Consider the following 135321-nt stretch of genomic DNA (forward strand, 5'->3'; position numbering starts at 1 on the left):
TTTTTGCTTATTCAACGATTCAACTGGCATGCAAACAAACATTACTTGACCTTTTTGCTGAGCTTGTTTCACTCATCTTTGTCTTTGCTTTTAACAAATGAGTTCTGTGATCAATTAAACTGGAGAAAGGTGTAACATTAATGATGGACCTGCTGATCATCATTTGTCCAAATACTTTTCTTCTGGTATTTATTGGTGCATGTTGATTGTTCCTCAAGGGAAACTCATTTATTTATTTATTTTCACCTAAAATGTTTATTATAACTGTGCTAAAATATACAAATCAGATACAGCTCAATTTACCATTTCTGATATAACCTTATAAACCTAAAGATTTTGCATTTAATATTTTTTTTATTTTTCTATCTTACATGCAGTCCATTCATGAAAGTGAAATCTAGAGCTGCGCAACAATGTGGACTTCATGCCAGTGAATATACATTTTTGTCCATTCTTAATGTATATATTGCACGGTGTGGGTAATAATATAGGACTGTGGAAGGTATAAGGTCAGAGTTCACAATTGATCCTCTCACCCCTGGCAGGTGCAGCTCACAGGAGTGAGAGGAGCCGGCCCCTCATCTCTCCCACCTCTTCACGCTGCTCAGCAAGAGAAAAGGAGGAGTGTAAATGAGTGCACTCCAGAAAGCCATCACCTGCTCCCTCCACCCTCAAATCCCCACTAACTCTGCCAGACAGATATCCTACAACCCCAGCTCAAATTTTTCTGAATCTAGTTAATGACAGAGCCAGGGAGAAAGAGATGGACAGAGAGATGGCAAGAAAGTGACTGGGGAAGAGCTGAGCAGTTAAAGTTTCAGCTGTAACTATGCCCTCATTTTTTTTGTTTTATCTGTTTTGTTGTTTTAGTATGGAAACTTTTATCAGCAGCAAAATGTACATTTGTCATGCCCATAGAGAGAAATGAATTGGACTGGAAGGGCCATTGAGTTTGTGCGCACAGAGAGCCCAAGGGTGAGGTTGTGTATTGATGGGTGCCCCTCCCAGCTTCTCCCAGAATCCCCCTCTATTGTGACTTTGAGTGAATGTATCCTCTTGCTAAGGGCACTGGAATGTGTCTTCTCAACTCATGTGATGGATGGGGCCTTGTTTTGCACTCCTCCGCCCCTCCCTCTGAATCCCTCTTTCTCTCCCTCAGCCTTTGACTCTTTCATCACATCCTTTTATTCAGCACCAATAAAAGTCAGTGATTCTTCATCAGCTGTTGTGCAGATCTGAGGGCCGCTGTTATTTTTCATCTGGAGTGTGTCACACATCACCATTCAGCCGCTCCGTCACACAAATTCAGACATTGGCACGGAGGCAGAAGCAGGTGGAGATACACCATCAATAAATTATTCAAATGAGACACAGGGCATATCCTTTAAATTAAATTTAAATACTGGGATAATATTGTTTAGTGGGTCTCTATTGTTGTGACATACCATTTTATCCTTAGCGAGTTAGAATAAAATAGCATTATTAAAAATCAATAGGGACGCTACAAAATCTTTTATAGCATATTTTTGAAGGCATCAAGAAAAACGGGACCTTTCACACTAGTACATAATTAAGATAATTTGAAAACATTAATACAAATTTCACTATCAAAATAAAAAGTAGAAAAAATAATTACAATTTTTTTTTATCAATGGAAACTACATGGATGTGGCATGTCGAGGCTACATATACTTACTGGCCACTAGGTGCATTTGTTTATTAAAGCATATACCTAATAAACCAACCACTTGGCAGCAATTCAATGCATTCACATCATCTTGACCATATAGACAACCTGCTGAAGTTCAAACTGAGCATCAGAATAGGGAACAAATATGATTTAAGTGACTTTGAGTGTGGCATGGTTGTTGATGCCAAACGAGCTGATCTGAGTATTTCATGAACTGCTGATCTACTGGAATGTCCTCACATATTTCTCACACAGGTGTTAAGAAAGAATGGTCTGAAAATACCAAAATATCCAGCGAGTGGAAGTTCTCTGAGTGAAAAAGCCATCTTGATGCCAGAGGTCAGAAGAGAATGCTGCTCTAAACTCTGGAGTACGTTCTTATTGACCTTTCCAATAGAAATGTCACAAGGCTTACGCTTTGCAATGCAATGGTTTTGAAGCATTTATTTATTTATTTGCCCATGAGTAAGTTTGGTGGAAGCTAATAGAAGCAGTCAACAGAAATAAATAATAGCGCTGTTTTAACAGCACCCTGGTTCAGCTGCAAGCAAATGCACCCTACTCAGAGTGCACCCAGATGCAGCAGCAAATCATTTACTCAAACTCATAACAGAAAGAAAGAACGGCAGTAGCCTATGTTCAGAAAAAAAACAAAAACATGTTATTTAAATAAAAAAACACTGGTGGGGAGGGAAATGAAGAGAAACTGGCCGTTCTCATGTTTATTCATCTTACACACTCGACCAAACAACAAATACAAAATTAAACAAAAAAGTTAAAAATCAAAATGTCTCTTCCAGCGAACAAAAAGAAAATCTCCGACGTGAAGTTAAGTCTTTTGCACGATTTGGAGCATCTCAAATAAATTAATTAATTAATTAATAATCCAAAAAGTAACTATGTTAATACCAAAACAAACAAGAAAAGAAGGTAAAATATTCCCTCCAAACCAAACTTATAAATTCTTTGACAGGAAAACAAGCATGTTTACTGTATCATGTTTTAGCAGTGTGCGCAGGTGGTTAACAATATTACCAGCACTGCTGAAGACGGATTCTGAACGTGTGCTTGTGGCTGGTATAAACAGATATGTTTTACATATCGGCCAACCTTAGTTAACACCTCCATGAAAACTATTTCGCAGGTGATCTGAAAAGAACACATGACCAAGACTGCACAGTGTAAATAAAACACATACATAATTATCTGGGACATGAAACAATTTTCAGAGAGCTCATGAAGTCCCCTCCACCCCCATCTTTTTTTCTGTATAATATATGTACTGAAAAACATCGAACAGTTCCACACTTCCAACTGGAAGCAAAGTTGTATTTCATTACAGTTATGTCCATATATATTTGGACACTGTCACAAGTTTTGTTTTTTTACCTGTTTACTGAAATCTATTCCAATTATAGTTCTATCATAAACATGGACATAATGTGTAGACTCTCAGCTTTCACTTGAGGCTATCCACATTGAAACTGGATGAATTGGATGGGTTTAGGAGTTTCAGCTTCTTAACATGTGCCACCCTCTTTTTAAAGGGAGGGTGTCCAAAAGTAATTGGGCATTTGACTCAAAGGCTATTTTATGGGGAGGTGTGGACAATTCTTTCGTATGTCATCAATTAAGCAGATAAAAGGGCTGGAGTTTATTTGAGGTGTGGTGCTTGCATTTGCAAGATTTTGCTGTGAACAAACAACATGTGGTCAAAGGAGCTCTCCATGCAGGTGAAAAAATCCATCCTTAAGCTGCAAAAACAGAAAAAACCCATTTAAGAAATTACTACAATATTAGGATCAGCAAAATCTACAGTTTGGTAGTCCTGAGAAAGAAAGACAGCACTGATGCAATGCAAAAAGACCTGGATGTCCACAAAAGATCACAGTGGTGGTTGACTGCAGAATCATTTCCATGGTGATGCGAAACTCATCCACAACAGCCAACCAAGTGAACAGCACTCTCCAGGACATAGGCGTATCGATATCCAAGTCTACCATAAAGAGAAGACTGCATAAAAGTAAATAAGGGTTCACTGCAAGGTGCAAGCCACTCATAAGCCTCAAGAATAGAAAGGCTAGATTGGACTTTGCTAAAAACATCTAAATGGTAAATGCACTTATTCTTATATAGCGCTTTTCTACTCTCACGGAGAACTCAAAGCGCTCTATACAACATGCCTCATTCACCCAATCACACCCATTCTCACAAGCATTTTAGCTACACTTAGTGCTTTCTAACGACATTCATACTCCGATGGATGCATCGGAGAGCAAGTTGGGGTTAGCATCTTGCCCAAGGATACTTGGCATGCAGACTGGAGGAGGGATCGAACCACTGACCTTCCGATCAGTAGGTGCTCTACGTGCTCTACCACCTGAGCTACAGCCACCCTAAAAAAACCCCAGCACAGTTCTGGAAAAATATTCACTGGACAAATGAAACCAAGATCAACCTCCACCAGCAAGAAAAAAGTATACAGAAGGTGTGGAACGGCTCATGATCCAAAGCGTACCACATCATCTGTAAAACACGGCAGAGGCAGTGTGATGGTTTGGGCGTGCATGGCTTCTGAATTCTAAGCTATTCAGAGACATACTGTCTGCTCAAATCCAGCTAAATGCAGTCAAATTGATTGGACGGCATTTCATAATACAGATGGACAATGGCCCAAAACATTGTCCATCTGTAGGCAAAGCAACCTGGCAGTTTACTAAAGCAAAGAAGTGGAATATTCTTGAATGGCCAGTTGAGCATGCATTTTACTTGTTGAAGACTAAACTTTGGACAGAAAGGTCCACAAACAAACAGCAACTGAAAGCTGCTGCAGTAAAGGCCTGACAGAGCATTAAAAAGGAGGAAACCCAGCATCTGTTGATATTCATGAGTTCAAGACTTCAGCAAAGGGTTTTCAACTATGTACTAGAAATGAACATTTTATTTTCAGTTATTATATTTTAACTAATTTCTTTTGAGCTCCTGAAATGAAGGGTTTGTGTTAAAAGAAAATGCTTGAATTCCTCACATTTTTATGCAGTCTTTTTGTTCAACCCACTGAATTAAAGCTGAAAGTCTGCTCTTTAACTGCATCTGAGTTGTTTCATTTAAAATTCATTGTGGTAACGTACAGAAGCAAAATTAGTTGTCCCCGTCCAAATATATATGGACCTAACTGTATGTATTTTGCATCCCATTTTGTTTTTTGCTCTTTATGCTGTTTTTTTTTTTTCACTGTAAAATCTCACATTCAGACATAACATCCTATCAGTGGTTGTGGAAAGTAAGAGTGTCTCTATTTAAAAAGTATTATTCAACCGAGTGTTACATAAGAATCTCCAAACAGGCCTCGCAAATGAATCACGAGTTCAGTCATCATGTCAAACAGTGATCCACTGGCACTTAAACCACTTTGTGACGTTTCAAGCTATATAAAAAGACTCACAGACAACTAAATACAGACAGAAGTATCACTTGGGCTTACATTAATGCTTCTGTAATAATACGATGGTTTCAAAATGACTCACCGGCAAGTTTTAAAAAGAGATTTACGGATTACTCTTGCATAAGTCTTATTTACAGATAAAACCAAATTTCAATATATGCTGATCTTATTTTCAAACAACAGACTTGCATTCATTGTACTAGCAAAGCTACATTTTGATTGTTTTTCCCCTCTGAAAACAAGGTTCGGCAAAATGGGTTTTGCAGTTCCATTGAATTATTGTGCAATTCAACATAGGAGTGAAAAAAATCCTGCCTTTGATAAAGACACATTTTTCAGTGTTTGTTTAAATGTTTCTACAGTTTTGAATGAACTTATTTACCACTGGTTTTAAAACAAGCTTGTAAAGTTGTATGCACAATCATTTATACACATGACAATGACAGAACACTGCGGGCGCAAATTAAAATTATAAAATGATGAAGACATGAAGTTCAGCTGAGATTGTGAAAAGAGTGTCATTAAATCTGAGTCACACACAACTAAAAATATTTGAATAATTGGTAAATGTGAATGGAAGCACCCTCTGACTAAACACTGCAAACTGTCTCAAGTCAGAAGACTGACTAAAATGTGCGTGTTATAAAATCATATTTGTTGCCAGATGAAATGGGTTAAATTATGATCTTCATTTTATTTCAGTACAATCTACAAAAACAGTCCCGATTTCCTGTATTGTTGTCATCAAAAGACACCCATAATATAAACGGGAGATAAAAAATGACAGAGGATTAACCATAATTGATGTTACTGTTATTAGATTTAGACAGCAATGAAAACAGCGATGTGACATTTTTATACTGCACAAAAATGCAGAGCAAAGAGCAAATGAATCCTAGACACACAGCATACATTTCTTTTATCATATTAACAATCTTATGTGAAGCATTTTTCCTGCACACCTGTGGTCGTTGTTGAATTCTTCAATTTATTAAAAGTACTCTTAAATGCTTTTAGTCATCTTATTTATCTACTTACTATAAAAGCTTGATGATAATTGACAAGATTTTGAGTTTAACAACATAAAAATTTGATTTATATTTCATTTTTATTACTGAGCACTATAAAAGTCCTATACTGAATTATGTCTTGAGTTTATTAAAATAAAAAAGGAGGTGTGGGGAATATTACAACGTGTACAAAATGGAAACTGCAAAGTTCCTAGACTACAACATCAAGTGTAAATGAATAATAAAGTCACATATGTTTGATGCAACCCATTTTAAAACAATATTTGTTACTGTATGCAACTGCCATAGACACCTCATTTTATTTACTAGCGCCCTCTGCAGGCTGTTATATTCACTGAGGCAACAGTCAATGAGGAGAGCCCTTTCAACTAAAACACAGTAGAACACAATGAGCAACAGCTGTATAAATTTCATTTCTATTGAAAATGCAATATGCTATAAGTTTAAAATATTATAAAACATTTTTCTATAATCTAGTATTGTAAAAGTGTGTAAGATCATTTGGGAGACAATAAATTAAGGGTTAGATCAAACATTTCTAGAACAGTCCCTTTTCAGTAATTTAATTATCAAATAACTGCTTGTTAGAGTGTCTGCTTTAAAAACAAAAAACCCCAGCAGATTAGATTTTGTATTTAATATTGCTGCCCTTTTCTTCTTCCTTGTACTTCACTCATTATTGACAGCACAGTGAAGGAATGAAACGAGAAATTGCTCAACTTGACATCCCGATTTTGGCCATAAAGACTAATTGTGAGTAGAACTGAGATGTTTTGTCAACATGCGGACAATGAGCCATCAACTGAGGTAAATTTAGAATCAACTCCAAGCCGCTGCCTCGTTTATATCCGACTGTAACAGAGCCCCATTGCTCAAAATGTAAACACTTTTTTTTTTTACCTTTAATTTTATTATTTCTGGCAATTTTTAGTGATCTTTAGCAAGATTTTATTAATTCTGTGAAATAGCTGGAAAATAAATTAGTACATTATGCTTTTATATATATTTGTATGTTGCTTCTGGTTTTAGAAATAAAACTGGATACATACATTCAAATAAAAAAAAATGTTAAGTTCTTACATTTGTTTTATAGTACTCTCTGATGACGTTCCAGTAATGACTTTAAGCACACTTTTTAAACAAATAGACTTTACTGTAAAATGACTTTTTAAATTCTAATTTTAAAAAATCATATAGATAAAAATGAAAAAATAATTGACTGGTTTGGATGAAAATTATTACTAGAAAGACTAGTATTTTATTTCAAAGTACAGTCATTATTTTGTGGATAATTAATTCATGCACTGCTCTTTTGTATTTAAGGAAAATGTAATCTTTTAGTTTGCATATACTAAAAAAATATCACTTTTGGAAATTCATTTTTTATTTATTAAAATTTCAATTTATAATAATTAATTTTACATTTTTTGTATTATTTCTACACATACATGAAATCTTTTTTAAAAAATGTATGTGAAAAATTATACTTTAGTCTTTCAAAGCTAAATTTAAAAAGTATTTTCACATGATGTCTGTGAAATACGGATGATACAGGTATGTAGAAAAATACAGTACAATATTAAACAAAATTAAAATGTGCAAATTACAATAAATAGCGCTATAAAATTCATCTTCTAGTAGCAGTCGTAGCAATGTTAAATGAAAACAAGTGGCCAATTTAGATTATTTACCATTTTATAATTTATAGCTGATACTGTTATTGTTTTTGTTTGTGGTCTAACATCACTCTAGCAAACAGAAATGATATTTCAGGCTTAAGAGACACTTTACTTGTTTAGAAGGAGTGCTGATGTGGCATATCTTGCAGATTTCAAATGACGTGTTTATGTCTGTATGCACGTGTGTGTATGAGGCGAAAGTATAAATGTGCATGTTTTTAATCAGTCCTGGTATAACCTCTTGAAGCACAGAAAAATGGCAGAGGCATTAAAAACATAAAAGGGAAAAAGGGCAGTAATGAATTTAGAGGAAAATGGACATTAATGGTATTAGCATTACTCATGTTCCATATAACAAATTATTGGAAATTTGACAAGCACACCAAATTATCTCCTCATGCCTGACAGGAGTGTGGTGAAGTCCTCTCTACCTGCTGAGGAAAGACAATTTCTGCTCATTTTACTATTTTTAACAATAGAACCAACCCATTAAGACAAATTAATGTCATTATCAAGTCTCTATGAAAATGACAAATACCACAGTTTCGAGCAGCTTTAGAGGCTATTGACAATAATGAAATTCGCTGTACAGGTACTGAAAAGAAACACTCCAAGTAATTATTTTCTAGTAGCTTGTTTGTCTGCCATCCGTTCATTTGCTTTCAGCTCAATTATCTGACTCTGTGAGCATGTGGAGGCGCATAGTGCTCTGCAGCCCACAGAGCGAGGGCCCTAATTGGGCAATTACCGTTCTGTTTCGGGGCTTTTAGCTCCTGTGGAGAGTGGAGGGAGACCGCGGTGTGTAAAACCATGAGGACCTTACATGCACAAAACCACACATATATACTGTTTAAACAAAAACAAAACCCTGCGTCCTCTTTCTATACACACAGCACAGACCTATACGGTGAGGCTTTAGTGCAACAAACACTAAAAACATCAAAAGTGACATGAGCTACAGGCCAAAATACAGTCCTCTCTGTAACACGTAATGCAGGTGCAACACTGAATTACATGTACAAAAACTTTTCAAACATATGATTATGTCACCGCATGCTAAGCTATGTCATGTAGATATGCATTCTTCCCGATTTCCCTTTAAAGAACATTTCCTCTAAGTAACCACCAACTATAAATAGCTGAGAGCACTCATTGTATAACATTGCTGAGTTGGGGGGGAGGGGGTTGAGGTAGCAGGGCTGTTGTATAGTAACTCCAGGGTCAACAGTAGGTACCACTTAGAAGTGTTGTGCATCATCAAAAAGCTGGAAACTAGGAGATTCATTTCGATGCTGCACAATCAGGTTGCAGCAATACTTTTGCTATTTGCAGTCATTTCAGGTAAAAAGTCAAGAAAGTTTGCAATGGATTCCTCGGTCACTGTATTTGTTCAACATGGCAGGAAAATAAAGTACAGAGGAGCGACAGCCTTGAAGAAAAACTTTATTAAATGAGTGAGTATAAGCGGGTCACTTAATGGTTTGCTGAATTATATTTGAACACCTATGGAATATTTAAGCAATCTGTAACATGTGTAACGCTATCAACACAGCCATCCATCCAAATTCTTCAGCTTATAAAATATAGGGTCGTCTGGGGACCGGAGCCTATCCCAAATGCCATAGGGCGAAAAGTGGGTTAGACAAAAAAGCAGGGTAGACAACTTTTTTGCCCTGTCGCAGGGCAAAAAAGTTGTCTACCCTGTTGTCTGTCGCAGGGCTAACACAGCGAGATGGACAACCATTCATATCTTCAGTCTGTAATAAATATTATTAATTATTACGATCATTTCAAGTTCCACAATTCTTAGCTTTCTTCTGACTGGCTTCTGACTGGTTGCCCCTTGTAAACAGAAGGTCTGTATAAGTTGGTGGGTGGGTAGCGAGTCATCTCTGCTCATAGCCAGAGCTGTGGGCCTAAGATTAGCATGTTAGAGACACCTGCTCTCGTCTACATCATAGAGAGCCAAGAGTACAGAACAATGTCTGAAACAGAGTGTTTAGAGCTCTCTAAAGTCTCATCTTTTTGCACATATGCTGACGTCAATTTTGCCATTTTAAAATAAAGTATACAGACTAAAGTATTGGGCCACCTACGCATTAGACCTAAAGGAGCTAGTTGGCCATACCATGAAGCTCATACCATGAAGCTCTCGGCACACAGTTTTTGTGCTGATGTTGCTGCAGTAAATTTGCTGTGGTTCTTAAATGGTTCAAACTTGTAATAATACTACTTATCGTTCATTGTTCAAGATCTAGGAGGGATAGAAATTTCACTATGTTACAATCGTGGTTGCTTACACTATACCGCATATAGTGTAAACATTTACCATAGTGAGCAAATACAATGGTAAATAGACTGTATCTTATATAGCGCTTTTCTACTCTATCTTGAGCACTCAAGGCGCTTTACACAACTTGTGCATTCACCCATTCACACCAGCAAGTGCTTTCTAACTAACATCCACACACATTCATATTCCGATGGATGCACCGGAGAGCAACATGGGGTTAATATCTTGCCCAAGGATACTTGGCATGCAGACTGGACCAGACTAGGATTGAACCACCAACCTTCCAGTTAGTACGTGACCTTCTCTACCACCTGAGCTACAGCCAACATCAAAGAATGTGCATACTCTTTGATGTTCATTTCCCTGATAGCAAATATTACTAGTTCCAACATGAACAAAAGGTCTGACTAAATATCATCATTATCAAGTTATGAAAAATCTTTAGCCAGCGATGGTAGCTTGATCTGATTTCCTTATGATGTCAAATATTCTACGTAGCATGAATATGCAGCATGAGTCGATCAAACCGAGCTATATTTCGAGGTGTTTGCCCAAAGGCTCTGCACTCATGTCTTTTATATTAGTGTATACATGTGTTATTTTGTGACTCACTCTCATTCCTGTAGTAATGTGAGAAACCAGGAGCACATTTCAGCCTTTAAACCTGTGAAATAAAAGTTGGCATACCGACCACTCCTCCCCACCTCACTCTCCCCCTCACTAATTTTCATACTATCCCTGTACTGCGTGCTCTCCCCCTCACTTTAACATTCTGTCATGCGCTCCCTGGATCATGTAGCTTGTGTTAATTAAACCCTCTTTCAGATCATTTTCTTGCTCAAGTGGCCTCAGTGCAGCACCCATTAGGCAGAAAGCTCTGTTATCTGAATTTCCAAATGTAGCTCAACATTTATTAAAGTGAAATTCATCCAGTAATTGCCCGCCTCGGTATGCCCCATGTCTCCCTCTTACCTCCAGGGCCACCTGCTCAGAGACACCTCCAACTATTTACCAGCATGACGCAGGGTAATTAGACCTCTCTGACCCAGTCCACTAAGAGCCCGGTAATTGCGTTAATAAAAAAATTAACAGCAGCAGCATGAGGATCATTATGTAAAAATACCCAGTAATGAAGCATTAGCCTTGATTTTATTTGGATTAAAAACAGCTATAGGTATTTAAAGGTTACAGTGTCTGCTAAAACAATATCAGAGGAGAAAGTTGTCTTTTTTTAAATCAAATCTCTCTTTAACAAAGAAATAGACAACCTGAGGTTTTAGCACAAATATTAAAAGTCCCCAAACTCAACTCTAACATGCTGGTGCGATTCAATGCAAAAATCTTGTTTATGTCCGCTGACACGTGGAGGACATGCCATTTAACTGCACCCTGCATAAAAACATGAAATTAGTCCTATCTCTGTTAGATATGACCTCCTAACTCCTTCTTGGGAGGATAAACAGCAGCAGCAGCAGTCAGGGGTAGTACATGAGGAACACGTGCAGATGTAGGCTTTTTTTCCCCCTTAATCTTTAGCTCAAAAGTTATCTTTTGCACACAATGTATTTATCTTGCACCCCAAATGAAAAGAGCACAGCAAAGACAGTTTTAGTTATACCTCTCATTGTTATGATACATGCATGATACAAACAAGTTTAGATTGTTACCAGCAGGAATCTTGCGCTGGGCAGACTGACAGTTTCCTGCTTTGATCCCTGTTTCCTGTTTTGAATTCTTAGTTCACATATTCAAGTTTGACTTTCTGTTTAGGCTTTCCGTTCTTCTGTGTGAAGTTTTGGGAATTCAGTTAGGGATTTTTTTGTTATTCTATTGTGACTTTGTTTTCTTGTTATTTAATCATCTCTCTGGTTTCTGTTTATTTTATGTTTATGCTTGGGATGAGTTCAGCCTTTTGGGTGTTTTCTGGTGTCTGAATTTGTGTTTAGTACTTGTAGCTGTTGTCACCGTACTCCCTCTGTCTCATTCTGTGTATACCTCATCCCTCTGTGTTTCCTTCTGCTATTAGTCTCCTTTGGTTTTTTCTTATTTTAATTTAAAGTTTTCATGTCTTGCATTGGTTTTGCTTCCTGTTGTTCCCTGATTTCTTGAATAATATTTTGATTAACTTTATGAATTTTGTTTTGTTGGATCTGTATTACTTTTTCGCTCCTTAACATTTCTACAATCCACACTGCCACCATACTGCAACATAGTTCATGTGCAATACAGTCCTCATTACTACAGTGAATGTATTATGTTCCATGCAGGAACATAATAAACAATCTGTTTTATTCACATAAGATAAAAACAATAAAAATCATCCTCTGGGACTCCATGGTTTTGTGCATTCCATTAACAGAGAGTTTTTTACTTAGACCTGACATGCAGCACAACACCTCATATGTTGTTACTGTTGAGATAGTACCTTTTACAGACCATCACTGCCAAATTGCTGACCTAGTTTGACATTCACTTACATCAGCGAAAACTATAACAAGGCTCAGTATACTGGAGATTAAATCTCAGAAACTCCAGATATTTTATTGAATTATTTAGCAATAATAAGTGCAACAAGTGATATCGGCCCCTTTTATTTCGTTCTTTATTTTGACAGCGATGCACATAGGCTGTGAGACTGCTGCTGTTGGAGTAACTTCTTTGTGTGTTCAGTTTAATATCTGCACCACAGCTAAATGGCCTGTTACATTACGCAGAACCATGGTGCTTTTCTTATTAATTATTTTACTTTAGTGCTACTCTATTTACATTTACTCTGAGTTGAGTCAAATGATTAATAGCATCCTGGAAATTCTGTAGCATTGCATCAGTGTACCGTCCTTTCTTTACAATTATTTTCATCCCAAATATTTCCCAATAATGTAAATGAATAACTTCACAGTAGTGAGAAACAAGCAAGTTTCATTAGCACTACAATAAGTTGCCAGGCACAAGTACTCTATGCCAACAGATGATTTAAGATAATCATATATATAGTGACATCCTATGGGGAAACAGTGCAACTGCAGTTAGTCAGTGAGAAATCTGACAAAAAGGTGCAGCCAGCATGTTTTAGTATTAACCTACTAACTCCTCACTGACTGATTGTCAGGGGAGAAAACGTCACAACAAGTTCTGACCAATCTACTATACAGATAAATATAGTACTATATAGACAGATAAATCTGCTGGTCGGCCATGAGTTTTACAGAAAAGGATGCGGGACAAGTCTTCTAATAGAGTACTAGGTTCTACAATTGTCTTGAAAAGACCAAGCTGCATGTCCTCGGGTTGTCTGCATTGACATGTATGCTCTCTGCCAGGTTCAGCTGGGACATGGGGATTAATTTAAGATAAATTTTCTTTAAAAACCCAGTAATGAACCATGCCCGTGGCCAAATATATAAAGCAAGTTTATTTAATCCAGATAAAAATCAAGTCTCCTTCATTATCATATGAAGGTAGTTGTATATAATGATCCTCATGCTTCATTTAACATCAGCTTGGCAGATCTCCACAGGCTGCCATAGGAGCTCCAAGTCTAGGCAAACTGCACAGTCATATCCCACAATAGCTATCTATGAAATACTGTAGACAAGAAAATGACATAAAAATAAACTCAAGACAAAGGTCCATAAATCCCCAGGTTAGTGCTTTACTATTGAAATAAAGCACAACTGTGTTATTCTCCTTTCCCTTAGCTTTTAATCTCCATTTGCCATCATAGTAAGGTTAATTCTGCTAAGAAGAAAATTAGAGAGGTTTTTATTTAGTCAAAATATAAAAAAAAAAATAAAAAATAAAAAAAACCAAACTCAAAAATCACATTTTCTTTTCTTTTTTGTTAACTTTTTGAGCATAGACCAGCACATTTTTCACATCACAAAATCTCTTGATGAGGATCAGTGTATCATTGCTAGCTATGGGCCTTTTAAACATTTATTTCTATGAGGGAATTTACTTTTGCCGGTCTATATTAAAGCATTACATTCAACAAAATGCCAGCAGCTGAAGTTACAGACAAGATTAATGTGAGATCAATGGCAATTAGTTTCTCTTTTTTGTCTGTTTTAAATGTATCTCTTTTTATGTGTTTTTTTGTTCAAGAAAACAAAGGTACACATCCCTGTTCAGTTTCTTTTGGTTAAAGGGTTGAATAGAGAGCTCACCCGTGGCCTCGCTCATTACCAGCAGGCCCTGTTAGTATTTACAGCATCACGGTGGGTTGACCTCACACCTCACAACCATTCAGAGTTAGAAAATAAACACGGCTGCACCGGGCCCCGCAAGGGAGCCATTTCCTCTGAAAAGACACACAGGGTTTTGTGGCTTAACTCAACTTTTTTGTTGGTTTGTTGCAATGACGTGGGATAAGGAAGGAGAATCCAAACACTAATTAGGAAATGAGGAACATCGTCCTTCCCTTCTTGAATGCTCTTTCTGGGATCTTTTTATTTCTGATCGGTCAACCATGCACAATCATCCACCTGCTACTTCTAAATGATGGGTCCTTTTTTTATTATTTTTGTTTGGATTCACCCTAAAAGAATTTAAATGAGTTTTCAAATATTTGCACTGTGTTCCCAACAACATGGAAAACACCACTAAGCCGCTAGGGAGGAGAATTGTGTTTGGCAATGTGTTCTTTCATAAATAAAAGTCATTTCACTAACTGAAAAGAAAGAAAATGTACGTTTTGCTTTAAGACTTACACTAAGAAACTCATCTTTTCTTCCACTGTTACTGAATAAAGAGCATTTTTAAAATGAAAATAAACTGAATGAAAGGAAGCTACATATGGCATCTTAACGTTTACAGCTTTACTGTGCAAAAAGACAACATCAGAAGTCAGTTTCAACATCAAACCAAACACTTCCCCCAAAACTAAATGTGCAGACCTGTGTGAACAGGTGATCACTGCTTTAAAAAACCAAATGTTTAGTCGCTGCATAGCCTGATGCTAAGCTCAAAGCCAAAGAAGAAACATCAACTTCTTTTTGGGTTGAGCTTCTTTAAACATATTGCTCTTTTGCCCTTCATTTGACTGCGAAACCTTCGGAATCACTGGTTCCAAATTGTTTAACATGCCTTACGGAAAGTTTAGCAACATTTAGACTTCTACTCATAAGATAAAAGTACAACTCAGTGATTTGGAGATATTTTTAAATGAGTAAAAAACATATAGTTTTAAAATGTTAAGTATTAAAAACATTGGAGTTAAGCTAGCAACAATAGCCTCTTCATTCAATCCACTAAAGGAGCCGTTTCTTTGAAGGGCAAGCCAAGAGAAACAATTCTGTCAGAAGGTCTATAAAAGGCCGTTTCTGAAAGGACGAGGAGTTCTGGGAAATAATAGAAAAGCAAATGTTGAGAAATGAGAGCTTAGAAGACTTGAATTTTTTATAGAATGTCTAAGGATAGTATTAAATGCAATTCCCTGGGGAGAATGTGAAAACAAAGGCAGGCAGAGGGGGTATCGGCTGAGGTCAAATTGTGTCAACCTGAGTTACGTTCAGATGACTGCACTGAAGCTGACCTGTGTGCCAAGTATTAGACTCCACCGGCCGGTTGAAAAAGCCCGCTTGCATTTCAGCTCCTTGATGTCAGTATATCTCCAGTGGGCCATGTGCCTTCACTTGACAGCCTCCTGGTTTGACGACATTATTTTTCACAGCCGCCCATCGGTGAAAGCATTTGCAGCAATGTGCAATGGCAAATTTGTGATCTGGCAACAAATTAGGGCATTCATAAATCCTGAACAATGACAAGAATTCCAGTATTCACACTGGTCTGTGATGGTGAAGAACAGTGCTATAGGTAGAACACTGAAGGAGATAGCTTTTAGAATAATGTTTCTGTAAAAGTTGTTCATGTTATGTAAAAATTAGCCTTTCATATATATTTTTAAAGTGTTATATGTTTTTTCACCACTGAAATGAGTATTGCAAGTAAAGCTCTAGCTCAGAGTTATTTCCTGGCAGTGCAAACCATCCCAATCAGCAGGGAATGAAAAACAGCAGATAATATGATTAAATGAAATGCTGGAATGCTGGTTACTTTTAACATAAAAAAAATAACCACTGTTGGTTTCATATGCAATAAATCATCATCATTTAAATCCTCATTTATTTTCAGTTATGGTTACATTGTTAACTGCAAACCTCCGGTCTGTTCGCTCAGTTAACAGATTACTGAAGCAGTGAATCTTGCAGCTCATCACAATGTTATTCAACAAGGCGTTGGTGTGTTGCTACAATAGGATGTCTGTCAGAAAGTATATTCAGTTGTAATATAAATAAGGAAACATATGCAGAATGTCGAAACAATTTTCACTCAGGGATTGTAACAATTTAACTGCCCATACCTGATTAATGTAATGTAAGGGTCCACTTTCAGCTGCTTCACTGCCATCTTGGCCTAGGTGAGGGCTGTTTGCTTAAATGCCTGGCAGGAGTTTCAGGGACAATAAAGCACAGCTCTAACTGAGCACAAATTTAGTAGGAGTGCAGCTCCCAATTTGCCAGCTGCATTGCTAAGCTAGCCTGAAAATTAGCCTGGGCAAAGACTAAAAACCGGGGTGGGGGGCTGCAAGGAATGTACATGTATAAGTGACTTCTGTAATTATTTGCATTTATGTGTAAATGTGAGGTGTTTTTTATCTTGACTACATAATTCAAACCAATATGCTGTAGGTTACAGCAAGTACTGTATGCTAACCACTGTCTTAAGGTTACTACTGTTGTGATGTGGCGCTATATAAATGGCACTGAAATGAACTGAGTCTACTTCAACTTCATGACTTCAACAATAGCTAATCAAGTCAGGAGCTAACAAACCTGGGCCTTATAAATTAAACAGTACTGGTGCTGTGTTATTGTAGCTTTCTAAAACAGCAGATAATACTGGACATAAAAAAGGGATTTAGAAATGCCACAGCAATAATGCATGATACATAATCATGGTGAATGACAAAATTTAGCATATATTTTAAGTATGAAAAGGCACACAGTGTGAAACGAAAAGCCCCCACAGGGGACTTCAGCATCTTTCCTTTGTGTGTAGTTTAAACTCACGGCTCATATTCGGGTTTTTGCGTTATGGGTTCAGTAACCCAGTAAATGCAACATTAGAAAATAAATCATGTGTAAAGGGCCTATGTGGGTACTTTCAATGCCCATAATCTTTCTATAAGTTGTGCCAATATGAAAACCAAACAGCTTTTGGACCTATGTACTGAAACCAAAAGCGATACACTGTAGCTGTTTAGTGCACATACATTGTACACCTATATTACCAGTATCAGAAGTTTACATAAAAAAGGTGTGGACAAAGAATTAAGAGACTTACTGTAATGGATTATGTAAAATCATTTTGATGTGATGAAATAAGAAAAAGACTCTTACTTCAAATTATGCATGTTTCCAAAAAACAACAGAACACCAGAGTTTAAAAAGAAACCTAAAAATTGGCTGAAGCATAAGGATACCACTCCACCTAATGAAGCTCAATTCATTTAGTTAGGTATCCACCTTGTGGTAAATAGGTGGTATTGCACCATTTTACAGGTCGCGCGTATTTTGCTCAACTTTATAGCCACAAAAAGCCATAGAGTTGGAACTGTTACCTAACCATTGTGTGATATGATGCAAGACTGTGACCTTGCAACATATTTTGGTCTTTAAATCTAAACATGCATTCAAAAATAAATCAAATTAAATCATCTAAACATGCCAGCATCATACCTCAATATTTTTTTCACTCAGTCTGAAAGAGAAGTGGGCGTTTTACGTGTCTATTTGACACTTCACTTCACTTCAAGCTTCACTGCAAACGCACCCAACTGTAACTAAAGTTTACCTGTCTAAACTTATCATCAATTAAAACTTCTTCGTCACTTTCTCCTCTTTATATCTTTATTACAACCTAAATGCACAGAACTCTGAGGCCTCGCGTGCCTCGTGAGTTCTGCATTGATGGTGGACCTGTTTTTTTCTCCATGCTGCACTTCATGGCCTCCTCTACTTAGCAGATATATTGTTCTTCCTACCACCCCCCCACACACGATGAGATTCCTTGGCGCACACAGTCACACAGGCTTTTAGACACTCATTAGCTCTTACTAATACAATAAGCGTCACCTTCCATTACATGGTGCTCGGCTGGATATCAGGATTGGAAACCCACCAAATCTCCACACAAGCGGTGCTACCCCCTCAAGCATGGCATTGTCTTTCAACCACAATGTCAGATTGTTGTCTCTTTTCTCTTTAACCAGTGTCTTAAGTGTAAACATATACACTTAATGTAGATAAGTGCACATACTGACACCTTTCTCCGACACACACACCATCTCATGGATGCTCTTTGAAGGAGTGGCTAAACTGACACACATTCTTGCATTGTGTGGATCCTCACATCAACTTTGGGGTTTGTTTCAGTGCAGGCAGCTGTTTAAAAATCCACCGTGCCCCCACCCTATTCAAGCCTGTTGTCTCGCTTTCGAACAGCACATGTAGAGGTGTAAGAAAATCTTAATTAAGACTCCTAATTCTCCGTGCTGTCGCCCGACCACGGCTGTGGACTCACGTGAACCCTTCTGCACGCAGCGTGAGGATAGACGTCGTTGGACCAGGTTGGCAGTTTTGTTCTATCATCTGTACTCTTCAAACTTCAACCAGGATTAACAGATACTTATTAAAATCTATTTAATAAAGTTCTCATAATAATATAATTGTGTAGCTTGTTGCAAACTTTCAATATAAAAACACTACTATGTAGCAAAAAAATTTCAAAAGACCTAATAGCAAGTAGTTTTTCATTTTTGAGGTAAGGTGTAATTGAATAAACATGATTATAATAAAAGAAAAGTTTTCATGTTTTTTAATAGTGTCATTTTTCCTGTAAACAACAAACTTGTCTAGAGTCTGGCCTTTTCATCAGGAATCTAATTTGTTAACATAACAGTTAACACGCACATGTTAATGAATTTTCCTCATTATACTGAGAGGCTACAGTATGCCGTATGTCACCGCACAGATATATAATGTGTAGTGACAAGTGCTTGCCACTGTAAAGGTGATTTCAGCTCTGGGTTTTGTATGTCGCTCTTGGGTCTGAGGCTTCTCCCTCTGAGCAGTGGTAAAGGGCATGTGATCCTCGGCGTGCAGCAGATGCCCTGAAGAAGACTTGCAGCAGATGAGTTGAAAATGAGCGTGACATGTGTTAAACAGGCGAAGCCCCGCAACGCTGACGTTTGACAAGATGATGGGCGTAGGCAATTATTATTGTCTCCGCTTAAAAAGCAGTCAATATTCAGGGCTGCAGTCTTTGAAAGCAAAAGTCATAATACAAATCAGCTTGAACAGATTTTCATTACTAATTGAGGTGCCTGAATGGAATATGATCAGGCTTAAACAGGCAAGAACCAGATTTTGAAAGCCTTAAAAGCCCGAGGGTCCATAATGGTGATTTTAAGGAAATTGATATAAAACGACCGCTAAAATGATTTCAGTGACATCCTTACATGTAGGTGTCAGCGACTATGAGTTCTTTCTTTACACACTTGTAGTCATCTGCACGCCCTAACAGACCTCCGACCTCAGTCCTTCCTGCCCGACAAAAGTACCAATGATGGTGCGTTAGCCATGGGGTGGAACATGCCAAGGGGGCGCTCCACTCCACCCCCTTCCCTCTACCCACCCTCCAGAACCATTTGGACCACAGGGAATGGGTTAATCACATTAGAGGCCCAGAAGAGAGATGGGAAGTAGACAGTACCGTGACAGCCGGGGTAGCACTGGCACGACTAATCCCGTTAGGCCGAGGAAAAAGGGGGACGCCATCGCGCCTACGAGGCTGAGAAAGAGAAAAACATTTTCCCAGGAATGAGTTCACCTGTATGGTAACACGGCGAAGTTGGCCTGTTGATGCCTATTAGAAGAAACAATCGCACTTGGCACATACAAATGTTTTTTTTCATGCTGGGCACCACTTTATTGTCAGTGCCTGAAAAAAAATCAGCAGCAGACAGTGGCATCGCATGAGATCCTCTTTCATGCCACAGTGAAGCCCCCCCTTTCAACCCACTGCTATCTGTCTGCCAAACAGTGAGAAGATGGGGAGGGGTGCTGTAAGAAGGATAGAGCCTATTTCATCTGCCATTGTAAGTGCACCCGAGTTCAACCTTAATGTAAACCTTTGCAGGCAGGATATGAATAGGATGCTCTCTATAAAAATATATCCTGCTGGGTAATCCGGCAGATGGCCACAGCAGCGGACACTACAAGGGAGGGTGTAGCCACTGCAGGGGTAAACGGGGAACGTCCGTTCAGCAGCCACTCTTCAGACTGGGAGATGTGGAATCAAGATTCTTAACTCCCCTTGGCAACGCTGGGAAACAGAGCCGTCAGTTTAGATCCATCAAGTTTCTACTTAATCTCACCCACCATTTTTTTTCTCTCCAGTTTCTCCTTTTTTTTTTTGTATCTTCTCCCTTTGTTGTGGGGATTAAGCCAAGTGGTAAAACAGTGATTTAATGATCTTTCCATGGCTATGTGCACCACTTAAACCATGAGACAAACAAGCTGAGGCATTCTAAGAGTCACCCCCTCTGAAGGCGGCTGTTCAGGAACTGTGAGGCTTTTGATACAGCTTTAAGCTCTGGCTGATTATTTTTCCCACTGCGGTGTGATGTGCTGTGCTCTGCTATGGGAAAATTGAAGTTTTTGTGTTTTGTGAAGGCCCATTGTAAACAGGATAAGAAGAAAACAGTTGGATAATTTAATGATAGCTTTATAATGATAAGGTATGGTAAATTGTAATGATTTCTTTAAGCACAAAAGAAGCAGTGCTGTTAAACTTCAGCATCGCCATTGCAAAGCATAAGAAAAATACATAAATATTGCAAATATTTTTTTTACAGTTGGACAAGGCAAAAGGGGGTCCAACCCAGTACTAGCCAGGTGTACCTAATACAGTAGTTGATGAGTGCAGCTCAAAACTGTTTACAAGTATCTTAATCTTTATCTGTCATATTTATTAAGACATTGAGCCCACCACTATGTAAAGACTAAAAACTACATTTTCCAACTCAAGAAATGATGCATTTAAATGTTCCAATATTATGCCACACCAGGAAATTATTTCTTCACCTGTGAGTGCCTTGTCTATTACTTTTCATGTATTACCTCTTCAAATTCATTCTCCAAACTCACATGGTGCAGAGCACTGAATATATCTGTTTGAGAGGTACAAACTACATGGGAAAAAGTACATACTGACCAATGTCTTTTTATCTTATTCAGAATATGAAAGAAACTTCGCTTTCCTTTAAGAAAACTCACACATTAAGGATTACTACAAAAAAAATCATTTAATTGTGGTAAATTATATATCAATACTTCTGATACAGTTTGTGTTTGTGTCTGTGTGTGCTTGTATATGTGTCTGTGTGTGTGTCTGTTACTCATTTACTGAGAAATAACTGCCAAGGCATTGGCAGTGACCAGCAGAGAGTAGGACTAGAAAGCCATAATAGGGCGACAAATATCAGAGGAGAGGCAGTCTGTGTGTAATGGATGATGGAGGTGTGAGTGTTTAGGGCAGTGTGGTTGGCTACATTGGGGGACACCAGTAGGGTCAATGATGATGATAATGGGGAGGGTAAGCACTCTATTGAGGTTAATACTTCTGAGCTGGCTAAGAGATTATGCCATTGTGAAAAATATTTAAGACCTCACCGATTTTACACCGCTAAGAAAGTCAGAAAGAGAGAAGACAGTTTTCAAACTACACATTAATATGAAAAACTGTAGCCATGACCAAGCTGCAAGTGAGCTGACATTCAGACACAAATGGCTGATCATTAAGTAATAATGATTTTAGATGGCAACATTCAGGTTATTGAGGAGTCAGTATGACCCCTGCTGTAATTAGAACATCAGCTGTAACTGCTGCTTTATTACAACCCTAATTCCAAAAATGTTGGGAAGGCTGTGTAAATAAAAATAGAATGCAGGGATTTTGAAATGTCATACACCCATATTTTATTTACAGTAGAATATAGAAAACATCAAACTGTTAAAATGTACAATTTTAAAAAAGAAATGGCTATTTTTTTTAATTTTATGGCAGTGACATATCTCAAAAAAGTTGGGAAGGGGCACGTTTACCACTGAGAAGAATCCCCTCTTCTTCTAAGAACAATCGTCTGCAAACTGAGGAGACCAGTTGTTGGACTTTTAGGGCGGGAGTGTTGCCCCGTTGTCTGATTTAGGATTCCAGCTGCTTTTTATTACCACTTACGTGTCATTATCATCCCAACTTTTCCGAGACGTTTTGCTGCCATCAAATAGAAAATTTCATTAAATACTAAAATACTAAATACTAAAAGTTTTCTATGTTTTACCATAAATAAAATGTTGGTCTGTGAGACTTGCAAATCATTCCATTCTGTTTTTATTTACATTTTACACATCCTCCCCAGTTTTTTAGACCTGAAGTTGTGATTATCACACAATCCCTGTGAAAACATGGACTCAGACAGGTGTAACAAGTAGAGCATTTGTACTTATTTTTAATCTGAGTCCTCGGCGAAGAGGTGGGAACGGAAGTCCTCCATCAAGGTGATGACCTCATCAACAACTTCAATCTTCTTCTTGACCGGGAAACATCTGGGCATGAGCTTTCGTCCATACTATAAGATTTTAAAGGTGGAGCCTTAACCATCAGTAGGATATAACTTGCTATGAGATTTTTTTTCTAAGCTAACTAAAATTGATTTGTTGGTAGAGCATTGAGAGGCTAAGTGTCTTTATTTCTCAAAGCTAGAGGTAACATTTCTCAATTGTAAGAAGAGCATTCTGTGTGTTTGTGTTGAGCTGCATTTTTACAGATGTTCCCCCTAACATCACACAACAACCACTTATATATGTGGCACACTGACTTAATGCAAGTACAGAATGTATTTAATGTTGTATGAATCTATGTTAAATGACTCACTGTTTTCTTGGCTTCATCCAGCGATCTCTGAATGCACTCCTTCATCCTTTCTCTGTGTTGCTCCATCTCCAGTTTAAGTTTTTCCTCTCGCTGTCTGGAGTGTGTAACAACATGTAATAAGAGAGGTAGTTATACAGTATACTGGATTTTTGTCAATGCACCAAAGACAGGAATTAAAATATAAACAGAAACAAAACCCATTTTTATCTTTCTGGATTGTTAAATAAAAACTGGAGATTAAGGAGGTGGATAAAATTTACTATTCACAAGTTAGCCCTGTTTACTAAACATCTGCGTTCAGTGAGACAAACCTGCTCCTCTTCTCGCTGTCCTTGATGTTCCTCAGTGTTTTCAGCATGTCCTCTGGGATGCTCTCAACTTGCTGGAACAGCAGAGATATATGGTGCTCAAAACCAGTCAGCATCTCCAAAGTGGTGAGTTGGGTCGGCCGTTCATCGACGCATGAGGAATACACCTTTGCCACCTTAATCGCCAAATCATTCAACATAATATCCTGTATGTAAGACAGTTGTAGAAGATGAGAGAAAAAAAGGTTCCCCAAGGCTGCTTTGATTTCAAATAGGATGATATATTAAAAAAGTCGAGCATAAAGTACACTCTGCATCATTACCTGGTACTCTGTCTTTATTGATTCATGGAGATGAACACTCTTTTTAAGCATGGCCACTCTCTTCTTTTTGATGTCAACTCTCTCCTTCATATCTTCTACATGCATGTTTAGCTGCTCTTCTTCCTCTTTCCTTGACACAAAGAAGAGTTTATCTATCTATCTATCTATCTATCTATCTATCTATCTATCTATCTATCTATCTATCTATCTATCTATCTATCTATCTATCTATCTATCTATCTATCCTTGGTGCTTTCCTTTTGCTTGGTTAGCAGACATAGCAGCAGTCACATAAATTGTAAGTTCAAAAAGCAACCAACCGCTGTCACGAGAGATCTGCAAGATACTGTGAGGACTTCTTCACAAAAGCCAAAATTCATGCTGTGTACACCTGGCTTTGAAAGAACTGTTAGAAAAACCGCGATTCTCACATTTTCTTTATGGTGACCTCGAAAGTGTGCTCCATTTTCTTATCCATCCTGGTGATGTTGTGAATCAGAGACAGGTTCTGGTCAGTCAGCTCTGACAGCAGGACGATTACCTCCAGGGGATCGAAGTTATATAGTTCCAGCTTGTCCTGCAGGGAAAGGTAAGTGAGCACTGTAAATAAAGCCTCCTGATGAAAATGGCTGTTGCTTTAATGATCTTTGGTTTTAGACTCACTAACTCTGACCTCATAGATTGTGTTGTTTCCATTCAGCTGGGAATTCTTCACCCTGAAATGAAATAGATTTTAAGATCATAGTTTTAAAAAGTTTTATTCTGCTGGAACTCCTACCACCTTCTTTGCTGTTGTTGCATTGCTCCCTGTTGCTCTGATAACATCACAGATTAAATTATCCAACAAAACTAAAACTAATCAAACTAACTAATCAAATTAAATGACCTGAGAATTGATAGAAAAGAACCAACTGGTGATAGTGTGTGTGTGCTTTCTTACACGGCATCACTGTGGTTTGAGAACAGTGTAGACTCACTGGTGGGAGGCAGCACTCTATCTGGAGTGGAATCCAGATCTTTCTCCAAGCCTGTGTTAAAGTTCATACTTACAGATCAGATGTATGTGAGCTTCTATGCCAGCAGTTATAATGCATTCAATAGTAACTCAGACACGGTTTATTTTTTAATAAAAGGCTGGTCTCCTATTTAAGAAACCCACACCAGTCTGACCCGTATCCATTTAATGTTGTTTTCCTACCATCTGGTCTGTCTGGCAAGCCTTTGGTTGTTAAAGTCGCTGCTTTCTGGGCTTCCTGCCACTCGGGAGGAGAAAGCTTGAACAGAACTCTCCTGTACCTCTTATATTCATTCAGAACCTTCTCAATCTTGGCAACTTCACTATAAAGAAGAAAGCTTTAGCATGCTACTTATTCCAAATTTGTCACTTTCTTTTACAGATCTATGCATTAAACCGATGCGTACCGCATTTAAGTGACATGCATGATATTCCTATTGTTAGCCATACCTTTTTAATATTGCTGTTTCATCGGTGACCTTCTCAATCTTATCATTCATTTCCTGTATGGAGCTACTTGAGTTTTTCAACCTGCTAAAAAAGCAGTTTTACAGTTATTACAACAGAAAATTATATTTAAATCAACCCATCCCCTATTCAAAACAATATTTATATCAAAATATCCCATTTTGATATGGGGAATTTTCTGATGCTTACAGATTTTGGGCATCCATAACTTTCTTCTCGACAGAGGTGAGGAATTCTTTCAAAAAGCAATCTTCAAATGCCTTGAAATCTTCAAGTCTTTGTACTACATACTTCTGTGCAGTCATGGCCTTTGCGGTCGTCTTAATCTTTGAACTGATCACCTTATCATCAAACTGGATTATTTAACAACATAAGATTAACATACTGTAAATTTGTCATAATTAAAAGACAGAAAAGCTTTGATGACTGTTTTCTAACAGAAAACGCATTTATTAAAGAAATAATGAAATATGCTAGACTTTATGTGCATACAATTGAAAAAATAGTTCCAGATTTTAGGAAATATAAATCAAGGAAGAGATAACGCTTAAGAGCCAATACGTCCTTCTTTTTTAACAAACAAAATTTGATTTTATTTCCCCCGCTTCCAGTCTCTCCAGGCTGTAGCGAAATCCTAAGTAAGGCTAATCCCAAACATCTTTTCATTCAAATTAAAAGTTTGTCAGATTAAAATCTCTATAGCTTCATTTAAGAGCAGGATATTTGTACTTTTGCTCACATGAATTTTGAAATAATCTCGACCTCAGGATTAGTCCTTACAATTGAGGGATTCTTCTTGGGTCTAGAAAAACAAGCTAAACATTTTAATAGAAGTAGAACAATGTGCAAAAGTTTTGAGCCACCCCTCAAACAGAAATTAGTTTCAATGATTTTTGAAATATGCAACCATAGTTGTACAATTATAAGAACTAATGTAAGAGAAAATAATAGTGTCTGTATCTCTATCTAATTTTGATGGGCTTATGATGGACCTCTAAAGTTTTCTTTTCTTTTGTTTAATGCAACTGCTGATTTTGCAAAAACTATGCCTTAGACCCTTTAATTACATTACCTTTAGCTGCGCATTCTTCTCTGACATGAGGATCCAGTTCTCACTGCTGTCTCTCTTAGAAATGTCTAAGCAAAGAGAATAAGTCATGTCAACACTAGAGAGCAATCCTTCAAACCAAATGTAACCTTTAAAACACTGCATTCTGCTCTTTCTTCACCCACCTTGATTAACCTCAGACGTTGTCATGCCTGTGAGGTCTTGAGTAGGGAGAGATGTGTTTTTCCTCTTCTCCCTTTCCTCCTGCTCTTTCAACAGCAGACCTATCACCTCATTTGTGGACATGCTTTGTCTGTCCTGCACTGAAGACAGTCAAAACAAACCCTAAAAATAGTTTTCAATACAGTGCTTTGAAACAGTTTTTGTGTATGTGTGTGTGTATTTTTCACACTTGCATGTTTCACATCGTTAAAGAAATGCTGCTGATCAAAAGGGACTCAAAGGCTCGTCTCAAATTTACCAAAAAGCATTCCCCAAGAATTTTGTGAAAATATTCTGTTGACTGATGAGACAAATTAAAAGGTTTTGGAAGGTCTAATTCTTGTTACACCTGGGATAAAAACAAAAACATCATACCAACAGCCAAACATGGTGCTGGTTAAGTGTGATGGTCTGGGGAAGAAGCATGGACCATGGATTCATACACAGTGATTTCAAAGACTCGTTGACAGTTATTCCTAACATGTGACTGCAGTTCTTGCTGCCAAAGCTGGTACAATCAGTTATTAGGTTTGGGCGGCAATTATTTTTTAACACAGATTTAGATAGTATTTTTTTCAAAATAAATTAATTCATCATGTAAAAACTGAATTTTATATTTATGTGGATTATCTTTGCCCAGTATTCAAATTTATTTGATGTTCTGAAACATTAAAGTGTGACACATATGACACAGGAAAAGAAATTAAAGAGTGGGCAAATATTTTTTCACAACATTGGAGTTAAGTGCTATATTTACATTTTACAATTTCACAATACTTTTTTTAACCAATAAGGTCCAGATTTCTAAATAAGTACATATTTCATCCGATGAAATGACACTACAAATATCACCAAAACTTTGTGAAAAACTAGCAATTAATTTTTACATATGATTTGGGTGCTTACCTGGCTGTAGTGGTGAAGACATCTCTTAGCTTGATGCTAGATTCGCTGTTGTTCTTACAAACAGACGTTTAAAGTCAGGTTTAGCCGCAGTTTCTTCAGACTACAAACAGCAACCATATAACAACACACTAATTCATAACAAAAGAAAAACACTGACTGCCCTACTGAAACGTGATGTTGTCATTCTTATCATTTTGTAATTCCACCAAAATCTTAAACTGGAACTAGCGTTAGCTTAGCTTACTTAACCCTCTGTGTAAGTAGAACTGCTAGCTTATTGACACCGTAGTAGAAGTTAGCCTTTATGCTAACTTGTTGATAACACTTTTTATGCATGCTTTAATTTAAAACATGGTGAATTCAGAAATAAAATAAATTACCAAATACATAAAAACTCAATGACTGCACCCTCTGAACATACTCTTTCTCTTTATCCCATGGATAGGAACACTGGAGCTTCAAACTTTGATGTTTAAGATTAAAAGTAACAGACGACTGTCCTGGTTACTGTTGCCTTGTTTTTCTTCTTCTTTGCGACTATTGTTTAAGACTGAGGAAGTGGACAGTGTTTAGAGGAACTGTGTAAAAAAACTGCAAGAAATGTTTTACATTTTCTGATGTTTAGATGCAAATGTTAGTTCCATGTGCAAAAGATGATTAAAAAATAAATAAACGCTCATAACAGTTTCTCATATTTTATGTATTCTTCAGATTATTTACAGTAACGTGCAAAAGTCTTGAGCCACAGCAACTGAAACATGGGGTAACATAAATGGTTTTCAAACTGAGTTTGTATGAGTCTAACAAGCTTGGACGACAATATTTGGTATGACCACTTGTGTTTTTGAATATTGCCTGAAAGATAGAAAGATAAAAATGTTAAGTTGTCTGGTTCATCCCTTGAGCTGGGTGTCATGTTATGCTTGAATGATTCATAGATCACTGGTAAGTGGCATAACAAATAAAGAGAGAAAGAAATAAACAAACCAAAATCCCCTTTAATTAGTCAGATACAAAGACTGTAAAAAAAAATGCAACTGGTGTCAAAAAAAAGAGAAGAAGAAAACTTTGAAAGACCTTCAGAAAACCTGGGGAACTATTGCTAAAGAGCTTCTTTTTTTAATTAAAAAAAGTCTGACTCCTTGGAATCAAAACCAAAAAAGAAAGAGATGGGTGGCTCAAAATCATATATTACTGTGCATTTGAGTGGCTATGACTAATAAATACAGCAAAAAAAAAAAGTATACCATTATATTAATGTAATCAGAATGTTTACAGCATGAGACAATGAGGCAATACATGAGAATCGTTATTTTGTAGTGCAGACCCAGAAAGAATTAGACCAACACCAAGGAGAGCTGCAACCCCCAAACTTCTATTAGCCCCAAAACTCAAATAAAAAAAGCATTCAGGGCAAGTGTTGGGATATGTCACAGTGAACGAGCCTGGATACTCATATTGAGGAACCAGCTGTCAGCACCTTTTATTTTAAAAGGAAATATTTATCATGTAAAGAGTGGCAATGCTACCCTCAGACTACTCTTCCGTAAAAGACTCTACAGGAGGCTGGAAAAAAGTAATGCTTCAGTGCCCTCTAGAGACAAAAAGAACATGAAACTCTATGTGTCTTGGTGACGTTTTCTGCAAATCATGAAACACTTTAACAAAAAATATACATGAAAAATTACAGATTCAATAACGAGCTACCCCGTGCACATGTATTAGACAGCAAGCGCTTCAGGTCAGATGACAGAGCTCTGGTCTGATAGTTACCAGGGAATGATGAGTGACAAAGGGTTTGCTTTTAGGTCATGATTCCAGAGGACTGCAGCAAGCAAGCAATTCATTGCCCCAGAGAGGCAGTTATTCCACAGCAACTGGAAAAGACATCGCTAGATGACAAAGAACCACCTTTAAAGTGTATTTATGCGCATCTCAATTCTTCCTCTATATTTTAAAAAATTTGCTCAATCTGGACAAAAAAAGAAAGCAAAAATAAGGAGTTAACTTTAAACTATCACTTGTACAAACTGCATTGAGACAGCTGGATTAGACAATGTCTCAGAATAGGGTATGCTCCTGTAATAACTGAATCATAATTTCACAGTGTGCTACTTAAAAAGGTTTAAGCCCTGATATGTGGGTTACAGTACTCCCTCCCACAGGCCAGATTATGCCATCTGTGAGAAAAAAAACAGTATATCTGTGTGTGTGTGTGTGTGTGTGTGTGTGTGTGTGTGTGTGTGTGTGTGTGTGTGTGTGTGTGTGTGTGTGTGTAGCTTTCAAATAAAATTCTGAGTGTCTCATTTCACTCTTAATCCAGGTCATTCCTACTGTGATGTTAATAGCCTAAAGGGGACCGACACACTCCTGTTTACGCCAAGTAGTTGATCTGAAGTGAAGTGATAACACACACACAACAGACACCCATACACACAAAAACATAAGGAGCAAAAGTTAAAGAATGCACAAAATTAACCCTTAGAATTGAGAATACTATGCAGATTTTAACCACTGTATATATTAATTTTTTCTGCTAATTAATCACTTTGTTAAAACGGTCAATAAAATTTTTACTGCTTATCAAAAAGTGATAAGCAGCGTCTGTGTCACACTAAAGTTAAACTTTTCATTCGGTCTTGATTTGATGTCAAAAACTTGAGGTTGGCACACGAATATCCGATTCATAGAAGGTTGACTTGTGGCCCTTAAAAATAGGACTAATACATCCTGAAATAAAATACTGGATGCCATGGCGACTGTGATTGGATGACAGGAGTAATCTGCTGACTAAATCCCCTCATGGCTCAAGCTGTGATTTGGACTGGAGATTTGTTTTCAGAGTGAACTCCGCCCTGCAGAGATGACTGTCAACGTAAAGTACACTACAGACTGCAGCAGCCCAGCAAATAGTCTGTTTAATTTGGAGGAAACAGCTTGGACTCGACTTTGACAGCTTCTTCCCTGCGTGCTGACGTGAACAAAACGAGCCAACCGGCAAGCCAACGCTAAAGCTATTCTATGGTAGGACAATCATGACCAAGTTTTCAGCTGCTGCGAATGTAGGTCTGTTGTTACAGGTTGTGTTTTCTGTATTAGTATAAGAAAAACCTTTTTTTTTTCCTGTACAAGTAATTAATAAAATAATTTTAAAAACTGAAACGTCATACTCCCACCCCCCCAGATTCTGTGATTGAAAACATTTTTTAAAATACAATGTTATCATAGAATTGAACAGTTTTGTATTTTAAGTAATTAGTTTGTTGTTTCAGTGAACTTTTATTAAATGTTAACTGTCTAAATAGGAAGCCTGGTCCAGCTAAAGCTAAAGCAGTCTAAGGAGGACAAATAAAAGTTGTATTTTCCAAGGTCACAAAGTTTTAACATGAACATGCTACAAAACAGTCCTTTTGTCCTTTGTCCATTCAGCTATTGGTTATTAATTGATCATAAATAAATACATGAGGCTGAGCTCAAATTAATTGATAATATGCATGATAATAAGAAACTAACAGACAGCCCATTTGCTCTAACCAACAATATAAGCATGTAGTTTTTTGGGAATTGAAGAATGGACCTCTGATGCTACACCAAAATCATTCCCTCAGTGTCAGTCAAGCATTAAATGAGCATCCACTCCATAATTTAACATTTTCTTTGAGCTTCAGGGCTGCAAAAACAGCTGTTAAAATTACATATGGTAGTTTATGTTCTTGTTGTTACCTATATTAACAATGTGCTGGCATGGCCATCCCTTGTTTTCATCTGATATAGATATGTAAACAGGAATGCAAATTCGCTTAAAAAACAGTCGCACAGTGCCTGTGTTAGCTCCCCTTTTGTCACAATAAGGTTCCTGAATAAAACAGATGTTGCAGCGAGTACGTTAACCTCTTTGCAAAAATGGACAATTACATACAATAGGCGTACCACTTTGACAGGTAGTGATAAACTGGGACATTCAACAGCAAGTGGCCCAATGTACAAAGCAGCAAATATTGGAAAAAAAAACCCCTCAAAGGTGTCATTTTTAATTTGTCTCTCTATTACACGTTCCCCACACACTTTTTAAATTGTAAAAGCATGGAAAGCTAACAAGCATACTAATGCATTGTGCATTATGCATTACAGGGTTGCTTTTTAAATATAAAGACACATTTAAAGTGAAATTATTAACTTAATTTGAGAACACTAGTGACTGCGTCGACTTTATGCATTAATATGTTGATTGTTCTAGTCCACAGGTTGCAGTAAGCAGTGAGCTGTCAGCTCTGTCCTCTGACTCCAAGCAGCTGGGGAGATGTGAGAAGGGGTCATGCCTCTGGTGAAGAGGAACATTGAGCCTCGGCACCTGTGCCACAGTGCCGTGCCCGATGGAATTGGCAACGAGCTGGAATGTGTAACCAACAACACGCTGTCCGCTATAATTCGACAGCTCAGCAGTCTGAGTAAGCTTACAGTTGATCAGATTCAGAATAAAGTATCAATGCGTCTTTAACCTGTGCTCATTACATGCAATCAAGGTGTTGCCACTATTAAGCAAATCGAAATTTAAATCATAAGGAAAATTATACAGTAAAAAACCTAAACTATCTAAATATTCAGGGCATAATTACTTCAAGTTGTGAAAGATCGTTAGAAGTGATGGGGTGGGAAACTAATTTGCACACAGTGATTTTTAGCTTGATTTATTATGCATTTAACAGATCGATTTGTCACAACTAATACATAATATGGACCAAAGTACTTGGCCTCCTACACCTTACTTCTAGAGGAACTGCTCAGCCATTGAAACTCAGGCCATGAAGCTCCCAGTGCAGTTTTTGTGCTGATGTTAATGCTAGAGGAGCTTTGGAGCTCTGCACTTTCTCCCTGCTCTGTAACTTTACATGCCACTTACAAATGATCGTGGAACATTTAGGAAGGAAGGCATTTCAAAAAAACTGACTTTTTGTAACAGTAACATCCTGTTGCAGCACCACACTCAAATTCTTTAGGAGGATTGACACTTTTGAAGATGTTTGTAAAGGGAGACTGCTTAGTGTTTGAATTTATACATCGGTGGCAGTGGGACTGAAAATACCTAAATTCAAAGATTAAGAGGTGTGACCTAATCCGTTGGCTACATAGTGTATATCAGTCCTGTAACACAACACAATACGCATTGAGTTTTCTGGGGATAATAATTTGACATATTGACATATACCCTCTATGTCATGGGAGTGCTTTTGTTTTCTTAATCCTTTAAAAGGGATTATCAGATAAGAGTGTCACTTAATTGCTGGCTTTGAATGAGGGGAGAAACAAACAAAGAACATATTTTAAGGGTATCAAATTTGTCAGTGTGTGATTTGTTGCAGTCGTTGCTAAAATGCATTTCACTCTGTACACAGGTTTGTGCAGAAGTACAGTGGTTAATGTTAAACATGTTGTTGCAATGTCTGTATAAAGATTAGAAAGCCTGTGTGCTTTTGTGGTTACAAATAAGTGAGAGGAGACAAGAAGAAATCCTACAACATATCCTTTGATAGTTTGTACATCCGTGTGTGTGTGTGTGTGTGTGTGCGATTAGTAAACTTACCGAAGCTTAGAGCTTAGCGTACAGATTTGTACAACAGCACGATAAGATGGAAAGTAACTGGGCGGAGACACAAACACAGGCAGTCTAATTATAGCTTTTACATTAAGCAGACTAGAGCTGTTTGAAATGTGCCCCTGACTGAGTAATGGAAACAAACATTTTGAGCAGTTTAATTTAGATAGTTGATATCAACACTCTGCCTTTAAGGTGCCATTATCTTTTAAATGTTATTGAGATTTGACACACCTTTCCATTTATTGCTTTTCCTCTATTCTCTCCCGCTTTCTTGCTCTGGTTGCAGGTAAGCATGCAGAAAATGTTTTCGGGGAGCTTTTTAATGAAGCCAACACCTTTTACGTGCGCGCAAACTCTCTTCAGGATCGAATTGACCGCTTGGCCATCAAAGTCACCCAACTAGACTCCAGTGTGGAGGAGGGTTAGTTCATTGGGTATCAGTGAATCTTCTTCTGTTTGTTGCTATGGTTATTCCTACACGCTTTATATCAAACTTTCCTCCTTAATTTTGCTTTTTTAAAGTTTCCCTTCAAGACATAAACATGAGGAAGGGCTTCAGAAGCTCGAGTGTCCAGGACCAGCAGGTTTTATCCAAGGGCAGCCTTCCTAGTGCTGTAGCCGACATGTACAACAGCAGTGACAGACCTCCTCCTCTCAGCAACCTCACTGCTTACAGGTGCTGCACTGTTTTTCTTTCTTTTTTTACTGTTCTAAAGTTAGATATCTGTCTTCAGTTAATGTTGGAAATTGGTTTTTAAATACAGAGAGGATTCTACTGATGCAATGAAATACTACTCTGACCCATCATACTTTTTTGACCTGTGGAAAGAGAAAATGCTTCAGGACACAGAGGAGAAGAGGAAAGAAAGGCGGAGGCATAGGGTCAGAGTGCATTTTACCCATCATGTTTACGCATGTACGTATTTACTTACTGACTGCTTACTCAAACTCTGTATTCCTGTTGTTTCTGCAGGAACAGAAGCGATGTGTGGACAGCAGCACCATTCAGCGTGAGGTGAAGAAGGTCAGAAAGGCACGAAACCGCAGGCAGGAGTGGAACATGATGGCGTTTGATAAAGAGCTCCGTCCAGATCACAGACATCCACAGAGTCTCAGGCGAGGAGCATCATCTGAGGGCTCCCTTTCGCCAGATGGGAGGTTAGAGAAGCTACCAAGATTGTGTTTTGGATAGGTTTTCAATGTATTTTTCTGTATAATACAACGCTACAGAGGGAATTAAAGAATTTCCCATCTTTGGGACTAATGATGTAGATCTTATTTATCCTAGTTGTATTTTTATGGAGAAATTTGTAAAATTATTGTAGATTTATGTTACTTTTAAAATAAAACTTAGCAGATGGGGGGGACTTGTGTGTGTGTGTGTGTGTGTGTGTGTGTGTGTGTGTGTGTGTGTGTGTGTGTGTGTGTGTGTGTGTGTGTGTGTGTGTGTGTGTGTGTGTGCCCAAAAGGAGGGGTAGATCCGTTTTCACAAATAGGACCTTGTGACCCAAATTGTAATATCTTTGTTGTGTAAAGCGTCGGCTTTGATATTGTAACAACAAATCTACCATCTGGATCTGCATCTGCATGACAAACTCTCTTTTACTGTTTATCCAGGCCTGACCTCTTAGATTACCCCATCCCTCCAGTGCCTGCCCATGCTGCTTGTAACTCTGCCAAGTCTCACGATTACGTTCCTGGGAACACGCATCCCTCACCACCTGTGGAGCATGAATACCAAAGCATTGATGTCAACTACAAGAGAGTAACCTATGCCGCAGCAGATCCTCGTGCTGCAGACCGAATGAACGGTTCAATTCGTCTCCCTGCAGATTACAAGTATGTGAGAGAAATTGAAATATAATATACTCTTTTTGGGCATCTGCAACTTAATCCTCTTTCTTTTACTGTCACACAGGTCTATCCCACCACCTCCTGCCCCCGGCCCTCCAATCCCATCAGCCCAGACAGCCTTTGGTTTTCCACTGGGTGCACATCCTCCAGCGCCACATAATGGCGTTGGGCACGCGGGCCCGGGCTGCCCACTCCCACCAATACCTCCTCCAGGGAATCACACGGTCCCTCAACCCCCGGGTCCCCCACCTCCTCCTCTCCCTCCGCCATCTGCACCCTCACACCTAGCGGGACACAGTGAAGGCTGCAGACGTGAGACCAAACCTGTGAGAGACGCAAGAAGTGACCTGCTGTCTGCCATCCGCATGGGTGAGTCAGCGTGCTTAGACGCAGTTGGCATGGCTTCCAGCTGGTCAGATGAGCACACATGTGAGCAGCTAACACTCTGTGCAATACAGACATATAATATTCTGTCCTCTCTCTACATGTGTGTGCCCTCATTAGGCATCCAGTTGAAGAAAGTCCAAGAGCAGCAGGAGCAGCAGAGCAAGCGGGAGCCGGTGGGGAACGACGTAGCCACCATCCTTTCCCGACGCATTGCAGTTGAGTACAGCGACTCTGAGGAGGACTCTGAGCTTGATGAGAATGAGTGGTCGGACTGACAAAACACTGAATTGGTCTTTTCTCCACTGGATCTTCAGCACAGATGAAAGAAAACTGTGAAACACTCCATCTAGCTCCATCTAGTGGAGTCTTTGTACCAAGCCACTACTGCCAAAATACCTCTACCTTGTAGTTTTTATTTCTACTTTCATAATAAATATTTCATGAGCAACTGAACCACTAATCTAGCACATCTACACAGTTTGCACCAGTTTGTTTTGTAACAGGTTAATATCCTCATTTCAAAACTGAGTCAGTGTGTGATAAATCACACAGTTCTATCACATGGAAATGTGACCCATTAGTTTCTTAAGATTGTCTTTGTATACTGCTTGTTCTAGCAAAATGTCCTTACGTGATGACCTCCTATCTTTGTCCAGCAGCATCCCAGCGGAGAGCATTTCAGTGTAAGAAAAGCATAGGTATAAATAATACATGTTACCATTGGCTGACTTCCACATAGCTTCTTTAGTTTCAAGGTCTTTGTATTAGGTACGCTGGCTCATTGGCACACTACCTAACTAGCCGGCTCAAACACTCAAACACACAAGTAGAGCAAGCCTGTGCTTTCCCTACTATGACAAGTTAAAATATGTGCTGTGATATAAACAAGCACTGAATCATACCATAATATTGAAAGATTCAAGGGTTTTTGTTTTAATTTAATCTTCCTAATCTCACACTTAATTCCATTAGTTTTGTAATAGCTACCTCAAGTTGTAACAATTTCTCAGTTCTGATTGTGTGTATGAAGGTATCATGTCTGACATTAATTCTATTAGTTGTGATGCGTCTTTACAAATACTGATATATCAATAAACTTTCCAAATTAGCAATAAAATCATGCTATCATTAAGTCCTTGTCTTTTTTCTTTTTTACTTCTTTCTTTTTAACTTAAACTCCACTAGATACTAGAGGTCAAAACCCACTTGAAAATTATTTATAGATTTTTGCACAACCTTAATGGGGATGGGCCAGTGGGTCAAAAATATGTTGCAGAGACATATGATGAATACACATAATGACTTTGAATGACCGTAAAGGCAAAAATGACCTAAACAACCCTGCAGACATACAAAGTAGCCAAAAAAGAGGCATAGAGTGGCTACAAAGAGATTAAAAACAGGCAAAATCAGACAGAATATCATAGAATTTGAGCAGAGACACAAAAATATGGTCACACAATGACTACAAAATGATGGAAAATTACCTCTGTCAGACAAAAAGGAGTAATATAATACACAACAAAATCAAAATTAAGTAAATGATCACAAAGAGACACGAGATGGCTAAATTCACTGATCAACTGAGAACTAAAGTGATATGTAAATTTAATTACATAAAAAATGATAATCAAAACAGTCAATGTGCAAATGTGCAAATCATTAAAGGACTTCATATATGAACGCACCAAAACTGGTAACACTGCCTCACACTCAAAAAAATTTTTTTTCATTTAACCAGTTTTTGAACAATAATTTGGGGATATTTAAATAAGGAATGAAAAAAATTTTACTGTGAAAAATTTTCAAGTTACAGTACCTGGAAGGACAATGAGGTGATTTAAAAGTTTGTGCTCTCAAAACTACAACCAAATCAACTTTACAGCCACTTAAGTTACAGAAACCAAAACCGTTTTTAATTCTGCAACCAATTTTCAGCTTTAATTTTATAGGCTATATCATAGTGTCAATAAAAATATAATATAATATTAAAAATGCTAAATTAATTATGGAATATAAGTATTTAATAAAATAAAGAAAACAATGAAACAACGAGGCCTGTAAATTCATTCACACCCAGCAGAGGTCACCCGATGCCAAAGTGTAGCTCAACGGAACTTGAGAAACTGTTAACTATTAGACGCCATGTTGGCTCTGTAATAACTGCCAGCGTTGCAAGACAGGAAGCGAGTTGAGCCGCAATGGAGATGTTTTCGTCCCGTGACAGTGTACTGGTTGGCAGGTGATTAGCACAGCGAAGCTCCTCCTCAGTCTTCTACAGTAGACACAAATCTGGACAGCTGACCATTGTAATAAGGTATAGTATTTATACAGGCTTTGTAGGGTTTTACATTCCCACCAGCTTGCCTTTCAGTTATGGGGCAAATTTCGAGTGTAAAATTCTTTGTTTAGCTTAAACTGTGAACGATGATGATGAAGATAGCTAGTGTGTGCTAACTAGTCACCTGACTTCTACGTGCACACGCTCAAATCAGCTTTACTCTCAGCCTTCCGTATGGAGGAACAAACAAGCTACCATCTGGCCAGGAATGGCAGCGCTGACTCATTTTACCTCATCTTTAGTATCTGATGGAAGGAAAATGAAGCTTTAGCAGAGTTAGCTCACGACCTAACACTGTTAGATGTGGTCATTCATTCATGAGAGAAACCACCAAGTCACGGTGCTCGCATAATTCTCCCTGTCACACTAGCATCTAAAGTAAGTCTGGAAAAATAATAGTAATACAATAACTCTACCCTGGCTAATGATTAAGTATTGCACGATGTCTTAACTTGTGTGTGAGTGTTATAAAATGACTTGAAAGCATATTTTGTCCTCTGTGTGCCCCTCAAGGAATTTAGTAAGATATAAACTATCAAGATGGATACCTCAAAACTTCCCAAGATCCAGGATGAGGACCGAGAAAGCCAGTTTGGATATGTACACGGTGTTTCTGGACCAGGTCTGGTCTTCTTGCCTTTTAAATGGCTAGAATCTATCAGGTTGAATGTAGTTAAAAGTAGTATGGTTGCAATGTTTAGCTAAGTAGCTGACAAATTAAGGAAGTTGATCACATGATGACAAAATCATGACATTTCCTGTTATTACCCGTCTAATCTCACTAAAGAATGCCTCTCTAGCATAGCTGTAGATTATATAGTTATCCTGAACTGCATGACTTCTGCTTAAGGATATCTTTGGTCTGTTACATATGTTCAAGCTATAACATTTGTCATTTTTGTCTTAATAATCTCTTTGAAATTGTCCCAGTTGAAAATATAAACAAGTAAAACTTTTCATTGTTTCTTAATCGTTTCAGTATCTGTAATTTTCTTTCTTGCTATTGCCATCAGTGGTGACAGCTACCGCCATGGCAGGAGCAGCCATGTATGAGCTGGTTCGAGTCGGTCACAGTGAGCTGGTGGGAGAAATCATCCGTTTAGAAGGGGACATGGCAACTATCCAGGTCTACGAGGAGACATGTATCCTTTCTGCTGCCGTGTTTCGTTCATCTTTTGTCAAACATCAAAAGTAAAAAAACAAAAAAACAAATCAGACTGAATTGCATTAAGAAAAGCTGCTTGGCAGATATCACGTTTCAGACATTTCGTGGTTTGTTTGGTGACCCTAACTTGATCATACAGCTGGCGTGTCTGTCGGGGACCCTGTCCTGCGAACTGGAAAGCCCCTGTCAGTAGAGCTGGGACCGGGTATCATGGGCTCCATCTTTGACGGTATCCAGCGCCCACTAAAAGACATCAATGACCTCACTAACAGTATTTACATCCCAAGAGGAGTAAACATTGGTGCTCTCAACAGAGACAACAAATGGGAATTTACGCCCGGGCAGAACCTTCGGGTAAGGAAGGCGCATTGTTGCAGTGATGAGTCCTTCAAAGGCTTTTCTTCTTAAGTGTGCTGACCAAAAATGTGATCCCCTCGCCAGGTCGGCAGTCACGTAACTGGTGGAGATATCTATGGTATGGTATTTGAAAACTCCTTAATCAAACACAAGCTAATGCTTCCACCTCGTAGCAGAGGCACCATAACCTACCTGGCTCCACCTGGAAACTACGACATTTCAGTGAGTGTTGCATTTGAAACAAAGTGCTTTTTATTTTGGATAAAAACAAAACTGATTTGGGGGGGTTTCTTGCATTCAGGATGTGGTTCTGGAGCTTGAGTTTGAAGGCATTAAAGAGAAACTCAGCATGGTGCAAGTGTGGCCAGTACGACAAATCCGCCCCGTCACAGAAAAACTACCAGCTAATCATCCACTGCTGACCGGCCAGAGAGTTCTGGATGCACTTTTCCCGTGAGTATTCATTTGCTGTGCATTATGACATCTTTATTTAATATATGCCGCTTAACAGATTTATTAAACCGCCTGTCATAAAAACAAGAAAACACTAATATTTTTGAAATCTTTCAAAAACATGTTTAAAACAAACTTTTTTTTATAAATCAGTAAATTTGAAATTATTTTCAGCATTAAAAATATAATTTTGTTTAAAAATCGTGCACATACTGGTGGATTAACCATTACTTAACCATAAAAAAAGGATTATAGTGATTATCAATAGAGTTAATTTAGGGCAGCCCATAAGCGTTACAGTGGGTGGTGGTACTGCAAGTACTGCATATCACATATTATGAAAAGTGGGTTTTTCACTGGTGGATTGTTTAGTTATTTATTACATAGTAAGACCGTGTGGCTGTTGTGCTTTACAGCTGTGTGCAGGGTGGCACTACTGCTATACCAGGAGCTTTTGGATGTGGAAAGACTGTGATCTCGCAGTCATTGTCCAAGTACTCCAACAGTGATGTCATCATCTATGTCGGCTGTGGAGAGCGTGGAAACGAAATGTCTGAAGTGCTGCGAGATTTCCCCGAGGTTTGAAGATTACGAAGCTTTCGATTTGTTATTTAAGTTTTTTTCTATCTACTGTAACAAACGCACTACAGCATCACTTTTGACTCGCTTAAGCTAAGGCTGTTGTTCACACTGCTCTTGCCACTAGCTCACTATGGAAGTTGACGGCAAAGTTGAGAGCATCATGAAGAGAACAGCGCTGGTTGCTAACACCTCCAACATGCCTGTGGCTGCTAGAGAGGCTTCCATTTACACAGGTATAAGCTGCCTACATTATAGAGAACTGAGTCATTGTTAACCTTAACTTTTACTACATACTTAAAAAAAAAAAAGTAATTGAAAAGTAATTGAAAAACTTAAAACACTCTAAAATCCTATTCAGAACTTTATGAAAGTAGCTAGTAGTGAGCTAGTGTGTATTTTGTTGTTGTTTTTTCCTCTTCCTGCACAGTATTTTGAAAGTGTCATCAAATGTCAAACTTTTGCCTGTGCAGGGATCACACTGTCTGAATACTTCAGAGATATGGGCTACAATGTGAGCATGATGGCTGATTCAACGTCTCGATGGGCCGAAGCTCTGAGAGAAATCTCTGGAAGACTGGCTGAAATGCCTGCTGGTGAGTTCAGTGGTCACAATCAAAATCTCAAAACATGTTTGTTTTGTACCTGCTGATCTAGATTAGAGATCAGCAGGTACAAAAGTCACCTCATACTGTAGTTCAGTAACATTTATTTCAGGGCTTTTTTTTGTAATATATTTGGTTTATTTTACTAATTCCATTTTGATTCATGTTCTAAAGCACTTTCTTTTTCATTTAACTAGTGAGGATGTACTATTAATCAGGACTTCATTAGGTAACTTCAGGGGTAGCTCTGGGGTTTCTGTACTATGAAGGTGGTTTATTTCTTACCAGGGTATACTGCCAAGGTAACTTATGTTGTGAATTTAACCTGCTCTGGTTCTAGATTAGAGATCAGCAGGTAATAATAATAATAATAATAATAATAATGGATACTTTATTGATCCCCATGGGGAAATTACTTGTTTTTCTCTGCATTTGACCCATTCACTCAGTGAAGCAGTGGGCAGCCCACTAAGCAGGCGCCCGGGGAGCAGTGTGTAGGGACGGTACCTTGCTCAGGGGTACCTCAGGGTAGCCGTTAAGTGGATTCGAACCGCCGACCTTCCGATCATGGGGCGACCACTTTACCTACTGAGCTATCCCTGCCCCTACAAAAGTCACCTCCTACTGACCATTCAGTTCTCCAGAAAATAGTGTCACTATTCCTGAAGGATCATTTGGACATCTGTGTGGAGATAGGAGGGTTTAAAGTCTTTCAATAGTGTCTAATGTTTACCAGTTTACCTGATGAGCGTTGGTAATAAATATATATTCTTAGACAAAAAATTTTCCCCTTTTATGTAGGGCTGCAATTGTACAGTAATTTTATTGTTCTAGAAGTTTTAATATACAATCCTAAAACAGGACGCCTACACTGTACTTGAAGACCTTCTATCAAATTCGTGTGTAGTCTAAGCCCATGTTTGTTATTTAATCTTTACTCTCAGATGTTAAACAACACTGGAGCTGCAGCTGAAAGAAAGGCAAGCGTAAGAACATAATATCGCATAATATCGGGATGTCGAAATTAAAATGGTATATATGAAAATGAGAAGAATTGCAATGAATGAATCGTTTTAAAAACATAGATGTTAATAATCGCATTGTGTGTGGCAATGTTCGTGTTTCCTTCAGATTGGTCCACCTATTAAGAAAGAGATGGGGGTGCATATATACATACATACACTGCGATTGTTATAGTAAGAAGAAAATTGTGATTGGTTGCCGACACCACCCTTTTCCTGTGAACGTGCAGAGGAAACACTGGGTTAACATAGCAAGATGATAATTAGCTTTGTTTGACTGCTTATCCTGAGTACCAGTGCTAGTGTAAGTGAGTCCAGATAACAGAAGGATACCCTGGGTATGTTGAACTCACTTCATAGTACAGTTCATTCAGATTTTGTTAAGACCCTCTCACACAGTAGGTAAACTCATGTGAAGCATTTACCTTTGTGTTGCTGGCTGCAGACAGCGGGTATCCGGCTTACCTGGGCGCCAGACTGGCTTCCTTCTATGAGCGTGCTGGACGTGTGAAGTGCCTGGGAAATCCAGAGAGAGAAGGCAGCGTCAGCATCGTAGGAGCGTGAGTTCACATTTATATAAGCAAGTTTGTGCTTTTTGTTTGTTTGTGCACGTTCTGTAGATGGTCATTGACTGCTGCACGTCGTTATATTGAGTTTGCTTCGGTGGGAAAATTAGTTAGAAAATGTAAAGTTTTTCATGTGAAACCTTTAAATAGAATCCAGCAGGTGATTATTTTATTAGTAAACTTTACCTTTAATACTGTGAACTCCTTAGTGTGTCACCTCCTGGTGGAGACTTCTCCGATCCTGTCACTTCAGCCACACTGGGAATCGTTCAGGTAAGTAAAATGTAGAAACTTAATGTAAACATTTGACCGAATTCACCTTAAAGTGAAAGTGTCTCTCTTTTACACTGTCCTGTGTTTTTGTTGTTGTTTGCAGGTGTTCTGGGGGCTGGACAAGAAGCTGGCTCAGAGAAAACACTTCCCGTCTGTAAACTGGCTCATCAGCTACAGCAAGTACACACGAGCTCTGGATGAATATTATGACAAACATTTCCCGGAGTTTGTTCCTCTTCGCACAAAAGCAAAAGAGATTCTACAGGAAGAAGAGGACCTGGCTGAGATTGTGCAGCTTGTTGGCAAAGTGAGTCAGTTTATATTAAATGGTCTAAAACTGTCCCCAGCAGCGCGATGGATCGAACCCAGAATTTCATTACCATGAAGCAACAGTGCTAACCACTGTGTCACTGTGCAGTCTGTGCTCCTTTATGTGTGGAGTTTGTATGCTCAGAGTCTCTCTGGACACACCATCTCTTTCCTACTGTCCAAACACAAGCATGTTAGGTTACAGTATTGAGCCCTACTCTAAAAGACATTGTCACAGATTGAACTCTGCCTCTGTGGCTGAATTTAAAAAATAAGTGTTTAAAGTTGAAGTTTTTAACGTAATTATAGCGTTTTCTTGTGAGATACAGAACATGACGTCACAAGGTTGATTATTTTGTGTTTGCTAACTAGTCACATACTGGATAAAACTCAGAGACTAAAACTAAAACAGTTTAAGGGCGTCACTTTTCTGTTGCCCCTGGCTGCTGCGATCACTTTTCTTTTTTTAAGCTACATGCACTCAAATGGGAGAATCCACCTTTTGGTAATGCACTGGTTTGTCCATTGTTGGGTTGTGTATACAGACTGAGTGACATAATCAGCTGGCAGAGCATGTCTCCTCTCTTGAATACTGCCAGGGCGGTGCAAAAGTGACCCTGCTTTTCATTTTAGTTTCCATGATTTCCACAAAAACTAATAGACTAATGTAAGTCTATTGGCAGCAACCAACAAATTGACTTAGTGAAGTAATATTCTGTACTGCCACATGATGGCGCCACAAATGCTCTACTGCAAACACTCATTTTTTAAAATCCAGCTTCACGGATAGCGTTTAATCTGTGACAGTTTTTTAAGTAGTGTTCAAAGGTGTAAATTAGCGTTAATGCATGTAGTGTTTTATGTCCATTTTGATGACCAATGAACAGTAAATGGTCTGAATTCATGTTAATCATTACAATTTTTATTCAGTTTGAATGCTTTGGAAGTTCTACGAGCTCTGTTACTATGGACTCTAAATGGGTTTAGATCTGTTGATCAGTTTTACCAGATGAAGGTGGGAGATTGAAGAGAGTGAAGTCTGTACATGAGACTGAAGGAACATGTGTTGGTACAAAAGGCCCAGTGTATCAAATGCAATCTAATGCTTAATCTCTTGTATATTTTTTCTAAGCCAAGTTAGTGGATACATTATATGTAAAAAAATATATATGTGGCAATGACTAGAAAAATATAACAAGAACTCATCTGGTTTTGTTCCCAGGCTTCACTCGCTGAGACTGATAAAATTACTCTAGAAGTTGCTAAGCTCATTAAGGACGACTACCTGCAGCAGAATGGTTATACTCCCTATGACAGGTGAATACAAAGCACTTACATTTAGACAGATTACATTGAAAGTCTTAAAAGAACATGCTGACTCTTGTAATTGTGCATTTTGGATGTTGTATTTTATGATATTACTGTAATTCCCATGAAAACAGGAAAAAGTATTAAACAATATGTGTGTAAATATTCTTTTAGGTTTTGCCCCTTCTACAAAACTGTTGGCATCCTCTCAAACATGATAGCGTTTTATGACATGGCCCGACATGCGGTGGAGTCCACAGCTCAGAGTGACAACAAAATCACCTGGGCCATCATCAGGGAAAACATGGGGGAGATCCTGTACAAGATCAGCTCCATGAAGTTCAAGGTACACATTTGTTTCTCATGTGGCAGGAGATGTTTGGTTTTGTTTTGTTTTTTCTTTGCCATATTGATCATCAACCCCCTTAAAAGATTTTGTGCCTTTCATGTATCGTTCAGGATCCTGTCAAGGATGGTGAAGCAAAGATCAAAGGAGACTACGCCCAACTGTTGGAGGACATGCAGAATGCTTTCCGAACCTTGGAGGAGTGAGTTTCCTACCTCTCAGCTTGTCTCTCAGATATCCAGACCCCAGTGCAGTGCAACATAGTAAAGACTGATTGGCCCATGTTCTGAATGTCTGCCACAGTCACATAGTCTTTTTTTTTTCTCCTTGATGTTTACGCCCAAACATTCCATGACCTACACAAATTGTATTTCATTTTGCTGATTTTCGACAAGTTTACTCATAAAAAAAAAACAGTACTGAAATCCCCTTAGGCTGTCTCAGAATATTACTTAAATAAATTCGCCCCAATCAAGTGCTGCACTCGCACTCCACTAGTAGCTGCGAAAAAAGAGTTGATGTCTCTTTCCCCCAGATGTAACAGTGATCAATGCAGATATTTAATCAAATGGGAACATGAATGTGGATAAAGGGACAGAGGCAGTGTATTCAGGGGATGTGAGGAGTTCTTCCACGTCTTACCTCTAAAGTGTGATTGTGATGCTGTGGAATATATACTTGATATTATGTGTTAAATGTGAATGAATGAGATTGTTGGTTTGTGTTGTAAAAGAAGTCTTGCTGTTTTGTCCATGGTACATTATTGTCTCCCTAAATAAATGGGAAATAAATAAAGTAGATGGTTTCAGTAAGATTTTATTTCTCATATTTCTTTCAAAACATAAACCAGCAGTTTGAAATCTTTCAAACTTTCATACACAAATTTTGATAATTGATGTAAGAATCGGTCATTGGTGCAACCTTATAAGCACACCTCAATTCAATAAAGGACTCGTTACTGTAGATGGCGCGCAGATAGATTTAGACATATGTACAGATGAGCGGTGAATTATTAGCCCTCGTATGAAATGTAAAGTTTTGTCAACATTTTCTCCAGTGTTTTTCTTTTTTTTTTTTTTAAATAAAGCAAATTAATTTTCAACATAGCATTTGCAAACATACTAGTTTTCTTTAAAAAGCATTAATTGGGGTCAGTATTGTAGCTGAACATTTTGTCACCACAGCACAAACCAGTGTTGTGTAATGATGTGCTGAGTTTCAAACGGGTTGTCTTCCAGTTTACACAAAGTATAAAAACTTCAGTGAGGGTTTGAGCTGTCACTGAAGAAAACGTAATCGTAACAGTAACCAAAGAAATCAGTTTAGACTTGAGAAAAAGAATTGTTGATGCTCACAAACTAGGAGTTGTATATGTAAAGTTATCAAGTGTCAAGAACTGGAATTAGAAGCATAATCAAGGAATTCAAAGAGAGCCACACAGTATTGAACAAGTGTGACTCTGGAAAGAAAACTAGTGAGAAACGTGTCTAAAGACCCCAGAACAACTTCAAAAACATGTGAATGACTTAGCCAAGTTGGAAATTGTAGTCTTAAAGAAGACAATCACCAGAGCTGTGTGCAGGAATGGATTTCAAGACTACAGACCAAGAAAAACTCAACTTTTGCACATGAGACACCTTCAAGCCAGACTGAAGTTTGCTAAGAACCTGGAGAACAACTATCTATACTGGAAGCAAGTTCTTTGGTCAGATGAGAAGAAACTAGAGCTCTTTGGCCACAGAGATGCTGCTTATATTTTTAGAAAGACGGGAGAAGCATACAACACAAAGAAGGCCACCCCCACAGTGAAAAGCAGTTGTGGGAGTATTATGCTGTGGGAATGCTTCAGTGCATCTGGAAATGGAGGATATGCCAGTTTCAGATGCCACAAATCTGAGTCACTTAGTCTTCCTATACAACAACAACCCAAAACATACGTCGCTCCTGGTGAGGAACTACCTTCGAAAGACCAAAATGAGCATTACTGACTGGCCTGCACAAAGCCCTGACTTGAATCCTGTTGAAAATCTGTGGGGTAAACTGAAGACCATGACAGAAGATCACCAAATCTAGAGGAACTTGAGAGATTTACCAAAGAAGAATTGGCCGGGATCGCTGTTATCCTCTAAAAAGGATCGAGAATTGACTATAAGCATCAGTGGTTTTCCATGATGTTTGCAGCAAACTACCTGCAAAGTAAAACGAAAAACTGGTTCTTCTTTTCTCTTTGTCAGTTGACAAATAAAGAGAATTCATGTTATTCTCTTTGAAAGCATCTTAACTCGATATGTGATGCTTTAGTACATTAGAGCACAAATATACAAAATATACAACAAGGAGATGGACTGATTATTACATTTATTTGTCATACTGCATTATCAGCATCTTAGCAGTTTGCTGATGCACAATCTTCAGCATTCACTGTTGGTTCAGTGTATTTCTCTAGCATTAAACCCTCTAAAATAGATTAGAGTCGCTATCTCAGGTTCCGGGCTCCATTAGGACTAATGGAAGCGTAACCCGCTGGAGAAAGAGCAGCAGCTTTTCTCTGCATTGATTCTGTCCATCCAGTGCAGACACTACCAGCCTATAGCTCATAATGCACCTGCCCCTCTTTCTCTTATTCTTGAATTAGTAATGATTCATGGGGCAGTGTGTGTAAAGAGGACATTAACAAAACTGTAAATGGATTTGCTTATGTGCAAGCGAAAGTGGCATGGACTTCCAAGGCATGTCTAACCTTTTGTTTTGCCACGTTGAAAACAGGATAACCATTATTTCATTATTTAAACTGTTCTTAGTAAAGGTCATACTGGCTATTTTGTCTCTGATAAGATACCTTATGGGTCCTAACGGCTGTCTTTCAGGTTCCAGTGTTTCCCCTTTCACTGAGCTGCAACAGCATTTCATTTTAAAGTTGGTTTATGCTGCAGAGTGACCCAGATCAAGCTCAAGTTGGATAAACTGTCCGCAAAAGTGTTCATAAGCATGAAAATGTGTTGTAACAGATGTGAATAAGGACCTTGGCTCCAGGTGAGAAAAGAGAACTTCCCTGCATGGGTCACTGAGCGCACCGTTAGTGTCGGTATCCAGTGTTGTCGCACGAAGAGTGCAATGTGTACAGCGCAGGGCTTAATGAGCGTAAACACAGAGGCCTCCCGTGCGCCTTTGATCCCGCACAAATGCACTCTTCGAGAGTTTTCGGTGGGTGAGCCTCAAGGTCAGGTTGCTTGTGGGAGGAAATATGATGCCAGAGGGTGGGGCTGCCCCGTGGATCATCGCTCAGTCTCTCATCTTTGAGTGCCTGTCATGTTTCTCATACGCACCCTCGTTCGGCTCAGCGTGGATTATCAGGGCTGCTGTTGCAGCTTTTGAATACCTCAACACAGCCTCTCAGCTGTGGGCAGAGGTATGAAAAACTCCTGGCTCTCTCTGGCTCCCTCAACCAAATGAGGGAGGGCCTATATTTGCCAAGCACGCCAGTATTAAAATCTAAAATGATAGCTGATGGAAGCTGTAAGGCAGAAGCAGGCTGAGTATCCCCGAGAACGACTTGTGAACTATTTAATGACATGTGAGAAAGATAGTCTTTGGAAATGTGAGCTGGCAGATGCAACACAATATCAAGCTACTTGTCAGGACTTCAAGTTGCCTTCTGTTGGGACGCTTCCACCATGGGAATGCAAGAAATGAAAACCATCTCACTGCACTGATTCGGTGTCGCCACAGCACCATCGGGGCAGGGACATGCCAATTTCCTTTTTCATCACAAATGACTGATGAGAAACTAGGCTGCGCTTTTCATTTTTTCCCCTTCAGTCACTTGCAGAAGGAGCCTGGTGACAAGGGGTCATCTTCTTAAGCATTTCTCTCCTCATTGTTTGCTGAGGATGGCGTAGCTCTCGTGTAGAAACTGTGAATTTTTTTTGAGCCAACGTAGCTTGCTGTTTTTGTGTTTTTGCATTGGAGACAAAAGGTAAGTCAACACAATAAATATTTTCTTTGTGAGTGTCCCTTATTAACAGTTAACACCTAGAAGTGTTAGATAGTGCTAATTAAGTAATTTCTGAATAATAATGATCTTTAGCAGACAAACTCAGATTGCAATAACTATTTTTGTCTTTAAAATTATTTTTTTCTGGAAATCCCTGTATAGCTATGTGTCAGATGCCACATAATAAGGTTATAACCACAGATACAAATCAGACTAATGTAATAACTCACACAGACAATAACTCAAAGACATCTCAGAGAGTTTAAGTCTTCGGTTTGCTGGCCCAGATAGTTTGTCCCTGCGGACACCGTGGCCTTGTTTCAACAAATTACATTAGAAGCTCTTGGGGACATAATAAGACTGAGAATACTCTGATTATGAAAATTATATATTTTTTTAAACAGGGATCTTTTAGAGTTACAAGTACAGGTCATGTACGCATTGCTATAATCCGTTTAATACTGTATTTGTTACTCTAATATATAATCTAAATATAAATGTGCTGTTACAGTATTAATAGCATCAACAAGTATGAACACAAATATGCTCTACGTGCTGTTCTACATTGCCAGGTGTCTTTTCTGGTATGTATATTGAGAGTAAAGAAATAGCCAGAGTACTTGGTCAATAAAGCTGATTCTGATTATATTTTTTGTTTTTACTTATCTTTCGCACTTGTTTATGCATATTTTTTGTAATAGGCGTTTAAAACTTTTTGTAATTTCTTGTATTAAAAATATAATCTTGAAAACGGATCCTAGATTTGTCAGCACTGTTGCTAATTCTCAAAAGCAACCTACTTAGAGCCCAGTAAGCTGGGGTGAGAGCTGTGTGTGTGTGAGCATGTTTGCTTTTCTCTGTGCACTGCAAGTTAATTGTGAGGTCTTTCAAGGCCACGTAAGGAAACAAGGAATCAATAAAGGGTCTTTGTTTGGATAGTTTTTATTGATCATGACACGATTACTTGCTTGTGTTTTTTAAGTCATGTATCATGCAAACGCAGCACGCTGTAACTGTGACATCTGTGGCATGCAATGACCTTTTTTTGTTAAATCTCCATCTTTAGCAGGCCATTATGCAATGGCAGAAGTTAAAGCCACCGGAGCCAGATGATCCTATTTGTTGCTGTGAATGCGATCTCTACCAGTACGGATGTTGCTGTGACTGCGAGGATCTGGATGAAGCCTTTAACAGGTATGAAGGTGTGAAGAAATGGGTGAATAAACTAATAATCAAGGAGTGTGTGCTGTATGTGTAGTACTGTTGTTAGAAAGCTACACAAGTAGCCGTTGTTTGTGGGCACTAAGAAAGGTTGGACACAAACCAGATACAAAGGAATCAGAAAATAGTGTGAGATTTTATGCTATTAGTTTATTGGCTTTCTAAAGAAAGCGAGAGGAGGTGATACCATTCTCATGTCTGTCAGTGAAACATGAAACGAATGCCAACAGCTGGATAACAAGCTTAGCTTTAAGACTGGAAATAGTCCACGCACCCACACTGGTTTACTGGCAATGTCTCGCGGCCGAGAAACAGATGAAGTTTCTTTCTTTCTTTTTCTTCTTCTTTGTTTTGCACAGATAAATAAGATCGAGATGAGCCTTAGCTGTGTTGGTAGGGAGTCTACTGACTTCTAATAAAATGAATCAAACTTTCAAAGAGAAAACCAAAGATGCAAATTTACCATATATTTATTGTGATACCTGAATTATTATATTATCATATTAAGTCTTGTAGCAGGATGCTGTTATTTTTTTATTTAGATTTTTGAATTATGTAAATTCTTAATAATTTGCCACTGTAACACACCCCAAGCAAGAGGGCGGCTGACAGATTATGTCTGGTTCTGAAAAAAACAGATAAATTATGAGATGGACGACAGGTAGTGTGTTTCCTCTCTCGCTTCTGCCAGATCTTTATTTAAACACATTCATGTGTTCACAACAGGTTGCAAAAACTTCTTAACATCTCTGTCTCACATTCCCAAAACCCAAAATCAGAATAAACTAAAATAGTATAATAATAGTATAAACAAAAATCTAAACAGTCATCTCTGTTGTTTGTTACTAAGAGCTATAAATCACACTTTTTTTCACACATCGTTTGATAAAGCAAACATTCCAGTATTGTACCATATACTAATGGCGTATCTGTGTAGTGGAAATCTCCACATCAACATTGCAGAGCGATCAGAATTATTATAGGTTATTACACTAACTTTAGACAATAACAGTGACAACATATCAAACTGTCTCTGCGAACACATTAACTCAAATATACAGGAGCCGTGGTGTACTTTTGTTACAAGAGGGTGCCTTAAGTTTAGAAAACAACAAAGCTAACAGCTACTCTAGGATGTGGCGAGCTAAGCTAGCTCCTACTCTCGATCGTAACACATTTCAATGAGCAAAACAGACGAATACAGATCCCAGCAAAACAAACTGCTGGTCAGGTTTTACCCTTATTTGGCATGTAAATTATGTGGACCACATGTGTGGCCTTATTACTTACTAACCTGAAAAAAACAGATAAATTATGAGATGGACGACAGGTAGTGTGTTTCCTCTCTCGCTTCTGCCAGATCTGAAGACGAGCAGTAGCGTCACACTAAACCATCTCACTGGGGCGGAAGTGCCCCCTTGTGGCGTAACTAGGGACCACACCACATGTTGGATCTCCAACAAAAATCACAAGATTAAGGCCCTTCCTTAACAAAACTACACCTAAAAGCTTATACAATGTACAAAAATTAAATCACATAATGTGACCACACATTACAGTGTGTCACACGCTCCCTGACAAAATAAGAATGGCTCCTGGCATTCAAACCTCAATTTTTCTCAAAAACATTGACACATACACTTATTCAATATAACAAAGGTGTGTATATGTAAGGTGTGTAAGCATATGAAAGGTGAGGTGTAAAGCATGTGGGTGTTGGAATATGATAAGGAACTGTCCATGGTGGCATGTAGGGTGAGGAGAGCGTTGCAACTGTAGGATGAGGCTGGTACGATGGTTCACCCAGTGTTTGGTATGTCAGCATCTGCCTTGGTTTCCTCTCCCTAGTCGACCTTCTCATGTCGCTAGTAGAACATCGTGGAGGGGTGCGTGCAGACAGTTCGTCCTCATTTGGAATTGACAGTTCATCATCTGCACTTTCTGATGGAACTGGGTCATGTAGTGAAAGCGCCTCTGGAAAGTTGTCTCCTAGACTGACTTGATCTTGGCTGACTGGCCGGCCAATACAGCTTTCTTCCCTGATGGGTACCTTCGCATGACTGTTTTCTTCACCGGAGGCTGGGTGGGGCTGTTCTGCAGTAGATATCCTATGGTAAGTCTTTCCTTTGATGGGCTCTCTTTCTTTTACAGGAAGCCTCAACCAGAATTTTCCAGTACTCTCTTCAGAGTCTGAGTCACTTGTTTCAGTCTGTTGCCTCCTCCTGCCTCTGTCCCCTGGCAGGTTGTTTGATTTTGTTTGTCTCTTTGGTGTAGGTTCAGGAATGTGCTGTGGGGCCTCAACTGGTAAGTCATTCACAAGTAGTAACAAGTTACGGTGAAGCACTCTAGTCTTATCCTTATCTCCTGCTTCTCGGTAGACGACATACACGGGGTTGTCAGCTACTTGTGCTTTGACTACGTAGATACTCTTTTCCCAGTATGACTTGAGTTTTCCAGGCCCACCTCTTTCACCAAGATTTCTAACGAGGACCCTGTCCCCAGGATGCAAGACGACACCCCTGAGTTTTTTGTCATAGTAGGATTTGCCTCGTGCGCTGGACAGTTTACTATTGTCACTGGCTATCTTGTACGCCTCAGTCATCTTTTCTGCCCACTTTTCAGCATAATGTTTGTGAGACACAGTTTTTTTCTCCCCAACCAGGCCAAACAACAAGTCTATTGGGAGACGGGGGTGATGCCCATACAACAGAAAGTAAGGGGAATACCCTGTTGACTCATGCCGCGTACAATTGTAAGCGTGCACTGTTTGCTGAAGGTGATCTTTCCAGCATTGCTTTTCTTTGTCGCCGAGTGTCCTAAGCATCTGCAAGAGAGTCCGATTAAATCTCTCGGCGGGATTACATTGGGGGTGATACGGTGTGGTCCTTGAGTGTCCAATTCCAGCTTTCTCTCTTAAAGTCCGAAAGAGCTCGTTTTCAAACTCACGACCCTGATCGTGATGCAGCCTGCCGGGATATCCAAAACGCTGGATGAAATCACCAAAGATGCGCTCAGCTGCTGTCTTGCCTGACTTATTTTTGGTCGGGTATGCTTGAGCAAACCTTGTAAAATGATCTACTACGACCAGGATATATTCATATCCACCTCGGCTGGGCTCTAGGTGCAGGTAATCTATGCATACAAGATCCAAAGGTGAGTTTGAAGTGATTGTGCCCATTGGGGCACGGACATGTCCAACCGGTTTTTTTTGTTTTATGCAGGGACACTTCCTTGTGACATAGTTTTCAACTTCCTGTTTCATAAATGGCCAGTAGAACCTCTCTCTAGCTAGGGCCAGTACTCGGTCAGTACCAATGTGTCCCATGTCGTCATGGAGGTATTTTAGTACCTTGGCCTTGTAAACTGCTGGGAGAACAAGTTGCTGTCTTTCAGTAGTACGTCGATACAAAAGTCCATTGTCAAGGCACAGTTTGCTCCATTCATGAAGCAATCTCCTTGCAGCTTTACCTACTGTTTGTCGTATCTCGTTTGTCATTACAGCATTTGTCTCTTTTAGCCGAATGATTTCTCCCACTGCTGGGTCTTCCCTTTGAGCCTTCACCAACTCCTCACTGCTTATGGTTGGAAGTGAAGTTGGGGGGTCTTGGTTCGTGTTAGCAGTAAGAGCCAGGATGGCGACCCAAGCTACATCCTGTTCCTGGGCTGCTTTGGCCCCACCCCATGTGGTTTGCACAACTTCATGAGAGAGCCCCTCAGTACATGCTGTCACGTACTTCTCAATGTCAAGGGGCATGCGGGACAACGTGTCAGCATCTATATTTACCTTTCCTGGTCTGTATTTTATCTCAAACCGGAAATCTGACAACTCCCCAACCCAGCGATGCCCAACAGCATTAAGCTTAGCAGTGCTCATTATGTAAGTCAGAGGGTTGTTGTCAGTATAGATGGTGAAGTGTGGGGCATAATAGAGGTAGTCTCTAAACTTTTCACACACCGCCCATTTAAGCGCCAGAAATTCTAATTTCCCACTGTGCAGGCAATAGTTTTTCTCGGCTGGAGACAGCGTTCTGGAGCCATACCCAATAACCCTTAGCTTACCATCTTGCTGCTGATAGAGTACAGCACCAAGGCCTTGCTCTGAGGCATCTGTGTGTAGCAAGAAAGGTAAGTGGAAGTCTGGGTAGGCCAGGACTGGAGGGTGGGTGAGCATGTCAATGAGTTGCTCCAGTGCCCCCTGGTGTTCACCAGTCCACACCACAGGAGTATTGGAAGACAGCTGACTGCCTTTGGTTTTCCTCTGGTGAGGTGGTGCTCGTGACATGTCAGACTTGGCTTGGAGAAGCTCATACACAGGCTTTGCGATACGTGAGAAGTCCTGAATATAGCTACGGTAGTAGCTGAGGAAGCCCAGGAGCCGCCTCACATCGCCAACAGTCTGCGGTGTTTTGGCCCTGAGTGACTGCACAGCCTCTAGATCCTTTGGGTCAATTTGCACACCCTCTGCTGATACAAGGCGACCCAAATATCTTACTTGTCTGCAAAAGAGTTCACACTTTTCAGGCCTTAGCTTCACACCGTGATGCTGAAGTGCTTTCAAAACTTTGCGGACGCCCTCAACATGCTCCTCAAAGGTTTTGGCATAGCAGAGGATGTCATCTAGGTAGGGAATGCAACATTCATCCCTAAATGCATCCAGCATCTCCTCCATACTCCTCTGAAAGGCTGCAGGCGCATTGGAGAGGCCGAAGGGTATTCTGACCCACTCATACAACCCCCAGGGAGTTACAAAGGCTGTGAGATGCCTTGAGCCCTCTGCCATAAATCCCTGGTGGTACGCCTTTCCTTGGTCAAGAATACTGAACCAGCAGTGGCCCCCCAGCGTATCGATCAGATCTTGGATACGGGGCAGTGGGTGCCTATCAGGTATGGTTTTCTGGTTTAGTAACCGGTAGTCGATGCACAGGCGTAATGTGCCATCCTTTTTGCGGACACATACAACAGGGGCAGCATAAGGAGATTTTGATTTGATTATCCAGCCCTTTGCTAGAAGGTCCTGGATATACTCCTTTACTTCGTTGAATAATGGCTTTGGAACTGAGCTGTAGGCTTTTTGCACAGGGATGTCATCTTTAAGATTTAGTGACAGCTCTAGGCTTGTAATACAGCCTATATCATTAGCATCCTTTGCAAAAGCAGCTGACTCCTCAAACAGCATTTTCTTTACAACTCCCTGCTGCTCCTCTGTGAGGTGATGTACATCAACGGGTGGATGCCACAATAGAGTGGAACAACTTGCAGTAGGTGGTGCAGTGGTAGGACTCTGAATCTCCAGGTCTCTGTTTGGGAGTGAGTCAGTCTCAACAATTTTCTTGATAGGCTGGATACTGCCAATCAAAGCTTTTCGAGGTAGAATAATGTCGTGTTTTGTCTGGTTTCCTAAAGGCAAATTTACATGTGGAGTTCTGCCCATCTGAACTTCTAAGAGGCCCTCACCCACATCTAGCTGTTGTAACTGTGGGCAATTTTCCTCAGGTTCGAACAGCACTAGTGGGTCGCCAGAGTCAAACTGTGGTGGTACTTTACATTTTACCCAGGTTACGCTACCAGCTGGGATGACTTTGTCTTTCGGACCTGTTCTCAGGCGCCCCTGAGCAGAAACAGGTTTTTTTGTCTGCACAAAATGGACAATAGTCTTTGCTGTGTCATCTGGGATGGACATTGCCCCACCTAGGAGGCGACTTAAAGTGGAAGCTAGCCTTTCTGGTTTTCCCTGAATCACTACTTCAACCACATTGAATCCCAAAAGTGGCATTTCTAAGGGCAACGAGCTCACCAGGAAGGGTACACTGACTGATAAATCTGGGTCCTCATTTCCTGGTAAGTTCAGGGTTATGATCACCCAGCCATCAAAGGGGATTAGCCCTCCATTGACCGCATACACTTCCAGTGTCTTTTTATCCTCCATGAGCTCAATTAGCTCAGTCAGGGGGCGAACGTCAAGATCAGGTAAGTACTTGTCTCTCCAATGGCGGTCTATTATGCTGACTTGGGCCCCAGTGTCCAAGAGAGCACTGACTGCGAGGCCATTGAGAATACACTTAGTCAAAGCTTTCCTACCTATTAATTTGGCAACAGGTTCATTGGTAGGCATCGTGTCTTTTAGGGGGTCAGCAGCAGTTCTCTCACGGCTATGCTTTTTGTTAACAGCAGCTGTTTCAATAGTTGTTTTGAAACTACTGTTCCCCGTCACCTTGTGGGTGGTGTCTGTTTCAGCTCCCCTGTCTGTGAATTGGGACTTGGGAAGGACTCCGGTTACTGTTTGTCCCCCCACAGCAACCGGTTCACGTTTCCCTGCTGCTTAGGGTTTTTTAGGCAACCCACAGCTCTGTGTCCCTGTTCGCCACAAGAGAAGCAGTGTTTACAATCTTGTAACCCCTCCTGCACACATTTTGGACAACCATAACGGCTTCCTCTTCTGGTTGCTTGTGGCTTGGGGGGTAGACAGCTGTATGACTGGCTCCTCTCCACTTTCTCTGCTAGGGTGTCTACTAATTTGGTGAGCACATCTATTTTCTCTGCAAGCTTCTGTACTTCATCTGATTTAGCTCTATGCTCTGTCATGTCTTTCTTTATATTTGCCTGCTTAACCTGTTCTCCCTCAACCTGTAGACTATGTGCAGCAGCTTGTCTTGAGCGTTGTGTTGACCCCAAACGCCTTTGTCGTTCACTTTCATCACTTGTTACCCTCATGACATGCTTTAGGATTGTCTCATCTGTAACTGTGTTGTCTGAAAGTAAAGGTTTAAGCTCCCTGCGAATATCGTTGTACTTGTGTCCTATTCCCTGATACACTGTGTGTAGGAAGACATCTTGTACTGTATCTGGGCTATACCTGATATCAGTCCCTGGCTGTTTTGACCCAAACAATATTCTTTGCTTCAGTCCAATAACACGGTAGAGGAACTGCTGAGGGGTTTCATGCTCATTTTGTTTGGCACACATTAGTTCTTGGAATAGTTCTGTGCTATTCCTCTCACCTAAGTGCGACTGGAGGAACCCCTTGAGCTCAGCCACAGTCATGTCTTCTTTATTGACCAGCATGTCCTTGAAATCTCCTGGCTTTATTATCCTTAGCACACCTCTCACGATCTCAGACTCAGTGAGATTGTCCTTTATCCCCTCCTCTATCTGTCTGCAAACACTGTTAAAGCTTATATCGGATGAGTGGTCTCCAATTTGGCCTCCTTGAACTTTGAATTCACGGCGATGGATGTAGGACAGATCCTTCAATGATACTACTTGTTCGGGTCCTCTGTGTCTGGAAACGTCCATCTGTGTCTCAGAGTGATGTGGGACTGAGAGTGTAGGTTGTGCTGTAGCTTGAGGTGTGGGAATGTGCATCAGCCTACCAAGCTTTCGGCTCAAATCCTCATAGTCTAACAGCATCTTTTGGACATTCTCTGGTGAAACGTCACAACTGAGTTCATTAGTTGTCTCAGTGATTAGCTTGGCGTTTGCTGTTACAGGAGTGGTTACATTTGTTACATCAGAAAATAGTACATCAGTGTTAGCTGGTTGGGCTGATGCAGTAGGTGGGACAGTGATAAGTGGGGACATTGGCTTTGTATTTACACTTGACCCAGCAGGTAAAATTACACTACTTTGAGACTGAACAACCTCATCGACAACATCTTTTAGGGCTAGTAGTTCTCCCATGCCCCTATCCTCAGCATCTAATAAGTTCTTACTGTACATAAAGGCGTGGATGTACTCGAAACATCCCTCTGCGTCTCCGCTGGAAAGCTCTGCAGCATCTTTGCCTGGAGCAGGGCTGACTGTAGAAGCAATCTGGAAAAGTTCGTTTGATGACAGCGACAGTAGGCTTTTCCTGATGTCCCATACCAGGCTTTTCCTCTCCTGGTCTGCCATGACGACGTCTTCCCCAGTCTCTCGCAGTAGGTTGCTTTTGGGTCCAGCCCTCTTCCTCACTTGGTCTCAGCTTGTCTCACACAGACAGCTCACTTTGGGGCAGCCGGCATCACGCTGTCAGCTTTACCAGCACGAGGTGTTGTAGGTTGTGGGATTAGCTCATGGCAATGTGGAGAGCCAATCCCGGACGAGCCCCCAAGAATCTGTAACACACCCCAAGCAAGAGGGCGGCTGACAGATTATGTCTGGTTCTGAAAAAAACAGATAAATTATGAGATGGACGACAGGTAGTGTGTTTCCTCTCTCGCTTCTGCCAGATCTTTATTTAAACACATTCATGTGTTCACAACAGGTTGCAAAAACTTCTTAACATCTCTGTCTCACATTCCCAAAACCCAAAATCAGAATAAACTAAAATAGTATAATAATAGTATAAACAAAAATCTAAACAGTCATCTCTGTTGTTTGTTACTAAGAGCTATAAATCACACTTTTTTTCACACATCGTTTGATAAAGCAAACATTCCAGTATTGTACCATATACTAATGGCGTATCTGTGTAGTGGAAATCTCCACATCAACATTGCAGAGCGATCAGAATTATTATAGGTTATTACACTAACTTTAGACAATAACAGTGACAACATATCAAACTGTCTCTGCGAACACATTAACTCAAATATACAGGAGCCGTGGTGTACTTTTGTTACAAGAGGGTGCCTTAAGTTTAGAAAACAACAAAGCTAACAGCTACTCTAGGATGTGGCGAGCTAAGCTAGCTCCTACTCTCGATCGTAACACATTTCAATGAGCAAAACAGACGAATACAGATCCCAGCAAAACAAACTGCTGGTCAGGTTTTACCCTTATTTGGCATGTAAATTATGTGGACCACATGTGTGGCCTTATTACTTACTAACCTGAAAAAAACAGATAAATTATGAGATGGACGACAGGTAGTGTGTTTCCTCTCTCGCTTCTGCCAGATCTGAAGACGAGCAGTAGCGTCACACTAAACCATCTCACTGGGGCGGAAGTGCCCCCTTGTGGCGTAACTAGGGACCACACCACATGTTGGATCTCCAACAAAAATCACAAGATTAAGGCCCTTCCTTAACAAAACTACACCTAAAAGCTTATACAATGTACAAAAATTAAATCACATAATGTGACCACACATTACAGTGTGTCACACCACAAACAATTAACTTTACTTCCTAAAATGTGCCAAAATTCACAATGAGAGAGAAAAGGAGGGCACATATAATTCTTTCTTTCTTTTTTTATTCCTTTTTTATTTGGCAGGCCCCTCTTATCGGTTAGAGCGGCTCTAAAAGTTTTCTCTGAGATTACCTGAGAATGCAAAAGTCATATCTTATCTTTCCTATTATTCTAGAGTCAAAGCAAACTATCGTGTATGTCTCAAACCTGAAAAAGCCAACTATGAAATCATTTTACCTTGCATGCAGCTCAAGAACTTGAAAATAAATTCCATCAGTGAAAAGGGAAATGATTAGACACATGAATAAACATTTGTCTAATTATAACTCTATGACCACTGTTCTCTGTAGGTGGCTGAAAGTACCATCTAAAAGTACATTTCAGTCTCCTGTATTTGGTGCCATGGCTGAAAATCTGGAAATTTCCCTGATCCCAGCCCTGCTGATGCTGCCTCTCCTGCTGAAGGTTGCAGCGTTGCACTACCTGCTGGGTATAACCGTCCTGACAGCTCTGCCTGGCCTGGTGCTGTGGTACTACTATGCAACGCACCGAAAGAAGAGACGCACCCTCTTCTTCCTCACCCTCGCATTGTACTCTCTGGCCTACATGTATTACCTCTTCATCACAGAGATTTTACCGCGTGGGGACGTCAGCCAGCTGCAGATGTGCACCGTGACCTCTGGGATGATCTTCACTATAGTCTCTCTTATTCACACCAAGAAAGGCCCAGGATTTGTGACTGCTGCCATTCACAACTCTCACAGTCAGGAGGATAAAAAGGAGTCCACACAAGTAAATAATGGATCTCTCCAATCAGCAGCCTCTCCCTCAGGGACACCAGCAGAGCTGCAAACCCCAAAGGAGGGCCTCGGAGCAAAGTGGAGCAGGTGTCCTTTGTGCAAAATAATGCGACCACCGCGGGCTGGTCATTGTCGAACCTGTGGCTCATGTGTCCAGCGTTTGGACCACCATTGTATCTGGTGGGTCTGACTTCACGTCATGTTTATATATTTCCTTTGTAAGCAAAGCATTGTGTGTTTAATATTCAGTTCAGTTTGGGTTTATTCAGTTGCCTCAAGGTGTTTTATACTGTAAGGTAGAGATTCTCTCGAAAAACCCTCATAATCAAATGGTCCCTGCTGAGTAAGCACTATGCAATGGTGGGAAAGAAAAACTCCCATCTAAGAGAAGGAAACCCCTGGCAAATCGGGCCCGGGGGCACAGACATCTGTCATGACTGGCTGTGGGGGTATTGGAAAACAAGAGAAAAGGGAAAAAAGAGGGTACATGGAGCCCGGAAAAGCCACAGACTAAGGGAAAGATAAAGCAAAAATGACTTTTTCATCCCTGTCGGTACTGTCACTGCACTGTTTTTTGGAATAATGGAGGCAGGTAAGGAATTTATAGAATAACATGATGATAATTAATTACAATAGCCCAGCCAAGAAGTAATGAATGTATGAACTAGTTTTGTGGCATCATTCTGAGACTGTATGGTTCTAATTGTATATATTAATGTGCACATGAAAAAAAGTGTTACTATACATTTGTTTCATATGCGCATTGAAGGACACATCCTGGTCAAAAACAACTTCCAGGCTTCTCATAGTGTTGCTGAAGGCCCTGATAATGCCATCCAGAGTAAGTGTCTGGTTAACATCATGTTTCTAAGATTTATTAGGGCCAAGTGCATAACCTCAGTTTTATCTGAATTTAGTTTTAGAAAATTACAGGACATCCACGTCTTTATGTCTTAAACTATTAGTTTCATTTTTAGGCTGTCTGGCAGCATAATTGGTGGTCATGGTGGCCATTCTGCTGAAATAAACAACGAAATTAAAATGAGCTGTTGAATTTGTGGGTCCACACCTCTTGTGTTGTAATTAGATTAGGGGAACAAACCTGAGCAGAAGCTTGGACCAGGGGGACGTCACATTCACAGCTGATCAGCAGATGAGAACTGAACTCTCTTTTACATTTCCCCACACTAGAAAAAAATAGTTTAATTTTACTGTTAGATCATAATTTAGTAAGCACATGATGGGCCTCATCAGGCCATAAACACATCACATGTCATCAAGTTTTCCATAATCAGTTCCTTTTGACAGATTTTGATAAACGTACTCCAAAACTCATGCAGATGGATTTAGATTTTCCTATTAATATTATTATTTTGGGGACATCTACAAATTAGATTTTTTTTCTGCCACACTGAAAGTCCTCTTGCAGAGTGCTCTGCCAAGAGGAAAAACGAATGGGCACTCCAAAATGCTCACGCTCACTCACACACATCCACAGAAATCCAGACGGCAGGGAAGACCGGCAGGGAATCTAGAAGGCCTGTACACAGAGAAAAATAACGTTAGGAGGAAACTCTAGGTGATCACAAGGAATACTTTCAAAGGCTAGGCTACACTGACGCTAGGTAATGTGACGATCCAGCGAGGAAGCAGCCTCTCTTGCCATCTTAAGTAGTCTGCCAGGATCAGTGTGAATGAGCCACAGGTGTGTGTTCAGGGCGGGTTCAGAGGCGGGGAATCAAGGTCCAGTTCCGCCCTGGTGGGAGAGGCGAAGACAAAAAACACACACACCACGACCTCTGCAGATCTTGAGAACCATGACACTTCTAAACTAAATAAAATCTGTAAATGTAGCAGTTCTGTCATTTTATATACAGCATGATAGTGAGATACACATGTAACCTGGTCTCTCTGGTGTTGTGTGTCCCTGTTGAGATGTTGTAGGATAAACAGCTGTGTAGGACAGGCAAACCATCGCAGTTTCCTGCTGACCCTCTCTGTGTTTGTGTTGACCTCTCTGTACGGGATCAGTTTGGTGCTTTGCAGCCTCTGTCCTCATCAGTATCTAATGACAGCGCTCTTCTACTGCCCAGGCGTCTACACTCAGTCTAGGTACAGCACTCTATATGTTTTTTTTTTCTGCTGCAGCCTTGAAATTGAATCACTTTAATCATTAAATAATTATTTCAATTCATCAATGACAATTTTAATTACTGTTTTTGGTGTGTTTTTCTTGAATTTGTCCTGCCAGTATGAGAAGAAAAGGTGGGTTATGTTGCAGTAATGATTTGTTCTCTTTACTTTTACAGCACAGCACTTTGCTTTACCTGTGCGTGGTACAGCAGCATTGTCGCAGGTGGACTGCTTTACCTCTTGGTGGCACAAGTTCTCAATATCAGCTTTAACGTGACAGAGCGAGAGGCTCAGCTGGCTCTGAGGAACAAAACGGGCCAGAGCCGCCTGTGGGGACTCGTTGTTGACACAGGAGAGTATTCTCGTGGCTTCTATCAGAACTGGGTTGAGTTCCTCACCATGACAGATGCTTCAGCTTCTCCTCGGTCCAGCCTTACTGACTTGGTCTAGTTGTACTTAATGCACTCGGTGACATCGTGGTAATACACTGTTCGTGCTGCATGCATGAAGAATTCGATTTCTTTTTTTTTTTCAATACATTCCAGGACTGCGGTACTAATAGGAACATGTTTTTAATGACTGTTTAAAGATGCATAGATGTGTTTGGGGTTTGGATTTTTAGCATCATTTTCTGTTGAAGCTTTTGACCTGGACACATGCAAGACAGTCTGTGGATTTTGTGCCTTTTATAAAATTTAATCGAAGACTGCAGACATTATAGCCTGCCTTTTTATACACGTGCAGAAAGTAAGAAGGAAATATGTTGTCTTTATAAAAAAAAAATAATCTCACTGCATGCAAGTCAAAAAAATCTAATAAACTTCAAAATGATACAAAAAAAACATTAAATGATTCTGGAGTTCAAATCAAAGAAGATAAACCAGAAACAAAACTGCCGGATTCAAGACTAGATAGCTGTCCTTTACTAATTTAATATCCAGTAGCAACGTGGTTTGGCCCTAAGATGGCATCAGAGGGAAAGCCAAAGAAAAGCAAATGGTCACTTTTGACCCGTTCTGCAGACATGCACTCAGTAAATACTGACACCACTGTACTGGTCAAGTTGGAAATTTAAAAAGAAACAAAGATATATTAAAACAATTAATAAGAAGGCAAGAAAAACGAGTTATAGAAGGATCTGCATCTGTGAGAAGAGGCCTAACTAATACAGAACAAAGAGGCTAGCTTAGCTCAGTGTAAGATGTTAAAATAATGTCTAAAATATGTTGCATGTGATGGTTAGAGCAAGAACAAAGTTCATCACCTTGGACACAATAAAATGTGCGTTTTGTGCCTTTCTTCTCTGCAGTGTGCTGCATTATTGTGTGTGTTTTTTAACGAATGTTTTTTGGTCATAACTGTCTCACGGTGCCTTCAACACTGATCTACAAATCTAAACACACATGCCAATCCTTTCTCTAATTATTCTGTTATAGATAATAATTTATGTAAACAGTTAAATCACTGTTCTCAGTCATATAGTGTGAATTGAAAATGAAACCCCATCTATTCTACTGTAATTTCTAGTCTCAATTTTCATTTCACACTGTTCACTAATTAGCATTATTTCTCATAATCCACATTTTGGGTGGAGCACATCAATAAATATTCTTATACCGATACATTTCTTCCATTTGAAGGCATATTTCATCCCTGTAACTTCAGTGCCAGCACTTTTAGCTTTTCCTCTGCTGCCACCCTCAGGCCACTCTGTGCTTAACATTAACAAAAACACCCAATAACATTAATATTAAGTCTGTTGCTCAGTCAGTTTGTGATGTGTATCGATGTCTTGATTCTAGGTTTAAGCAACCAGTCTCAGCAAGGGGTTAAAGTAAGTTTAAAAATACAGTTTCCTTAAAACAAATAGAAATCAAAGAGGGGGGGGGGATCTAATCACAAAGAAAAATATCTGTGTCCCTTCACAAAAGAGATGAGTTGGTGGGCTGGGGACAGTTGTGGTTGCTTCCTTAATGGCAGTCCTCCCACAGCTACCACTATGGGTTGAGTTGGTATCACACTTCATCCTCAGTCAGCACTGCCTTGAGATTTGGGCCACAGGAAACATGTCTGCACCCAGAAACACAAAGGAATGAAATGTGTTTGCTCCTTTCAGTCGGTTCACAGCATGTTTAAGACATTTGAGGGAAGTCATTATATCACTGGAAGACTTACCAATATTAAACCTATTCAGCCTTAAATGAGGGAACAAAAACACATAAAAGAAGATTGTGTTGGTGTGTCCATCACTAGTGCCAAGTGCACATAAAGAGATGAAAAAGGGGGATAAACAACATAATTTATGCATCATTTATAGCACTGTACAAAGTGTTAAAGTGAGGCGGAGCAGATGTCGATCAGTTGTCCATCAAAGTCTGGCATTTTAAAAATAGGATAATTTAAAATACAATTTTAAAAAATGTCAGCAAACAAACACAAACTAACGCTTACTCAAGACGACTAAATTAGGACAACTTCTTCATTGTGAGCATTTCCCAGGGAGAGAAAACAATGTGAGACACCTTCACTCAAAGTAGGCAACATCACCCACTGCCTACAATGCAGGCAACAGCAAATGGAGCTTTTGTATAGCACAGGAGTTACATTAACACCTCCTGCATCTTCCATGTGAAGTATGGGAAACTGCTGCAGCCTTCTCACAACCAAAGCATTCACAAAGTGATTTGTAATCCTTTGTAATCTTTGGGAATGATTTCATCCGGCAGCCAGCACGCTAACTTGCTGGGCTAGTGTTTCCCTAGCAGTCAGAGGTTACCAGGGGGTCACTGACTGGCATCTGGCCTAAATGCAACAGTAATTAGGTCACAAGAAGGTAACCCTTATGTTTTAACCAAATTACCAGAAGGCCACAATCTGTGGGTAGTGATCAAACAAGCAAGTTCACTCTGGACCCAGATAGATGGTGGATGGATGGTGTGACACTTTCATTCTTGTCACATAAAAGGTTGTTAGAAGAACCATTGATTACCTTTTGTAGTGAACAAGAACAGATCAAACTTTGAGATTCTTCATCACTCAACAGCAGTGGAAAAAAGATTCCACAAATGTATTTACTTATTATTGTTAGCTTATCCAGGGAATCATTTCAGGTTACTACACAGGGAAGCGTGATTAGGAATCCAGTTTGCGAGCCATGTGTTTTGTCTGTGCGCGTTACTGTCACATCTGCTGACAGCTACATTTGATTCTGTGGTCTCAGTCGCAGAAAGCGCTGGAGTTTAGCCTTGTTTACCACTGTGGATTCAGTGTACTTTGTTTCAAAACAGATTTTTTTTTGTCTCCACTCAAGCTGAAATTTAATTACTACTTTATTTGCTTTCCAATTCTCTGACATCCCAGCTGATTTGTTATTCAAATTTTTGATTTGTTTTTGTGTGTTTCTCCTGCCAGCTGTTTGCTATATACCTCTCATATGGTTCACTGAATTCTGCCTTTGCATGGTTGTGAAACCATGCATGCAGGTTCATGTGGTGAACCCATCCCCGAACCCGGGTTTTGTCTAGGTGTGTGTGTGTGTGCGCTGGCCTCGAGGGAAGAGGTAATCTCCCTCGGCTATATAAAGGAAGTCAGGCAGAACCTCAACAGCACACTTCCAGATCTTCATCCACACTCTCCCACATCATCATTTCTTCACTCATCATCAGCAGCCATGCATTTACTTCTCACTCTGCTGGGAGCTGTGCTCTCCTCTCTGATGGTTTCTTCTGAAGTCCAACCTCAGGCAGACTTCAATGTACAGGCGGTAAGACAAATGGCTACATTAGTATGTTTTATTTTACAATATTTATTTCTATGATCATTGTATTTATTTAATTCCCTATATCGTTTGTAAGTCCAGCAGCAATGCATGTTCAACTTGCTTATATGGTTTTGGCTTTTCACTTTTTGACTTTTGTGTTTCATGCTGTGATAAATCTTTTGTTCACTGCCTTCATAAACAAAAGCAATGTAGCTGTCTTCAAAAACAAAGAAAAAGAAGAAGGCGCACATGAAGTGTTTTTTTCCCCTCTGTCTTCCAAAGCTTACGCGAGTTATTAAAACACACTTTTTTGTAAAGGTGATCACAGAAAGTGTTTCAAAAACGCTTCAGTAAAGTTTTCAACTCCCGATGCTTTCCTCTTGTGTGCCCACAGATGGCAGGTAAGTGGTACCTGATTGGAATTGCCACTGATGCCCAGTGGTTTGTCAGTCACAGAGCCAGCATGAAGATGGGCACGGCCATGATTACCCCAACTGCTGACGGGGATCTGGAGATGTCATATTCCAGTCTTAGGTAAGTGTGAGGGCATGAGGACAATGGACATTTAAATAAATAGGAATATATATCTATATATCTGTATATAAATATATATGAAAGACAACATGTGAAAGAATTAATGTTTTAGTGATCTCTTTGCAGCCCTAATGGCTCGTGTTGGAGAATGAACAATCTGGCCAAAAAAACTGAGATACCGGGAAAGTTCACATACACAAGTCGGCGTGAGTGCACCCACACACAGAAGCACGATTTAACGATCTAGTACATTTGCCTTTTCTGCTTTCATAATTTCATGACCCCTTTTCTGCTGCATTCCCTTTGTCAGGCTGGGGGTATCTCAGTGACTTGCGCATGGTCGACGTGAAGTATGACGAGTATGCCCTGATTCATTCCATCAAAACAAAGGGGAAAGAAAGCTATGTTGTTAACAAACTATATGGTAATATGGCATTTATCTCTGATTCTACACTCTGCTCAATCCATTTTAACCTGTTCTGCTGGTCGGTAAAGCTATACCTGCTGCAGCAGATTTACATCATCTGTTTTCACAGGGCGTGGTGTGGACCTCAGCGCTGAGGTGCAAGAGAAGTTCATTCAGTTCTCCCTGCAAAGCAGCATCCAGCCTGAAAATATTGTCATCCTTCCCAAAAACGGTACTTTTACCTCTGAGATGTTTTATTTAAAATAACTGCAATCAAGAGTGATGTTATGCACTGATCACTTTTCCATTTTCTTTCCCTTTTCCTCTCTATAGAGCAGTGCCCAGCTGCCTAACCTTGTGTCCAGGTGATCATCTCACCGAGGAGCTTTCACTGTTCTGAAAATCTCACGTCGATGACCTGAGACAGTTTGCTTTTTACTTTACTATCTCTGCTCTTTCGTTATTAAGAGAGCTCATAATATCACAAAATTATATTCATCACTTTGCATTTATCCACCTGCTGTTATAACCACAGAATTAAAAAGTATGAAATGGCTAAAATCTTTTGATTTACTCAATTTTTAAACTAATACTTTGAATTACATCCATAACAGCACAGCTAAAACCTTCTTTTTATCAAGTCTTTGTATCTACACACTTTGCAAAGATTTAGATACAAAAAATAATAGAAGAACCTGTGAATTAAAAAAATATAAAATATACATAATCACAGAAGATGACCAAAACAATGCACCAGTGTTCTGAATTTGTATCTACAAACATGCAAGTTTCCCTTTCTACAGGCAAAAGTACGTAAGTAAGTCGAGAAAACAAGGAGTTCAGCCCTTAATTTTAAAACAGCAGCAGCAGATATACTGTTCATCTTTCATTTAGACGAGACAAAGCAACAGGGGTGACAGACTTTGACCATTTTGTCACAGCACACAGAGTTTATTTGAATCCAAACAAAACACCCACCAAGTCCGAAGTAGATCAGATGAACTGTCGACCAGACAGACTGACAGACAAACATACAGATTGCTTGAGCCATTAGTGCGACAAAACTTCATATATTTGTTTTCCAGGATTAAAGATCTATTATAACTGGCACGGAATGCAGGCAGGAGAAATCATTAACAGCAAAACACGTTACTAGTACATCTCCTCAGCCTAGTGGTGTCATGGTCTCAAAGCTGTGCAGTAGATAAAAGAATCTGAGGGATGATACAAAGGTGACCAAAGTTACTGTAACAGTTGGTGAAATGTTAGTATTTGACCACTAGGCGGAGCTCTTGTAATGATAATGTAACTAACTCTTTTTATTTTGTATGTTTTATTTTTGTGTTGAGCATGTTAACATTTTCCTTTTTTGCCTACCGGATTGGTGTACAGTTAATTTGATACATGGAAAATAGCCGGTTAATTTTGTAAATATAAGGTAAGGGCAGAGGTCACTTCCTGTTTTGGAAAAAAGTCAGAGAAGCTGCGCATGGTGACGGTCTAGCCGTGTAAAAGTCAAGCTAAGAAAGAAGAAATAAGCCCTAAGTTCCAGTTACACCGGTTTGTCTACTTGCAGGCCAAAGTGGTATGTTTGTTTATATTTTGTGAATTTTATATTGTAATATGTTTTAATGCTGAAATATAATTTTCTTGTACATTTGTATTCACCAGTTCTACGGTGTACCTGTACGTTAAGAGAAGCACAGTAAACATCAGTAAAGAAGAACTCTCGTGTCTCTCGTGTATGTGTACAAGCCGGCATAGTAGAACACTCCACTGCTCCGGAGAAGGCAACGAGATGGTTGGACCGACGCTACTAGCAAGAGACGCTACTAGCAAGAGAAGTTACTAGCAAGAGAAGTATCACATGCTCCAGCAAATGCATTGAATACGTAAAGAAGCAAGCTAACAAGTGAAAGATAGTCAAGCAAGCACAAAAGTCCGTGTCTTGGAAGTAACAAAGCACTTGTAAATTGTTATCAAGCCTCAGTTCCATTTGAAATTCAAAGTGACCTTTCATATTAAGGAGCAGCTAAAATCAAGATTTATCAAGTAAATGTTAAAGTCAAGTGAAAATACTATTAAGACAACATGGCAGATGAAAATGAAGATGCAATACAGCCCACTGAAGAAGTAAGTGCTGAGGATAATTTTCAAAATGATGAAAGTAAAGAGCAGACAAATGGAGAAGAAACTCCACAGTGCTCAGTATTTACTGAAGGCACACAGTCAGAAAGCTTACGCAGAAGCCAGCGCACACGCACTCTCACTGAAAAGGGACAATCCTTACAAGAAGCCAAGTTAAATGACTTGACAAACAATTTTGAGCGAGTTTACAAGAAGTGGAAATACCACATAAACTTATTTAAAAGAATGGTGAAGAGTAAAGACATTGAGTTAATACCTGAAGCTGTAAGTGTTATAGACACTAGTATGACTGACATCTGTAACATTCATGATGAGATCAGAAAAATACAAAGTCCTGATATTGAAATGCGCAGAAGATGTGATGTGTGCATGGCTATCAGTGAAACTGCCAGAGCAAAGGCTCGGTGCCTTTTAGAAGAAGATGGTGATCCAAATAGTATACCCTGGCCTGATTCAGAGTCCGTGTATGACAGCAGTTCATCCAGTGCTTCTTCAAGGATCACATATAAGTCAAGGTCTATCTCTGGGATGTCAAAGCAATCATATCTGGTCACACTACAACAAAGACAAGAAGCTGCAGCTGATGTAGCAGCTACAGAAGAAGTCATTAAAATAATGAAAACACAGCATCAGTGTGAGGAAGAAATCAGAGAACTTTAAGTTGAGGATGCAAGGAAAAGAGCTCAATTTCTAACTGAGAGCACCTCAATAAAGACAAGGTTAGATGAAAAGAGAAAGGAAGTGGAACTTTTGAGAGAATTGCAAAAGTGTAATGCAGCACAAGCAAGATTGAAAGTGTATGCTGAAAGTGTGAATAGTGAGGATGAAGACAAATCTCCTGTTCATTCCCAAGTAAGACAAGATAGTTCCGTCCCGCAACCAAGCTTTCCATATGTGAACTCGAAACCATTCATCCCATCTCAAGTTAGAGCTCCGCAACAAATTGCACCTCTCCGAGCCTCTGTCCCTCAAACAGCAATTCGTAGTGCAAATGAAACGCCCTCCACTGATCTTGTAAGGATGCTCGCTGAAGCTATCACTGCAAACAGAATCCCAATCCCAGAGCCTCCAGTCTTCACAGGTGATCCACTGCAGTATAATGACTGGAAGTTGTCTTTTCAAACATTAGTTGACCGCAAGAATCTGCCAATTCAAGAAAAGCTATTCTTCCTGAGAAAGTATGTTGGAGGTTCAGCGAAGAAGGCTATTGAAGGACATTTTCTGGTTGGAACAGACACCGCTTATCATGCTGCCTGGGAGATACTCAACGACAGGTTTGGAGATCCCTTTGTGATAGGCAAATCATATCGTGACAAGATTCAGTCATGGCCAAAAATTAACAACAAAGACACTAAAGATCTATGTGAGTTTGCAGATTTTCTAAGCAGTGTTGAGTCAGCCATACCTTATGTTCAAGGTTTACAAGTTTTGCATGACTGCGTGGAAAATCAGAGGATAGCTGCAAAGCTGCCTGATTGGCTAAGTGCACGGTGGAACAGAACGGTGACAGAGTTTCAAGATGAACACAGAATGTTCCCAGATTTTAGTCATTTTGTCAAATTCCTGAATAAAGAAGCAAGAATTGCATGTAATCCTATCACTTCTCTGCCTGCAATAAAGCCGACTGAACAAGACAAGCATGCATTCAAAGACAAGCCCAAAAGAAACTACATGCTGAATGCTAAGTCACTTAGTACAAGCTCTAGTGAAAGGACAAATGTCACATGTCTCTTTTGTAAGAAACCTGGTCACACGCTTCAGAAATGTCGCAAGATAATGGACAAGTCAGTTGAAGAGAGAGTAAAGTTTGTGCAGTCTGAAAAACTGTGCTTTGGTTGCCTCAAGACTGGTCATAACTCTAAGAACTGCACTTCCAGAAGTGTGTGTGACAAATGCCAAAAGCCTCACCCAACTTGTCTACATCAAGACAGAGAGAAAAGAGACAAGGAACAAAGAAAGAATAGCCAACAACAATTTAAGGCTAACCAGGAAACAGAGGTTTCTGAAGTACAAGAGCAAGTATCTAACCAAGTTACATCCAACAGAGTTGTGCAACAAAAGTCAAAAGGTTGTACTTCCTCAGTTGTCCCAGTTTATGTATCCACTGTGGATGAACCAGAGAATGAAAAGTTGGTGTATGTTTTGCTCGATACTCAAAGTGACACCACTTTCATCTTGAAAGACACAGCTCAGTCGCTCAACGCCATGTTAGAGCCAGTTAAACTCAAGATTTCCACTATAACGTCCAAAACAAAAGTTGTTTCAAGCAGCAAGTTAAAGGACTTACAAGTAAGAGGCATTTACTCTGAAACGAGAATCAAACTACCAACAAGCTATACCAGAGACTACATTCCTGCTAACAGATCACATATTCCCACAAACAAAACAGCAGAGAACTGGTCACATTTGAAACATTTATCAAAGGAGATGGCTCCCAAGCTTGATTGTGAAGTTGGACTACTGATCGGATATAACTGTCCTCAAGCATTGCTCCCTCTAGCGGTGGTCAGTGGTGATCGAGACCAGCCATTTGCACAGAAATCTCTGCTTGGCTGGAGCATCATTGGCTACAGTGACTCTGAAGGTGATTGTGAAGATGAAATAGGAGTAAGCCATCGTGTTATTGTTAGACAAGTCTTGCCAGCTGTAGGACCAGCTCACAAGCTCAAAACGGAAGTTCACTTTGTAAGCAGAAACAAAGTCAAAGAAATACTTACTCCAGCCGAGATACTTAATGTGCTAGAGATGGACTTTGTTGAAAAAAGTGTTGAAGAAGAGTCAATGTCACAAGAAGATCTACTGTTTCTAGCCAAAGTAAAAGAAGGCATAAAACAAAGGCAAGATGGCCACTTTGAAATGCCACTACCCTTCAGACAAGAAAGACCTGACTTGCCAAACAACAAACTTTGTGCAGAACACAGACTGAAGTGTTTAGAAAGGCGTCTCAGAAAAGACGAGCGCTACTACAAGGACTACGTGACTTTCATGCAAGACATCATAAAGAGAGGTGACGCAGAGAAAGTGCCAGAGGCTGAGCTAAATAATCAACCAGCATGGTACATTCCTCACCATGGCGTCTACCATCCGCAGAAGCCAAATAAGATCCGCGTCGTCTTTGATTGCTCTGCAAGGTTCCAGAATACATCGCTCAACGAGCATCTCCTGTCAGGACCTGACCTCACAAATACTCTTGTTGGAGTTCTGTGTCGTTTCAGGAAAGGACGTGTAGCTGTCATGTGTGACGTGGAGCGCATGTTTCACCAGTTTCATGTTGCCCCAAAAGATCAAGATTACCTCCGATTCCTATGGTGGGAGGATGGTAACATGGAAAAGTCCACATCAGTGTTTCGCATGAGAGTCCACTTGTTTGGTGCAGCATCTTCACCAGGATGCGCAAACTTTGGATTCAAGCATGTCGCTGCGCAAGGTGAAAATAAGTTCAGTGAAGCCACGGTGAAGTTCATGCAACGCAACTTCTACGTGGACGACGGTTTGGTGAGTGTGGATTCAGTGCAAGAAGCTATTCAACTTGTAAAGGAAGCTAGAGAACTGTGTGCCACCGGTAAGCTGCACCTGCACAAGTTCATTAGCAACAGCAAGGAAGTGATTGCTGCTATCCCAAAGGAAGAATGTGTAGCAGGAGCAACTGATCTGGATCTGGCACTAGGAGAGCCAAAGATAGAAAGAGCCTTAGGGGTCCAATGGTGTGTAAGCTCAGACACCTTTCAATTCAGGGTGATTGTAAAGAATAACCCCTTCACTAGAAGAGGAGTGCTCTCGACAGTGGCCTCAATATTCGACCCACTTGGATTCGTCGCTCCGTTCATTTTAGTTGGTAAGAAACTCCTCCAAAGAATGTGTCAGGAAAAGCTGGACTGGGACGAGCCGCTTCCAGAAGATCTCAAGCCTCAATGGGAAGCTTGGCTCAGAGACCTCCAGAACCTGTCCTCCATAAAGATATCACGTTGTTATGTCCCATCAACATCTGACCAAGTGAAGCAGTATGAGTTACACAGCTTTTCTGATGCCAGTGTAACCGGTTATGGTGTGTGCTCATACTTGAGAACAGTGACCAAGTTTGGAGAAGTACAGTGCACTCTTGTGATGGGTAAAGCAAGAGTCGCTCCTACTAAAGTGACAACCATCCCAAGATTGGAGCTTTCTGCGGCTGTAGTAGCTACGAGAGCAGCTGACTTTCTAAAGAGAGAATTGGAGATCCAAAATATTCAGGTGTACTACTGGACTGATTCCAAAGTTGTCCTTGGTTATATTAACAACGACGCAAGGCGCTTTCATGTATTCGTTGCTAACAGAATACAGAGAATCAGATCAAGTACAGAACCAAGTCAATGGCGATATGTTGCCTCTGAACAAAATCCTGCAGATCACGCATCACGTGGAGTCATGACAAAAGAACTAGTACAGTCCAACTGGTTCACAGGACCAAGTTTTTTATGGCAAAAGGAACTACCACAAGAAGATGCTAAAGTGAAAGAGATCAGTATCGAAGATCCAGAACTCAAAGTCACAACAGTATTCGCAGTTAAGGCAAAAGAAGAGAAATCCATTTTAGAACGACTGGAAAAATTCTCAGATTGGACGAGAGTTGTGAAAGCAATAGCAAGATTAAGACGACGTGTAAAGTATGCAAAGAACTCAAAGTAAATGTCCAATGAAAGTACTACGTTGGAAGAAAGGAAAGAAGCCGAGGAGTTCATCATACAGACAGTTCAACAAGAAGCATTTGGAAAGGAAATTAAGATCATAAAGGATAAGGAGGAAGTCAGACCATCTCACTCAAAGCTACTTCAGTTAAGTCCATTCCTTGATCAACACAATATCTTGAGGGTAGGAGGAAGACTTACAAAAGCATCAATCCATCCCAACATCAAACACCCAGCCATTCTGCCAAAGAAACAAATCCAGCTGTACTGGAAATGTTTTCAGAGGTCCAAACTCTTTGGCTTTGTCATGATTCGAGTTTTGAGGAGAAGACAAACGACTGCATGGTCTCAGTAGATGTCAGAATAGTGATCTTTATTACACACTTCTGAACCAGAAGTATGGGAAGACTGACGTACAGCAACAATCTCCAAAGAGTGGACCGTTCCCCATCCTTATATAACCCATGATGACATCACACAGTTAGACCTTACTGGAAATGATAACAGTCTCCCCATAGTCCAAAGTTCTCCTTATACAAACATCAGATGATACTTTAGAGAAAAACAAGTGTGTGACATGTCATGTTGTGCAGTTCTGTGAGCCTGTATGTCCAACTAGAGAATGTCCTGACATGACCTCCCTGTGTAAATAAGGGTGAACGTGCGTGTTTACATAACTCTCTATGTGCATGTTCTGATGTAGGCCTGCAAATGAATTAGAACAAGGTCCTGCTGGACCCTCCAGTTATGGACGGTGAATACAATGCTGTGGGTACCATTTGAGACTTGATTACAATGATGATAACATGCATACATTAATCTTTACTCAGATTACCATAGATATAAAACAAAGATTATACTGTCATCAGATTCCACAATGGTAAATGATTAATGATTGATACTTCTAATTATAACTGTGATCATAAGAATACAAAATAAAATATCTCCTGGTCACATTCCTCCTCTTTGGGCTGGCTTGCCAGCCCAACTCACACCAGGATTTGTCTCCAAACCAAACAAACACGTTATGACACTTATCAACCCCAACACCTCCGTTGTTTTCCAATTTTCCCACAACCCAGCTGTTCTTTTAGCTTCAGACTCGAGTTTCAGCCTGTCACGCTTCAGGCCCCTTTACCACCTCCTCTTGGAGTGAAGAAACGCCCTCGGATTCTTCTTTCTTCAGCTCCCCAGGTAGACTACTGAGTGAGCTAGCCACGTTGCAGAGGATTATTCTGCCTCTGTTTTACCACCCGTGTTGTGACTTGGAATGAGCTTTTCCCTGAGCTCCCCTCTGCTCATTCACCTTGAGACCACTAGAAGCAGAACTATTACTTCCGGAGCTTGGCACGCTCCCTCCATCCTTCCGGTTTTCATGTTCCAATGCTGCTGAAGGTTTGAGGCAGAGGAGGTTACACCTCTCCATCCCCTGGAAGCTCAGTAGCACAGCTCTCGGTGCCAGTTCCGCTCAGATCTCCTCCACGCACTCCTCGAGACCTCATTGTTCTGGTGTCTACTCCTTTCTCTGCAAGAGACAGAAGCCAACCCCTCTCCCGCGCTGGCTCTCATAACCTAATGTTGTTAACTGTATGTATTCCAATCCTATGCTATGCCTATGTGTGTAAGCGTGCATACATTTAACCCTCTGCACGTGAAGTCAATAGCTCCAATATATCAATCCGATCCGTTGTCGGATGAAGCTTTTGACCTTCACAGACTAAGTGCCAGCTCCTTATAAGCACATTTGCAATGTGTGTATAAAAGTGAACAACAGACCGCAAACAAATTGGGCATTCTTAATTCCAACTTAAGTGTAGTACTCAGTTTCTGATCATCTAATTATGCTTCTGACTGGTCCCCTAAATTGTCTAAAAACCTTTAATTTTGCCATACCTAAATTATTAAAACACAAAGCAAATCATAGACCCCCTATATAGCTTTTGCCTTTATGAGCACACTTCAATAATGAGCAACAACCTGCAATCTGTACCAAAAATCTTCATGGTCACACCTGCAATTAAAGATCAGATGCATTTTATACCTGTTTTAATTCTTCCTTATATAGAACCTCCTCAGTTTCAGGTTAGTTGCAATTAGTCTCAATTAATCGTTCTAGTTGTATTTTGCAATTCAGCTAAAAAGCAAACCTGTTAAAGCAAACAGCTTATTTACAACCACCTGCAAATCATGAGAGTAATAAAAGATTCAGGACAACAGACAAGTATCATGTTCAGGATTTCTCTGATCATTAAATCACTATTATTGCCACAATTTATTTTATTCACCCTTTGGGCAATGTTACTCCACTTGTGTATCCCTACCAAGAGCTCCCTAGTGGCCAGTTAGTGAGCTCTGTCAAACAGTCCCCAAATTAGTTATTTGTTATTATTACTTGTTTTATTATTATTCTTTTGTTTTCATGTCACTTGTCTGTTTTCTACTGCACCCTCCTCACACATTCTTAACAAAGCAAAGCAAACATTAGCAGCACATCCACATTCCAGAGGTGCTATAAAAAGATTTCCTGTAAAAAGAATCACACATAAATTCATCCACCCTCTTGTTCTATCTCGGTGGAGGTTAACCTTAAGTCGTAGTCAAGTCTTGTCAGCTTTTACCAGTCAGTCCGTTTGTTTTATTTCCAGTCTTTCATCCATTCTTTCATTCATCCATTCTTTCTTTCTTTGCTGATAGTGGAAACCATCGCCGCATTTAGATTTCCGCCCTCAGCAAAATGAGCTCATTTCAAAAAGAAAAAGAAGAACTTGAGATCGGATTACCTCGCTGAATCCTTTTTTGGGCAGGGACTCTCTGTCATGAATCGCTGTGTGGCAGGCAAGCAGGAGTGGTGGACCCAAAATGCAGAACTCAGACACGGAAGTGAAACTTAAGGCGCAGCTTTATTGCTGGAAAAAACCTCGTACAAACTAAACTCACCAAAAGAAAACCAAAAGTCAGAACAGAGGAACCAAGGACTGAAACACTGGAAAGAAACACTAAACTGGAGCAGGAGACCAAACACTGGGAACATAGAAGCAGAACACACAGCTAGTTGAGGGTACGACGCGACAGAGAGCACAGGAAAACACAGGGCTTAAGTACACGGGGAGTAATCAGGGAATGGGCCACAGGAGGGAGACACAGCTGGGAGCAATAAGGCTAACGAGACAGGGGAGAGGTAAAACTGAACACACTGACATGAGACATGAACTTTCAGAATAAAACAGGAAACTGACACAGAGAATCAGACAGGACACTGAACATGACAGGCAGACTCATGAGCAGACACAATAACACCATGGACAGACAGAGGGAACACAGAGAAGTGGGAGCAGGCAGGCAAAGAACAGAAACCTAACAAATGGCAAAATCACAACAGAATACACACTCGGAATGAACAAAAGCATAAGGAAACACAAAACACTGAGTCCTCAGACTCAGGACCATGACAGTACCCCCCCCCAAGGGCTGGCACCAGACAGCCCAACAGAAACACAAAAACGGACCAAAACCAAAAAACCCCCCCACGAACCAAAAAACAGAAAACGACCCGACCAGGGCGGGCGGTGGGGGTCCAGGACGGAGGGACACAGTCCGAAAAGGCCCAGACGGACAAGGTCAGGGGGCCGACCCGGAGGCCAAAACAGTTCAGTTCCGGGGGCCGACCGTGTGAAAGGCAGCGGCAGTGGGGCAGGTCCGGAGGCCGGCCACGCAGTAGGCAGTGGTGTGGAAACAGTTCTGGGGGCCGACCGTGCAGACGGCAACAACGGCGTGGAAACAAGTCCGGGGGCCGACCGTGCGGACGGCAACGGCGGCGTGGAAACAAGTCCGGAGGCCGGCCACGCGGAAGGCAGTGGCGGCGTTCAGGAGGGCGTCCACGGTGGCGGAGATGCCCAACAAGCGGCCTGGCAGATGACCGACGATGTGGAGGTGGTAGTAGGGGACCTGAAGGCTGCGTGGCCCCTGCAGCCCCAGGCGAGGCGCAAGCTGAGGCCGGACCAGACGAGGCGCAAGCTGAGGCCGGACCAGACGAGGCGGATGAGGATGCGGAGGCCGGGCCAGACGAGGCGGATGAGGATGCGGAGGCCGGGCCAGACGAGGCGGATGAGGATGCAGAGGCCGGGCCAGACGAGGCGGATGAGGATGCAGAGGCCGGGCCAGACGAGGCTGATGAGGATGCGGAGGCCGGACCAGGCAAAGCAGCTGACGAGGATGCTGAAGCCGGACCAGGCAAAGCAGCTGACGAGGATGCTGAAGAGGAGGCCACTGCAGGTGATGCGGAGGCTGGACCAGGCGAGGATGAAGGCACGGGGGCTGGACCAGGCGAGGATGAAGACACGGGGGCTGGACCAGGCGAGGATGAAGACACGGGGGCTGGACCAGGTGAAGCGGATGAAGCCGAAGCATGCGCTGGACCAGGCGACGCTGAGGATGCTGAATCCGGACCAGGCGACGGCGTGGAGGATGCAGCAGAGGCCGGGCCAGGCAACGGCGTGGAGGATGCAGACGGAGGCGCTGCAGCAGGTGGCGGCATGGATGAAACTGCTGCTGCAAGCGTGGATGAGGCTGCTGCTGCAAGCGTGGATGAGGCTGCTGGTGGAGCAGCTGGAGGCTGGATGGGCTCCTCGGGCCCCCCAGCTGACGAGAAAGGAGGCTGGACGGGCTCCTCGGGCCCCCCAGCAAAAACAGTCTCAGAACCAGTGGGCACTGGAGCCCCTGGCACACACAGAACAGAACCAGCAGGTGCGGAGACTTCTGGCAGGAACGCAACAGAACCAACAGGTGCGGGGGCCTCTGGCAGGAACGCAACAGGACCAGCAGGCGCGGGGGCCTCTGGCAGGAACGCAACAGGACCAGCAGGCGCGGGGGCCTCTGGCAGGAACGCAACAGGACCAGCAGGCGCGGGGGCCTCTGGCAGGAACGCAACAGGACCAGCAGGCGCGGGGGCCTCTGGCAGGGACAGAACAGGACCAGCAGGCACACGGGCCTCTGGCAGGGACAGAACAGGACCAGCAGGCACACGGGCCTCTGGCAAACACATGGCAGACTGCAGCTGCACAGAGCATTGAGTCTGCTCAGGCAGCAACGGCCGGGTGCGGTCCTCAGCTGGCTTCCTAACCGCCAGGGGTCCAGAGTCTGCTGGGGGCTGAAACCCAGCCTCTGGGGAGGCCCTGGAGTGAATCTCAGTCTCAGAGCTGGCCAGCTTTTGAGGACTGATAACAATATTGTTTGGTTTGTCTCTCTGATTAGAATTCAAGGTTGTGGAACAGTTCTGTAAGGGTTGGATAGACATAGCTTGCTGTACCGGAGGTGTAGGTGAAGATGATGGCTGTATAGGTGGCTGAGCTGAGGGCAACTGAGGAAAAGGTCGGGAAAATGATGGTTGTGAAGTTTGAAACCGAGCTGACGATAAGGCTGATGATTCCTCTACCAACTGAGCTATTGACTGGGCTAAGGATTGAAATAAGGTTTGTAGTAAGTCAGGCTGTGGATGTGACTGTGCTATGGGAAGCGAGGCTGAATGTGGTGGAGGTGGCGACTGAGCTTCGGGCCGGGCGGCTAACAGAGCTTCGGGCCGGGCGGCTAACAGAGCTTCGGGCCGGGCGGCTAACAGAGCTTCGGGCCGGGCGGCTAACAGAGCTTCGGGCCGGGCGGCTAACAGAGCTTGGGGCGAAAATGGTGGTGGTGGAGTTGGTGTCTGGGCTACAGGCGGCTTCTGAGCAGGAAACACAGGACACTGAGCTACAGGTGGCTGCTGAGCAGGTGACACTGGAGACTGAGCTGAAAGCGGACGGGCAGCTGACTGAATAAACATAGCTCCAGAATAAACAGTTCCAGATGAAACAGTCTTAACTCCTGGGTCCGAAGGAGCATCAGAAGCACAGTCTTTTGAACCAAAGTGGAAACGATCGCTCTCAAAATGAATACTGTCATTTTCTGGAACAGGAGGAACAGAAGATCTAGAGTTCATGAAGCCGACGTTAGCGGCCTTGGGGGAAACGGTACGTTTATCCCTCGACACAGAAGGCGAATGTAGGGGGACTTTGTCACTCACCCTAGGCGGTTGGTCGAGAAGAGTCCCAGGCTCCTGCTGTGAAGTGGAAACGCTGGGTGAGTCGGGCGGCACGATAATAATCCCTAACATCTTGTAGAAGGCTTGTGCAGGCGTGAGCTGATTGCTTGCAGGCTCGTAGTAATCCTCCCGGGACCGGCTGGAGCGTTTTCTGCGAGACCTGGGCGTCCGCGGAGAGGAAGCAGGTGAGTGGACCGAAGGGTAAGCAGCTAGTGAGGAGCGGCAGCACGGAGGCCCTCCAAGCGCTAGCCGAGTCCCGTCAAAACGGGAGCTGCGCTTCCACGGTGAGTCCGCTGGATCCATTACTGGTCGCGTCGTTCTGTCATGAATCGCTGTGTGGCAGGCAAGCAGGAGTGGTGGACCCAAAATGCAGAACTCAGACACGGAAGTGAAACTTAAGGCGCAGCTTTATTGCTGGAAAAAACCTCGTACAAACTAAACTCACCAAAAGAAAACCAAAAGTCAGAACAGAGGAACCAAGGACTGAAACACTGGAAAGAAACACTAAACTGGAGCAGGAGACCAAACACTGGGAACATAGAAGCAGAACACACAGCTAGTTGAGGGTACGACGCGACAGAGAGCACAGGAAAACACAGGGCTTAAGTACACGGGGAGTAATCAGGGAATGGGCCACAGGAGGGAGACACAGCTGGGAGCAATAAGGCTAACGAGACAGGGGAGAGGTAAAACTGAACACACTGACATGAGACATGAACTTTCAGAATAAAACAGGAAACTGACACAGAGAATCAGACAGGACACTGAACATGACAGGCAGACTCATGAGCAGACACAATAACACCATGGACAGACAGAGGGAACACAGAGAAGTGGGAGCAGGCAGGCAAAGAACAGAAACCTAACAAATGGCAAAATCACAACAGAATACACACTCGGAATGAACAAAAGCATAAGGAAACACAAAACACTGAGTCCTCAGACTCAGGACCATGACACTCTCATTTTCTAATTGTCCCCATAAGTGGTTTCCTCCAGAGCCAATTCTAATGCGGAGAAACTCACTTACAACAATTTTCTCGCCGACGTGTAATGCTTGTAATTTCCGATGTGCAGATCTGCTTAAAGAAAAGATTCACAAACAAAAATCAGTGCACTGTTCAAAATATAAAACAAAATAAAATGAAAGATAACAAAAACAAAAATGCAGACGCCCGGGTCTTAGGACTTGTCACTGAATATTCCTCCTATCAGTAAAAATGCCAAACCTAAACCTAAACAGAGTCAAATCAACACCACCTCAACCTTTTCATATTCATAAACCTATATATTTTTGTGTTCGTGAAACAAAATTGAACCGTTTCCATATTAAGTAATTTGAGCTCTTGAAATGTTTTAGTTCTCTTAATTCTGCCAGTTTACCTCAACACTCATTCCATAACTTTTATTCAACTGCTACTTGGTCACTCAAATCTTACCTGTTCAAATTGCCTAGGGTTCAACAAAGTCTAGATCCTAGTTATCATGAAACTTGAACGGGTCTACACTGATTTACTTACAATAATTTAGAATCATCACTCAACCTAACTCTAATACTGGCACTGCGTGACTTTTCTCACACTGGAAAGCAGAATTTCGTACAGATCTTTAATACCTCAGGCAATCGGGGTCAAGGGCTGCCCCCCCCCTTTCTCTTCTTCTTTGTCCGTGTGTTCCTCCTTTTATTAAATCTCCATCACAATGATGTGGCGCTCTGAAATAAGACTCACACTGTTAATTCATCGTTTTCACTCTGCACCACTGCTCAGGCTGTTTTCTTTTCTTTTTAGTGTACAGTAAACAATTGAGTCGAGGCCTTAAGCCCCAGATATCTCGCACGGGCATCGTTTTCATAACCAAACCGCTCTGGACTCTGCTCCCCAGACCACACAGATGCCCTCTGGGCTTATTATTGTAACAGATTCTGTATTTGAATTTGTTGTGTGCAGCATTGAGCCTTTGTCAGTAAAGCATTCTTCATTGCAGCAGCTTGGAGCATTGTGTGTCACTTCTTAGTGAATTGAATCAACATTTTGATTTTGGTGCATGGGTGTGTATCAGTTTTCACTCACTCAACGAGTGCATAAGTGTTCATGTGTGTGTTTCTCTTCATTCTAAGTCGGCGGATGCAGAAGTGTGTGTTTGTGTGTTTGTGTTCATCACCTTCCTGTTCTGTTGTTTGGGTAAACCAGCGGCCTGAAGCATGCCCTGAGGTCCTGCCCTCCTCTTTGGGTCTGTTTGCATCCGTTGTTGCAGCTGCCTGCATCTTCTCCTTGTAACTTGACCCTTTTGCTTCTGTAGCTCCTTCAGGGCTTGCTCCTGCTGTTGGAGCTTTGCATCAGGTCTGGCGACCTCCTGCTCCAGCAAGCTTCCGCCTGATTTCAAGTCCTGTATGTGGGACTCCAAGTCTGAGTGATGGGTTCAATTAGCAGCCAGCTCCTCCGGAGCCATGCTCAGTTTCTGCTCTGATGCCTTAAGCTCTTACTGAGGGCAAAAACCTCAGAGTCTTTTCCTTCCACGTCAGATCGGAGTCTATTTATGTTGTCCTTATTTTGCTTTTTGCTTTCTGCAGAGCAAGAATGTAAGAAGTATCCAAGCTAACTTAACTTTAGACAACATGAGGAAAAATGCCTCTTCCCAAAGTTTCCTACAAGTATTTGGTTTATATTTAGAGAAGCAAAGGCTCTTCATCCTGACAGATGTTCCCTGGTGGATCTCTGTCCTGTGACAGTGGCACAGTATAGTGTATTACAATCAAAGCCACTTCCCTAACCAATTTTTAAAGCTATTTAGCAGATGGACAAAGTGGATGTAGACTCTGTCTGCTGTGTACAAAAGGTTATATGATTAACCACATAGCAGATACTGCACAACAATAGTAGCAGCAGTTCACACAAAGTAACACAGTGCTCAGTGTACTGTAATATTAAAACAGTTGACAGTCTCGACCTTAAGATTTCTATTTGCTGTAGACTAAGCCGGGACAATTAACTTGCCAAAGGACCACTGATTAAAGTTTACTCTTAATAACAGTAGCAGTTTATATGAATATATTGTTTATGGGTGTTTTGCCTACTGGTGCAGCAACAGTCCAGTGCTCCTTAGAAAAATGAACTACTCGTGCCTAAGCTAACAATTTCAGTCACACCGATGTCTTTTATTTACAGAGTTAGCTTAGCGACTTAGCTTAGCAAGACTTTATTTGAAAGTTCAGGATTTTTTGTTCACACTGGCAGCACATTCGGCCAGTGAGGTTGGTTCAACACCCTTTTTGACCCATGAAACAGCAGAAAATGAAACATTCTCATTTCAACACCCATTTGTTAGCGTTAGCTATTCTGCTGTTTTTCATCATGTCACAGCTGAATAGGGTTGCCAACCGTCCCTTAAAAAACGGAATCGTCCCGTATTTAGAAACAAAAGTACACGTCCCGTATTGAGCTAATAAGGGACGCACTTTGTCCCGTAATACAGTGAGAATCAAAAGTAGTCTATAAATGTTTATGGAATTAACGCTTTGTTTGAAAACATAATTCCCAGCCCCTCTCCTGCTTTGTGACCAATGAGCTGACAGCACACTTATGACAATTCGAGTATGACAATTCAGATTACCGCTCATCTCATTGGTCGAGGAAAGGTCGCTTACGGAGAAAATACCGGAAGACAACAGATGACCACAACAAGAAGCATGGCCAACAGGGAAACAAACGCCGACACTGCAGTGCAAGTCTCGGACGACAGTACACCTAAAGCTGGGCAGACACTGTGCGATTTTTTTCAGTCACGTTATTCAGCTCCTGCTCAAACTGCACGATTGACTCGCAGGGGTTAGAAGTTGGTAGGTCACGATGCAGAGTCTCACACTATACCGCCCGATGCTCTGATGCGACCTGAGTGCTCACACTGTGCCTCCATAAAATGAAGGTTATAACAGATAATCTGTCGCTCGCTCTCTCTCTCTCTCTCTCTTTCACTCACACAGACACACCACCACCACCAACTTTGCTAAATTGCTAATGAAAAACATTGATCAGGCAGCTGTGATTGAGCAGCAGTGTAGATCCAACTATTTTCACGGTTGTTGTGGTCGTGATAATTTTGTGATGCCACATCGAAAAGGCTTGGATGAGCTTTCCAAAGTTCTACAAGTTGTGCCTCCATCGCTGGTGTCCAGATCACACGCTGCACAGCCGTGCTGCTCCGTCTTTTTCACAGACGTTTACGTGTTTGCGCGTGAGCAGTGTGAGCGGCTGTGTCACCACAGCCGCTTCTCGTTACCCCACGTATACTAAACGATGCACGATGAAGGCCAAAATCGGGCCGATCACCAAATCGGTTACACGACTCAAAAATCGTCTCAAAATGGGCCAAAAATCGCACAGTGTAAGCCCAGCATTAGAGCAGCAATGTTTGTTCGCTCAGAGAAAGAAAAAAAGGCTGCAAAAGTACAGGGAGGAATGGGAAAAGGAAAACACCTGGCTGGGAAAATGCACGATAACACCTTTAAAGCGCACTGCACTGTGTGCCGGCGCACTTTTTCCATAGGCATGCTTCTATTGGTGGGCACATGAAGAACATGAGGGGCATGAAAGCTCGGGGAACCCTTTACCAATTTTTTGTCCGCCAGGCCAAGGCAGAAGCAGATATGGTATGTGTTGTGATATTTTGATACCACGGTAGCATTTACAGGATATTGCTTTGTAGTGAAAACTGTTACTCAATAAGGCCCATTTACTAGTTGTTTTTCTCTTTCTCTCTGACCCAAGAATTGATGTGTAAGACTCACAGGCTGGTACCCCAAGGTCGAAAATACCACAGAGACGAGACCACTTCCTTACTCCCATCCTCCCTTCTTTATCTCTTAGAAAAAGGCTCGTTAAAGGCCAGGTGGTTTGTTTCAGAATTCACTAATGAAAGAACTCTGTATTCTATGTCTAGGAGTGTATTTTGCTGGGATGATCATAAATTGTAGCTGAACTGATAAACTACACACAGGATACTTCTTTGCTCACAAGGCAGGAAGACGTTTCCTTATTTGGTCTGTACCGGTTTGAACTGAGAACTTGCTGACACACGAATCTTTTTTTCCTCTATATAAGCTGTTATGTACTAAATAAACCTTTGAGTCGATTGGGAAGGCAACCTAAAGCAGTCTCTGTTTTCTTGTTCTCCCAAGCTGCTCCCGAGCTCGTACTAACACGCTGAATGGCATACCTGAGTGTTACTTTAAATAATTAGGAATCTTAGAAGGAAAGGACAGAACTCTGCTTATCGCTCGTGCCTTGGAGGGAAAACCGGGATGGACATTTTTTCCTTCAGTATGTAAACATTGGTTTGTTTTTTTTAAACCCTCTGGTTAAGGATATGGGCATGTGCAGTGAATATCAGCGCTATGTGGCCAGAAGTGTGATAATATAATTTATTTTGTGTAATAAACAACTGCAAGGATAGATGATTACAACAAATAGATGACTAATACATAAAAGTAATACATATTTTAATAATGATGATGAGTTATGATGCGTAATCATGGGAACAAGTGGGTTTACAAACAGGAGCAGCTGATTAGCTTTAGAAAAGCTGAAATAATACCTCAACTGAAGCCATTTGTACTAAATGCATATGTGCACTGTTACAAGAATATTTTTCGTTCTATTGTTTTCTATTAATTTATATAATTTTAAGTTAAGCAGGACAGTTCTTTTAAAGAAAGATTTACTTATATTCTCAAAAGTTAAGCATGACAGGCTTCTGTTTAAGAAAGAGACCTGTTTTACTGTGTTAATGTTTTCATTTTGAGCTAAAAATAAATGGCTAAATGATCATTTGTTTCACATATGGTCATATCACAAAGAATATGCATCTGCTTAAATCAAATTCAAGTCAAATGGTTAAAAAATAATTTCACACACAAAAAAAAGAGCTACAAAATTCACCACACTGGGAAGGGTGAACTGGGTTGCCCGGCCCTGGCCACGAGGTGTCCCTTATTTATTTTTCAGGGAGTTGGCAACCCTACAGGTGAAATGAAATGATAGTACATTTACTTTGCTTCCTGTAGGAGTGATCATGTCATGTGAGACCGTGTATTACTTATGAGGAAAGCCAACTTTGGGATTCCTAATCAGTCAGCTTTGGAAAAAAAATGTTTGAACTGTGTGTGAACAAAGCTCTTCTTTTTACTCTGGGGATGGTACACACTGCACAGTAGTTTTTAGACAAATGAGGGTAAAATGAGACATTAAAGCCTTAAAAGACAAACCACATTTTCGAAGAAAGCATCTCAGGTTAATATCTCTGTCAGGGCGTGTGTTTTGTCTCTGCGACTGTCGCAAATGCTGATAGGTGCATTTGATTTTGTGATCTCCGCCACAGAGAGTACTGGAAGGCAACTACTACGTTGTTAAAAGTAGAAACGTAGTTTATAAATGAATCATGTAACTATAACTTTACTACTTTGCAGCTCCTTAGTTTGTGATTTCTATGATATGAACTTAGATGTCCTGTTATTTGAGTTTTTTTGTTTAGTTTGTGTGTTTTTTACTGTTTTTCTTGGTAACTGTCTGACATTCACCTCTCACACAGTGGATACAATTCTGCCCCTGCAGGAATAAACTTTGTGGTTATGAAACTGACCAAGTGTTTGCATAAAATGTCACGTGTTCAAAGCCGTCACAGAACCTGGGGTTTGTATAAGTGCAGCTGTTGGTGGGGAGATAATCTCACTCTTCTATATAAAGAGTCACCGGACAGCAACTTCCAGATCTTCATTTGCAATCTCCTCCATCATCATTTCACCACTTATCAGCAGCTATGGCTTCACTTCACACCCTTCTGGGAGTGGTACTGTGCTCCCTCATGGTTTCTTCCTCTGAAATCCTACCTCAGGCAGACTTTGATTTACAGGCGGTAAGAATCATTGATAATCATTTTTATTTTACCACCCATCTATTTTCATAACCATGTCTCTATCTTAGGGCCATGGAAAGGGGGTACTGGAGGTTATCTAACAGGGATAAGCAGGGACCCCCCCCCAAGACAGTTTAGCAGTCTACACGGGAGGCTAACCTTTGCACAATTTACTTTTATAATGACTTCACCGTTTATGTTATGTGGTTATGTTTCACGCTGGATTTATATTCTGTGTTACAATAAACAGCTCTTGTGCTTCTGTCTAATTCTCAATGCTTTCCATTTGTGTGTCCACAGATGGCAGGTAAGTGGTACCGGACTGGAATTTGCTCTAATGGCCAGTGGTTTGTCAGTCGCAAAGCCAATATGAAGACCGGCACGGCCATCATTACGCCAACTGAAGATGGAGGTCTTGAGTTGTCGTTCTTCAGTCTTATGTGAGTGCGAGAGGACAGACAGAGCAAATATCATTTGAATAGCATTAAAATATTTACACTGGAGATTAATGCGATGTCTTTGCGACAGTAATGATACATGTCAGAAAATGGAGAATTTAGCCAACAAGACCGAGGTGCCTGGAAAATTCACATACAAGAGTTGGCGTGAGTACGCCCACAAAGAGAGGAAACGAATAATTTTCCATCATCATCATCCAGTATTATTTTTTCACATATTCTCTTCTGCTTTTTTCCTTTTTGACAGACAGGGGGTATGTGAGTGACATGCTTATGGTTGATGTGAAGTATGATGAGTACGCCCTGACCTATTCCTTCAACACCAATGGGAATGAAACCTTTGTCATTAACAGACTATTTGGTAAAGTTGCATTTAGCTGTGTTCAGTAAACCGTTTAGCAAAGTTACACCCACTGCAGCAGATTTACATCACGTGGTTTCACAGGACGTAGTTTGGACCTCAGCGATGAGGTGGATGAGAAGTTCAGGCAGTTCTGCTTGCAGACCGGCATCCTTCCTGAATATACTGTCCTTCTTCCTAAAAGCGGTACTTTTACATTGGTGGTGAAGTTCTATATAAAAACAGCTTGGAATACAGTGATGTTGTGCACTGATCACCTTACACTTTCCATTTTTCCTTCCACAGAGGAGTGTCCACTTGCCTAACCTTCTGTCCCACCGATCGTCTCACCAGTACTGCATGAAGATCTTACACCATCTGTTATGGAAATGTGCCTGAGCACCATCTTGAGATGTTTTTAACAATAAAAATGCAAACATCGAGAATATTTTTCTTCATTATTCATCCTTTGTATGAAATAAACTGAAGAACACCCATAACAACACAACCAAAATGTATTTCCCCCCCCATTCACACACTTTATAGTATTCAATCAATCAATCAATCAATCAGTTTATTTATAAGCACATTTAAAAACAACAGAGGTTGACCAAAGTGCTATAAAAGCAAAAAGTAAAACAAACACACCTAAAGAGAACAAAACAAAAACTCAGTCACAATTAAAAGCTAGGGAGTAGAAATGTGCTTTCAGACGGGATTTAAAGTGGTGGAGACGTCCTAATTTGAAGAGGCAGACTGCTCCAAAGGGTCAGGCAAACGCTTGGTCTCCTCTGTGCTTTAGTTTGCTTTTAGGAACAATCAGAAGCAATGTAACAGCTGACTGAAAAGTTCTATTTGCAGTGTTTTTAGTTAAAAGATCAGAGAGCTACGAGGAAGCTAATCCACTTACAAACAAGCAATAAAATCTTAAAATCAATTCTAGAACATACTGGAAACCAGTGTAAACGAGCCAAGACTGGGGAAATATGGTCACGTTTACGAGTGCCTGTCAAGAGTCGGGCTGCAGCATTCTGAACAAGCTGAAGACGAGAGAGCAGAGAGCATTCGATTGTTAAAAACAAACAGTGGTCACATTATAAGTTAAATGCATATTCAAGCTTTTATTTACATCCGTTTACAATTCACTGAGTTTTATTTTATGTGATTAAATGATCTTAGATCATCCACCTGTAGATGAAGGTCAGAATGACTCCTTGTTTTATCTGCCCATATTGTGGTTTTAGTCAACATACTAAAGGAAATATGCTACCGAGTGGTGAGGTCAGAGTACCTCATAGCACACCAGTTGCTTATACAAACACACACACACACACACACACACACACACACACACACACACACACACACAGTGGGGCAAAAAAGTATTTAGTCAGCCACCGATTGTGCAAGTTCCCCCACTTAAAATGATGACAGAGGTCAGTAATTTGCACCAGAGGTACACTTCAACTGTGAGAGACAGAATGTGAAAAAAAAAATCCATGAATCCACATGGTAGGATTTGTAAAGAATTTATTCGTAAATCAGGGTGGAAAATAAGTATTTGGTCAATAACAAAAATACAACTCAATACTTTGTAACATAACCTTTGTTGGCAATAACAGAGGTCAAACGTTTACTATAGGTCTTTACCAGGTTTGCACACACAGTAGCTGGTATTTTGGCCCATTCCTCCATGCAGATCTTCTCGAGAGCAGTGATGTTTTGGGGCTGTCGCCGAGCAACACGGACTTTCAACTCCCGCCACAGATTTTCTATGGGGTTGAGGTCTGGAGACTGGCTAGGCCACTCCAGGACTTTCAAATGCTTCTTATGCCACTCCTTTGTTGCCCGGGCGGTGTGTTTTGGATCATTGTCATGTTGGAAGACCCAGCCTCGTTTCATCTTCAAAGTTCTCACTGATGGAAGGAGGTTTTGGCTCAAAATCTCACGATACATGGCCCCATTCATTCTGTCCTTAACACGGATCAGTCGTCCTGTCCCCTTGGCAGAAAAACAGCCCCGTAGCATGATGTTTCCACCCCCATGCTTCACAGTAGGTATGGTGTTCTTGGGATGCAACTCAGTATTCTTCGTCCCCCACACACGACGAGTTGAGTTTATACCAAAAAGTTCTACTTTGGTTTCATCTGACCACATGACATTCTCCCAATCCTCTGCTGTATCATCCATGTGCTCTCTGGCAAACTTCAGACGGGCCTGGACATGCACTGGCTTCAGCAGCGGAACACGTCTGGCACTGCGGGATTTGATTCCCTGCCGTTGTAGTGTGTTACTGATGGTGACCTTTGTTACTTTGGTCCCAGCTCTCTGCAGGTCATTCACCAGGTCCCCTCGTGTGGTTCTGGGATCTTTGCTCACCGTTCTCATGATCATTTTGACCCCACGGGATGAGATCTTGCGTGGAGCCCCAGCTCGAGGGAGATTATCAGTGGTCTTGTATGTCTTCCATTTTCTGATGATTGCTCCCACAGTTGATTTTTTCACACCAAGCTGCTTGCCTATTGTAGATTCACTCTTCCCAGTCTGGTGCAGGTCTACAATACTTTTCCTGGTGTCCTTCGAAAGCTCTTTGGTCTTGGCCATGGCGGAGTTTGGAGTCTGACTGTTTGAGGCTGTGGACAGGTGTCTTTTATACAGATGATGAGTTCAAACAGGTGCCATTCATACAGGTAACGAGTGGGGGACAGAAAAGCTTCTTACAGAAGACGTTACAGGTCTGTGAGAGCCAGAGATTTTCCTTGTTTGAGGTGACCAAATACTTATTTTCCACCCTAATTTACGAATAAATTCTTTACAAATCCTACCATGTGGATTCATGGATTTTTTTTTCACATTCTGTCTCTCACAGTTGAAGTGTACCTCTGGTGCAAATTACTGACCTCTGTCATCATTTTAAGTGGGGGAACTTGCACAATCGGTGGCTGACTAAATACTTTTTTGCCCCACTGTACACACACACAATTTTAACAAGTTGTTTCTGTGCTTAAATTTCTTACATTTTTTTCTTCCATTGATTAACCCACTATTTGAAATCAGATATTTTTCACTATTCTTCTTGGTTTATACATGAACTCTCCTTTGAGTACATTTCCTTACAACCAGAATATTATGATTGTTGGACAATCATGTAGTCAGACTCGGGTTTCTTTGTTTTCTGGTCTTCATGAAAGCCAAATCAGAACGTTTTTCCTCAGAAGTAGCTATTCCACTTCTGGGGTGAGCAACCTGTGCTCCCAAAATATCATTTTTGAGCATTTTAGTGGCCAAAAAGAATCTATATAGAGCTGCAAAACAAATCTGAATTTTATTAGAAAAAAAAAGAAAAAAAGGTGATACAGCCTGTTCCTGTTAAATATACATGTGTCTTTCAACATTACTAATACTAATACATGAAAAATAATTAATATCTTTTACCACATTTGGCTACTCTACAGTGGGCTATATGATTATTTGGTACTTGGCATGGTGGTAAAGGGCACAAAGATCCATAGCCCATCTGTTCCCTTTTAATTCTGTAGGTTTTCTCTCAGTGCTCTGGTTTCCTTCCACACCCACAGACATATGTGTTAGGTTAACTGGTTATTCTAAACTTGCTCTCTGAGTCAGCCTTGCAGCAGAGCGATCATCCTATCGGGGCGACGTCTCTGCTTTGAAAGGCAGTGCCTCCAACATTCAGCAATAAAAAGAAATTCTGCTGACCATAATGAATCTCAGTTACATCATATTATCAGAAGGCTCAATTTTAGGTGGTCAGGTAGAGAGCATTGAGAGAGTTATACAATTTAACAACTGTCCCAAATGTCTTTATTAACGATTCCAGACATTTTCGCAGTTATTTACTGTCAGAAGATTAGACATGTGACCCTCCAGACAGCTGACAACGACCTGGCTTAATAACAACAACACCAGCTGGTTATAAGCTAACATTTTGCCAGCTAATATTATCACTGAGTCTCCTAAGAAAATCACACTTTCCCTCTGGTAAACAGTGTGATACCCACACATCATTTGAGGATTTATTCTCTAAGCGTCCAACAATGAAAGTTTTACTAACACCAACTAACAGAGGCTTACAGTGACAAAAACAGCAGCACTTACCAACAAAAGAAGTTCAGGAAAAACTCAGCAACTCAGCTCAGTATCACTGTCATTCGACAGAAATGGCCTTCAGTAACTAACAAAGCTCTATTCAGAGCTCAGGTAAAGAGCAGACTGACAGCCTGCACTCCATATGGATCAACCAGTCACAGTTTTTCGTCCTCCTGCAGCCACCATTGCTAGGATTATGCACTTTAGAGGGGGTAAGACAACAGAACTCAGCTGACTGCAGTCTGTACTCTACTGACATCTAGTGGTGAGATATCACACCAGTGAAAGTTACAACTTTAAACAAAGTTCCAAAAACAAACAAGTGAAACTCTCTCTTGATTGTATACTTTAACAGTAATACACATGCAACCTTCTAAACTATGGAACGCCAGGACTGCCATAATGAATTAATTAAATACACCATTAAATAATTAATTAAATGTGTCAATAATTAATTAAAATTGGAATTAATTAATTAAATAAATAGTTATGACACATGTAATTAATTAATTATTGACACATTTAATTAATTATTGACATCAGATTTCCACAAGCTAACGCGGTTTTTGCCTCTGTCAGTGCACCCCAGGGTGGCTGTGGCTACAATGTAGCCTGCCATCACCAGTGTGTGAATGTGTGTGTGAATGGGTGGATGACAGGTTGTGTAAAGCGCTTTGGGGTCCTTAGGGACTAGAAAAGCGCTATACAAATACAGGCCATTTACCATTTTTTTTGTTGTTGTTTTTGGACAAATTATTTCAGAGCTGGGTTACATCAGGGGGAACAGACATCTCATTTAAATTTAATGTCTCATTTTTCCAAGTGTGTAAGGAACGTCATCCATCTACAATATAATCAGCAAGCACATGGAGCTATTTGAAGCTTTGTGAAATCATTAGAATTAGAAGTTTGTATTTCTTGTATTAATATTATTTTAATATCACATTTATATAGCGGATGGAGGTTCAGTTAGTTCTGTACTTTGTACTGCTTCAGAGGAGTGCTCAGCTGCCCAGTCTTCTGTCCCAGTGGTCATGTCACAGAGGACCACTTCCACTCGCATCCATAACCTGCAACATGTATTCCTAAATTCACCAAACACAGATATTCTTGTTGAATAATCATACAATTCTTACTCCAGTGAGTTGAAAATTTACCAATATTAATAAAGAAAAATGTATGCTGTTATCGTACTTGAAAAAACACTCAAACAGATATAGAATAAAACAAAGCACAACTGAATGTTATGTAAAAACGTATTTATTTTTTTCAACAGTGCTTTCAGTATATTTCAGAAGGTCATGGGCAGTGGGGTGAATTTCTGTAAAAAAGCAAACAAACAGAAAAAAACGTGTTGCCAGTTTCTTTAGGGTGCTTTGAGCACCCCAGCAGAGACATTAAAATTCCAGAGTCCAGAAAAAAAGAAAAGTGTCCAGCAGCTTAGTCATTCACGTTCACACCCTGACTGTCCTGTAAAAGCTTAACTTAACTATTGCACACTAAATAGGGTAGTGCAACAAACAATTGCCTTTGTACCCAGACATTGACATTTTACATGGGCTCACTATGATGAACTACAGAAGTCAAAAGTTATTAGAAATGTTACCATCAATGAACAGTGAACTATCAGGTAAAATGAACGATTATATAGAGGGAAATGGGTTGAACTACTGGGTTTTGTTTTGTTTTTTTACATGACTCTACAATGCACTTGAACATGTTTAAGAACAAGTTAAACTCATGTCTGGCTTCCCCGTTAACAGTCACAGCAAAAGCTTTGTTTTTAGAGACCTTATGCGCTGTGAGCATCGAGAGCCACCGAGTTCAAAAAAGATGCCCTGAATTGCTTCAAAGGTAAACTCATCTGCTTTGGATAATCAATGTTGAGGGCATACAGAAGGCCAAAGAGGTATGCCAAGGCAGTAGAGAGGTCTGGAATGTTATGTAGCACGATGTCCCCTTCCAACACAACAGCATGTTCTCGCACAGACGTATCGGCATCGTCATCTTGCAGGATGGTGAGGATGGCAACTGATGCACCGTTCAACACTGGTTCCAAAATGTCAGTGTCCTGAAGAGAAGAAAAGTAAAATATGAATTATTGAAAGCTAAGAAAAATTAAAGACAAAATACATTTCTAAAGATCTTAACTTTAACCTCTATACCATGATGCTCATTTGACTCATGGAGGTTTTAAAAAGAAAAAGCTTATTTTCCTTTAATTAACGGCACAATATCTTTCACCAACCAACCTTGTGATGAGTTTTGTACAAAAATATTTTCTGCTGTTGAACACCCGCTAACAATGCCCAGGTGCTCCTCAGCAGAAAAAAAAAGCAGCGAGAGTTATGACAACTGCAATCCTCACCATAAAATTATCTGGACTGCACTGAGGAAGTGTACATTTCCATTTTGGATTAAATCATCTTTTAAAAACATCTCATAGCAACTAGTTTTTCTTGCATTACTTTTTTGTACTTACTAAGCACTTCAGGAAAACCTGTGTTGCATCCTCTCCGAGGAAAATGGGCAGGCCTCTCAGTGCTGCTGTCTTTTGGTGGGACACAATGTCAGATGTCTAAAGAGTATTCAGTGGAAAACAGACATTTAAATTAGTATAGTAACGTGGTGTACCTACACACAATGCAAAATCAGAACTCTTATAGTAATGAAAATAAAATACAGATCAGGCCCAGCAACATGTAAAACTTAAAAAAACAAAACACCATTTTAACAATTTTACTTTCTTTTTACAAATTAAATAAAATACCGCCAAATAAAAACAAAGTAATGACTGATGACATTCATTTCCATTGATGTGTTTTGGCTGAAGCCAACATTTTTTTCTGTTATGACAAAGGTATACTCTCTTCTAAAAATGTCAGGTAAAGGAGCACTTACCTGTTCATCAAGTTTATCCAAGATGTCTTCCATCTCCTCACCAAGAGCTCCCTTCTTAGACCGGTATAGTTTCAGCAGGCCAGGCACAAATTTGTCCAGGGATGCATTGAACGTCCCCAGGAGGTCTTTGCTTGTGATCCGATGAAATTCTTCAGATATCTAAACAAGACAATAACCAAAATATTGCCATTTATTCAGCACAGAAAATTTCTGGGTAGCTGCCTTGTACAGTCTGCACCATGTTATATGCCTGACTGTGTTATCAACCGCAAAACCTACTTCAAAAATCTCTCATGAATACACATTTTGCACAGGAATAGAAACACCCTCCACAAAAAACAGTATCAATATGCAAATATATATTATGTTCACACTGAAATGTGGAATTTTACTATTGAGTGTGACCTTGAGAGGTGTGATCGTAATGCTCCAGGTGTTTTAAATACACATACAAAGTCTGTGTGAATGCATGGCCAATGTGCACCTTGTCCGTGATGAAGGCGGAAATGTTTCAAAAGAGTCTCTTGACTGGAGCTTGTGAATTTGCAAAATCGGCACTGCATGAAATCCACCCCTGAAACACAAGAGACATAGTCAATTTTGCCAAAAGCACTTTTGCAATGGGATAAAACATCCATATCTAACACACAGAAGGAATCCATAGATGCAGGAGCTGAATACATCAACAAGCCAAAACCAGAGACATCATGAAAAAAATATGTAAGGAATCATATTAACTTACATATGACCACTTGTCTACTATATCAAGTATATGATTGATAACATACATGACATGTAACATAAATGCAAGCTTGAATTCAAACATTTTTTTGTTACTATGATAAAAAAAATGCAATAACTATAGAAAAATTAATACTATCTGTAACACAGTATACATCAACAACACACAATCATTCCTTTAATATTGTCTCCTTCCCCATTATGTAAAAAGCTCTGAAAATGTAGCAATCTTATAATACAGAGCATGAAGTACAACTTTAATTTGCGTGTGACATTAACTTACAGTACATTAGGCAATCTTACAACAGCTGACAAACTGTCAAGTCAGCTTTAAACATTAAAGTAACAGTGCTGCACCGGATAAACGGTGACTATTGAAAAAGTGAAAAAACAATATTAGACAAATATTAGACAATATGCAAGTTACTTATATCACTGTCATATAATTGGCGCACATATCCTACACCGACCCATGAAAGAGTCTCCATGACAACGCGTGCTTGGCCCAGTTTGTTGTCAAGGTTAACATAACGTTTTCATGCAAAGATAACATTGAAACTGGTTACAAAACGGGTAATAAGCTAATAAGTTTTACCATGGCAGAAGTGCTGTAAAAAGCCAGTGTGAGATACCGTCATTTAGTGATGTCTGTCTGAATTTCAGAGTGTTTAACATTAAACATTACTTTTTGCGCTGGCCACTACTCTGAGCTAAAACCTTTTTTTTTTTTTTAATATTAAACTTTATTAAGAAACAGTATACAGAACATGTATACAATCAGAACAAAATTAACATATGCCAGGGGGTGTAATACAAAGAATTACATACATTCAAATAATTTGTAATTACTACAAATGGTAATAGTTTTCATAGCCTTTTTGTTAAGTGATCCACTAATCAATTTTATGTAACATAAAACATCATTATAGTAATGTTTAAAATTAGGTTTTTTGTTACTGTATTTGCATTTGTGAAAATAAAATTTAGCTAAGATAACTAATAAGTTTATTATAAAGTAAACATCTTCTTTTTTTTGCCTTCGAAAGAAACAAAATACAACATTTTCCCATTTCACAGTAAAGTCATTATAGAGATGTCCAGCAATGAATCTACTGAAGTCTTTCTCTGAGCTAAAACCTTCAGAGGCTGCTTGTAGCCCGATTACGACACAGCGGCGCGACGAAGGCTGCCCAAATTCATAGTGGACTCCTCTAAATGCGTCCGAGAAATACGTCCTCCTTATAATAAGCATCTCTTAAAATGTTTGCAATATTGAAACATTTCAATATAATGTAGAAAAAAAACGAGAGAAAAAAGTTACGGATCGGACTCCCCGATCCTTATTGCGCATGTGCAAATTCTATCTGTGGAATTAGTTTTAATATTACTCTTTCTGGGTCACAAAATAAACTTTTAAGATATTTTCAGGCGTTAATGTAGCTGTGTAAATTGCTAATATCTGTTCAGTTTATTAAGACAACATATACTTGCAAAAGTGCTCCGACGCTTTCGGAGACGTCTGTTACCCACCAGCTCGATAGCTAGCCAAGGGGGGGGGTCAATTAAGTCACTTAGATAACTTAAAAATGCTATAGTTGGCCTTTTTCAGTGTTTTACTAGTTCCATCCTCCCGGGTCCTCAGGAGGATGCAGCCTAGGCGCTTGTAGAAAATCTTAATAACACATGTAGTTAGCTTACCTGCTAGGGTAAATGGTCGGCAGCTCCAGCACCTGTCCAAAACTGCAGAAGTGAAAATCCTCAATGGTCGAAAAATTGCATTTTACATCCAAATCTAGCCACGATGGTTCAAATTTTCTTAGGAGGTTTTTAGTCTAGAACACATGGTAAACCACTATCACACAGCTCAGGTCTGCTCAGGCTCAGTTGAAAGTCCGTTTGGTTTAGTTCAAACTTGTTCAGACCACATGTGCCAGTCATCTACGGGGTTTCCCACTGGTTCCCAACTTGACTCAGAAACTCTGCTCAAAAGTTGATAATCTTTGTTATGCTGTCTAGAAAATCTTAGTTAGGACAACAATGAAAGAAATTTGTTGGGTAGACAAGCTTTTTTAGGTTGTAAATGGAAAGTTTTATTTCTAAGTCAGTTTAATTTAAAAACTAGTGAAATCAACAATTGCTAGTTATCGTTTTTATAGTGTATAAACGTTAATCAGTGTCGTTGACGGGTTGTGACGGCGTCCTTATGTGCCGACACCGGCGTTTTAGTTAGTAAAGCGGTGTGGCCAATGTGGAGTGGCTGAGTGAAGACATGCTAATGACAACGTGTACAAGCATTGGAGATGTGAGCAGGACAGACAGAAAAATGAAGGTGAAGTTTAAGTTCTCAGTCAGATTTGTGCTTATCCAGTGCCATTTATTTCCAATTCTTATTTGTGGATATTGATCATTAAATACTGACACTAGTTTATAAGTAGTGGAAATGCAAATAATCGTGTCATTATCAGTGATGAGAATAACGGCCGTTACTTTTTTCAGTAACTAGTAATCTGATTAATTACTGTTTCTATATTTCTATTGTTACATGGCTATTACTAAGAAGAAAATGCGGTGTGGACTCATTAATATTTTTCAACACACAGATGGTTGAATCTGTCTTCAGTTTACTGGGAGTTGGAGCCGGGGGGCAATCGTACAAGTGCTGCTTAGGTGGATTCACCTCTGTTTGCACCATTTAGTTATGAGCTGTTGCATCTGTGGATGCCAAAGAGAAAACTTCCCACTGGATACTGAGCTGACTATACCTGTCTTCCGTGTGTAGCACAAGCGTTTACTAGTGTAAGGCTGTAGAATTTCAATTTACAAAGTCAGTTACCAAAACTGTTAATACTTCCATGAACCATTGAGCAAGGCATATTACTTGATAGATGCTATTAGGAATGCTTTCAAAAGGCATCAACAGCACAGATACAGTAGATATCATTCACAGAACAATGTTTTCAAGCAGCATGTAAACATTTTTATTTCTGCTGTTAGATTGTTCTAATTTGACATTTTTACATGTTTTAAATGAGACAAAATTACAGGTTCAGACAACAGATTTTTTGGTTAATGCAATTTTTTATTTTTATGGGTAAGATGTTATAATACCCTGGTTCACTCTGTGACTTACTTTGTCTCCTATAAATCTTCTTTAATTCAGTTCAATTCTACGGTGGCCCCTAGAGACAAAGCATGTATAAACTCCAAAACACTTACAAATTCCAAATAGCACGCACAAACTCCTCAACACATACAAAATCCAAAACACATGCAAACTCCAAAACACATGCAAAATCCAAAACACGTACAAAATCCAAGACACGTACAAGCTCCAAAACACATACAAAATCCAAAACACGTACAAAATTCAAAACACGTACAAAATTCAAAACACGTACAAAATCCAAAACACATGCAAAATCCAAAACACGTACAAAATCCAAAACACGTGCAAACTCCAAAACACATACAAAATCCAAAACACGTACAAAATTCAAAACACATGCAAACTCCAAAACACATACAAAATCCAAAACACGTGCAAAATTCAAAACACGTACAAAATCCAAAACACGTGCAAACTCCAAAACACGTGCAAACTCCAAAACACATACAAAATCCAAAACACGTACAAAATTCAAAACACGTACAAAATTCAAAACACATACAAAATCCAAAACACGTACAAAATCCAAAACACATGCAAAATCCAAAACACGTACAAAATCCAAAACACGTGCAAACTCCAAAACACATACAAAATCCAAAACACGTACAAAATTCAAAACACATGCAAACTCCAAAACACATACAAAATCCAAAACACGTGCAAAATCCAAAACACGTACAAAATTCAAAACACATACAAAATCCAAAACACGTACAAAATCCAAAACACATGCAAAATCCAAAACACATGCAAAATCCAAAACACGTGCAAACTCCAAAACACATACAAAATCCAAAACACGTACAAAATTCAAAACACATGCAAACTCCAAAACACATACAAACTCCAAAACACATACAAAATCCAAAACACGTACAAAATTCAAAACACGTGCAAACTCCAAAACACATACAAAATCCAAAACACGTACAAAATTCAAAACACATGCAAACTCCAAAACACATACAAAATCCAAAACACATGCAAAAACAAAACACGTGCAAAATCCAAAACACGTACAAAATTCAAAACACATGCAAAATACAAAACAGTACAAAATCCAAAACACGTACAAAATCCAAAACACGTGCAAAATCCAAAACACGTACAAAATTCAAAACACATGCAAACTCCAAATCACAACGGAAGTGCTCCAGGACGCTAGGGGCAGTGTTGAGCTCGATTTGTAAAATAAACGGCAAGTTTGTTGCAAACACATGGGCTCTAGTCTCCGTTGCGCTTCCCAGGTTGCCTAGCAACTATGATACTAACAGCTGGAAACGTGTCATACAACTTTTTTTGACAGAAATGAAGGAGAACATTTTTTTTTTCATTTGTTTGTTTGTTTCTACAAGAGCTTTGTGTGATTTGATAAGTATCTGAGGCTGAGACCACAGGACAGTAAAACATGATTTTTGGGCTTCATTTCTGTACTGAACAGTCATTTAAGATTAGCTAGTAAATAACAATTAGCTAATGTTGTTCATGAGACTAAAGTCATATCACTTTGGTAATGTAAATATAATATGGCCAATATTATGGTTATTATATTAGTCATTATTAGGTATTACAGCAGTGAACATGAACTCTTTGTCAAATACTGAGCTTCAGTACAGATTCAAGTTGCAGTTATTTACATGTCTTACCACCTTAAATCTTCACTCAAAGACAAGTATATAGGAATGACTGCCAAATTTATTTGCCACTGAAGCCGAAGGATGGCATCTGAATAAAACCTCTCTTGACATGCCTAGATGACATTAAAGCTTGGTTGGCTCTAAACTTTTTAAATTTGAATGAAAAGAAAACAGATTTGTTGGTGTTTGGACCCAGTGGCCCCTGTGAGTCCTCTTCTTTTCATTTGGAACCCCTGGAGGTTTATTTTAAACCTGTTGTTACTGCCCTTGGTTTTAAGTTGGACCAGTCCATTTTTATCATTTAAGGCGACTGGCAAGAGTGAAATCGTTTCTTTCTAGGCAGCACTTTGAAACCGTGATCCATGCTTTTATTTCTTCCCCTGTGGACTACTGTAACGCACTTTATGTGGGGGTCAGTCAGTTGTTACTCTGACATCTGCAGCTGGTTCAAAATGTATATTGACAGTGCATAGGTGTATCATATATAAGAGACAAATGTTGTTCCTTCAGTATGTTGGCATTACTAAATTTGGCTCAAATGCTTACATACATGTGTAAAAAGAAAATGTACAAGCTGTGAGCTGTTTCAAATCAAATCACTTTTATTGTCACATCACATGTGCAGGTACATTGGTACAGCACATGTGAGTGAAATTCTTGTGTGCGAGCTTCACAAGCAACAGAGTTGTGCAAAATACAATAATGTAAACAAGCAAAATACAAGAATGGCTACATCTGAAACTAATAAATATATGTACAATATATAATAGTATATATATGTTTCTGATAAAATGAAGAGTAGACTGATGTATTAAATATTCCTTTATTGGGTGAGAAAATCAGACCATGTCATAACTGCTTTAAGTCATACAGAATAGATATCAGAGCTTTAAACAGGCTGACGTCTGCTAAATGGGTCAAACTGGGCAGAAAGTATACAAACACATAACATCCTTATAGAATATGATGTAACACTATAGATCAACTTAGCTCAGAATATATAAAGCATATAAACAATTACAGCAATATGATGCAACAAACACAGCAGTGCTACTGATCCAAAATCCTCAAAGCTTCATAGAACTGAAACAAACATTTATTTTTAGCTCCATTCTGCTGCTGATACATACTTTAGGTTTCTGAACATTGAACTTGTTGCTGCCTTTCATAGTGTGTAACTTGAAGGCCCTGAGTACTTTCTCTCACACTGAAAACACTGGGATGATAACATTATTTGAACATTACCTAATAAGACTGATTCAGGACAGACAATTAGTTATTTTAAACTTTTCTAGCAGTCCTTCACAAACAGGGAACAGTCTGTCTATTCTCTCCATCTGTCAGCTGCTGCTGGCTCTTCCTCCTCCTCTTCCTCACATACTGCTGAGATTGTCCTGGTGGATCATCAGGGGTGCAAAGCCTCACAGATGATGTAATGCACATGAAAGACCAAAACAAAGTGATGTACACGTGAGAAGTGGAATTAAAATCATACATGATTCCAAACATTTTTTACAAATAAATAACTGCAAAGTGGGGTGAGGATTCTCTTTGGCATCCACAGATGCAACAGCTCATAACTAAATGGTGCAAACAGACGTGAATCCACATAAATATACTTTTCATATCTGAAAGTCCTGAAGAGAACAGTGTTATGTAAAAAAGTAGAAAATTAGCTTTTGGTTGAAACTTTCTTTTTTGTAACAATGCTCTGTGGCAATAAACCTTACACCACTGGAAAGCCTTTTTATTTCCATTGAAATTGTGGCACATTTGCAAGTAATAAGCAGCACTTGTGCAATTGTTCCAACTCCTGGTAAACTGAAGACAGATTCAACCATCTGTGTGTTGAAAAATATTAATGAAATGCAGCCAAGAGGCCCATGGTGACTCTGGACGAACTGCAGAGATCTACAGCTCAGGTGGGGGAATCTGTCCATAGGACAACTATTAGTCGTGCAGTGCACAAAGTTGGCCTTTATGGAAGAGTGGCAAGAAGAAAGCCATTGTTAACAGAAAACCATAAGAAGTCCCGTTTGCAGTTTGCCACAAGCCATGTGGGGGACCCAGCAAACATGTGGAAGAAGCTGCTCTGGTCAGATGAGACCAAAATGGAACTTTTTGGCCAAAATGCAAAACGCTATGTGTGGTGGAAAACTAACACTGCACATCACTCTGAACACACCATCCCCACTGTGGTGGTGGCAGCATCATGCTCTGGGGGTGCTTATCTTCAGCAGGGACAGGGAAGCTGGTCAGAGTTGATGGGAAGATGGATGGAGCCAAATACAGGGCAATCTTAGAAGAAAACCTCTTGGAGTCTGCAAAAGACTTGAGACTGGGGCGGAGGTTCACCTTCCAGCAGGACAACGACCCTAAACATAAAGCCAGGGCAACAATGGAATGGCTTAAAACAAAACATATCCATGTGTTAGAATGGCCCAGTCAAAATCCAGATCTAAATCCAATCTGTGGCAAGATCTGAAAACTGCTGTTCACAAACACTGTCCATCTAATCTGACTGAGCTGGAGCTGTTTTGCAAAGAAGAATGGGCAAAGATTTCAGTCTCTAGATGTGCAAAGCTGGTAGAGACAGACCCTAAAAGACTGGCAGCTGTAATTACAGCAAAAGGTGGTTCTACAAAGTATTGACTCAGGGGGCTGAATAATTACGCACACCCCACATTGCAGTTATTTGTAAAAAATGTTTGGAATCATGTATGATTTTCGCTCCACTTCTCACGTGTACACCACTTTGTGTTGGTCTTTCACGTGGAACTCCAATAAAATTGATTCATGTTTGTGGCTGTAATGTGACAAAATCTGGAAAAGTTCAAGGGGGCCGAATACTTTTGCAAGCCACTGTAAATATTTAAAAGGAGATGCGTAATAACTAATAAGACGACTACTGTTTAAACGATGTCTTTGAAGCCCTTATGGTACATGTTACACAACTTTCCTTCATCCCAACAAGACTGAGGTGCCCACATAGTTGACACATACAACTGATTATGAATGCACTATTTAACCATTCCTATTTTTACATCATCTACTTGGCTTTATTATTGAAAGTCTGTGGACACTCTGACTTGTGCATAGCTGATGTGAAGTATGATGACCACTACCTGACTTACACCATCAACAACAGGGCAGCCAAAGCTTTGTTGTTAACAGATTGCATGAAAAGGCAAAATGTCTCATTCTACACTTGTGTTCGGTAAAGTTGTATTCACTGCAAGTTCAGGCAGTTCTACTTGGAGACTGGGTGAAAATATTATCATGCTTCCAAAACATTCAGATTTTATAAAAATAAATAAATAAATGATCCCCTTATTACTCCTTCCATTTGAGCATCACCTGGCCAAACCTGGGGCTATTCTAGGGCCTTTCACCTTGAGACAACTGTTGTTATCATTTGACTCCATATAAATAAAACTGAATTGAATCCAACTATTTGCTGGCAAACAAAAACTCCCAAACAGCTAAAATACTTTGCTTTATTATCTTTTTTAACAAATACGCTGAAGTACATCCACAACAACACAGTTGAGATCTCCTTTTTAATCAAGTGTTTACATCTACACGCTTTGTACAGATCTGTATACAAAACAATAATTTACGTCCCATAGAAGTCTAGTTACACTTAACTATACAACAACTTGTAAATGAAATAAATATAAAACAGATAATCACAGGTGATAACAAAAAAATGAAAAAAAAAAAAAAAAAATGTAAAAAGCCAAAAGTACATGTACACCACCAGCACCTGTCTTCTGAAGTTGCATCTAAAAAGATATACATGTTTCCCTTTCTACAGGCAAAAGTACATCTGTGTAGGAGAAATCAGAGTTCAGTCCTTAGTTTTATAACAGCAGCACCAGATATACTATTCAACTCTCATTTAGACCAGACACTTATATTAGGACACTGATCTGGCATATTTTTTATAACCCAGTCTAACATTGGTAGCATACTGATACTTGCAGATTACCCTTTTTTAGTGATTTAAAAGATATGTCAATCGTTACAAAAAAAAATTTTTTATGAACAGTTCATCAGTTTTCAAAAGAAATTGAGGAGGAAACATTTTCCTCTCTTCACATATTTAAAAAAAAAAAAAAAAAAAAAAGAAAGAAAAGAAAAAGTCATGTCAAATTAAAAGGATTTCACTTCCGAGAAAGCATTAATGCGTTAATTTAAAAAAAATAAAAAAATAAAAAATAAAAATAATACTGTTAGTGAGGGTGTCATCTCTACAGCTTTGGGCACTTGTTCTGAACAACGTACAGTACGCTTTTGGACTTGTAACAGAAATATTGGACATTTGATAACCAAGCATTGAGGGCAAGTGACAGCGTTCGGATTTGTGTGCACGTGTGAAACCTTATTCACCAACATGATGCATCCAGTTTCTCACTGTGTTTTTGTAGCAAATCAATGAGCATAAACCCCCTGCCGACGAAGCTTAGAGTGACTCCCCCTCTGCCTGTATTTGTGAGTTTAGTCAACGCACCAGGAAGCATTATGTTACAAAGTGGTCGGGTCAGAGCAAAGGAAGCACAACGGCTGCGCTGCTTTTTTTGTCCCTCAAGCTCCCTCTGTTTCTTTCTCTCTCTCCCACTCACACACGCGCGCACACACACACACACACACACACACACACACACACACACACACACACACACACACACACACACACACACACACACACGCGCGCTTTTTTACCAAGTGCTACTGGAAACAGGTTGTTAATCCAAACTGCTGTTAAATACATTTTAAGAAAATTATGCAAACATTTTTAAAATTACACATCTGTTTTTAAGACAAATAATTAGGACCATTCTGATTGAGAACTGATTGCTATTTGCAAAAGTTAAAAAAAAAAAAAAAAAAAAAAGTGTATCTACAAAGAGACATCTGCACAATCTGCCATGCACACTGTCACCACCAAGGGACATGCAGTTAAAAGTGCGAGTCTACAGAGGGGCTTGGTTTGCTAACTCTGACAGAGCATTAATGTTATCTACACGTGTATACATATCTGAACAAACAGTAGGCCGAGGATTTAAAAAGAGCAAAACAACAGAATGGACCGAGTGCAGCACACACACTCCGCACTACTTCAATGTGAATGGCGACGTGCCGAGGGCGCGGTGGTCGGGGTCTGACGGATGCTTCAACATTGTTCTTTGCTGTGGCACAGTATTTGGCTCAGTCAGAGTCACTCTGCCTGCACCACATCTTTGTGGTGACGCATGATATGCTGGTTCTTCTCCGAGGGTCGTCGGAAGCCCTTCGAACAGATCTCGCAGCGGTGCGGGTAGTCCTTTGTGTGAATGGAAATCACGTGGCGCTTGAAACCCGACGCGTCGCCGGTACTGTAGTCGCAGTACTGGCACTGGTAAATCCGCCTTTCTTTTTGTCCTTTGCCAATAACTACAGTCACGCTGCTGGCTAAGCTGGCCGCGCTAACTCTTGCCGGCGGACCAGAGCTGCTCGACCCGCTGGGCCCGGACTTTTTCGGCGTCACAGCAGGAGTGTGCGTTTCTGTCCTCTTGGTCTCACTCTTTTCAGGTGAGGCCTGTTGCTCCTTTGTGTGGACTGACAAGATGTGGCGACTGAGAACAAAGGGGTCTGCGATTTTAAAGTTGCAGTGCCGGCACTGATGGACTTTCTTAGTACGGTGGGATACCGAGTGCTTCTTCAGTTCAGACGGCCGGTGGAAGCCTTTCCCACAAACGGCGCATTTGTGGGGATAGTCCTTGGTATGAACAGATATGATGTGACGCTTCAGGTCACTGGAGTTGGAACTTTTGTGATCACAGTGGGCACAATGGTGGGTCTTATTCTCCTCGTGCGTTAATCCATGCTGCATTAACTCCTCCTCCTCTGCAAACGTCTGGAAACAGCGCTCACATTTGTATGGCATCTCTTTGCTATGCTTAGTCTTGATGTGCGTTTTGAGATTAGAGGAATCGGCTGACTTATAGTCGCAGTACAGGCAGGAGTAAGGCTTCTCGCCGGTGTGAGTGCGCATGTGTTTCTTTAACTCCGAAGGATGTCGAAAGCCTTTGCCACATTCCACACAGATGTGGGGGAAGCTTTTGCTGTGAACTGCCAATAAGTGTCGATTGAGCAGCCCTTGCTCGGCAGTTTCATAGTCACAAAACTTGCATTTATGCATCTTGGTGGGAGGTGGAGGTGGCTGGCTCTTGGGCTCCCGGTGGTGGTGCTGCAGTCTGTGAGAAAATAGTGCCGCCTGCTGGTGGAACTCCTTGCCACACATTTCACACTCGAAAGGGGCCTTGCTGCTCAGAGCATGCACCTCCATGTGATTGTGGAGGCTGGCTTTCTTGTTGGTGGTAAAATCACAGTCTGTGCATTGGTACTTTTTCCTGGTCAAAACATCCTGGTGGTGATTCTTGGTGTGGCGTTTCAAGAAGCCTCGTGATTTGAACTTCTTACCACAGAGCATGCAGGGGTAAACGGTGAGGGGCTGACCATATGGACCGATGATAATGGCTGGAGAGAAAGAGAAAAAATTAAAATTCAATTTGAGAAAAAATAAATAAATAAAAGGGAGAAGGAAATGACCACATCGCTGGTCATTTCCTTCATAAACAGAAGCTTTTTTTTTGTTTTTTTTTGAAGAACAGTGTTTATCTTCAGTATTTCAATACTGGTGAAATTATATATATAAATTAAATGTTTCGCTGTACAATATTGAATATGAACTGAACTGAAAATTAAAGCAACAAAAGTAGAACATGTACTGTGCAGCAGCACACAGTAATTGTGTGCTTTTAATCAAGCTTAGTGTACAAATAAAATCTGAATTCAATGTCAACCAGCTTTTACTGCTCAGAGACAATCGTATTTAAATAAAGAGGTGTCATCAAAACAGCCCATCGGTACAATAAACCGGATAAACTAGTTAACTGCCGCTAGCAGGAAAGTCATAAACAATGAGCCCTTTTAAACTGTGCTAACCACTATAAAAAATAAAAATCATATTATGTATTATATTGAGTGCTAATGCCAAATACAAACAGGCATGATTTTAGAATAAATAAATAATGCAGTTATTTTTTTATACAAATTGCATATTTTCTCAGTTTTTCTCATAATTGCCTTTTAGGATGTAATGTGTTACAACTGCCAGGAGTGGGCGGTAATGCACAATGAAGCTGCTCGTCAACAACTATTAAACAAGATCAGAAGAAGTTGTTGCTTCTAACACAGCGGTCTCCAACCTTTTTTGCGCCACGGACCGGCCTTTAAGGTGTCGCGGATAAATACAACAAAATAAAACTAGTACCAGTACCGAAAAAAAGAAGATTTATTCATAACACACGTGAAAAGACCCAGGAAAACCGAGTAAACGATAACAAAATGACGCTGAAAACCGATAAAAACCCTGAAAACTATACATTTCACACCTGAGCCTCAACTCTCGCGGCCCAGTACCAAACGACTCACGGACCGTTACCGGTCCGAGGCCCGGGGGTTGGGGACCGCTGTTCTAACACACTGAACTGGTTTGGATGGTGCTGTACAAACTGTAGAAATATGCACAGCCAACAATGTGAAAATGACAACTACGCTTAGTTATACCACACTCTTAATTTACTTAAGAAAAAAAAAAAAAAAGAAAAAAAAAAAAAGGGCACTGGTGTAAAAAAAAACCTCACTATTATAATATATCTCAAAATTAATTGTTACTGATAGAGCCGCTGCTTTCATCATCTCTTCTGCTATTCAGTCCTAAAAAGACTAGACAAATCCTCATTTTTATCCAAACAAGCCTGAGAAGTCTGTGTCTGATTTGTGCCGTTCTCACCTGTCTGGACTTGTCGAGGCTCTGACCGCCTCTTGGTCTTGTTGCGCTGTCTGTTGATTTCGTCCACCCCGTCCGATTCGTCGATATGCAGCAGCGCGCTGGCTGCACCGTTCCGGTTCTCACAACTCTCACTATCTTCTGCACCTGTGAGAAAAACGGCACGTCTTTGGCATATAAACAAACAAAACCGGTGCGTGTAAAGCTTAACCAGGACACCAAGAGACGTGGTTGATGCACAGGCTTCCAGTGTGGTTTTTAAAGCAATTTAATAGACAAGGGTGCTGACCATAAGCAGCTGCCCAGGCCACAGGCATGAAGTCCTTGCTTAGAGACACGCTGTCATACGAGCGGTCGTGAGTTACTGGCTCTTCGCCTCCTACCACCACCTCCATATAAACCTCATCAGTCACCTTGGACCCACCTGTAGATGAGCCCAACAGGTACAAAACCAAAAAAACTGGTGACGTTCAGTTTCATGACAGCTGTCCCCGCTCCTTGCATCCAGATGACTCACCGTGGTTTCCTTGATTGTGATGAGAATCCCCGACAGACATGTAAACCATCTTCTCTCTGAGCGTATGGCCCGAAGACTCTGTTAACGCTACGTTCTCTGTGTCCCCGTCACTGATGTCAACAGATTCTCCTGCACAATGAAACTTAAGTTCAGTTCTCTACTTTCTGAAAAATAGACCCAAATAGAAAGGCTTTCTGCAGGATTCAGCCAGTATTATTTATTATCATGATTCTTTTATTAACAGAAAGCTAACTGCCACTCACCCATGTCATCTTCCCCAGAATCAGCCTTGAAGATGTAGACCTTTATCACCTCTTGTCCATCCTCATCTTTCTCCACTTCCTGGTCCTCCACAGCTCCTTCCACTGTCACCTCTGTTCCATCCTCAGACACCATTTTACCAGCTTCATCCACTAGCAAAGGGACACACATCAGACTTGATTAAACAGAGTCACCAGCAGAGACTTTGTAGCAGTTTAATTATGACATACTGGAAATATTTACATGAAATGAGTGCAAATAAGGTACTCAATCGTTTAAGAAGCTTATCTAAATATTAAATCTAAAGATCAAAACTTATCATGATTTAGTATGATCGCTTATAAAAAACAAAAAAAACAACAGCAACAAAAAACCCTTCAATTCCACCTTTTCAAACTAACATCTTCATAGCATTTATGAAGAAAATCTCCGGGTACTCAGGGAAATTAGAGTAAATGAGTCCACCCCCCCCCCCCCAAAAAAAAAACCAAAAAACAAAAAAAACTGATCTTTTGTTTTGTTTCAAAGCAAACTACTACTATGCAAGAGAAAGAAGTTGTACAGTGTGTCTGTCCACAATTTTGTAATTTTAAATAAGCCTGGGAAAAACAAAAACACAAACTGACCACCTCAGCTCATTATGTGGCTATAAGTGTGATATTTTTTCCCCAGCAGGGGTGTGCACATGCAGTAGTTATGTAGCTGGATGTGCAAAGTAACTAAGGCAAACTAAGCCAAACACATAAGTGCTTCAACTTGTACAATATATAATAACAAGGAAAACTTGACACATTCAAAAACACATTGAAAATGAGAAAGATTTGCTTATTTACATTCAATTCAGTTTTATTTATAAGAAAAGCTGAACAATCATACGATCCCCTATGAGCAACCACTGAGTGACAGTGGGAGGGAAAAACTCCCTTTCAACAGGTAGAAACCTTTAACAGAACCAGGCTGAGGGAGGGGCAGCCATCTGCCACCACCATGGCAGTTGGGCTGCCACAGCACAATGAGCAAGCTACATATGGTTAAAACCATTGATTTAATTTCACAGGGGTACTATCACTGTGCTAATCTATAAACTGTGTTTACATTAGTTGTTGAGGTCTACGTTTCTGCAGGTGGGAAGGTGCATGTTAGCCTACACTGTAGATTTAAACCTTTCGTCCTGTCATTTACATGGATGTTTCCTTTTAAATACACCGCAAATGCATATAAATTTTCCATCTCTCCAAGCGACAGATATTATACAGATAATAATAATAATAATAATAATACAACAAACCAAAGACATGTATGCTAAGTGTAAATGCAGCACAGTCTAGTAAACTTACAGGATATCATTAGATAATCTCCACAGCCATCTTGGTCATCGTCCTCCTGCTGCTCTGGGTCCAGCCCATCTTCAGGGATGTCTCCCATGGCAACACCTTCCTCCTCACCGTCCAGAGCCATCACACAGGTTTCTACAGCAACATCTTCATCTTCATCGCAGTGCACGTACTCAGAAACCACATCCTCAACAGCATCCTGGATCACAAGCTCGTCTGGGGCGAACCTGTGAACTGCCATGCCTTCCCCTTCGCCTTCTGACACCAACACAGTCTCTTGAAGCTCCACAACAAACTCCTGCCCGCCGGCACCACCTTCATCTAGAAGAAGCAGGATTGCATGGTTAACCAGATAACAGTGAAGAGCAAGGGTTTATTGTGTGATAATGATTTAAATGGTCATACAGTCATAATATGACTTTGCTCTGGATGGTCATGTCATCTCCTTCCAAACAACACTTTCACTCAAATATTTAAAGTTATCTGGCTATCCACAAAAAAGAAAGAAATCCTGCTAGTACTATTGTACTTCTCATACCAGCAAGACGTACTCTGTAAGTATAAGCATTGCTAATTACCCGATCCGTGCAATATTATTTTAGGCTCTTCAGAATGTATTGCAAGCCTGGTGACATCCTCATCCATTGTCCTCGCACTGCATTTGTTACTGGACAGCTGAAACCAAATGATAGACAGCTTAGTATCAAGTAAGCACAGGCAGAAAATAGGTTACTTATATATTGTAATGCTGTTACACACCATTGCCCTTCTTATACAATATTTTACAGGTGTACGGTTATGCTTTTCTGTATGACACTCAGAGCAGCCACTCCAGGTTACTCAGGACACACACACACACACACACACACACACACACACACACACACACACACACACACACACACACACACACACACACACACACACACGATATGTGATGAAAGCACTGCTGCTTTGACAGCCTCAAGCCACTGGAACTAAAAAAAAAAAAAGATTTAAAAAAAAAAAAAAAATCATATGTTTATGTCCCAAATCTGCTTTAAATCCATTTCAATTTGTCAGAGTTACCACACGAGCTGCTAATGCAAACGTGGCCAACATCGCCAAATGTTAGCCCAACAATGCTGGTGTCATTTCTTTTCCACACTACCCCATGAAGCCCCTAATGTGCCTGGCATCCAGCGTGTTTTCAAAAAAAAAGACTTAGTATAACTTGTTGAATCACTGTAACGTGAATCACATGATACAGACCAGTGGCCTGGCATTGTACAAGTACTGTAGCTTGAGCAGTTCCTTAACAAAGTGGTTCTCAAACTTTTTATGATATGCTCCACTTCAGAAGCCCTCAACAGAGAAGCATAAAGTATATTAAATCAACTTTTAAAAGTCATCTTTTTTCCCCCCACTTTGGTTGAGTCCATGCTTTTCTACAGTCACCCACACTCCTCCATCACTGGCCTTTGCTGCACAATTCCCTGCTACCACCATAACAGTTAATGCCTATCCTTTCAAGATTCACTTTACAGCAAACGGGGCATGTATGGACATCTGTGGGCTTGATACTGTAAACATGGTGTACACTCACTAACCTCAGTTCTCGTTTTGTCCCATAGAAAGTGTGCTCTTCTCTGCCCTGGAGCATTAAAAGCCGTCAAGCATCCAAATCAGGCTTCAAAGACTTGATTGTTACCTCACAGTACTCTATAAACCAACTTTTGAATCGAACTTTATCAAGAACAACCCTGGTTAAAATCGCGCTGTAGCCTTGCCTTGGCTCACGCAGTGTTTCTTTATGAAGATCCAAATTATTTGACCTTTAATTCTCACACACACACACACACATAAACCCCACGACTTCAGCTTTGTGGTTTTAACCTATTTTTAAAAGGGACACCACAAAATTAAAAAATAATAATAAATAAAATGTGCTTTACACTGTTAGCTCGTGTATGCGATAACGGACAGAAACTAAAATGACCAGTGCCATTATTGTCATGCCCGCATCACTACAGTTAACAGAATCAAAGACACGTTTCGCCTCCCCACCCAAAAAATGGAGGTAAAGTTGAGCTAATGTAGGACAAGAAAAACAACACAGATATCTCTCTGAAACTAACACAAGGGAACACTGAGGTGTAAACAGAAAACGATGCAACCGGGTTGCCATTTAATTTCCACTGAATGTACCATCCCCCCACCTCCAGGTGGAAAAATATGACAACGGTGTGAGGAAGATGTGCGGCACAACCCCGCATCACTTGTGCTCAAAAGACACCGACATCACATAAAAAAATAATTAATTTTAAAAACTCGGGCGATCGGACACACTACGAGAAATCTATAGCACAACACAAATCCCGATGAGGTGATTCACGGCAATGTCTTCAATTGACCACTGGAGGAAGATTAGCACTGATTACACATGCAAAGCCCGACTGTCACGGTGCAAACAGACGTTTAGAAAAGGCTGATTGCACGCACACATACAGATGCGAAAAGATAAAGATGCAAAGAAACGAGGCTTTCGTTAAGTGCACACTTATGTCGCTCTGTACCGGCCAGCTAGCGAGAGGAGGGCTGAACCCACACACACACATACCTTTTCTACAACCAATTTCCATCACACAAGCGTCCGCCATTTTGTTAGCTTAACTGCTGGACGAATGCTAATTTTAACGTTTATTAAACTACTCCTCGGCGACGACAAGGTGTCAGACGAAACTGAGGCTGAATGGTGCGTTGCATATCAGCCGTCAGCTATCGATAACAAATGCCGATGGTCAACTACGACAGACGAATATACAATCCCTTTTTTCCGGGTGGCTCGCTAGCTAACGGGATAGGCCTGATTTGCCAATTACGGCCTCTATTGAGGCCCCGGCCCAGAAAAGAAAAGGCCCAACCCTTTGCGGCCTCTCAGAAAAAATAAAGAAATAAATTAAAATACAACATGCATGTAAAAAACAAAAGGCCACGGGCACGTACAAATGCAAACACAGCTCTGAAATCGGACGCCTTTGGCACAAAAACGAGCCGCGTACCAGATTCGTGCTGCAGGGATGCCTCTGTCCGCTCCTCGGCTTCCCAGGCCGCCTGGTTCCCCCAGACTCGGGCAGGATTCAGTCGGGAATTTTGTGTTATTTGGGCGGGCCGGAGAGGAGAAGAGAAGGAGGGGTTAGGGGTTGATTCAGGAGCACCGCTGAAAGCAAAGCAGGACGTCTCGAGCCAGATCTTGTCATGCTACAGCCCCCCGCTCCTCCAGCTCCGAGGCCGCCGTCAGCACGACACGTCACAGCCCGAGAGCAGCAGGAAAATGCGGAAGGGTTGTGGTGGAAATCAGCCCGACAGGCACCAAACAGGCCATAATCTAAAGAACAACGCGGGTCGTGTGAAAGCGTGCGCTGCAGCGGTAACTCTAATTAGTTTATGCTCCATGGCTCGGTGTATCAGCAAATAATTTGACTGAGGACTACGTCAGTTCGCGCCAAACAACAGAGTGCATCACAATAAAAGGACAATTAAACTATGACCTCAAGATAGAGAGCATTGCTTCAACATTTAAACAAACCGACGACTGCCCTATTTTATGAATGAACCTATCACTTCTGCAGTTTTGTTAAGCCTACAAGTACAGCTGTTTTTCCCCACATCTGCAGCACAACTGTACCTGGGTAGTTTATGTTCTCCCAAATAGTGTGTTAACTGCGCTTCTTTTGAACTCCATTAAAAGTGATCTAAAAAGAAAATAAAACTAAAGTGCAGTTAAAAATTTCCAGAAATTAGACAGAAAATATCTGAAATGCATCCATCAGTTTTAAATATGTTGCCGTTTATCTACTGATAGGGTTTTTATTGCAGTTAATCAGTAATAGTAACAGCTTCTCCATACTTATCTTTATGCATACACACTTCTACACTTTCACTTTTGTTAAAATTACTCAGTATGTAAGAGGGCCTTTTGTTTTCTCTTATATTGTGACATTTCAGCATTTAATGAGTAAAATGATCCCAGAAACTCTTAATGCCGTATTATAATTCTAAGGTCTGATTGAATTACAATGTGCATATGATTTTAAAAAAGCACTATAATATTAGTCAGCTTGGGAAAGGCAACATAGCAAAGAGGCACAGGATGATATGTAGGTTGTGATGGAAAATCCCAAACACACAAAATCTATATTTATTAATGTATTTATTAGCATGCTTGTTCAAGTCTCACAAACTTTCCAGCTGTGGTAGATTATTACCATGTAATTATCACGTTTCAGTGTTCATTCATCAAACTTCTGAGATCAGTGTAAATTTAGCAATGACCTCAAAAGTCCCAGACATGGTTTGTGATCAGAAGGGAACAGCTGATTGATAAATGCATTTATTGAGGCTGCTCCAAGTCACTGATCACATAGAGCAAAGTTCACTGCTATCACCAGACATCAGTACAAGTTTAAGAGTGGCAAACTCTATTTGGCAGACATTTTCAGCAGATTTTTCTTTTCAATGGCAAAAAGACGCCACCCCTCCTCAGAGGACAGATCCGCTGCACCTCTTCTCTTGTAGAACTCAATAGACTTGGTGTTGTTTTCTGCTACTATAAAATGCATGGCGCTACAGCGGGTCTTCACTGCCGTCTAGGAAAAAGGAGAAAAGAAAAGTGCACGCGTGAATGCAGCTGAAATAAAGGTGACTCTGTCACCAGAAAAATGTTGAAGTGTGCAATGTTAAAAGTACCTCGCTCAGCACCTTCAGGACTTTTGAACCGATGCCAAGACCTGGTGAAAGATTACGTGTTCATGGAGCAATTAAGAAAGTTCTTTGGCAATGAGTACAAATTGTCCCGCAAAGTAGGAAAGAAGTCTCTCCTCTGTTAGTCATTAACCTTTAGCACTGCAATAAAACTTTTCATCAAACATACCACGAAACTCCTGCATGATGAAGAAATCTTCCAGGTACAGAAGCTTTCCAATCCATGGGTCATATGTAAAGTAGTACATAGCAAACCCAACCACAGTGTACCCTTGAAGAAAACACAGAGCAGGGGATTAAATAGTGGATCAGACCCGTGAACAACATTAATAGTTCCTGAGAAATATGAGAATACTTTTAAGAGGCGCATTTTTACCTTCTGAGCTCTTCTCGTTTGGGACTTCAGCAACCAAACAGTGGTAGAATGGATGATCCCCAAAGCCATCTTCAAGCAGATCTGAAAAAACCCCCAAAAAAACCCATAACATTATTAAATCTTTAAGCTTTCTCAAACTCCAGATCAATGCAAACTTCATTGTGAAGCTAAATCACAGCACCTTTTTCTGTCAGCATCACCTTCTCCTCCATCTCTTCAAATTTAGCAAGCTCCTAAAAGGCAAGGTCATTTAGTCATATTTCTGTTAGTTAAGCATACTCCCAGTTAAAGGCTTGAAGTATTATCAGTTCACATATGGTTTACCTTTATGAGTCGCAGGATATCTGAGACATCCTTTGGTTCAGCTGTCCGTAATATAAAACTGGCCATTTTCTCTTTTTACCCCTTTTCCCTTTGCTCACTAATCCTCTGAATGTAAACAAAAGCAAAATTTGTTTCTTCATCCGCTCCTCAGGAGTCTACCCCCCGACAATGAAATGGGGAAACCAACATACACAGAACTGCATTGGCTGCGTTGCAGAGTGGCAGAGCAGCTTCAGACGCTTCTCTTTTAAACATCCCAGAAAGAAAGGTGACCCATATATGGGCAAACAGCTCATTACATCCTGTTTCTTTTCCTTTTCTGCTCGTCCCTTATCTTTGTGTTGACTGGACGACATTTGAATGTTGTTTAAAAGGTTAATATTAACCAGACCTAAGAAGAAAAAAAAGCCAAGCACATCTGTTATGCTGAGTAAAGAATAACCCACTTTTGAAAATGAGTGTAAAATATTTTACATACAAAATCAACCCATAACATTGAGCCGGTTGTTCTTCCCTTGCTAAAACTTACTGCTTCTTTGCATTCAGATGCTGTTATTTGCATTGTGGGAAAAGAAAAACAGTTCATATAACAGGTTATATAACCTGCTTTTAACAGCTTAAAAAAAAGAGGGGTGTGGTTGAGGATGAACATTATCTATAGGTGATCAAGTTAGTAACCAGCAGCTGATAAACAAACTTCAGTTACCTTATTGTATGAAACATTTGAGTTTGTTTTACTCATTCGAGAGCAAATTTTACCCTTGAAATCACAGTGGCACTGATACTTTTGCATGCATTTGTTTCTCTTGCAAAGCCAAGCAAGCAGGGCCCTGCTGCAATAGTTCTTAAAAGCATTTTAAAAACAAGTGCATCTACAAAAAGACTGAATTTGAACTCAGGACTTTCTTGCTTTGAGGCAACAGTGTAGCCAACAGGCCATCATGCTGCCCAAAGGTCACAGTGAAGTTTGCATATTGCAGCTATAAACTAGAATGATTAAATGCATTTTCAGCGTGCTAAGTAAATGCTGAAGGCATTACCTGCATTATTCACTGCACATGCTGGACAGCCTGGGGCTGTTTTTTTACAGCAAAATGTTTGTTCATCACATATTTACATTGTATCAAATTCAAAGCACAGACAGCAGAGAGGAAACGAGTAGTTTCATTTCTGTATCTCCAGAATCTGGGAGTCACTGGATATATAGTCACTGCAGAACATTTTGGATCAGCTGAAGGCTTTTCAGGGAGTTTTTAAGGACATCCTGATAGTAACGAATTACAATAGTCCAGCCTAGAAGTAATAAATGCATGAACTAGTTTTTCAACATCACTTTCAACACCGTCATGGTTTAAGAGACCAGACACACAGCAGTTTAGGAAAACACATTTTATTGGAAATTTGTAAGTGTAAGTGTTGGATTTCAGAGACTGGGAAAACAAATACATCAATTCAGTTTATCGAAATACTTCAGCTTGCCTGAAGGATCAGGAATGATCTGTGGAAAAGAAATCATTAAATTAGTGTGCAGCACATTTCATGTAAGAAGACCTATATGACACATAATGTAGATTTCTGATAATAAACTAGTCATAGTGCAATTCCCACTTAACAATGGAAGAAATTAGCGAAAGGTGAATTCTTATCTTTGCAGTGTAATTGCTGGGTAATAATTTAAGGTAAACCATCGAGGCCAAACTGAACTGTTTTAACTAAACAAATAAATAATAAAACCTCTTTTGAAGGAATAACAACAACAACAAAAAAAAAAAGTGGTGGGTCTGATTTGCAAAAACAATGACAATGTATCTCATAGTATACCTAATAGGGCTGCCACAAACGATTATTTTGATAGTCGACTAGTCACCGATTATTTTTGCGATTAGTCGACTAATCAGATCCATTGGACGTAAAACGTACAGCTTATTGCACCAGCAGCATCTGCTCTTATATAACTAGCATTAGCTTACAGCTTTAAGTGTTTAAGGTATGTGCTAACTAAAAATAAAGAAAAGATGATGGTTTATTAAATTTTAATGAAATTTGCAGATTGTTTCGGTGAAGTTTAATAAACTCCTTGCTATCTAAAATATAACAGGACACCGGAGTAAATTCTGGAGCATCTCACACTTCTGATAATCAGCTGTCTGCTTGACGTTTATTCAGCTGCGTAAAAACTATAACTTTAATCTCAGCCAAACCGATTTACTCAGGAACAAATAAAATACTAAAAAAGCCAAACAATAACATTTTTAAGTTATCTAAGTGACTCATATATCATGTTTAACCTGAGTAGCGAAAGACGGCGGTGGGTTTGAAAACGATTTGCCGGGAGTCCGGTGTTCTCACGGCTCTAGTTAGCCTTGCCCCCGCCTAGCTATCGAGCTAGTGGGTAACAGACGTCTCCGAAAACGTCGGAGCGCTTTTGAAAATATGCGGTGTCTTGATAAACTGAGCCGATATTTGAGGTTTACACAGCTACATTCTCGCCTAAAAATATGTTAAACGTGTATTTTGTGACCCAGAAAGAATAGTAAGAGTAACATTAAAACTAACTAGCTGCCGCCATTGTTGGAAACTGAGCAGGGCCGCGCTATGAATTCTGGGACACAGCTTCTTCTTCGGGGTTTAACGGCAGCTGGCATCCTTGTACATGCAGTGCTGCCATCTTCTGTTTCAGTCCGTTATTACACTCTTAAATCCTGCTACTCATTCCTGCGTCTTTTGGGATCTTACAAAGCTTCAAACGACGCGTCGACTATTAAATCAGTCGTCGACGATTTTGATAGTCGACGTAATCGTGACTAGTCGACTAATCGTGGCAGCCCTAATACCTAATTGTCAATAATAAGGTCTATGTTACTCTAAATGGGACCATAATTTACTAAATCAAATCATGATGCATTGAGAAGACTTGAAACTATAGACTGAGATCGTTGTTCACGTGAGCAGCAGGATCATTTTCTAATCCTGTTACACAGTCAGATGCTTTTTTGCAACTAGTGCTGCCCCCTGCTGGCCGCTAAACAGAAACAATGCAATTTTAAAGCACTTCCATCATGCTTTCACTTTTCAGACTCAGAAACTACATCCATCTTTGTATACAGTCTTCTTTATGGCAATCAGCCTGAGACAGCTCATCAGTTTTTACAAATACATTGCTGCCTGTCTGATTTTTTTTTTTTTTTTTAAATATGCTGGAAGACAATAGCAGTTAGTGCCTAAGGATCCATATTAGTCACTGGCCCAGTGATACTTACTGTGTCACTGCCTGGTTTCCATCCTGCTGGACACACTGTGAAAACAATAACACAGAACTAGTCAGAATTTAAAGAAGAAACAGCTCAAAGACTCAGCTGACAGCCAGCTGTTTGGGACCATAATTTTCTGCATAAACGAAGGACAGTCAGACATTTCAGCTGCCAATAATAAAATCCATCGTTTTACCTTCTCCATGTTTGTCTGTGTACTGGAAGGCCTGGACCAACCGCAAAGTTTCATCCACAGATCTTCCCACTGGAAGATCGTTCATAGTGATCTGCCTCAGGATACCTTTGCCATCAATGATGAATAGACCCCTGAGGAAGACATGGATGAGTTAGAATAGAGCATGAGTGGCTGCTCAATGCTTCCTGTTAATGTTTCCATGGGGGTAAATTATCTAAATGTCAGCAGCAGGACTCTGCCTCATATATGCCATTTGTGGTTCTAGAACTATTTAAGCCTTCCTGCATAAGGTGAATAAGGCACGTTGTATAACGAACTTTGAGTGCTCAGGTAAAGTTGAAAAGCACTATATAAGACCCAGTCCATCTATCATTTACACACTGATCGCAACCATTAGTTTTACAACTGCAAATAAAACCTTTAACTTACAGCAAGGAGCCATAACAATGCTACATAATAAGCAATATTTCTTTAAGCTGCTTAAGCTATAAAACTTTGATGATGGCTATAACTTCACCTCAGTGTGTGTCCTTGGTCCTCCAGGTAGACACCATAGTCTTTTGAAATCTGGTGAGTGAGGTCAGACAGCAGAGGGATTTTCATTTGTCCAAGTCCACCCTGCTTCCTGGGAGTATTGATCCTGTAAAAAACAGAAAGCAAAAAACATCAGTCTTCATTATCATAAAATGAATAAAAGTCTATCAAAAGTACATACAAAAGGTTAAAGTAGTAGAGCAAAATAATACAACATCATCTGTTTTTATTAGGGTTGATCTTCAGCCATTAAATTGTGATGGAAACAGCAATCTCACCAGGCCAAGTGTGTGAACTGGGAATCTACTGAGCAAGCGACCACCTCCGTGTTGATGGCTTGAAACTCGTGCAGACGATCACTGAATGCAATGATCTCAGTCGGACAGACAAATGTGCTGCAGAAAAAACAAAACAAATGCTTTCACTTGAGAACAACGCTGTGCAGCAATCCCAGCAGAATGTGCAAAGTGATAATGTAACGTGCATTCGATGGTACTTACAAGTCCAGGGGATAGAAGAAAAAAACGAGGTATTTGCCTTTGTAGTCCGACAGCTTCAGCTCCTTGAATTCACCATTGATGACAGCTGTTCCTTCCCAGTGGGGTGCAGGCTTTGAAACTAAACCAGGATGAAAAACCAAGTTAAACGTTTGGACATAATATAACGTATTTCGTACTACAACTAGCAGTGCACTGTATTTAACCAGTGGAATAAGCCCCAAAAGGTTGATTCTGTTAATCTGGACGTTTTTAGTGTTTTCAGTGGGAGAAACGTTTAGTCACTTATCCAAGTGACTTCTTTAGTCTCAGCCGATAAAAGGTTTCCCCAACCTTTTAAAAAGTACATTTGCATCATGTCATAAATATGCAAATTGTGGAATAGGCGCAAAATTACGCACTTTGCCCGGTAAAGTCTACAAACTCATGTTTCCATATGGAAGAGGAAAAACCTGCAGTAATGACAATGACTCGGACATCTTCACAGTAAATCTCCCATACATAATCACATGAGTTTAGTGGTCCCCTTTTATTATTTTGAAAGTAGTGTTATTTATGTTATCAGGTCTGTATTAAAAAGTGTAGGTACTGCGCCACACACAGTCATGTGTCAGAGGGGCGGGGAGAGGTGCTCATGCCAAGATTTTCAGAGTATGACGTGTCCTACAAAAACCATGAGAGTTCAGGTTAGGCTTAAACTTTAAATAAAGATATCACCTGGGGATTTTAACAATAACTGCAAAATTAAACCATAACATGGGTGCTCTGTGCAGCACCAGCCTGCTACATCAACATGCACAAGCTGCTAGTCGTAGTTTGACAGGAAGGAGAAAGCAGCAAAAAAAAAAAATTAAAAAAAAATTAAATCAGTGCACACTTTAAATATGCAAATGCTAATCTAGCAGCACTCTCTGGATGAAAGCATGAGAGAAACTCACTCTTGGCTTTGCTGAGGTGGAGGGAATGGTCGGACACGGGCACACGGAAAGCCTCTCCGGGATAGACGTGTCCTCCCGCGTAACTTTGACACTGGGGGTTTTTCACCTGAGCGCTTTCCTCTGCAGACGTGACCGTGGCGAGGAGGAGCAGAGCGGTGCACAGAGCACAGAAAAGCTCCTTCATATCAGTGTGGAAAGCAGACTCCATTGTTACGTCCCTTTAACAGCACGTAGCCACTCAGCAGCAACGCGCCTCAGACCTACTGCAGGATTGGAGCAGTCTTCCTTGTTCTTCTTCTTCGCTCAGGTTTTTCCAGTAGCTGACATCCTTGTTTTCGCATTGCTGCCATCTTCTGGAATTAATTAGCCCATCAGGCGTACTGCGTGTATCACTGGCGTGCACACACAGTGCCAGTTTTCATCTAGAAAAAACGATAGTTCGAAATGTTTTGAATGGATTTTGATATATTTTTGTCGAGGTGTGGAGTGGGGTAATGTTAACAGTCCATTAAAGTTTGGCTTACATCCACCAATGTCTTCAAAATCAAGCTTTATTGGTCAAGAACTGATAAAGAGCCTTGTAACTTAGAGCGACCACATACAGATTTAAAATATGCCACATTTGACCTCTGACCTCTCCTTAAAGGTCATTAGATTGATCTGAAGGTCAAAGTAACAATAATGCCATTTATAGGATTGAAAGTGATGCTGCTTATTACTGTTTGTGTTGACAGCATACAGACATGTATGATGCATTTGAAACTTGACACTAAAACAATTTAGTTTCCAGATTACTTATAGTACTGCCTCTTGACATTGATGGCAGTGGGAGTGAAGCTGTATAAGCACCCCAGCAGCCTCAACTCCATCATCATTACAGCTGTGAAGATCATGATTATATTATAGGAGGACAAAGGACCCAAGGTGTCCATGAAAGCAGCCATGACACTGCAGAACCTTTGCACACAAAAAAGACAAACAAAAGCAATGACGAGCGTCCCGAGTACTGGGAGACAGCTATTCATTGCACCAGACAGGTAAAGAAAACTTTCATAGCGTTTATCTTACACATGTTTGAGGTCCCTGAGGTCACAAGAGCTTCTTTTCTCACGCAGCCTTGCTGAGCAGACAGCTGACAAATAGAATTACACAGAGAAGACTGAAAACTTTCATTGGTATCGATCACTTCTGGTTTAGTCGATACAAAATTTATCATAAAAAGCATAAAAACACTTTCGACGTCCAGTCCTCGGAAATTCAGCTTCGCTGTTTTCTACTTTATTTAGCCCAAATACACAGACTTCTTGAAGACTTTGGGCTTTGAAGGGCTTTGAAATGCGAAAGCCTCTAAATTCACATGTTGATCTGCATATGGAAAAATGTCGCCTTAAAAATCCATCAAGCTTTTCAAAAATCGACAGCACGCTGCAGTGCCTGTAGAAATACTCATGACTCCGAAATTAATGAAACTCCTCATTCGCCACTTTTATACAGACTGAATTATTGTTATGACAATTTTATCAATGAAAAAGAAAACCTACCGTGATTTTTGAGAAGTTACATCCTTTCTTTATTTTGATTCATAAACGGGGACTCGGTCGTTCACTAACACATGGCTTCAGACAAATATGTTGCTGTAAAGTTAAACAGGGAGCAGGTTTTTAAGCTGCTGACTTTTCTGGTGCAGTCAGCTGTCCAATGAGCCGCTGATAGTCACACTGTGGAGGAGCATGTTGTGAAGCCTGAACAAGATTCGTACTGGCATCAAGAGACATCAGGACCTTTAAATGTATGCAAAAAAAGCAATAATTTAAATAAATCAATACAAGTGTCTTACTGACTGGTGAAAGATTAAACAGTCAACAAATGTATCTAAAGGACAGAACAAGCTCTGGGCGTAAGAGCACAGCTTTATAGTTGAGTAAAGTTGAATGAAATCATTCAAGGAGGCTGATTACAATAATTCACATAGACATCTGCACATAGAATCAGAATCAGAATCAGAATACTTTATTGATCCCAGGGGGAAATTATTTTTCGTTACAGTGCTCCATTATAAACAAACATTAACAGAGACAGACAATACACTAACTAAGAATAGCACAATCTATACAGGCATATATGTACATAAAAGTCACTTATTAATAAATAGCGGAAAAAGAACTTGTGCAAGAAGGGTGTAGCTGTTGCAGTAAACAGTGTGTTAAGTGGATGTGTTGTACAGAGAGATGGCCACAGACAGGAATGATTTCCTGTGTCGTTCAGTGGTGATTTTCAGTACTCTCAGTCTTTCACTGAACGAGCTCCTGTGACTGACCAGCATGTCATGGAGTGGGTGGGAGGTATTATCCAACATTGTCTTTATCTTGGACAACATCCGCCTCTCCGACACCACCTTGAGGGAGTCCAGCTCCACCCCCACAACATTACTGGCCTTACGAATCAGTTTATCGAGTCTGTTGGCATCTGCGACCCTCAGCCTGCTCCCCCAGCATGCACTGGCCACAACAGACTCATGTTGAAGGACATCAGTTGCCTCAAAAAATAGAGACGACTCTGGCCCTTCCTGTAAAGTGCTGTGGTGTTTTTAGCCCAGTCCAGTTTATTGTCAATGTGTATACCGAGGTATTTATAGTCCTCCACAATGTCAGCATTGACCCACTGGATTGAAACAGGGGTTAAGTGTTTCCTGGTCTTCCTGAAGTCCACTATCAATTCCTTGGTCTTTGCCACGTTGAGCTGCAGATGATTCTGCTCACACCACGTGACAAAGGAGTCAACCACAGCCCGGTACATCTGAAGATGGCAGGTCTCTGTGCAGTGGCTGAAGTCTGTGGTGTAGAGGGTGAAGAGGAAGGGGGAGAGGACAGTCCCCTGTGGTGCTCCTATGTTGCTGATTACCTTGTCAGACACACACTGTGGGAGACGTACATATTGTGGTCTTCCTGTCAGGTAATCAACAATCCAGGACACCAGAGAAGCATCCACCTGCATCGCTAATACTTATCACCCAGGAGGGTCAGCCTGATGGTGTTGAAAGCACTGGAAAAGTCAAAAAACATGACCGTCACAGTGCTGGCTGGCTGGTCCAGATGGGTGTAGACACGACTGAGCAGGTAGATGATGGCGTCTCTGTTCCGAGACGAGGCTGATACCTACAGTTCTCCAACAGGATGCAGGTACTGGACCATGTTATCAGGAACCTTGAGCACATTACACTTAAAACATACAAAACACAGAACAGGCAGTGAGACAAGCTGCAATGGTATCATCTGGGTGGAAGAAGCGATCAGCGGGAGGAGAACGTGGATAAAAGCTCATTCATACATAGCCTCGCTTTGCTCTGAAGAGTCATTCATTTTAAATTATGATTCACTGAGAGTGATTAAGTTTACTGACCAGCAAAGATTCACACCACAGTTATACAAAGGGGAAATACAAGGAAGGTGACAGAAGATTGATATTGATCCTCTTTGATTGGGACTGACATCTTATATAATACGGAACTAACTAAGGACAAGTATTATGTGGGAACAAGGTATGACTTACCAGTCAAAACCAGTTAGTTTTAGAGTGATAAAGGGAGTGAAGTTTTGTACATTTATTTAACAGTAGCAGTAAAAAGTTACTCTGCAGATTCAGGTTTTACAGGTGTTCCTGTGATAAATTAATACAATCTCATGCACTGCTAGAGATTAAAGCCTTCTAAAGTTCAATTCATCTGCACCAACAGTATACTGTGTGAGGGAAATTACTGTTTACAGATTTATTCAGATGCCGCAGATATATTTTTAAAGTACATTTTCTGTTAATACAACTGCACTTTTTATTCAAATTCTAGATTCTTTCACACCACAGGTGTGAATGTGCGAGTGAATGTGAGCGCGAATGGTTGTCTGTCCCTGTGTGTTGGCCCTGCGACAGACTGACGACCTGTCCAGGGTGTACCCCGCCTCTCGCCCCATGACAGCTGGGATAGGCTCCAGCGCCCCCTGCGACCCTGAAAAGGATAAGCGGAAGCGAATGGATGGATGGATTTTAGATTCTTGTGAGATAAAGCAGTAAATGAAGTAATTCACTTGATGTGAATTACTTCATTTACTGCTTTATCTCAGTGTGAACAACAGGAGTCGAAAATTGTTTTCACTACATATTGCACTACACTATAACCTGATATACAAACTTCCTGTACAGGTTTTCATGTCCCAAGGGACCAAGACGGCAACAACACTGCCACTCAGCAAACTCCCAGCACTGCTTCAGAGAAATCCAAAGGAAAGGCCCAACCATGGCTGCAATTGTCCAACAATGGCATCAAGGGCCTGATTGACCTCCTGATGAATAAAGTCATTTGTAGTCTGTGCAAGTTTCAGCAATAGCGCTCAGCCTGTTCCTTCTACTTCCAGGTCCATTGTTTTCTGGAGCTGAATCTAATCTAATCAGTCATCAGGATGTGCGAGTGGTGCTTTGCCAGAGCTTGAAAACTTTTTAACCCCCGTCTTTTCTTTATTCTGTTTTTACACCACACAACACTGAACATGACTTGAGGAACAACACAAATAACACAGCCGCAGTGTACAGCACTTCTTATGTGCAGTATTTAATGTCTCCTTGCTGCGTTTCTTACCAGCTATCTGAAGACAGCAGACTTAAGCTAAGGGACAGGCGGGAGCTCAACCCTACCCTCTCTTGCAATATTTGGTATGCACTGACTGTCTGCTTTCGTGCCTGATAGTCAACCAGGTTAGTAAAACACATGTGATTTCTAATAATCCAAAGGATTGTAGATGATGTAGCTTATAAAAAATGCTTTTTAAATGCTGTTTATACCGTTTATAAAATGCTTTTTAAAAAATCCCTTAAATCAAAGTTTCAGTACACATCTTCTTCTACAGTTACTGAGGAAAACGACTTACTTTCTTTAGCGATGGCTATTGCATGGCAGAGCAACATCCCAGGCCGAGGTCCTTGTTGCTTAGCTTCGGGAATTCTTGGAGGTGTTGGGGCTAAAGGTTTTACAGCAACAATACTTTTGGCAGCTACTACCTGTCCAAATGAGGTTACAATGCCAGGCTGGAAATACTCATTTTTTTTCCAAAATAGACACAAATTTATCTTTTCCTGTCAAGACTGTAACTGATGGTGATACACACAGTGCTTAACAAAATGTCAGACCACCTGTCATTAAAAAAATAAAAAAAGATTAATATTTTAGAAATCTGTCAAAAACATGGTTGAAACTACAAATGATTTCATTGATTAGACAAATAGGAAACTGAACTCACATCTTTGTGAGAAGTTAGAAATGAATCAATATTTATAAATTAGCATTAAAATATCATTTGGATTAAAGAGCTTGTGCACTCTGGTGGATTACCGTAACCATTACAGAAATACAAAAATGATTACCAATACACTTAATTTGTGGCAGTGTGGCATAAAAATTACACTGGATGGTGTCTAACAAATTCATCAATCACTGTATATCACAGTTCAGCTCATTTAAGTTCAGTTCAGTATTATTACAACAGTAGCATCAAGGCACTTTGTAATTCTGTTATTTTGATTCTTTGATTCTGAATAAAAAATAATCTGCAGTCTGTGAATAAAACAATAACATTAGAGACTTTGTACGTAAATTTTCCAGATACTTCCCAACATCCTGTTTAGACTCTTTGCTGAAGGTCAATTTATTAAACAAAAGAAGAGTATCAATGATATATACTCAGATAATGAATGAAATCAATCCTTCTGTTAATCAAATAAGAGAAGAATAGAGTAAACATATGTTGGTTTCATTCTCTGATGAAGATTGGGAGAAAGCACTCCATAAAAATTTGATTGGTAAATGGACTGATTCTTGTATGGCGCTTTTCTACTCTCCCGGAGTACTCAAAGCGCTCTATACAACATGCCACATTCACCCAATCACACCCATTCTCACAAGCACTTTATCTGTACTTAGTGCCTTCTAACTACATTCACACACATTCATCCATCGGAGAGCAACTTGGGGTTAGTATCTTGCCCAAGGATACACAACTATGGGCAAGTCACTACCTCCATCCATCCTATGTGCAATTTATATGCTAATGGGAGTAGCTGCGTATAATGTCTCACAATAGAACACAATGGTTGACTAAAATGGTTTAATGGGAGAGAAGATGCAAAATGTGTATTTGCATTTGCAGCTAAACCCAGTTACATTATTAAATTCTCTTGGACTGAGGTGTTAAACAGCTTCCACAATAACAATTATCTTTGGAAGGATGGTATTTTGGTTGGAGTTCCCCTTGGAGAATCAAGGCCACATTGGAGCTTTTTTGGTGGCAGATTTGCCCAACATCTTAGAAAATAATTTTAAGCCATTTTCGTTTTTGACCTGTGATTTTTGCAGGGTTCAATAGACTTTTTGTGCTTTATTGGCTTTATAAGCTGAGAAATTTTCCATGTTTGCAAAAAAGACAACTGACAGCAAATTTGACTGTTGACTTAATTACTTTATTGTAAGCATTTCACACAGGATCCAATACCCTCCCTAAGTTGGCAGTGGCGAAGAGCCAAAACTTGTTTAACCATGGTGCATTGCATTACTGAAAAGTTACCTTGACCTCTTTACTCTGTTTACAGAATACACAAATAGCATTACAAAATCCCTTTATCAAAGCAACTCAATGTTTTCCACAGTGTTTTACATCATTCCCCACCTTGTAACAGATTCACTAAGACTTTTAGCTTTAGACATTGAAGCCAACAGTTCAATATGTTTCTGTAGAAAGTCCTAATCTCCCAGTACCCCTTGAAAGAGTTGCAGAGTTCTTTAAAAACTTGCATCAATAGTCTGCAAAGCAAGCCAGTAGGGATAGAAGCTTGTTGATGAGTCACTGACGTTACATCTGATCACACAAGTTACAAAGCCAGAGGCACAGCTGCATGAGCTTGCCACCCAATGTTAGGTTTTAAATTTTCACTTGATCATTTCATTTCTAGTTCACCCACATTTAGTTTAAGCCAAGCCTCTAAAAATGTTTGGAGACAAGCCACCAAATCTGAAAAAGACCTCACGATCATGTGAACACAGACATCTGCTCAACTCGTGAGTCAAATTCAGCTTTCAGATCTACCAGACCCATTCATGTAGATTAACATTTTGAACAGTTACAATTTGCAGCATTTTTGAAGACAATTGAAATAAAGACACATGCAAATGTCTCAAGTTGACTTCTTTATCATGTACATTTAAGTATAAAGAGCACAAAGCCATGTTAAGGTCATACAGCCTGTGTTTGACACAGTGAACACTTACAGCACCTCAAAAATTACCAGATCAATTAGCAAATAATCCACTACATATTCACATGGAGTCAGATTTACAGAGATTTAAGGAATAAATATGCCTCAAGAAGTCTTAATAAAAGGATGTCTGCCAGAAACTGCGATTTTAATCACGAAACATTTCTGGCTAAAAATTAAATATGGTGAAGTGGATAAATGTAGGTATAAATTTTAATTTGGCAACACTGATAATGTTTTAACATTTCACTGTAGCAATTTCAAGACTTGAGGTAGAAGAGTGAATCTGATCTCCAATTCTTTTTGTGTCAGTTTAAACCAACACTTCTTTGTAAAAATGGCCCCAACTGTTTACTTAGCTCTAGAAGTCGATTACTTGCTGATGCTAAAAGCTCTAGTGATGAGGCACTCGTTTAAAGTACATGGCGTGTGCATTAAGGAAAGGGGTTGGGTGGGTTATGATTGTAAGAGGGAGGAGAATCAAGAACTTTAGCTAACAGACTTCAGCTTGGCCCATGGGTTTGTGCCGCGCACCTCCAAAGACGGCATGTCGCAGAAGATGTGATTGCACAAGTCTTCCAGTGGGGGCTCTGGGTCTGTGGTGGCAAACTGAGCTGCATCCTCGATTTCCTTTCTCACTTCTACATCAATTTCCTACAGATAAATAAGGACAGTTAGACACTGCAACAAAGAACGTTTGGTCAAACCAATAGAAGCAGAGAATAGACATATTTTGTTTACCATCCTACTTCAAATGGAGAAGGCTACTAAAGCTCATAGAAGCATAACTCTAGCGCGGTAACTAGCTTGTGCCCCTCGTTCCATGGGACTATGTATTTTTCCCACCTGTTTATAAAGACTTTAGCATTGTTCTGTCTCAAATGCATTTTCCAGTCTATGAATGCAATTTTCCTCAAAGACAAGGGATGAAACCTAGAGGATCTCATCTTAAATTCAGCTGTAGAATTTTACACTATTGTTAAAGAGCAGACACTTTCATTAACCTCACCTCTAAAGCATGCTGTTCACTTTCACTTGACAGACTAAAGCTAACCCAAATGTCAGTATGCTTAGTCAGAATGATCTTAAACTCACTTGGTTATTAAGTTGTTGCAGTATGACTGTCTTTTAATACCCAGTTACAAAAACAAGGACTCTTGTTTGAGGCTTCCAAATTGTCAGAAGTGTTGGCTCACAGAAATGTGATTTCTATATCTGAAGCATTTCCTACCTTGAGCTCCTCCACGCTAGCCATGTTGTTGCTGAGCATGCGGTCCTTCAGCAAGGAGATGGGGTCACTCTTACTGCGCACTTCCTGGATCTCCTCACGTGTGCGGTAGCTAAAAGGGGAGAGGGTGCAGGAAAGTTGGAGGGATGCACTACTATTGCTATCAAATGCACTTTGAGGATTTCAAATGTTTTGTAATATTACTTTTGACAAATTTAGGCTCATTTTGGAAAATCCAGTGCCTTCAAAATTTCTGTGATCATTTCTATGCAGATTCAAATGAAATTCAAATTACTTTGAGGTGTGAAGCCTATCAAATAAAGAAATCTGACAGAAGATACTGAATCTCAATTCATCCCTAGGCTGTTGTCAGGTCACTACAAAGGGGGTACATGGAGACTACTAAGGAGCAGAGGTAAGGGGCACAGGCACAGTGAAGAGAAAATCTGTAAGATTAAACTGTAGGTGAGAACTTTAGCCACTTTAAGTTGTATCAATTTAAATAATCAAGTAGCCTAACGTTTACCTAACGCCAGGATCGCTCATGCTGTGTCCATGATAGCGGTATGTCTGGAGTTCCATGAGAATAGGACCCTGAGCAAAGGACAAAGAAGTTACAGATCCGAGTCGCATTTCCTGCACACGTCAATATAACATTTTAAACGTACCTTCCCAGAGCGACAGTGATCAGCAGCGAACTTGGTTGCTTCCCGGACACAGAGAACATCCATTCCATCCACCTGTACACAAAGTTACTGAGTATTTTTCTTTAATCTTATCTTACAAAAAGTAATAAACTGACATGGTCAACATGCAGATTCTACAAGTTTATGGTAGCACCAAACACATTTGAAAGTGTTTACATTTCACGAACACATCACTCCAAATAGCATTTAGCACACTTCCATCTAGTGTGCATTGTGTTCGAGACAGTCAAGGTTAATCATTCATTTGTAATTTTGATTGAACAAACCCAAATTGAATAACTGTTCGATTACTAACAAATTGTGCAAGATATCAGCTTCTGTCAAGTGTCTGTAGCTATGCAACAGCTTAACATGTAGCTTTACATGTAAGAAATGTGCTCAAGCATGCCAGACCCTTACCCTCAGACCAGGAATGAACTCTCCTCTCTTGAAGTAATCTGTGCTGGCTGCAGCTCGCTCCACTGAGGTGCCCATGCCATACCGGTTGTTCTCGCAGATAAAGATAACAGGCAGTTTCCAGAGAGCAGCCATGTTGTACGTTTCAAAAATCTGGCCCTGTGAAATATACACAAGACTTTAAAAGGGTGTCCTGTAATAGAAGCCCAGTTACATCAGTTTAGATTCTCCTTTGTACTAAGGCCATTTATTATCCTTTAACACTTCCCAGAATTTAGTTATGTTGTGCATTTAGCACAAGTTTGCTCAATTCCCACAGAACAAGATTAAACCTACTGCAAAGTAAAGTAAATACTGGCCAGGTGTAGATCCAAACGTGTTGCTCTTTAACCCATTTATGTAAAAAGAAAAAAAAGCTACACATACCTGGTTGGCAGCACCATCACCATAGAGACAGACACACAGCTGGTTGTTGCCCTGAAACTTGCAGGCAAGTGCTACACCAGCACCCAAAGGAACCTAGAGAAGTCCAACATTGAGTAAACTTCAGTGTTAAAGTCTAAATGTACAAGTGTCAGTTCAAACCAATGGCCCTGTGAAATATCTTGTAATGCAATTAGATGAACGTAAACCATGGAAGGCAGAACGATAAGTAACAAATTTAAAGCAAAGCTGCCAAATGTTATACTTACCTGAGCACCAACAATTCCATTTCCACCATAGAAGTGTTTACAGTACATGTGCATAGAGCCTCCTTTGCCCTTTGCAATACCACCTCTTCTGCCTGTGCGTGAAAAAGATATTAGGTGATATTAACAAAAGCATTTACAGCTCAAAGTACATCATCAACTGAAATTTGTTCCTAGGTTCAGCCAGACTAAATAAGTTTCCTAGAACCGTAATCTCAGGGACTAGAAAACCAGGCTGAAGCAGGGCCAGCAACAAATGTGTCCCGCCTTCAGTCAATTAGGGAGACATTTCTAGTTTCATCATTTTATAACTTCAATAGTCTATGTCCTGGGCTCAACAGCTTCCCTTTTGGGAAAATAAAGATTCAAAGCCTGCCAAGTTACTCCAGCAGCAACTGAACATTTGCCGCTTTTCACAGGGGAGTTAATTCAAAATGAGTCCCATTGTGTACTGATATTTAATGTCTTCACCAACAACTCACCGGTTAGCTCAGCCATAATCTCCTTCACAGTCCCTCCCCGGGTGTAAGTGTAGCCATGGGCACGGTATGCCGTGATCAGGTGGTCTGACAAGTTAATTGAGGCTTCAATACCAACAGCACAAGCTTCCTATAATGAGAAAACAGCTTGACATGTCTGGTTCTAAAGGGAGATTTATTCTGAAGAGTAATCAATAAATGTTTCACAGGGCAACACTTCAAAACTTCCACTCCTCCAAAAAGTTTAACATCCTTGCCAGATATTCCGAAATTTAAACTACCATCCCTAACTTTCATTGTAGATCAGAAAAATCATCCAACCTGGCCATCATACAAGTGGCAGAATCCTCTGATGATTTTCTGCTTGTAGAGCTGATCTGCCTTCAGCTCCATACGCCTCATCGTCTGCATGATGCGGTAGTACTGCAGACCCTCATCACGAGTCAGAACCACCTGAGTGGCAGGGCCCTCATCCAGCTTGAAGAGGTCACATTTCTATAGAGAAGCAAATACCCATGAGTCAAACTGCCAAGTGCCAGTCTGTGTTCACGACATCACAATTTCAATCTTACCTTTATTTCAAAGGTAGCCTGGGTCGTGAAGTCAGCATATGTGCGTGCTGACATAATCACTGCAGCCCCCTGTGAGAAACAAGTATGCAAGAGCTTTTAATCTATAAAAGTAATTCGTGTCACATTTTGAGACAACTACAGAGATCATATAACTCCCAAGGCACTCATTTTTACAGAGTGCCTTCCCATTAGTCTGTTAAATGTTTCGACTGGACTTTTACATGTTAGCCCTCATCCCATTTACTGCAAAGCTTCCTCCCCCAACCAGCCATTATTATAATTTGTCCTTCATAGGACCTGGTTTATAGTTAAATCATTCACTGAATAGTCTTTAAATGGATTGTAACTAAGTTTCCAAAAGTTTGAGTTGTCATCTGATTTAAGTTAAGTTCTTAACAGCAAGTTCAGACTATTAAGCATTAGTAAGGTATTAGCATGTGCTTAATTCATCTTTTATATATTGTTACTCCTCCTTAGTATGTAATTTATAACATTTATAAATGACCATGTACACCTATCATTGCTGTACATGCTGTAAATGTGTACATCTATCACTGTTACTACATGACTGCTAGCAATAATCATAATCACAGTCATGATAATATATCTGTATTTATGAATGGAATACTAAGGAAGAGTAATGCTATATAAATGATGAATTATGCACTTGCTAATACCCTATTACTACCTTAATAACTCTGTGACCTTATTATAAAGCGCCACAAAAATATCAAATACAGTTGTTTTATGTTTCGGTTTTTTTTAAAGTGATGTCAGAACAGTAAAGTGAGTTTTCTTGGCTGTCTCAGTATTTAAGACTGATTGTTATTAATGCTAGCTTTCATCCTTCCTTTAACAGTTCCCATTTCCATTCATTTAAACATTAACTAAGTAGTTACTGACTGTCCGCTGACATTGAAACTTTAAATCTGTGCACAAACTTTTACCGTGTTAGCTAATGAAGCTATCATTCAGGCTTACAAGGTCAGAACAGCGATGACAGTTTTGTTTTGGGTCGACTGGCGCTCTTCGCGAGACTACATTTTGCAATGTTTAGCTAAGTTCGTTTAAAGAACTAAGAAAAAACAGCACTTACATTCCGCTGGGCACTGGCTCTAAACACATTCGAGATGATGGCTAGCATCTTTCCTGACCTAACCCACCGCAGAACCGTCCTAATGTCAGGATGTGTCCTTCCGGCTCGGGGCTTCTTCGCTGTCTTGAATATCGGCAGATAGAAAGCGCAACTGCCGACAGCGGGCTGTGTTAGAAGTAGAGGAGAGGTGTGGTTGGTAGTGAGTGTAGGAAATGCAACACTGATCATTGGCTATTTAATAATATAATTTCTTCGACCCCCTATATTTGACAAGGACGAAGACTTTAGATGTGCGGTGGTGATGGCACTATGAAGCCTTCTGAAGCACTGAAGCTTGTATTGAAAAAGGGTTCATTACCCGAAGCTTTTCAGCAAAGTCTTCTTTGGTGCCATCTTGTGGCCAAAAGTATGAAGAGCAGCTTGAATCTAAAATTCTAACTGCTGTAATATGATCTACAGAGCTGAGTTGACACCTTTCTGGGGGTGATGTTATATATCTATTTGATTAACAAATAATTTGGATGAATAAACCTTTGTTTGAACATGTGCCATAGTGTGGTCTCCCTTTGTTTGACCTTGGGGAAATTTTCTAACTGAGGAATAATTGTATTAAAACTGTAAAGGTTAATGATAAAGAGGATATATATATATATATATATATATATATATATATATATATATATATATATATATATATATATATATATATATATATATATATATATATATATATATATATATATATATATATATATATAAACACCCAGCACGCCCCTGCGGGCGGTTTATCCTTCAAGCTCGGGTCCTCTACCAGAGGCCTGGGAGCTTGAGGGTCCTGCGCAGTATCTTAGCTGTTCCCAGGACTGCGCTCTTCTGGACAGAGATCTCCGATGTTGTTCCCGGGATCTGCTGGAGCCACTCGCCTAGCTTGGGAGTCACCGCACCTAGTGCTCCGATTACCACGGGGACCACCGTTACCTTCACCCTCCACATCCTCTCGAGCTCTTCTCTGAGCCCTTGGTATTTCTCCAGCTTCTCGTGTTCCTTCTTCCTGATATTGCTGTCATTCGGAACCGCTACATCGATCACTACGGCCGTCTTCTTCTGTTTGTCTACCACCACTATGTCCGGTTGGTTAGCCACCACCATTTTGTCCGTCTGTATCTGGAAGTCCCACAGGATCTTAGCTCGGTCATTCTCCACCACCCTTGGGGGCATCTCCCATTTTGACCTCGGGACTTCCAGGTTATACTCGGCACAGATGTTCCTGTACACTATGCCGGCCACTTGGTTATGGCGTTCCATGTATGCCTTGCCTGCTAGCATCTTGCACCCTGCTGTTACAGTGGGGCAAAAAAGTATTTAGTCAGCCACCGATTGTGCAAGTTCCCCCACCTAAAATGATGACAGAGGTCAGTAATTTGCACCAGAGGTACACTTCAACTGTGAGAGACAGAATGTGAAAAAAAAAAAAAATCCATGAATCCACATGGTAGGATTTGTAAAGAATTTATTCGTAAATCAGGGTGGAAAATAAGTATTTGGTCAATAACAAAAATACAACTCAATACTTTGTAACATAACCTTTGTTGGCAATAACAGAGGTCAAACGTTTACTATAGGTCTTTACCAGGTTTGCACACACAGTAGCTGGTATTTTGGCCCATTCCTCCATGCAGATCTTCTCGAGAGCAGTGATGTTTTGGGGCTGTCGCCGAGCAACACGGACTTTCAACTCCCGCCACAGATTTTCTATGGGGTTGAGGTCTGGGGACTGGCTAGGCCACTCCAGGACTTTCAAATGCTTCTTACGGAGCCACTCCTTTGTTGCCCGGGCGGTGTGTTTTGGATCATTGTCATGTTGGAAGACCCAGCCTCGTTTCATCTTCAAAGTTCTCACTGATGGAAGGAGGTTTTGGCTCAAAATCTCACGATACATGGCCCCATTCATTCTGTCCTTAACACGGATCAGTCGTCCTGTCCCCTTGGCAGAAAAACAGCCCCGTAGCATGATGTTTCCACCCCCATGCTTCACAGTAGGTATGGTGTTCTTGGGATGCAACTCAGTATTCTTCTTCCTCCAAACACGACGAGTTGAGTTTATATCAAAAAGTTCTACTTTGGTTTCATCTGACCACATGACATTCTCCCAATCCTCTGCTGTATCATCCATGTGCTCTCTGGCAAACTTCAGACGGGCCTGGACATGCACTGGCTTCAGCAGCGGAACACGTCTGGCACTGCGGGATTTGATTCCCTGCCGTTGTAATGTGTTACTGATGGTGACCTTTGTTACTTTGGTCCCAGCTCTCTGCAGGTCATTCACCAGGTCCCCCCGTGTGGTTCTGGGATCTTTGCT

At 40.4% G+C, this 135321-nt stretch overlaps 11 protein-coding genes across 20 annotated transcripts; 5 read left to right on the forward strand and 6 right to left on the reverse strand.

Annotated features, from left to right (window-relative positions):
- Positions 1–19808: 19808 nt before the first annotated feature.
- Positions 19809–27948, reverse strand: cfap100 (cilia and flagella associated protein 100). 5 transcript variants are annotated; one of them, XM_080867309.1, is made up of 14 exons: positions 27846–27948; positions 27425–27477; positions 26482–26619; positions 26321–26385; positions 25438–25589; positions 25231–25314; positions 24964–25103; positions 24706–24793; positions 24439–24481; positions 24197–24342; positions 23766–23895; positions 23446–23648; positions 23135–23228; positions 19809–22829 (listed from the first exon to the last, which is right to left on the reverse strand). In XM_080867309.1, exons 2-14 carry the CDS (start codon positions 27444–27446, stop codon positions 22710–22712), a joined length of 1425 nt encoding a protein of 474 aa, XP_080723435.1. In that variant the 5' UTR covers positions 27447–27477; positions 27846–27948; the 3' UTR covers positions 19809–22709. The 5 variants fall into 5 exon arrangements, with proteins under 5 accessions (XP_080723435.1, XP_080723431.1, XP_080723433.1 ...); XM_080867305.1 differs by having other exon boundaries at positions 25438–25601; XM_080867307.1 differs by having other exon boundaries at positions 25438–25601; positions 27425–27524; positions 27846–27941.
- A 3733-nt stretch (positions 27949–31681) lies between these two features.
- Positions 31682–35536, forward strand: LOC308386927 (actin-binding protein WASF3-like; the record flags this gene model as incomplete). Its single annotated transcript, XM_080866760.1, has 8 exons — positions 31682–31872; positions 33307–33441; positions 33543–33696; positions 33785–33902; positions 33994–34178; positions 34638–34859; positions 34939–35243; positions 35379–35536. The coding sequence occupies exons 1-8, from the start codon at positions 31740–31742 to the stop codon at positions 35534–35536; spliced, it is 1410 nt and encodes a 469-aa protein (XP_080722886.1). The 5' UTR covers positions 31682–31739.
- A 1885-nt stretch (positions 35537–37421) lies between these two features.
- Positions 37422–45397, forward strand: LOC308387562 (V-type proton ATPase catalytic subunit A-like). Of its 2 annotated transcripts, none has more exons than XM_080867709.1 (15): positions 37422–37578; positions 38116–38224; positions 38616–38744; positions 38907–39121; positions 39209–39346; positions 39426–39577; positions 39994–40156; positions 40284–40392; positions 40630–40752; positions 42229–42343; positions 42559–42622; positions 42726–42929; positions 44154–44248; positions 44414–44585; positions 44699–45397. In XM_080867709.1, exons 2-15 carry the CDS (start codon positions 38143–38145, stop codon positions 44789–44791), a joined length of 1854 nt encoding a protein of 617 aa, XP_080723835.1. In that variant the 5' UTR covers positions 37422–37578; positions 38116–38142; the 3' UTR covers positions 44792–45397. The 2 variants fall into 2 exon arrangements, with proteins under 2 accessions (XP_080723835.1, XP_080723836.1); XM_080867710.1 differs by lacking the exon at positions 37422–37578 and adding an exon at positions 37720–37980.
- A 2952-nt stretch (positions 45398–48349) lies between these two features.
- On the forward strand, positions 48350–62954 carry LOC308387638 (palmitoyltransferase ZDHHC23-A-like). The gene is made up of 5 exons (XM_080867813.1): positions 48350–48561; positions 49646–49773; positions 59262–59891; positions 61656–61823; positions 62021–62954. Exons 2-5 carry the CDS (start codon positions 49655–49657, stop codon positions 62292–62294), a joined length of 1191 nt encoding a protein of 396 aa, XP_080723939.1. The 5' UTR covers positions 48350–48561; positions 49646–49654; the 3' UTR covers positions 62295–62954.
- A 2560-nt stretch (positions 62955–65514) lies between these two features.
- LOC308387168 (lipocalin-like) lies at positions 65515–67006 on the forward strand (the record flags this gene model as incomplete). The annotated part of the gene is made up of 6 exons (XM_080867060.1): positions 65515–65607; positions 65999–66138; positions 66265–66344; positions 66449–66562; positions 66675–66776; positions 66883–67006. The coding sequence occupies 6 exons, from the start codon at positions 65515–65517 to the stop codon at positions 66942–66944; spliced, it is 591 nt and encodes a 196-aa protein (XP_080723186.1). The 3' UTR covers positions 66945–67006.
- A 19236-nt stretch (positions 67007–86242) lies between these two features.
- LOC308387129 (lipocalin-like) lies at positions 86243–87462 on the forward strand (the record flags this gene model as incomplete). Its single annotated transcript, XM_080867027.1, has 6 exons — positions 86243–86338; positions 86639–86778; positions 86867–86947; positions 87048–87157; positions 87242–87343; positions 87443–87462. 6 exons carry the CDS (start codon positions 86243–86245, stop codon positions 87460–87462), a joined length of 549 nt encoding a protein of 182 aa, XP_080723153.1.
- Positions 87463–92344: 4882 nt separating this feature from the next.
- On the reverse strand, positions 92345–96840 carry LOC308387399 (uncharacterized protein). The gene is made up of 5 exons (XM_080867408.1): positions 96587–96840; positions 94632–94721; positions 94148–94306; positions 93729–93824; positions 92345–93317 (listed from the first exon to the last, which is right to left on the reverse strand). Exons 3-5 carry the CDS (start codon positions 94178–94180, stop codon positions 93039–93041), a joined length of 408 nt encoding a protein of 135 aa, XP_080723534.1. The 5' UTR covers positions 94181–94306; positions 94632–94721; positions 96587–96840; the 3' UTR covers positions 92345–93038.
- A 6350-nt stretch (positions 96841–103190) lies between these two features.
- Positions 103191–112958, reverse strand: LOC308387426 (zinc finger Y-chromosomal protein 1). Of its 5 annotated transcripts, none has more exons than XM_080867456.1 (8): positions 112629–112958; positions 110222–110318; positions 109647–109964; positions 108312–108461; positions 108049–108177; positions 107821–107955; positions 107535–107678; positions 103191–106216 (listed from the first exon to the last, which is right to left on the reverse strand). In XM_080867456.1, exons 2-8 carry the CDS (start codon positions 110286–110288, stop codon positions 104916–104918), a joined length of 2244 nt encoding a protein of 747 aa, XP_080723582.1. In that variant the 5' UTR covers positions 110289–110318; positions 112629–112958; the 3' UTR covers positions 103191–104915. The 5 variants fall into 5 exon arrangements, with proteins under 5 accessions (XP_080723582.1, XP_080723581.1, XP_080723583.1 ...); XM_080867455.1 differs by having other exon boundaries at positions 112685–112957; XM_080867457.1 differs by lacking the exon at positions 112629–112958 and adding an exon at positions 111233–112599.
- Positions 112959–113818: 860 nt separating this feature from the next.
- LOC308387002 (diamine acetyltransferase 1-like) lies at positions 113819–115309 on the reverse strand. The gene is made up of 6 exons (XM_080866877.1): positions 115087–115309; positions 114944–114995; positions 114763–114843; positions 114556–114657; positions 114372–114412; positions 113819–114271 (listed from the first exon to the last, which is right to left on the reverse strand). Exons 1-6 carry the CDS (start codon positions 115150–115152, stop codon positions 114104–114106), a joined length of 510 nt encoding a protein of 169 aa, XP_080723003.1. The 5' UTR covers positions 115153–115309; the 3' UTR covers positions 113819–114103.
- Positions 115310–116460: 1151 nt separating this feature from the next.
- prdx4 (peroxiredoxin 4) lies at positions 116461–120791 on the reverse strand. The gene is made up of 7 exons (XM_080867814.1): positions 120503–120791; positions 119568–119685; positions 119346–119462; positions 119051–119173; positions 118534–118664; positions 118347–118381; positions 116461–116584 (listed from the first exon to the last, which is right to left on the reverse strand). Exons 1-7 carry the CDS (start codon positions 120708–120710, stop codon positions 116534–116536), a joined length of 783 nt encoding a protein of 260 aa, XP_080723940.1. The 5' UTR covers positions 120711–120791; the 3' UTR covers positions 116461–116533.
- A 6190-nt stretch (positions 120792–126981) lies between these two features.
- Positions 126982–133115, reverse strand: pdha1a (pyruvate dehydrogenase E1 subunit alpha 1a). Its single transcript, XM_080866441.1, has 11 exons — positions 132963–133115; positions 131867–131935; positions 131616–131789; positions 131298–131424; positions 130819–130910; positions 130553–130645; positions 130130–130285; positions 129692–129763; positions 129550–129617; positions 129027–129135; positions 126982–128449 (listed from the first exon to the last, which is right to left on the reverse strand). Exons 1-11 carry the CDS (start codon positions 133008–133010, stop codon positions 128285–128287), a joined length of 1173 nt encoding a protein of 390 aa, XP_080722567.1. The 5' UTR covers positions 133011–133115; the 3' UTR covers positions 126982–128284.
- Between the last annotated feature and the right edge of the window lie 2206 nt (positions 133116–135321).

The sequence above is a fragment of the Rhamphochromis sp. 'chilingali' genome, assembly GCF_963969265.1.
Source record: "Rhamphochromis sp. 'chilingali' genome assembly, chromosome: 19".
Classification (NCBI taxonomy): domain Eukaryota; kingdom Metazoa; phylum Chordata; class Actinopteri; order Cichliformes; family Cichlidae; genus Rhamphochromis; species Rhamphochromis sp. 'chilingali'.

Coding starts and splice junctions, on each gene's coding strand:
- cfap100 (XM_080867305.1), bottom strand. CDS start 27,446: ATGTCTTCACCACTACAGCCAG. Junction 26,620..27,424: donor GTCTTCACCACTACAGCCAG/GTAAGCACCCAA, acceptor GACTGTCTTCAG/TGCAGGACAGACAAAGCATG. Junction 23,896..24,196: donor GAGGTCACCATAAAGAAAAT/GTGAGAATCGCG, acceptor CTTTGTGTCAAG/GAAAGAGGAAGAAGAGCAGC.
- LOC308387562 (XM_080867709.1), top strand. CDS start 38,143: ATGGATACCTCAAAACTTCCCAAGATCCAGGATGAGGACCGAGAAAGC. Junction 40,157..40,283: donor TGCTGCGAGATTTCCCCGAG/GTTTGAAGATTA, acceptor TCTTGCCACTAG/CTCACTATGGAAGTTGACGG. Junction 42,344..42,558: donor AGCGTCAGCATCGTAGGAGC/GTGAGTTCACAT, acceptor TGAACTCCTTAG/TGTGTCACCTCCTGGTGGAG.
- LOC308387638 (XM_080867813.1), top strand. CDS start 49,655: ATGCAATGGCAGAAGTTAAAGCCACCGGAGCCAGATGATCCTATTTGT. Junction 59,892..61,655: donor TTGGACCACCATTGTATCTG/GTGGGTCTGACT, acceptor GAGATGTTGTAG/GATAAACAGCTGTGTAGGAC. Junction 61,824..62,020: donor GGCGTCTACACTCAGTCTAG/GTACAGCACTCT, acceptor TTACTTTTACAG/CACAGCACTTTGCTTTACCT.
- LOC308387399 (XM_080867408.1), bottom strand. CDS start 94,180: ATGGAAGACATCTTGGATAAACTTGATGAACAG. Junction 93,825..94,147: donor TGGATAAACTTGATGAACAG/GTAAGTGCTCCT, acceptor AATACTCTTTAG/ACATCTGACATTGTGTCCCA. Junction 93,318..93,728: donor AGGTTTTCCTGAAGTGCTTA/GTAAGTACAAAA, acceptor TCTTCTCTTCAG/GACACTGACATTTTGGAACC.
- LOC308387426 (XM_080867456.1), bottom strand. CDS start 110,288: ATGGATGAGGATGTCACCAGGCTTGCAATACATTCTGAAGAGCCTAAA. Junction 108,462..109,646: donor AGATTATCTAATGATATCCT/GTAAGTTTACTA, acceptor TCCCTTTGCTAG/TGGATGAAGCTGGTAAAATG. Junction 108,178..108,311: donor TTCTGGGGAAGATGACATGG/GTGAGTGGCAGT, acceptor TTCATTGTGCAG/GAGAATCTGTTGACATCAGT.
- LOC308387002 (XM_080866877.1), bottom strand. CDS start 115,152: ATGGCCAGTTTTATATTACGGACAGCTGAACCAAAGGATGTCTCAGAT. Junction 114,844..114,943: donor GGTGATGCTGACAGAAAAAG/GTGCTGTGATTT, acceptor GGGTTTTTTCAG/ATCTGCTTGAAGATGGCTTT. Junction 114,658..114,762: donor AAACGAGAAGAGCTCAGAAG/GTAAAAATGCGC, acceptor GTTTTCTTCAAG/GGTACACTGTGGTTGGGTTT.
- prdx4 (XM_080867814.1), bottom strand. CDS start 120,710: ATGGAGTCTGCTTTCCACACTGATATGAAGGAGCTTTTCTGTGCTCTG. Junction 119,174..119,345: donor CAGTTCACACACTTGGCCTG/GTGAGATTGCTG, acceptor TGTTTTTTACAG/GATCAATACTCCCAGGAAGC. Junction 116,585..118,346: donor GGAAACCAGGCAGTGACACA/GTAAGTATCACT, acceptor TCTTTTCCACAG/ATCATTCCTGATCCTTCAGG.
- pdha1a (XM_080866441.1), bottom strand. CDS start 133,010: ATGCTAGCCATCATCTCGAATGTGTTTAGAGCCAGTGCCCAGCGGAAT. Junction 129,136..129,549: donor ATGAGCGATCCTGGCGTTAG/GTAAACGTTAGG, acceptor CTCCCCTTTTAG/CTACCGCACACGTGAGGAGA. Junction 128,450..129,026: donor CTAGCGTGGAGGAGCTCAAG/GTAGGAAATGCT, acceptor ATTTATCTGTAG/GAAATTGATGTAGAAGTGAG.